This window comes from Schistocerca serialis, chromosome 6 (assembly GCF_023864345.2).
Source record: "Schistocerca serialis cubense isolate TAMUIC-IGC-003099 chromosome 6, iqSchSeri2.2, whole genome shotgun sequence".
In the NCBI taxonomy this organism is placed as follows: Eukaryota; Metazoa; Arthropoda; class Insecta; order Orthoptera; family Acrididae; genus Schistocerca; species Schistocerca serialis.
Window position 1 is genome coordinate 347,851,777 of NC_064643.1, and position 144,179 is coordinate 347,995,955.

The 144,179-nt window shown below is 40.9% G+C and overlaps 1 protein-coding gene across 1 annotated transcript; it reads right to left on the bottom strand.

Annotated features, from left to right (window-relative positions):
• Positions 1-25,479: 25,479 nt before the first annotated feature.
• Positions 25,480-94,776, bottom strand: LOC126483944 (fumarylacetoacetase). Its single transcript, XM_050107232.1, has 9 exons — positions 94,548-94,776; positions 56,776-56,886; positions 53,536-53,657; positions 39,158-39,298; positions 30,553-30,806; positions 30,228-30,434; positions 29,994-30,139; positions 25,786-25,903; positions 25,480-25,625 (listed from the first exon to the last, which is right to left on the bottom strand). The coding sequence occupies exons 1-9, from the start codon at positions 94,629-94,631 to the stop codon at positions 25,546-25,548; spliced, it is 1,263 nt and encodes a 420-aa protein (XP_049963189.1). The 5' UTR covers positions 94,632-94,776; the 3' UTR covers positions 25,480-25,545.
• Positions 94,777-144,179: the final 49,403 nt, after the last annotated feature.

Consider the following 144,179-nt stretch of genomic DNA (forward strand, 5'->3'; position numbering starts at 1 on the left):
ATACATCTTTGTTTCCACAAAGGAGGATATTTCTAAAAAACAAAAACTCCGCCGAACATTAAAAAAGGAACAAAAAAAAGTCGAACATGTTCGGAAAAAGCCGGACGGTTGGTAACGCTGTAAACGCGTAATGATTTAGTGGCAAGGTGTTACAACTTTACTGAGTTCATAACAATCGACATTTATCCTAGGGTTGGATCAAATAAATTATACATGATTTTAAAAGTGCTGCAAATAATTGGAAACTACTGTAAACATACTATAATTCGTTGAAAAAGAAAATGATTGCGTAAGAACTGAAAGAATATAAGTTACATGTTCTTTATTTTTCTTCGTTTGTTGGCTCTCCCGAAAAGGGCAGAAAACAGGAATGTGTATATACTTTCATCTCTTGAGTTACTTGCGTCGTCGTAAACAGAAGTGATTGTCGTCTTCTTTGTATATGTGCATGTTAAAGTGTTAGTGTTTGTCACTAAAATGGATCGTGATAAGCGAAAAAAAAAGTGTTATCTGGAAATATTTTCTAGAAATTAACCCTGGTCGTGCTAAATGCGAAATATGTTCTAGTATTTATTCCTTCAAAGCTGGAACGACTTCCAATTTAGCAAGACACTTGAGAACACAGCATCCTACTGCTGTTCTCACACCCGAAGGTCCTCAGTTGGTTATTGAAGACGAAGTGGAGAGTGTTACTGAAATCGGAGAAAAAAAACGGTACGGGACTACAAGTCCCACCGCCACACCTTCACCTGCCCAGGACTACAAGTCCCACCGCCACACCTTCACCTGCCCACGTTAGGCAAAATTTTTCTGCCTGACTCATGTAGTACTATCACCGTCAGAGGATGGTACGGGACTACAAGTCCCACCGCCACACCTCCAAAGTGAATTGCAGTGATGCAGTCACTGCCCTGTGGAAACTTACTGCCTCACCAACACAGTTAGACCGCAATAGACCGGTGATGCTGTATTGTAACATATTACCACGGACTACAAGTCCTCTTAAAAAAAAAAAAAAAAAAAAAGTTACTGAAATAAGAACATCATTATTTTCAACGTCTGCCATAGTGCCCTCAACATCGTATTCTATACCCTCGACGTCGACGTCGACCAAAGAACCGATTCAGCCACCAACCAAAAAACAGAGAACAGGACAGAGCACAATCAGTGATTTCGTCACGAGACCCCTACCAGTGTCGAAGGTCAAAATTTTGGACGGAATTGTTCTGAAATTAATTGTGAAGCAGTTTCACCCATTCAGAATAGTTGAACAGCCAGAATTTAGAGAACTGATACACAATCTAAATCCAAATTATGTATTACCTTCGAGAAAGACTCTCTCGAACGCACTGTTGGATTCAATGTACAATAGCATGAAAGAGAAAGTAAAAGCAAACATGTCTCAAGCTGTTGCGTGTTGTGTTACTACAGACAGTTGGACTTCGGCTGCTGGCGAAAATTATGTCGCAATAACTGTGCACTATTTAGATGAAACCCCTAAATTATGCAGCGCGTTACTTGATTGTTTTGCGTTCAATGAAAAACACACTGCCGAAAATATCTCCCACGAAATAAGGAGGGTTTGTCACGAGTGGGAAATTGACAATAAAATTGTCGCAATTGTGACTGACAATGCCACTAATATGATTTCAGCTGCGAGATATTTGCAGTGGCAAAGTATTCCATGTTTCGCTCACACCCTAAATCTGGTTGTGCAAAATGCAATAGCTGAAATAAAAGAGCTGCAAATAAAAGTGAAAACAGCAGTGGAATATTTTAAACGCAGTCCCCATGCACTTTCAAAATTAAAGGAAGTACAAAAACAAATGGGTCTTCCAGAGCAGACTGTAAAACAAGACGTTCCAACAAGGTGGAATTCAACCCTGGCAATGTTTGAAAGTGTAGTGAAGAGCAGGGATGCTATTGTTGCAACTTTAGCAATAATGAATCCTGCAATAGTAATTGCTAAGGAAGACTTTGAAATGCTCGAAGAAATGTGCAAAATTTTAAAGCCTTTTTTACATATCACTGAGGATGTGAGTTCTGAGAAACAAGTAACAATATCTAAACTAATTCTATTTTCTCGGTGCTTGAGAAAACATTTTGAGAAATACGATACTGCCAACAAACCTAGACAGGTATTATCTGTTATTAGAAAAATCAAGGACGAACTTGACAGACGTTTCAAAGATATTGAAGATAGAGCTATGTTGGCCGAAGCTACCTTGCTTGATCCCAGATTTAAAAAGCAAGCGTTTCTGTCAACAAATTCGTACAACAAAGCAAAACAGTCTGTTATACAAAAAGCTGCAGTATTAAGAATATCCAGCGATGATGAGGCAAAACAGCCTGAGGAACAGGAACAATCAGCAGACACAGAGGAAGATTTATTTTGGGAAGATTTTGACTCCAGTGTTCAACGCTCTTCGAGTCAAACTATTACACCCATGACGTCTACAATAATACAATTTGACAAGTATATCGAAATTCAGCCTTTAGGAAGAAAGGCAGATCCTTTTAGATGGTGGAGTGAACATAAGATATACTACCCGAGACTCTACCAGCTCATGTTAAGACGCTTGTGTGTGGTGGGAAGCTCTGTTCCGTGTGAGCGTGTTTTTTCAAGGGCTGGAAATACTCTCACTGACTTACGACGACGTCTAACTTCGAGGAAATTAAGAAAGATATTGTTTTTGAACTATAATTTATAAACTGCGTGTGTGTAGAACTTTTACGCGAACTGAGCCTGAACTGTATATGTTTGTGACAATACTTGCTTTGAACTGTGTTTAGACAAGAAACATAGATACAGTTATGCAAGTAATCAGTAATCCAATGCTGTAATGTCCATATAACTCTTGTTATTACCATAATGTGTGGAAGACCGAGCTTAGCTCTGTTTCTTTTTGTGTAAAATCGAGTTTTTTCGGGAAACACACCAATATAGATAAACTTAAAAATCAAAATCCATATCAAAATATAAAATTTTATCCAAACTGTTAAAGCCGTTCCCAAGAATCACGAAATCCGCGTTTTTAGTTAAAAAAAATCTTTTGTGTAATATCGCGTGCTGTAAGGAAAGACACCTATATATAGATAAACATAAAAACCAAAACCTTAGCTACATTCAATACGTACTAACAAAGTTTTACGAATGGAACTATGTGGGATATATATGTTGTAAAATTGACTTTTTACGAAAGAATGGAACTATGCAGGTGAACTCAAAAAGCAAAAACCAGTCCAAATACAAAATTTCATTCAAATCGTTAGGGCCGTTTTCGAGATACGCGAAATGTAATACATAATCCAAGTGCTATTGCTCGTGTGTAAAGAAGGTGTGTGTGTTTTGCATTGCATCTGCAACAAATAAGAGGTACGTATTTATTCATCATACTTGGATATTTTTATTTTAATCGTTTGTATTGGGAGCTGTGTACTCGCTGTATATCGTTTCTGTCACCTCTAGCTCGTGTATTACTCGCGCAAACTAAGCTGACGTCGGCGCGGTGGCTGATGGTAGCGATAGTAAATGGGAAATGCCTTTACGCTCGTTCCCGTCAGCCACCGCCAAGTGTCAGCTTGGTTTTCACGAGTAATATTACGGCCCACGAACTTCGTTTGTTCGTTCCGAGGTTCCTTTGTTGGACGCATCGTCCACTTGACTGCCATCTGGCGGTCGTAATCATTCGGCACGACTCGGCATGATTCGGAAGTTGCCTTCGAATCATACCGTGCTAAGAATCGATGAATCGTTGGAACTTGGAATCGTCACGACTCGGAAACACGCAATCGTTCTTACGATTCTTTTGAACGACGATTCGTCCGTATCACGATTCGATTCTTACGATTCTTTATTTAGAGTCGTTCAAATGAACGACTCATTCACGAATCGCCACAACTCTAGTTGACAGTAGGATGTGAACAGCCCGTAGCGTTGGGCAGTTGGAGGTGAGCCGCCAGCAGTGGTGGATCTGCGGAGAGAGATGCCAGAGTTCTGAGATGTTAAGATGAAATTTGATAAACTGGATATTATATATGACCTTTGAACATTATTAAGGTAAATACATTGTTTGTTATCTACCAAAATCTTTCATTTGCAAACTATATGGCTATCAGTCCTACCCCCATGAACCATGGACCTTGCCGTTGGTGGGGAGGCTTGCGTGCCTCAGCGATACAGATAGCCGTACCGTAGGTGCAACCACAACGGAGGGGTACCTGTTGAGAGGCCAGACAAACGTGTGGTTCCTGAAGAGGGGCAGCAGCCTTTTCAGTAGTTGTAGTGGCAACAGTCTGGATGATTGACTGATCTGGCCTTGTAACACTAACCAAAACGGCCTTGCTGTGCTGGTACTGCGAACGCTTAAAGCAAGGGGAAACTACGGCCGTAATTTTTCCCGAGGGCATGCAGCTTTACTGTATGGTTAAATGATGATGGCGTCCTCTTGGGTAAAACATTCCGGAGGTAAAATAGTCCCCCATTCGGATCTCCGGGCGGGGACTACTCGAGAGGATGTCGTTATCAGGAGAAAGAAAACTGGCGTTCTACGGATCGGAGCGTGGAATGTCAGATCCCTTAATCGGGCAGGTAGGTTAGAAAATTTGAAAAGGGAAATGGATAGGTTAAAGTTAGATATAGTGGGAATTAGTGAAGTTCGGTGGCAGGAGGAACAAGACTTCTGGTCAGGTGACTACAGGGTTATAAACACAAAATCAAATAGGGATAATGCAGGAGTAGGTTTAATAATGAATAGGAATGCGGGTAAGCTACTACAAACAGTATAGTGAACGCATTATTGTGGCCAAGATAGATACGAAGCCCACGCCTACCACAGTAGTACAAGTTGATATGCCAACTAGCTCTGCAGATGACGAAGAAATTGAAGAAATGTATGATGAAATAAAAGAAATTATTCAGATAGTGAAGGGAGATGAAAATTTAATAGTCATGGGTGACTGGAATTCGTCAGTAGGAAATGGGAGAGAAGGAAACGTAGTAGGTGAATATGGATTCGGGGTAAGAAACGAAAGAAGAAGCCGCCTGGTAGAATTTTGCACAGAGCACAACCTAATCATAGCTAACACTTGGTTCAAGAATCATAAAAGAAGATTGTATACATGGAAGAAGCCTGGCGATACTGACAGGTTTCAGAGAGTTTATATAATGGTAATACAGAGATTTAGGAACCTGGTTTTAAATTGTAAGACATTTCCAGGGGCAGATGTGGACTCTGACCACAATCTATTGGTTATGAACTGTAGATTAAAACTGAAGAAACTGCAAAAAGGTGGGAATTTAAGGAGATGGGACCTGGATAAACTGACTAAACCAGAGGTTGTACAGAATTTCAGGGAGAGCATAAGGGAACAATTGACAAGAATGGGGGAAAGATATACAGTAGAAGAATAATGGGTAGCTTTGAGGGATGAAGTGGTGAAGGTAGCAGAGGATCAAGTAGGTAAAAAGACGAGGGCTAGTAGAAATCCTTGGGTAACAGAAGAAATATTGAAATTAATCGATGAAAGGAGAAAATATAAAAATGCAGTAAATGAAGCAGGCAAAAAGGAATACAAATGTCTCAAAAAAGAGATCGACAAGAAGTGCAAAATGGCTAAGCAGGGATGGCTAGAGGACAAATGTAAGGATGTAGAGGCTTATCTCACTAGGGGTAAGATAGACACTGCCTACAGGAAAATTAAAGAGACCTTTGGAGAAAAGAGAGCTACTTGTATGAATATCAAGAGCTCAGATGGAAACCCAGTTCTAAGCAAAGAAGGGAAAGCAGAAAGGTGGAAGGAGTATATAGAGGGTCTATACAAGGGCGATGTTCTTGAGGACAATATTATGGAAATGGAAGAGGATGTAGATGAAGATGAAATGAGAGATATGATACTGCGTGAAGAGTTTGACAGAGCACTGAAAGACCTGAGTCGCAACAAAGCTCCAGGAGTAGACAACATTCCATTAGAACTACTGACAGCCCTGGGAGAGCCAGTCCTGACAAAACTCTACCATCTGGTGAGCAAGATGTATGAGACAGGCGAAATACCCTCAGACTTCAAGAAGAATATAATAATTCCAATCCCAAAGAAAGCAGGTGTTGACAGATGTGAAAATTACCGAACTATCAGTTTAATAAGTCACAGCTGCAAAATACTAACGCGAATTCTTTACAGAGGCATGGAAAAACTGGTAGAAGCCGACCTCGGGAAAGATCAGTTTGGATTCCGTAGAAATGTTGGAACACGTGAGGCAATACTGACCCTACGACTTATCTTAGAAACTAGATTAAGGAAAGGCTAACCTACGTTGCTAGCATTTGTAGACTTAGAGAAAGCTTTTGACAATGTTGATTGGAATACCCTCTTTCAAATTTTGAAGGTGGCAGGGGTAAAATACAGGGAGCGAAAAGGTATTTACAATTTGTACAGAAACCAGATGGCAGTTATAAGAGTTGAGAGGCATGAAAGGGGGACAGTGGTTGGGAATGGAGTGACACAGGGTTGTAGCCTCTCCCCGATGTTATTCAATCTGTATATTAAGCAAGCAGTAAAGGAAACAAAAGAAAAATTCGGAGTAGGTATTAAAATCCATGGAGAAGAAATAAAAACTTTAAGGTTCCCCGATGACATTGTAATCCTGTCAGAGACAGCAAAGGACTTGGAAGCGCAGTTGAACGGAATGGACAGTGTCTTGAAAGGAGGATATAAGATGAATATCAACAAAAGCAAAACAGGGATAATGGAATGTAGTCGAATTAAGTCGAGTGATGCTGAGGGAATTAGATAAGGAAATGAGACGCTTAAAGTAGTAAAGGAGTTCTGCTATTTGGGGAGCAAAATAACTGATAATGGTCGAAGTAGAGAGGATATAAAATGTAGACTGTCAATGGCAAGGAAAGAATTTCTGAAGAAGAGAAATTTGTTAACATCGAGTATAGGTTTAAGTGTCAGGAAGTCGTTTCTGTAAGTATTTGTATGGAGTGTAGCCATGTACGGAAGTGAAACATGGACGATAAATAGTTTGAACAAGAAGAGAATAGAATCTTTTGAAATGTGGTGCTATAGAAGAATGCTGAAGATTAGATGGGTAGATCACATAACTAATGAGGGAGTATTGAATAGGATTGGGGAGAAGAGAAGTTTGTGGCACAACTTGAGTAGAAGAAGTAATCGGTTGGTAGGACATGTTCTGAGGCATCAAGGGATCACCAGTTTAGTACTGGAGGGCAGCGTGGAGGGTAAAAATCGTAGAGGGAGACCAAGAGATGAATACACTAAGCAGATTCAGAAGGATGTAGGCTGCTGTAGGTACTGGGAGATGAAGAAGCTTGCACAGGATAGAGTAGCTTGGAGAGCTGCATCAAACCAGTCTCAGGACTGAAGACCACAACAACAACAACATGTTGTAGTACAATCATCATTGCTGGTTTTCTTCTTTTTGAAACGCAGCCATGTTGTTTAATGAGTTCTCGATTATACAAATATAGCAATATAACTAACCCCACATATTATCGACGTTGTATTTAAGCCCGGTAAAAACCTTTTCGTCAGGAGTTACTGTCGAAGCACAGTGTCTCATCGTGCGTTGAATACATTTGCACACCTTCTCAAGTTACGTTTAGAGAACTGGTTGGAACATTACAAAATATACCGACGGAAAAAAAATCGCAATACCAAGGAGGAGTTGTGCGACATAAACGAAAGTTGGTAGGCGTGTTTCTACATCTGAAAGATGACGTCTGTTCATATTCTGAGGCAGTCGCATAAGAGTGGTGCTGGTGTCGTCAAGTGAGAGTTCAATATTGAGAAGGGTGGATGTCTGTCGTGTCTTCTGATGAAAGGTGGTTCTGCCTCGGTGCCAGCGATGGCCGTGTCTTGGTTAGGAGGAGGCCAGGTAAACGCATACAAACAACCTGTATGTGTGCTAGACACACTGGACCTACACCTGGAGTTATGAGCTGGGATGCGATTTCATATGACAGCAGGAGCAGTCTCATGGTTATCCGACGCACCCTGACTGCAAATTTATACGTCAATCTGGTGATTCGACCGGTTGTGCTGCCATCACGAACAGCACTCCAGGGGATGTTGTCAAGCAGGACAATGCTCTCCCACATGCCGCTGTTGTAACCCACTATACCCAAGGGTGTCGACATGTTACCTTGGCCTGCCCGATCTCCTATCGAGCACATATGGATATCATCGGACGACAAATCCCTGCATCATCCACAAACAGCATTAACCGTCTCTGTATTCACCGACCAAGTGCAACAGACATGGAATTCCAGCCCACAAACTGACTTCTGACATACGTACAACACAATGCTCGCACTTTTGCACGCTTGCATTCAACATTCTGACGGTTACACCAGTTACTAGTGTACCGGCTTCTCACATTTGCAATGGTTTAACACCCGCTTGCGCTCTGATCCTGGAATTTTAATAACTTAAATATGTTACCTAGACAAAAAATTACTCTACGTTAATTATTTTTTGGTGCCGTGTTTTCTCCGTTAGCGTAGTATTACTCAGAAAGTTGAGAATGACATTAACTATTTCTGATGATAGATATCGTGAACAATCTTCGCTGTCAAACCTTATCTAGCGGATAGATAATATTCTTGGATTAACGAGATCACATGTCTCTGTCGATGATTCCTTACTTCTGCAAAAGTAAAACCACGTCAGTGTGCCACATTTTTTTCGCCATCTTCTGCATAAACATTTACATTGTAGAACCATTTATACCTGACAACAAGGTAAGTCTGTGCATAGATCATTCTCAGAGCAGTAAGTAAGATCTCAGGTTGCGGTTATCATCATTCTTATGTATTTTATTCGTAGAAGATCTTGATGGTACATATGGTGTCGCAATTCAAATACCCCAATACGTATATGATACCTACATTCGCCAATTTAAAACTGAACCGTTTAAGGATGACTAATGCAGCTGATGTATAGTGTGAAAGAACTCAGGAATATAGTCTCAGTCTGTCGTCTTCCAAAGTTGTTTTTATCTTTACATGAAAACCCCGTACATACCCTACAAATAGCAGAAGATTGGGACCGTTTAGATATATGTTTCAAACGCTAGCAAATGTTTTGGGGCTTTGTACGGGCAGCAGACTGTTCTGGGCGAGAAACGTTAATCATATTTGCCACGAAAACGGCGGAAGCTTCTTACATTAGATGCTGGTATTATCTGTAATGGAGACGATGTTTGGGAAGATGATGTCAATGCAAACAGAGGTTTCCAAACTATGCTACCCATGTTTGTGGGAGGAAAGTGAAAATGTTTATCCTACCCGTTTTAACTCACGACATTGGGGCATAGACTTTCAATGCAAAAATCATTCAAAAATTGAGGGTTGCTTGGCATCCAATACAGAAAAGTAAGTTGAGAACAGCTAGAAGAGACGAAACGAAGGCGTCAGTACACTCTTACATGTTAAGAAGTAAGCTTTGAAAATGACTTGCTTACATCAAGATCTTCTTTTTTTTACTTCTTCAGTGCTTATGTCCACGGATATCCTAACGTCACGTTGCAAACTATCCTGTACATGAAGAACGAGTCTGATAATTATTTTATACATGTTGTAGTCAATCATCATTGCTGGTTTTCTTCTTTTCCAAACGCAGCCATGTTGTTTGATGAGTTCTCGATTATACAAATACAGCAATATAACTCACCACTGAGGTTTTGTACTGGAGGAAGCGTGGGAAGAGTGGTGGAAGTCTAAGGTGTCCACTCTAATGATCACAAAGACACACATTATAACAACGTCATTGTTATAACCACCCAAGACGTTTTGTAAGCCCAGGATCCAACACGTCACACCGGCACTCGTGCTACACTACACAGGTAGCCCTGAATGTGACGTCGGAGCAGCAGAGCAGTAGTGGAGCACATTGTGTAACAGTACTCCAAGAGAAGATACTGTGGGAAATGGAGTGATGTGCTGGAAGATGAAGAAGAAACGGTACAGCGGATATCAAATATTGATACAGATATGTGAATGTGGAATACTATACCCAAGCTATTTCTTCATTGGATTTGTATTTCTTTTCTTAATTTATAATTTTTCTTTGTACAATTTGTTACATATTTTTTTCCCTTTCGCAAAATTTTTAAGGTGAAACTTTCAGATCTTATTTTACTGTACGACAAATAAAGAAATAGCTGAGAATTGAAGATTCTGCCGGGTGATTAAGTGCACAGTTGCATACGACAAAACGACATTCGATAATAAGAAGAGACTGTTAATGTTCTGGCGTAACCACAAGCGCTGGAATGAAGATGACGAACGCAAGAGAAGAGAAGGAGCGCCCTCTGCAAGAAGAGAATATAAGCGTCGCTCCTGCCAGTATCGGCCGGACATTTGAGGACAGTATTTGCTCAGTTGTAGACCGGCCCTCGCAGAACAGTTATTAGTGATCCACAAACTGTATGTCAAACTTGCATGAATATTGTACAAAACAGGCCATTAAAATTGCTACACCATTAAAATGACATGCTACAGACGCAACATTTAACCGATAGGAAGAAGATGCTGTGATATGCAAATGATTAGCTTTTCAGAGAATTCACACAAGGTTGGCGCCGGTGGCAACACCTACAACGTGCTGACATGAGGAAAGTTTCCAACCGATTTCTCATACACAAACAGCAGTTGACCGGCTTGCTTGGTGAAACGCTGTTGTGATGCCTCATGTAAGGAGGAGAAATGCATACCATCACGTTTCCGACTTTGATAAAGGTCGGATTGTAGCCTATCGCGATTGCGGTTTATCGTATCGCGACATTGCTGCTCGCGTTGGTCGAGATCCAATGACTGTGAGCAGAATATGGAATCGGAGGGTTCAGGAGGGTAATATGGATCGCCGTGCTGGATCCCAACGGCCTAGTATCACTAGCAGTCGAGATGACAGGCATCTTATCCGCATAGCTGTAACGGATCGTGCAGCCACGTCTCGATCCCTGAGTCAACAAATGGGGACGTTTGCAAGACAAGAACGATCTGCACGAACAGTTCGACGACGTTTGCAGCAGCATGGACTATCAGCTCGGAGACCATGGCTGCGGTTACCCTTGACGCTGCATCACAGATAGGAGCGCCTGCAATAGTGTACTCAACGACGAACCTGGGTGCACGAATGGCAAAACGTCATTTTTTCGGATGAATCAAGGTTCTGTTTACAGCATCGTGATGGTCGCATCCGTGTTTGGCGACATCGCGGCGAACGCACAATGGAAGTGTGTATTCATTATCGCCGTACTGTTGTATCACCCGGCGTGATGGTATGGGGTGCCATTGGTTACACGTCTCGGTCACCTGTTGTTCGCATTGACGGCACTTTGAACAGTGGAGGTTACATTTCAGATGTGTTACGACCCGTGATTCTACCCTTCATTCGATCCCTGCGAAACCCTACATTTCAGCAGGATAATGCACGACCGCATGTTGCAGGTCCTGTACGGGCCTTTCTGGATACAGAAAATGTTCGACTGCTGCCCTGGCCAGCACATTCTCCAGATATATCACCAATTGAAAACGTCTGGTCAATGGTGGCCGAGCAACTGGTTCGTCACAATACGCCAGTCACTACTCTTGATGAACTGTGGTACCGTGTTGAAGCTGCATGGGTTAGCTGTACCTTACACGCCATCCAAGCTCTGTTTGACTCAATGCCCAGGTGTATCAAGGCCGTTATTACGGCCAGAGGTGGTTGTTCTGGGTACTGATTTCTCAGGATCTATGCACCCAAATTGCATGAAAATGTAATCACATGTCAGTTCTTGTATAATATATTTGTCCAATGAATACCCGTTTATCATATGCATTTCTTCTTGGTGTAGCAATTTTAATGGCCAGTAGTGTATATAGCAAAGGACTCGCATTTATGTTGCATGTCGCCCATCGCTTGCGTCACCATTGTACAGTGCAAGTTAAGTATTGTCAATCTTATTGGTATTAAAAACTATTCATGTTATTTTCTTCAATTGTTGTATAGCATTCCGATAACGTAGCATCCCTTAGGCACACTATACGCAAAGAATGGGCAGGACTCCACCGTTAACATGGCACAATATTATTTTAAACACCGGTATCTTAGAATCACTTTTTCATTTAGTTATTCTTTTTGTTGGCTTTTGAGGTTCAGATATTTGCACTTCACAGGAGCCGGAACTGACTAGGCTACAGGCCTTTGAGGCAATGTGTAAATGAAGAGTCCTAAATATCACATGACCAGTAGAATGACCACTATAGAATTTAATAACACAGGAGAGAAAATATCTGTGGAAATGACTTTAAAGGACTGGACATCTTTCATCTACCATTTGTAAGTCTACAAATTTACACGATCTGATGGGATGCAACGTCAGTTTGCTTCCACTAGGTGCATCCTTGGTAATGCTAAAGACCTGACGACACTGGCTGTCAGACAATCTCCGAATTTCCTGGCTAAAGCACGTGAAAGCACATGATACAGCGAATTTAACTGGCCCTCCTCAGGACCTCTTGAGAAGAAATCTTGGACGATGTATCATGTTTTGCCAACTTAGCTTAAAAGGGATAACGTGGGTCAAATGCTAGGTCCTACATAAAATTCTGCTAGATAATGATATTGACTTTTTGGCCATTCAGGAAACTTATACTGACAGTTAACCAAATGAGGGAACATATCAGGATATGACTTGTTAGAAGCCACATATGACCATACATATGGAGTCACTACATACGTTCGCTCCTCTGTGAAATGTAACCACATCTTTAAGACACCCATCACCAACAACACTCACGAAGTCGTCGTCAGATTGGGAGAAGTAAGTGTCAGTAATATATATAAACACACACCACCCTGTCTCTCTCTATTGCTCCACCGAGCAGTCTTTGTGGGGGCCTCTAACAGTCGTTACATGAAGGGGAAAGGTAGGACTAACTATAGCGATGGCGAAACACTAACGAACTGCGCCGATGATAAAAATCTACTTCCTATTTTATGCAAAAGAAATGGGATCTTTTAAATCAGCTGCTTGGAACCAAGGATACAAACCTGATTCGAGCTCCGTAACCAAAGACAGCGTGAAAATACCGTTGCAAGAAATCCACACAGCCGACAGTGGCCCAGCTCTAATTGAAATAGGGTAAGCTTCCCTTGGACAGGTCCTACCCATGACCAAGGTGGAATTTTAATAAAGTAGACTGAAAAAAAATTCTCTAACCACATTGACAAATGTCTAGGCTGGACTTCACCTACTATCGAAAGCTGCAAAACACTACAAATGCAATGACTGAAGCAACAACGAAGACTATCCCCAGAGGATTCCACACACAAGGAGTACGTACCAAGATAGAGAGTTTAGTGTGAAGAAGTATACAGCAGTTGCTCCAAGGGAGAAACAGAGATATACCTGACCATCTGCCACGCACCCTGGACATGGCTCGACGGGAGAAATTAACGGAAACAGTCGCGAACCTGGACTTAAGAAGATCTAGCTGGGAAACCTGGTTATTTTTAAAGAAACTAGGTGAAAGACCTAAGGACGCGAGAGATAAAGTGGCCCTGCAACCTGCAGGATTACAAATCATTTTGGCTACTTCAAGAACCCCACGGGGAAAAGCAGAACAACATATATCATACATGAACTCACGGCTTTGAAGACATCTAGCCCCGATCAGACCGTATTTACCCGCCCAGTTAGTGGAAAGGAAAGAACAATGGCACTCGAAGATGTTAAAATGGGAAAGAGACGGGGACCTAATGGAATTCATCTCGAATTCCTCCTGAACAGTCGTAAATATTCCAAAACATGGCTAGTGGAACTTTTTACCGATATCATGATGAGAGAAAGAATACCGAAAGGAATTAAAAAGTCCAACGTCATCGCTACACTTAAACCAGAAAAATCAAGCAACGAGCCAAAAAGCTATCGTCAATAGCCCTTCTTAGCTCAATATGTAAACTTCTTGAAAGACTGATCTACAAAAGAATCTCGGCTATAACTCTTGAGAAAATTCCGACTGAACAAGTCGTTTTCGTCCAGAAAGAAGCTGTAAAGACCAGATAATGTCATTACAAACCTACCTGAAAACAGGGTTCAGTAGAATTTAAGAACACCAATTGAATTTATAAATCTCTCAGCACACTACGACACAATCTGGAGACACGGCCTTCTCTACAAACTCATACAAGTAATCACATACAGAAACTCGGACCATCTTATTAATAGCATGCATGCCGGCAGGCCAGTTCTGGTCATACTGGGCAACAATGCTTAACGATGGACTGCCTCAGGGACCTGTCCTTGCCTCACTGCTGTTTAATCTGCACATCTCCGGTATACATCTCGTAAGTTTGGATAAGCCTGTCAGTGGGTGCTGCCACTGGGACAACGAAATTTTGAAGAAACGGAAGCCATCTAAATAGCTGATCTGGTGGTAATTTGACACACTCTGGAAATGGAGACTGAAACCAAGACACAGACGGCTTGCAGAGAGCGGTGAATAGACAACTCCATGTCCATTTTGATGACAGACTACTTCACTGCAACGAGCACCTAAAATACGCGGTGTATCGCAAACCTAAGGTCCAGTGATTAATATTTAACTGATGTTAGGTATGAATGAAGTTTCATATATCCAGTGCTGTCTACCGACTCTTTAAGAAACTACGGGATTGTTGGTTTGATTCAGTAGTCGTTTGATAGTCGTCGAGAGCAGGTCGCAATGACCAAGACAGTCGTAGATCCCGCTAGTTGTGAAGCGCGGAGTGTGATTAGATTTTTGATGGCAAAAAGATATTCAGGTGCTGAAACCCATCGTAAGTTATGCCTAATGTGTGGACCTGAAATAATGAAAATAAGTTTGAAAATGGTGTTGAGAATGTCAGAACGAGCGCACAAATGTTCATGATGGACAGCGAAGAAGCAGGACCAGTATTCGGACCCACAACATCGTTGATCAAGTGAACCAAAAACTTTTAAGTGATTGGCAATTGACTATTAGTGGTCTCGCTAATGAATTCCAAGCTGTTGCTCGAACCTCAATTTACAAGATTGTCACTGAAAAGCTTGGGCATCACAAACTGTGTGCGAGGTGGGTTCAAAAAATGCTCACTGATCAGTACAAAAAGGAAAAAATGCACAGTGCACAATGGTTTTTGTAGCGCTATAGACAAGAGGTTTCTTTTTCCACATTTTTACAGACGACGAGATGCAAATATCATACACCAACCTAGAGTCGAAACAACAGTTAGTACTGTAACGCCATTCAAGTTGGAGTTTATGCTGGGAATTTGTAAGTTACAGGCTTTAGTAAAGTCACAGCACTTGAAGACAACAGTGGGCTTGTGTGTGTGCATTATGGATATATGAATGTGTGTCAGATGAAAGACTTTGTCCAATAGCTAAAATTTAACAATTTGCTATTAAATATGCCTATCTGCTCTTCACCATATAAGTGATGTGGTGAGTAGCAATCTATCCTAATATTCAAAATGTTATTTCATCCCAGATTTTCCAGGATCTTGTTTTTTCTCCAAGCTAATATTACCTAGAAACACTTAGAAAATCTGATGATAGTAATAAGCGTTTGTTTTAAAATTGACATACATCTCGCGAAAGCTTTGTTTTCTACTGTGTGAAGAACATTTCATCATCTTTCAAAATTTCATAGTTCCAGAAACATTACTGTTCAAAGTTGTAGTTATCATGTAAAAGACTTTTGTAAAACTGTCCTACATAAGTCTTTAATTGAACACAGTGGGCAGTGCCACAGTCAGGCGTCATTGAATACTTATTGATTACTGTCACTTGTATAATTTAGGTTAGACTCAGTGGAGTCTATGTAAAGTGACAAGGCAGGTAATATTAAAAGTAACCTGAGACTTTTTGCAGATAATGCGAATGATAGTGAAACAACAGCTGTTCACTAAACAATGGTGACACTACACTGCAGCTATATTGAGTGTTGTTCTGACGGTCCAGACACAAATACTCTAAAAATTTTATTTTTTTTATTAGTTGAGGTGGCATAGGAAGATCTCTGGCAGCTCACAGCACTGGTACATTCAACTTCGCGGCAATGATTGTGTGACAACACTGAACCATTGCCATAAAGATGTTTACAAAATCACCTTACATTATTGGTTGAGGTTGGTCTGCGAAGCTGCCATGCTCCGCCCACTGCAACTGTCAAGGATCAACTTATAGTGACTCAATACAACTGGTATTTTATGATCTTTAGTGTTCAGAATTTTCAGCCAAATTTGGGGCTGCCATACCATCGGCAATGACGAAATTTCCACAAACAGGCACTTATCTGAATGTGCGCTTCTTCTTGTCTCTACTCCAAAAGTTCATGAGGCTCAGTCAGTCAATTCTATTCTACACCCTGCCACATTTGGACTGTGCTCAGCTGCTGGATATATCCACTTCTCACGGAACTGCATAGCTTTTCACCTCTCAGAGTTACCCTCCAAGCAACAACTGTTTGATTATACTGACAGTACTTCACTGCAACTCCACGGCTTTCTGGTCCAGTCTGACCTAATCTTTGTGGAAAGATGTTTCATATATTAACACAGGAGCAGTTTTAAAAATGCCTTACTCAGTACACGTAGCTGACATGTTTATTCAATAACATTAAATTAGTCATCTTTGGTTTGTGATGGCTCTAGAATTAACAAATTGTGTGGTATCTTTCTGGAGTTTCTCTGAAAACTGAGCTTTTAAATTTCCTTGCTGCAGTTATGCCCTAAAATAGCAAGGTGTGCTCCCATTGAAATATCGGCAGTGGTCAACGACATCACACGGCTGCATTCCCATAAGTTATTTGAACATCGAATACTGCAGGAGAAACTCAGGTCTAACATTAAATAAGTTTTACACATACGAAAATAAACAGTACCTTTTCACCTGTAGGTGATTAATTAATCATTTTTACGTTGGATGGAGTCACAGTCATGGTAAATTTTTTGAATAATGCTGCCACCATTTTATTGTAACAATTTTTATTCCACCAATACACAATCCAGATGTGGGCCTTAGGCCATTTTCAGGTACAAAACTTGCTTATATGTCAAAAGACATCAGACTGGTAGGAAATACAAGTCATTGTCAGAAAAGCATATCTGGTTATATAGGCCAGATCTGTCATTAATGTGAGAAATGTCTGAAATGCCTAAATACATTGCAGACTTTCGTTTCTGGACCCTCTAACACAGCTATTATATGAAACTCACACTATTGTGTCTAAAACAATAGTGTTTATTGGTTAGCATTTTCACGTAACAACTGTGCTATAGGACCCGTAAATGAAATGCTGCAACATATTTAGGTGTTTTTGAGATTTATCAAGTTTACCAATGAGAAACCTGGCCTATGTGATCAGATACAATTTTCTGACAATGACTAGTTTTTCATACCAGTCTGGTGTCTTTTGACATATAAATAAGTTTTGTACTTGAAAATGGCCTAAGACCAACATCTGGATTGAGTAACAATGGAATAAATGTTGTTACAGTCAAATGGCAGCAGCATCATTCAATAAAAAAAGGAGGGGTGAGTAACTGATGATGCATACTCACATTTAACGGATCAGAATCATACTAGCACTCCCATGGCTCTGGAAATTTGGGTGGCCTTATGATCTCTAAAATTGATGTGAAAGAGCAGCTGCCATCCTCCCTTTGAAAATGTATTGATTAAATATCAAAATTAATTGGCTAACTAAATATTGTCAGAGCAGCAAGTCATCCCAGTAAACTCTCCTCCATTGCTACTATTGTTAAATGTACTGCAACATGATAGCATATTTATTTGAGTAAGGAGGTATCTTGCCAATGTTGGCTGTTGGTTGGGAGAATTCTCTACAGTACTGACACCCTGACGTTAAGGGCAATGAACACAATGTACCTCTGCTACCTCAGCATTGTGTAACATTTACAGCAAATCAGTATCAATCCAAATGTAATTTTATACAATAGGTAGCAAGCCTTACTGTTGGGGGAACCTTTTGTGAGGTGGAAGTATAGTAGTAGTAAGTTAATGAGTCAAAATGTGCCAAGAGACAGCATAGTCACTTCCTATTGACCGAAAAGACCAGGCACTTATTTGGTAGCACCGTATTACCTGGCCCGAATAGTCAAAATTTTGAGGCAGAAACCCCTGTGTCACTGCTGGGGAGAGTCAATTGGTGGCAGCCACAGTATGTGTCATGATTCTAAGGTCATTGTAGAAAAGTTTGCTCAAGGTGTTAATTATTTCATTCAGAGTGTTAATTGAATCATGAGGGAGCATTATTGAAGTTGGGTGGCCACAGCCAAAGTGAAAAGTCATGTACGAGATGATTGTACACAATTGTTAAGAAATGTTATATTATTAAGTCAAGTTCAGTCGTATTAAAAATACAGTAAATTATTACAAGTATTCTGAAGCATCATTGCATCTGTATGGCAACAACTTACAATCACTGTAATCATTTTGTGTGGAAACAGTGCTTTGGCAAGGCTTAAAGCTCATGATTTAAAAAAGGTAGCCCTTGAATAACGTTGAAGTTCTCTTTATTGTAAAGTAGCTCCTCATTCTCCATCAGCCTTAACGTAGCAGCACCACATTATAAAGAATCAGTGGCAGGGTTCTATCTTCTGCATTGAAGAGGACATTAATATCTTTCATCTTTGGAAGGTGCCAGGTGAGAACAGAATAATTGCTAGGTGTACCTGATGATGTACACCTGCAACTGCAGCCCTCATGTGTACAGTCAGTCTGTTGCAAGCAGCTTCTAGGTTCATGTCCTAATGTAGGAGTTGTAACTACATACTCAGCCATATTTTGCCAACTGTAGAGATCCTCACCATTGGCTTAGACAAGGGAAGAGTTGCAGGCAATTCTTTCAGCTCACCCTCACTCATGTTGTCACTGGAGCCAGGTGGTGGAGGCCTGACCAAGTGGAAATTTGAAAGGTGAGCCTATAAAGTATTCTTTCATGTGAGATCGGACCACCTGTTACACACAAAAAATGTAACAATACTGTACATGGTTCTGGTAGTACAACTATGTACTCTTTGCTGAACTTTGTAATAAATTTCTGGTACTTGTTTTTAATGACATTTATCAGATTATTGCACTCAGTAATGATGGCAGCAAGGAGTTGCCTTACACCTTGCAAAATACTGTCATTATCAAAATAATTACAGGACACAAATCTCTCCTGCAAGTAGGAAAAGAAATTCACATTATTTGTGCAAGGAATGAATTATTTAATCATATAAGTTGATTGTGAATTAATTTCACTTGTACGCCTTCTCCAGTTACTAGTCAGCAAATCGAACTGATGATTCATGTTGAGACGTTACAATTGAGATAAACACAAAGTTTATTGTGAAATGACAGAATTCTTTGCAGATTTTTGTGATGTGTTAGGGTTCTTCATGTACTATGATGACTATATTGATGTCTGTGATGGTGTATTGAGGCAGACTGAGAGTTAGTATGACTAGTATTGAAGAATTGTGAGAATATGATGTAGAAGCGTTACCAGCCATGATAATGATACTCATTGAGTCATGTGAAAAGTAATTACAGAGAAGTACAAGTAACTTACAAAAATGACTGCAAGTTTGGTCACTGGCAACATGAAATATGATGTGGCATATCTACACACATCAAAAAAAGTTTTGCAGCACCCTGGTTCCCAGAACTCCTGAAGATAGACATTGACTGTGGATATTGTATCACAGACACAGTCCCTCTGACTGTTCAGAGATATCACTAAACCTGCTCAAAGATGTAAACAGCCATGCATGAGCAGCTCCTATCAGACGGAGGGGATCTGACAGCCGATCAGTTCCAGTCATTCCATGCAGGAAGGAGGTACACGGCTCGTGTTGTCTGTAGTTCAACCATGCATAGACAGTCAATATAACAGTTCAATCATGTCTGCATTGTTACTTTGTGCCAGGAAGGGCTCTCAACAATGGAACTGTCAAGGCATCTCGGAGTGAACAAAAGCGATGTTGTTCAGACATCAAGGAGAGATAGAGAGACAGGAACTGTCGATGACATGCCTCACTCAGGCCACCCAAGGGCTACTACTGCAGTTGATGACTGCTACCTATGGACTATAGCTCAGAGGAGCCCTGACAGCAATACCACCAAGTTGAATAATGCTTTTCCTGCAGCCACAGGACTTTGTGTAACAACTCAAACTGTGCGCAACAGGCTGCATGATGCACAACTACACTCCCGACGTCCATGGCAAGGTCCATCTTTGCAACCACAACACCATGCAGCATGGTACAAATGGGCCCAACAACATGCTGAATGGACCGCTCAGGACTGGCATCATGTTCTCTTCACCAATGAGTGTCGCATATGCCTTCAACCAGACAATCGTCAGAGATGTGTTTGGAGGCAACCTGGATGGGCTGAATGCCTTAGACACCCTGTCCTGCAAGTGCAGCAAAGTGGAGGTTCCCTGCTGTTTTGAGGTGGCATTATGTGGGGCTGCCGTATGTTGCTGGTGGTCATGGAAGGTGCCGTAACGGCTGTATGACATGTGAATGCCATCCTCCGACCAATAGTGCAACCATACCAGTAGCATATTGGCGAGGCATTTGTCTTCATGGACAAAAATTCGCAACCCCATCGTGCACATCTCATGAATGACTTCCGTCAGGTTAATGACATCGGTCAACTAGAATGGCCAACATGTTCTCCAGACATGTTCCCTGTCGAACATGCCTGGGATAGATTGAAAAGGGCTGTTTATGGATGACGTGACCCACCAACCATCTGAGGGATCTACGTCAAATCACCATTGAGGAGTGGGACAATATGGACCAACAGTGCATTGATGAACTTGTGGATTATATGCCATGATGAATACAGCCATGCATCAATGCAAGAGGACGTGTTACTGGATATTAGAGATACCGATGTGTACAGCAATCTGGACCACCAACTCTGAAGGTATCGCTGTATTGTGGTAGAACATGTATAACATCCAATGTGTGGTTTTCATGAGCAATAAAAAAATCCGGAAATGATATTTATGTTGATATCTATTCCAATTTTCTGTACAAGTTCCGGAACTCTTGGAACTGAGGTGATGCAAAACTTTTTGATGCATGTAGATTTGTTGGTTTCGTGAATGAGAAACATTTGTAATACATGCTTTAGACTGCTAATTTAATAATAATTGCAAGTGTATGCTGCTATAAATTAATGATGATTAATTAAATGAATAATTAATGAAGAAATGTTGTTGCTTTCTATATTGATTACTATCTGAAAGTAATGTAGAAACAGGTGCTGCCAGACTAATAAGTTAACTGTAATGGGAAATTAAGTAAAGGGATTGATGGGTCAGTACCACTGGAGCAATGTGGAAAACTTTTATTTTCACAGAATTTCTGTGTAATGTGTCCAGTTTTGTTAATTAGCATTCTTGTAAAGCATGTTTTTGATAAGACATTTAATTCTGTGTTTACGTACCATTTCTAGAGTCTTTTTTTCTAACATAAAAATGATTCACTTGTATGGGGTCCCCATTGATATTGTCGGTGGCCCTCTTCCTCCAAGCCATCCATGACACCACCAATTCTGAGCGCCAAAGCATGCAAATAGCCTTGTGCAGCAAATGAAAGCTGTGCATCACAAACCTGCTTGCCATTGCCCTTGTTATGGTGCACACACCATCCGAACCCGCATAGGAACTGCTCCTTTTTTATACACTACTTAGCAAATATCCACTATCACAATCATCTTTAGATGGTACAAATATTCATTGTGTATCAAGGTACTTGATCAAATGCCCTGTTACGCTACAACAATTGTATTTTGTCAGTCACCTCTGTAATTAAGGAAAATGATTTTTTAACACACTATCTTGCAGCGCTGATGTTGATACAAAACTATATTATTCCAGGAATGTACAAAACATATGAACGGAAGAAAGAATGTAAATTATGAAGTGATGATGTTTTAGATGAACATGGATTCCCGAACATTAAAAGCAAGAAACTTGTAGCATTTCAATATGTAAAACATTATCATACAACAAGAAAAGTTATTGTTTTATATTTATGAAAAATTGTTAGCTGAGTTTGTTCAGTATCTAGATGGTGGAAGAATCTCACCCACAACACGTTATGTGTGGAATTCTGGAGCTGTATTGTAATATGTTTAAGGTGTGGAGGTTCAGTCCCTTCATTTTATGTCATGGTGCAGTACGAACAAGTTAAATTTAACATTCTCACACTGAAAATTAAGACAAATCATTAGAGATTTATTTTTGGATAATATGTATAATGATTATGTGTGAGATCCTGTCACATCCAAAAACCAGCTTTAGTGTTTTTTTTTTTTTACCTTTTCTAATTAGAGTATAGAATAAAAACATTTCAGAAGAGTTAATTTCATTCCAGAAAATCAATTTTTATAATTTCAAATTATTGTAAGAAATATGTATGAAAACTTTAAAAACAAAAGTTACAGTGATGTACAAAACCTAAGGATGAAAGTAACTTTCGTATGATGTGTCACTGCCAAGTAACCATATATAGAAAAAAATTGCTGCACTTTAGTACAGAAGACGACTGAAAGGAATACACAATGAGATGAACAGAAATGACATTGTTAGTCAAAGATAATAATTACATTGATGTCACCTCAATTTATTGTGGTCTGTTGACCATTACAAAAGGTGAGACATGGTTCTTAACAGATGTACAGACTGGCCACAAACAGTAATGCATGCTCTGCAATGTGGTCCCATGCTCCTACAAGATGGTAAGAAGTTCTTGAGGTACGGCTTGCAGTGTGGTTGACAACTGCTGGAAGGACATTGGTGCATGTGGGAATGCTACAATACATCTCCCCAATGCATGTTACACATGCTTGATGGGCATTAAGCTGGGTAAATTCGAAAGACTCTTCCAGCTGTGCTGTTCAGGGTGACCATGAACTGCCATCCACAAAAATTAAGTCAGGGCTGAATGCACCCATGAAAAGATGCACATGGGCAAGGTGTTAAATTGTCACAGTAACATTGAGGGGAAACATGTGAAACAATGCTGAGTGCAGTAAGAAACTCCTGGACTACACTTGTCACACTTCATCCTCCTTCCAATTTCCAGATTATTCTTCCCCATGTGAAGTCATCCATATGATGTCTCCATAACAGGTATGAAGAACAGCACCACAGTGCACCGTAACATATCACTATTGACACACACTACCTTTTCTCATTCCTTCAACGGCCTCAGGTTGCAGGGCCAGCTCAATTTGGCACTATACTCATGTTGGCCACACACCATGTGACATCCAGCTTTCTGTGCACATCTGGAAACCTCTGACAACATGCTGCCACACTTTCATTCATTCCCCCTGAGTTGTTAATATGTTAAGTTATTTTATCTATCTCATTCATATGTTGTATAGAGTATTATACAAGGTGATTTTTTCCCACCATGTACTAACTCTACAAATTGATCAATCAGAGGATACAGAGCAAAACAGGTCTAATGAACTTATGTCTGGAAATGCATGGTTTCCATGCTAGATACCATTTACTCAATCATACTTTGGCACGGAGACTGCAGTGTAATACAAACTGCAACATGCAGCCACAGATACAGTATGCATGGATTCCTCCGAGAGGATGGTACTATTCCTTATATGTGAAATCCTAGCACCCTCTCCTGCCATAGTAAATGGTAATGTTGTATCTGTTTCATTTCTCTTGCCAAGTCTCCTTGTAGTGGATGTGATACAGCATTGTACACAACAATTCTGTATTTGAATCGAGAGCTTGCCAACATGATGTTTACTTATGGAAAGGCAAATGGCAATGGGTGGCAGGCTGGAAGGTTGTATCAGGAGGACTTTCCCTGCCGACAACAACCACAGCATTCAATGTTTGCAACAGTGTTTTGCCACTTGTCTGAGACAAGATCATTTCAGGAAGCAGGAAATCGTGAATGATTTACCCGAAATGTTCGGACATCAGACTTGGAGAAAATGTGGAACATTCTCCACATCAGGAGTAGTTTTTTCACTGGTTTCTTCACCAGGCAACCACAATTCTGGGATTTGTGTCATCAATCCTATTCACAGACGAGGTCATCCTTATGTGGAGTGGTATCTTCAACTTTCATAACAGTCATTTAGGGGATAGCATGCAGAACACCCACGATATGGTGACAGCAAATCATCAGCATCGGTGCAGCCAGAATGCGCAGCCCAGCATAATTTGTGACTATATTTTGGGACCAGTCTTCCTTGCACATCACCTAACAGGCCGAAACAATCAGTGTTTCTTGCAGGTGACTTTGCCTCTCTTGCTGGGGTAGCAAGTGGCAACGAGCGGCCATTGATGATTCAAAGGGTTATGTGGCTGCTACATGATGGAGCTCCAGCCCACTTTGCCATAAATGTCCACACACTTCTCAATCATGTCTTCCCTTATCAATGGATCAGACAAGGGGGTCCAGTTGCATGGCCTGCTCATTCACCGGATCTCAACCCATGCAATTTCTAGTTATGAAGCCATCTCAAAAGTATTGTGTATGCAGAGCCCATTCCAAATGTGGAGACACTGGAGCAGCATATTCATGCTACCTTTGACACTGTTTGGATGCAGCCTGGCCAATGTGAACGTGTGAGACAGAACATACTATGGTGCACACATGCATGCATTATGGTTCATGGAAACCATTTTCAACACATACTGTAACTGTGGCTGCACAGTACAGAGCGTATTATACTGCAGTCTCTGTGACAATGCATGATTGAATAAATGGTCTCTAGCAAGGAAACCATGCATTTGTGGACATAGGTTCATTAGACCTTTTTTGTTCTGTATCCTATCATCAATCAATGCCTAGAGTTTATACAAAGTGGGAAAAAAATCACCCTATATTACAGTAGCTCAAATAAATCTCTGTATTTCATTTTCTATGTACGTAAGAATGTGACTTTGACTTTCTTTATATTGAAGGTTTTGGTGTAAGATATTGCTGAATCCAGTTGTGTGATGAGAGGCAGTGAGTACAATTTTCATGTGGCTAGCAATGCACGAATTTTTGGCTCAGCAAACAGAGTTGAAAGGTGTATTTATAGTGTTGTGTGAACAAGAAAATCTGAATAAATTGAGGAATTTGGCTGTTGAAATTTGTTCAAAAATCACCAGCATTACATCTTGCACCCAACGTAATAAAAAATCTAAGCAAGTGAAGGACACTCAACAATCATCAAGAGCATCAATCCGAAAAGTAAGTATAAAGTATGTTGTTTTTTTTCAGCTCTTGAACAATTTTAAATACATTGCAACAAATCTTATTGTGGAGTAAACTGTAAAATACACATAAATTCTGTATAAATTCAGTAACTGACAATAACAAGAGAAGGATCATTAGACATGATAGGTATTTGAAAAGATAAAGTGCAAGATGAAAAGAAACTGGATCTTATCAAAAGTTTTTTAAAAAAACTGTATTTACAGTTTCAGTTATAAAGGTTTTTGTACATCTTAGTTATTGTAAATCCAAGGCTGGCAGGAGCTTTCCAGTGCACGAGCCAAATCCAACTCTGTATCCTTTACCTTCACAGTGTCCTGCAAAACACAGAGCAAGGGGCAAAAAATCAAAAGAAAATCTTAGTTTTTATATGTAAGAAATGCTTTAAGTCATGGAAACACAAGTGTAATGGATATGGCACATCGCAAAACAGTATAAAATCAATAAGGAAACCTGGTGGAAACTCGTGAAAGTTACCTTTCAATGTAACTTCATCCCCGTCCACCAGAAACTTTCGATAGGTTCCACCAGGCAACTCCACAGGATTGGTACCCTTCCAACCAAGTTCAAGCAATGATCCATAAGAATTGGCAACCTGAGAACAAATTTATTCTATTAATAAAACAATAGGAACACTTACACTATCACCAATACATGTTTTTGTGTAGGTCTTTCTATAATTCACAGCACTGCCAAAATAAATAAGAGGACACTTGAGGCAGAAACTTTTCATAAAGAGAAAGGGAAAAGAAAAGAGCTGTGAATGAAGAGAGACATTACTTGTTTGCAATATAAAATTTAATGCCCACTCCATAATGCATTTTTGATAAGTATTTAATGTGGGTAAGTCATAATCTTAATTGTCCTTTTGGCTTACCAAATACTGTTTCTGCAGCTGCTTCCTAGTCTAAGGGGAATGAAACAAAAGAAATGCATTGGCAATCTTAACACTGAAGGTAGTGTAAGGGAAGATAAGGGCCTGAAGCAATGCATCTGAGAAGGCATAAAAACTGCGTTCCCATTATATAAGTTTATAGGCTTCCACAGTCAGTATCATTCTGAATAAAACAATTTTTGAATATTAGGCCATGCCATTATAAAATACTAAATCAACTAATTGCCAATGTTTCTACTGACTTTGCAGTGGTCCTACTCAGTGTGGTTAAGAGGTGGATACTGGTGAATGTCTTCCCCTATATACTTCTATTTCGATTATCCAGTGGCTACCGACATCACATATCTGGGATGTAACTGGACTATTTGAAGAGTGGCTGTATGGAAGCAGATGGCTGTATGTTAGACTATTTCCTGTGCCACTTTGGAAGGTGATTGGAAGGCCACTCTAGTAAGTGATTAGCATGCAATAGTCTACCATACAGCCAACCACCTCCGTAGCAGCCTCTCTTCAAATTGTCCAATACATCCCAGACACATGACTTTGGTAGCCATCTGATAACCAAAATAAACAGTATATAAGGGATGACTTTCACCAGTATCCAACAGTTTACTGCCCTAAGAGAACCACTGCAAAGTCAGTCAAAATCTCAACTATTAGTTGCTTTAGCGCTTTGTAATGATACAGCCTAATACCCAACATTATTTTATTCAAAAGATGCTCCAATTGCTTTCCTTTGTTCTTAAAACAATATAACAAAATAAGAAAGGGGTTAAGAGCAGGCAATCACAAGAGACACACTTTGCAAACAACCTTGTGGTGTGTAGTGGAGTGTAGCTCTGGTACCACTAGCATTTCCACTCTTTCCTGTTACACTTGCGAACAGTGCACAGGAGGACTATAGTTAAACATAATGTGATAATCTATTTCACTTTAGTTATTGGCATCAGTGAAGTTACAATCTGATTCCACTCTTTAAATAAAAACAGTGTCAAAGACAACTGTGCTATGAGGGGTCAGCTGTGGTTGATGTGCAAACCAAGTTAAATGCACCAACTAAAAGACACATGGAATCGCAAATAACATGAATGTGAAGTTTGAGAGAGCAGTAAATGTGACTAATGAGAAACTGAACAAGGAAAACTCAGAAATGAGTTACATAATTTGTAATGTGATATTAACTATGGCTTCAGAACAAGTGACATGAACATCTGTGTCACTCTCCGTGATGTAAATATCGGAGCTGTCAATATAGCTGCATGTTATATGACCATCAATATTCCTTGAGGTCCAGCTGCAAAACATGCCATGTGAGCTGTTCTCTTAACCCTCACAGATGAAGGCTTTGGTGTCCTGCCTTCCATGCCAAGAAATAGTGATTGTTCATTCATAACAATGACATATTTTACATATTTTGAATAGCATGATGTGATAGTGATCTAACTTCAGACTGTCTTTTAATATAGACTGATTTTTTATATACAAGGTGTTATCAAAAAGTAGAGGGAACTTGTTTTTCCTTTAAGGATCTCTATTTATTCATCAACTTCAACTATGTCCCCTTTGAAATAATCCCCCTCAGATATAACACACTTGTGCTAGCACTTTTTCCAATCTTGGAAGCACTTCTGGAAATCACTCTTTGTTATGGTGTTCTGCTTCTTGAGCAATTCTGTTTTTATCTCATCAGTGGTGGCAAAACAATGTCCTTTCATGGTTTTCTTCAGCCTTGGGAATAGAAAGAAGTCACAGGGGGCCATGTCATGCTTATTTTGAAGCAACATAACAGTTTTGTTTTTTTGCCAAAAAATCATGAACAAGCATTGAGGTGTGAATGGGAGCATTAGTGTGAGTGGTTCTGTCACAGTTCTGGTCATTGTCTTTTGACTGCTTCATACAAACAGCAAATAACTTCCAGGTAGTATTCCTTATGACTGTACAATCATAAAGCAGGAGGTCATGATGCACTCTCTCATTGTAATTGAAGAAAACAGTAAGAACAACCTTCACTTTTGATAGAGCTTCTCATGTTTTTGGGTCTTGGTGCTTCAGGCAGTTTTCATTGGGATGACTGGGCCTCAGTTTCAATGTCATGGCTGTATATCTATACTCTGTCATCTGTTATAACCTTTTTTACAAGATCTGGACCGCTCTAAATTTCATTCAGCAATTCCTGAGTGATATCTACTCAAAGTCATTTCTGATCAAAATTCAGCAATTTCAGAAAACTTTGCTGCTACACATTTAATACCTAAAACAGCAACCTCTCTGATAGTGATTCACTGATTATCCAGAACCATTTTCTTTACTTCTTCCACACTCTCATCAGTAATTGATGTCCAGGGCGGTTGTCATCTTCAACATCCTCTTGATCCTATTTGAAATGGTTAAACCACAAGTAAACTCTTGCCTTACTCATAATAAATTTGTCAAAAGCCACAGTTAACATTTCAAGTGGGTTTCTGCACTTTATTCCATTTTTCCAGCCAAAATTTAATGCAAATTCTTTGATCCATATTTTTCAAAAGTAAAAAATTTGACAAGTACTTGAAAACAGGTATAATTTTTCCAACCTTCAACAGCAAACTAAATATTGAAAACAGCTGAAAATGCAAACCTACGTCAGGAATGTGTGTTCCACAAAGATAAAAAAATTGAAAATCAGATATACACAGCCCACAAAATTAAAAGATTCCCATTAATTTTTGATCATACCTTGTGTGTGTGTGTGTGTGTGTGTGTGTGTGTGTGTGTGTGTGTGTCCACTACTTCACTCTCCCATTTTAGGAACTGTTAAACCTCTCTTATACATGGACTGGTGCTGTGTATAAAAAAAATGTGAAGAACTTAACAACTTTGAAATAAGTTGCACTGAATACAACCATGACAAGGCAAAGTCCATTTATGGATGGCTGGTTCTCTCATTCACAAAGCCCACTTTCCATGCACTGGAGACAAAAACAACCCACAGAGAACAGTAAGGAAAATAAGGACTGGAGGAGACCTTGCATTAGAATAACAATTCCTTTTATTATGAAGGCTGTTGGTCTTATGGAAATTTTAGTATTACTGTATTATTATTGTTATTATTATTATTATTATTATTATTATTAGTAGTAGTAGTAGTAGTAGTAGTAATATTTTTAATCATCCTTGTTGCCCCCCCCCCCCCTCACACACACACACACACACACACACACACACACATAAATGATTAATAATAATGATGATGATGATAATGATAATAATAATAGCAATACAGTAATACTACAATTTCCTAAAGACCAACACCCTTCATTATAAAAGGAAGTCTTTCCTGTTCTATAACACTATTGCTACTCCTATTGCAAGGTCTCCTCCAGTCCTTAATTTTCCTTACTGTTCTCTGTGGGCTGTTTTGGTCTCCACCTTAAGGAAATTGGGCTATGGGACCCAGGGGACAATCAGCCGTCTCTAAATATGTCAATGTACTTCATCTTATCTTATATGTGTTCATAAGTCTTCTTTCAAAGTTCTAAATTCTTCCCATTGCTTTATAAAGCTATGATTTAACTACACAAAAAGAAAAAAAACATTCATGGACTGCTATTTTATATGAAAACAACAGAAAGAACATAAACAACTCTTAAAAGAAAAAGAGAGAGAGAGAGAGAGAGACTGGTTAAGTAATTTGATAAATTAATAAGAAAGAAAATACTGAAAAAGAAGGGAAAAACAAAATAAAATTCACACACATAATGTATATTCTATTTTTGGAGTAGATTTTACTATTGAGATTCTAGATTCTTACTGTCCCACTAATTGTGCCAGATGCCATAAGATCGCCTGGGTTAACATTACAGCCAGTAATTGTGTGATGTGCCAGTTGTTGTTTTGCAGTCCAGTACATTTCCTTGTAGTTTGTCTGACTTATTTTGTGAGGAGTACCACCTTCAGCTGAAGCAAAAAGATTTTGCGTTACTTCAGATGTAAACCTAATAATAAGACTGCAATATACATTAATCAAGTAAAATGTATAACTTACGAGTAATGAATATTTCCAGTTTAATATCAAAATTAAACTTATCATTGTGCTGAAGATATGGGAAAGGTTTGGGATCCTGGGGTAAATTATCAACTTTAAATGGCTCCAGTGCCAGTAGAGTTACAACCCATGGACTGATAGTTGTTCCTAAATTCTTTGCTAGGAATGGCCCAAGGGGCTGATATTCCCACTTCTGAATGTCTCGAGCTGTCAATATGTAAGAAAAATCATAAGATTATGGAAAGTTTCAATGTCCACTGCATAACATGATTTTCAAATATTGTGCAGATTATGAATTCACACAATGAACAACTGTTCAACATACCACTCCAATCATTCATGAGTACCATTCCGAAGATGTGATCCTGTGCTTCATTAACTGGAATTGGCTCCCCAAGTTTGGTGGGAGGCCCTCCTACAAAGAAAGCCATCTCTAGCTCGAAATCCATGAGCCGGCAGGGCCCAAACACTGGAGCTGCTCCTTCAACAGGACATGTTTGTCCATTTGGGCGACGAATTGGTGTCCCTGATACTACAATTGACGAGGCACGTCCATGATAGCCAACTGGCAAATGTTTCCTACAACAAAACACGCATAAATAGAACAAGCTTCATTTTTATTATCATTATTATTTAATGTCTTGTTTTTTTGAAAGACCCATTGTCTTTATTTTTGATCAAAAACAGTAATCACTATCATGAATAAAACACCACATTTATCTCACAAATCTGCATACAAGATTGTCATTACAAGGGATATTCGGAAAGTAAGGTCCAATTGATTATGAAATGGAAAACACAGTGAAAATCCAATGAATACTTGCACAGATGCATGGGACAGTGTCTCTAGTATGCTCATTGATTGTGTCACGTCACACATTTCAGTTCTAAGTGCACAGTGAGCACATCATGATGCCTATAAAATAGTGTCTCCCACCAAATATGAGTGCCTGTGAGAAATTTTACCTATTTTCATACAGCTCATATAACATAACTATCACGCATTTCCTTTCTCATGACAATTCTTGGCCACATACTGCCAAGCACAATGATGATGCTCCTGCAGTATTTTCAATAGGAAATGTTAGGTCACCCACCATACAGTCCAGACTTGGCTCCCTTCGATTTTCATCTCTCCGCACGTGAACCACTGGCTATGAAGACAACATCCTGGTACAGACAAAGATCAGTGTACAAAATTGGCAGAAAGCACAGGCAACTAACTTCTATGACAAGGGTACTGGAAATTTGTACAACGCTATGAGAAATGTCTCAGCCAGAGCAGCAACTATGTAGAAACATAGCTGGATGATGTAGCTAACTGTTGCAAATAATTTTTTTTTTTTAATTTTCTCTGTGGTTTCCATTTTGCAGCTGACTGAACCTTACTTTCTGAATAGCACTCTTACATTCATACTACCATGAGCCTGTACCCCATCATCCTGTAAAAATGAGTACATGATGAAGCACTTTTAACTTCTTAACAGCTTCTGCTAACAGGCACTGATTCCCCTACAGAAAGTTATTGCATTTCCACTTCCCACATGAAGTTTGACATATTCATTGTGCTCAGTACATATAGTTTCCATAGTTTAAAATGTTTTGAAGTTTTACATAAACTATTGGCACATCACTTCGTATTCTCTTCTTGCTTTTCTGTCTAGGAGCACTTGTCACAAGTTATCTTAAGAGCATAGGTCACTCCTTGTACTGATGTAAATCATGTTTAGACTCTTGCCCACTAAATTTTATTCATATCAATAAGTTTTTAAAGACAGATTCATATTTGGTTGTAGGCTGGAGACACTGAGGGGTCATCAGCCTCAAGTGGATACGGTTTTTTCCTTAACACACAATGGCCCTTTCCAGTACAGTCTACGAGAGTTGTGTCTTAAGTGTATCTGTTGAGTGTAGGTGGATGTAATAGATGTGTAAATATAATGTTTTGTCAGGTTTGTGTAAAATGATGATGAGAGGGGGGAAAGGGTAAAACCAGTATTAGAATACAGCATACGGCTCTCAAATAGCACCAGGGGACTGCCAGGCTTGACATCCCCATGCTGCCGGTGGATCAGTGGTATGTATAGATCGATTAGACACACTATTGATACACCACATTATACCTAAATAAGGCGGGTTCACTGCAAGCAGTGAGCAGCATAGTATTTATGACTGACAGGCCACTTGAAACTGTCAACTTGCCAATTTAAGGCCAATTGGCTGCAGGTCCATTCTGGCTTCTGTGATACCTAATGTGGTTCTGTCCTCAGCTGACTGAACTACTGACTATAACTCTGTGGATATCCTTTGGATTGATCATGTTATTTGTTCATTACAATTGGGCTTGCTTGGGATCTGCATACAGTGATTTCAGCCTACCACTATTATCCTCTACTTTGGTGAATTGTGATACTGTGTTGGCCAAGTGATTTATTTTAGCCATAACTATGAGTGGTTCCTACAAAAATAATTAAAGCTGTGTTAATCACAGTTGTTTTCATTTGTAGCCCTGGAAAATTCACAGATTTGTAACTTTTATGAACCTTGAATCATTTAGTTTGTGTTTCAATGTATTCAATAAAGTATATTAGTAAATTACTTTTGTCATCTAAACTGGGAACTGCAAACTAGCAATGAAACGGGTTCCAGTTCAGTTACATAACATAGCTACCATGATAGCAAATTTTTCTGACTTGTGGCTACACCAGTTCAATCAATATCAGGAGTTGGTGAAACATTCGACCAGCTCGGCTCTAGCAGCAGCGGAAATCCCTGCCAGCCATTCTGGCTTTCCAGCCATTTAACAGTGCACAAGAGGAGAGATATTTGTTTGGATGCTTTTGGTATCTACCACCCACCAATTACACACATTACATTGTGCAGAAATTGACCCCACTGTCAGGACACTCAGTGTCACCTCTTTTGGTCACTTATGCTTTATTGACACAACATTTTTCTACAAAAACGCATATGGCTGTGGCCCGATTAAATTTTTGCAACGCCATACATCAGACTCAGAAAGCAATGCTTGATGGAACACAGATATCCAAGGATTGAGAAGAAAGTGTAAATTTGTGTGCATTTGGGGCTTATCATATACAAAAAATTTAATTAGGGATGTCATGAGTTGTCTTGCCACTGATAAAAGATATCTGCGAACACTCCTTATGTTAGTTAGAGCTTCATGGTGGATGGAAGTATTGATGATGACTCTGCACAACATTGCTTATATTTGGATTTTCTTTGGACCAATTGTTTATTTGTTCATGGCTAACAGGACCACTTGCCACGACAGTAAAGTGACATCCGATTACCACTGATAAAGCCTACTGTGGTGAACTGTAATACCTTTTGGGCCAAATGGCTGATTTCAGCCTCATCTATAAGTTGTTCAAACTACTATAAATCAAGCTGTGTAGTTTCCATTTATAGTCCTGGAAAATGCACAGGATCAGTTACACTTGCACAATTTGTTCTGCATTTCAGTTTATTCAATACAGTTTTATTAAATGGTTTTGTGATCTTTATTGAGACTACAAAAATCACCATCAACAGTATCATTTGTCCTTACTTCTTGAAATTTATGCCACCACTTCATCTTCTCTTGTTGGCCTGATACTGGTGGTCCAAACTTCTTACACAGACAGTATCCAAACCAGCTGTCTCCAAGACAATCATCACCCACACAGACATTCATTAGTGACCTCAGCTATGGAGGCAGGTACAACAGTCAAATGACTTTTCAGAATGGCGTTTCACCCACAAGTTCCAATGTCATATGGTGGCTAAATGCGTAATTCACAATTACAGGATGCTTCTGTAAGAGAAACTTAATAGGTTTCTGACAGTGACCAGAGAAATAGTGTAACAAATATAACTTTCTACACAGTACACAGAAACCAACAAATGGCTCTAGTGTACCTAGACATTACGGAAATTACACAAATGCAACAGCAGATTTCACAAGGGCAGTCGTTCCCAAGCTTTTGGAAACAATAACCCCTATGTGCAATCAGGTATTTCCTAGTCTCCTCCTCCCGCCTCTCCTCCACCATCAACACTTGTACCTAACTAAATTTTATATGAAAAAGAATTTTCTTCTAAGAATTATTTTTAAAATGACAAAAGATAAATAATATTTAGTTTTTGTACATGTTTTATTAGACAATGAACTAATGGTCAGTGAGATAACTGGTACTACTTATTTCTAATAACCTTTTTTATGGAACAATGAAGAAATTCTAAATGCATCACAAGTGCCACATACAACTCTTTCTCAGAAAAGAAAGTTAACTATCCACACTGAGGGCAGATGTTTGTTACAAATCATGCTTTCTCTGCACCACCCACACTTTGCAGCCTCATTTAAAATCCACCAAGTTAAAATGTGTACACTGTATTTACTGCTCATAGATTAGTTGATTGCTGAATTGCTATAATAATAATAATAATAATAATAACAATAATAATAATATAGTGTAGATCCCACAGCAGTGTAGTAGCCATTACATAGTTACTGATGTGTTGTGCTGCAAAACAGTTCGTTTATCTGTTGCAAAGTGAATAATGAAGTGATTTCTGGTCCATTGTGGGAACTACATACATCCTGGAGAAGGTATTTTGGTGACATATTTAAGTATATGTAATATATATATGCCTCAACTTTACTGTAATAGACATCTGGTACAGAGTATGTTTGTAGTGGATGGACTATGCAGGGGAGAAGACGTTCATACATCACTTTCACAAACAGTACCACTCACCACATTATGTTGCACATTAATGTTGGTACCAGAAAAACTGTAATTATTGGTAACTTATGTAATCAATCTTACAAAAAAATGACAACAGTGATAATCTCACAAAAATAATTTAGTTTAGTGACCCAAAAAGAATGGAGTCCTTTTGTTGTTTTTACTCCTCTGGGGGTAATTACACTCAGGTTGGAAACCACTGCACTAGGGGAAAGGTAGATATCACCAACAGCAAAATTAAAGAGGACTTTGGGTAACAGAGAAGCAGCTGTATGAATATCAAGAGCTCAGATGGAAAACAAGTCCTAAGCAAACAAGGGAAAGCTGAAAGGTGGAAGAAGTATATAGAGGGTCCATACAAGGAAGATGAAACGGAAGGCAATATTATAGAAAGGGAATTGGATGTACATGAAGACGACTTGGGAAATACGATATTGTGACAAGAATCTGACAGAGCTCTGAAAGATCTAAGTTGAAACAAGGCCCCAGGAGTAGACGATATTCCGTCAGTAATACTGATAACCTTGGGAGAGCCAGCCACAACAAAACTCTTCCATCTGGTGTAAAAGATGTAGGAGTCAGGCAAAATACCCTCAGAATTCAAGAAGAATGTAATAATCCCAATTCTGAAGAAAATAGTTGCTGACTGGTGTGAAAATTATTGAATTGTCAGTTTAATAAGTCATGGTTGCAAAGTACCAACATGAGCTCTTTTCAGAAGAATGGAAAAAATGGGAGAAGCCAATCAGTTTAGACTCAAGAGAAATGTAGGAACATGCAAGTCAATACCGACGCTGTGACTTATCTTAGAAGATAGGATAAGGAAATGCAAACCTACACTTATAGCTTTTGTAGACTTAGAGAAAGTTTTTGACAATGTTGGCTGGAATACTCTATTTGAAATTTTGATGGTAGCAGGGGTAAAATACATGGAGTGAATGGCTATTTACAACCTGCACAGAAACCAGGTGGCAGTTATAAGAGTCAAGGGACATGAAAGAGAAGCAGTGGTTAAGAAAGGAGTGAAAAAGTGGTGTAGCTGATCCCTGATGTTATTCAATCTGTACATTGAACAAGCACATTATGCAGAAGGAATAAACACTTTGGTGTTTGTAGATGACTGTAATTCTGTAAAAGACAGCAAAGGACTTGGAAGAGCAGTTGGACAGTGTCTTGAAAGGAGGATTTCAGGTAAACATCAACAAACACAAAACAAGAATAATAGAATGTAGCCAAATTATATCAGGTGATTCTTAGAGAATTAGATTAGGAAATAAGACATTAAAGTAGTAGAAGAATTTTGCTATTTGGGTAGCAAAATAACTGGTTGTGGCTGAAGCAGAGAGGATACAACACTTAGGCTGGCAATAGCAATAAAAGCATTTCTGAAGAAAAGAAATTTGTTAAAATAGAATACAGATTTAAGTGTTAGGAAGTCTTTTCTAAAGGTATTTGTCTGGAGTGCAGCCATTATTGAAGTGAAACATGGACAATAAACAATATAGACAAAGAGATAATAGCAGGTTTCAAACTGTGGTGCTACGGAAGAATGTTGAAGATTAGATACCATGTGAAGATTAAATGAGTAGATAACGTAACTAATGAGAAGGTACTGAATAAAATTGGGGAGACAAAAAAATTTGCACCACAACTTGTCCAAAAGAAGGGATTAGTTGATAGGACACATTCTGAGACATCATGGGATCATCTATTTAGTATCGGAGGGAAGTGTGAGGGATAAAAATCTTCGGAGACCAAGAGATGAATACAGAAAGCAGGTTCAGAAGGGTGTAGGTTGCAGTAGTTATTTGGAGATGAAGAGGTTTGCATAGGATACAGTACCATGGATAGCTGCATCAAACCATTCTTTGGACTGAAGACCATGACAACAACAACATCAACAGTGAAGAAGGAATTTTAATGATGAAGCAACATGTTTTGTCAATGTGAGAGTGAACAGGCACATCTAAGGTACGGGGAATTGTATCCTTTGCAGGATTTGTCCATTTCAATTGAAGTATTGTGTACTATGCGGCCTCATAGTAGAAGGTATACAGACTTCTACAGTACACATCTATAAATGCTGTATAATTGATATTGAATAAACTACCGCAACACATACAAGTCATGTAAGTAAAATACAACATATGTAACAAACAGTATTTCTGACTGCTGTGATTGTGAAACTAGACAAGAAAATATTACTTAAACAATGTCAGCTTTACCAAGAAAGCCTACCATACACCAAGATCACAGTTATATGATTAGGAACAGAACTTAACAAAACAAAACATATAGGAAAAAAAATCTCAATTTTTGGAAAATTACAGTTTTCTTTCCAGAAATTCAGTAACACAAGAGAAAAATTTGTTTCATTTTGTACCTTATTTTGAGTGGACATTTAGCTGATTTGATGTCTGTGGGGCCATGATTGTATGTTTTTATTGCTATCAAAATGAAAATTGCCCAAGAAAACCATATAATTGTGACACAATTTCTGGTCAGTGCTTACCTTCCATATCTATCAGCAATATCAACATTTCTCCTAAAAGTGTTTTTATTCCTACACATTTAATACCACTTGTGTGCAGTTTTGTGTTGTATTTTATAATTTGTAATTGCATTTTGTTTCTAATGTCATGGGGGTCGAAATCTCTTTTTTTGTTTATAGATTCAAAGTGTTGTAGTGTAAAATATGTTACATCTATAACCTCAATACAATGGCAATGGCATTGGGTTTACAGTGTTCATCTTTTCTCTTAGATAACATTATCCTCAGTTCTAATTTATGTAATGAAAATGTTGTGGGGCTCATAAGTATTTTGCCAGAAGATCAAGCCATGAGTAATGAGGGACTCCAATAGTTCATAGTAGAAAAGCTTTGAATCTGTACGTTAACAGTAACTCTAATGACCTCTGTAAGAATCAGGTTTAGATGAACTGCTTTGCTAATACCTCTGAACATGTTACATCAAGGTAGAACTGCAGATTCAATATCTGAAGAATCAGAAAGGAGGGACACCCTGAGTACTTGTACCAAAGCTTTTTGATTTTCTCTGTCTGATTGAAAATATTTATAATATTATGTCAATACACACTGCTACAGATTGTGTGTACACCAGTTACAAATGATGAGAGATGCTTTGCTCCTCTATATTTATGGTGGCACTCATATTTGTTTGTAAATTACGCACACATCTGGATAAGATCACCTGGTTTTAATACACAGATAACGCATACTAAAATACATGTTCAACCAGATAATGACCTTATGGCTGAAACTAGCAAGTTGTGAAAAATAAAGCAATAGTTTATTTCAAGAGCAAAGACTGAAGTTGAGCACCTGGCCTTATTCTCTGTAAAATTCATAATGGCTACAGAACCTAACAAGAAGAAACTGAAGGAAGAATGCATTTTTTTTTATTTCTCACACAATTGGTGAACATTTGACAATAATTTATAATAACCCTTTAATTAGATTAGAGTATAATTCACTACTCATATACACATTAGGGGCACTGGTAATGAGGAAAAGTCAGGTGAGCAGTATACAGGGTTTCAATATGAAGTTCCAAAGGAGCAGGATAGTACTAAATAATATGGACACAGTAAGGAATGAGAGATTGAGAAGAATAGTGAAAGAGAAGCCCATACAAGAGACGAAACATGGTATGGACATGTAAGAGAATGGCTGTTTGCAGTGTACCCCAACAGGTTCATGAAATTACAGTAGGAAGTAAGAGACCTAGAGAAAGTACAAGAGACAAATAGACTGTTGGAGTGATGGAATGTGTAATGACAAGAGGAGGAGGCTAGGGAAGAATGGAGGGGGGAACATGTTTGGAGGACAGCAAAAAATGGAGAGGCTGGTGTTCCAAGCAGTTCCAACTCAAATTATGATGATGATACAAATCACAGTATCAGTAATCATGGTATAGCATCATATAAACAATGCACTAAAAACATTTAGGCTTCTAAGCATCCCACCATTTGAACAAAATGTTTCACTGTGTTTTGTTATCAACAAATAGTACATCCATATCAAATAAACTGTAATTGTACACTTCGTAGATTCTCTCAGGTTCATAACCCTGCAAAAGTTCACAAATGTAATGAAATTCCATATGTGGGTACAGTCATGAATGTCTAAAGCAGAAAAAAAGTGTTTATTCTCACCAGTTTGGTAATAATGCATTCTCTCGCCCACGGAACATTATGCCCACATTTGTGGCATGATTTATCGATGAATAAAAATCAGTATAATCTCCAATAATTGCTGGAAGATGCATTTCAGCATCTGACTGTGGCACCAATGCTCTGTGAAAAGATTTAACAGTTTGTTAAGAGTAAATAAATATGTTATTAAAGCACATACATTAATCAATGCTGAGGGACTTTTTTTGGAATTGGGTGTGAATTTTTGCATGCAAACATGTGCATATGTAAAAATCTGAGATATTCATAAATCCATTTGATCATATGATCATTATATTATTTGCAAACCAATCTCTATTGTTACATGTATAGGTAACTATTACTTTTTGATAAATATCAGTGTGGGTACTTAAATAGTGTGCCAGCAATAGAAGGTAAATAACTCTCTCTCTCTCTCTCTCTCTCTCTCTCTCTCTCTCTCTCTCTCTCTCTCTCTCTCTCTCTCTCTCTCCCCCCCCCCTCCCCCCCCCCCTCAACCATCCGAAGTACCACCAGCTAACCTGGTAATTCTTTTTGTTAAAATTTTGGTTATGTAATCTCACTGTAGTAATAGTTTATTGTTAATGCAGGCTTATAGCAATTGCTTCTGTTTTGTTTATGTATATCTTTACTGACTGATTCACTCATTCATTCACAGAATGTTCTGCAAATTTCATCATAGAGCAGAGTGTTGAATGAGTCAAGTTATACATTAACAGGCAGAAGCAATGACTGCTGTTCACTTCTGAAAAGTATACTAGCATACATTTATCACTAGTGCTAATCTACTGAAACTGATAGTAATGGCAATTACTTCTAGATCACTTGGCCTGTGTATGTTAGAAGAAAAACAACTATTTTGAAAAAAGCCACTACACCTCAGCTACTGTTTTTATCTGATATTTCAAACAAAGGTATTTTTGTAGTTTTACGCAGACTATTATCAGTTGTCTCTACATTGCCAAAGTCAGGATCTATCTAATACAAATATTAGTGTTACGCAGAATTTACATTCTTGATTGAGTTATTCTGATAAATTGTAGAATGAATGGTTAATGACATAGGCCTGCTCTTTTGCTTTATTTTTAAGTGTTTGGGATCTTCAAGTTCCTGCGTGATATTTAATGGTAAACTGTTATAGACACTTTCATTAGAACATGAACACCATTCCAAACACGAGACAGGAACACATAGTCTATATCGATATTATTTCTACTTCTATTACAGTAAATCTGAACTGCTGTGTTTACCCTAAATTTTCTTCCGTTTTTAACCACAAATACCACTACAGAGTAAATGTATTGGCATGTAAGGTTTAGTATTTATCTACCGTTTATTCATTTTTTAGTTCCATGAACCCTTGATGCAAGTGTAGTGCTAGGATGTAGAATGTCTCTGATTATTACAGTAATAACCATATGTAAATTGTCATGAGGCTTACAATCTAGATCATATGTAAACACATACATGATAAACAAGGTCCAAGTTTTCAGACAATAAACCAGATAATAGCAGTAATAATCATCACACAAACTAATTTTAAGGCTTGCATGCAAATTCACATAAAATGCTTTCTGTCAATTAGTGATACAAATTGCTAGATAGTAACTGCACATGTTGTTGTTGTGGTCTTCAGTCCTGAGACTGGTTTGATGCAGCTCTCCGTGCTACTCTATCCTGTGCAAGCTTCTTCATCTCCCAGTACCTACAGCAGCCTACATCCTTCTGAATCTGCTTAGTGCATTCATCTCTTGGTCTCCCTCTACGATTTTTACCTCCAGTACTAAATTGGTGATCCCTTGATGCCACAGAATATGTCCTACCAACCAATCCCTTCTTCTAGTCAAGTTGTGCCACAAACTCCTCCCCAATTCTATTCAATACCTCCTCATTAGTTATGTGACCTACCCATCTAATCTTCAACATTCTTCTGTAGCACCACATTTTGAAAGCTGCTATTCTCTTCTTGTCTAAACTATTTATCGTCCATGTTTCACTTCCATACATGGCTACACTCCACACAAATATTTTCAGAAACGACTTCCTGACACTTAAATCAATACTCGATGTTAACAAATTTCTCTTCTTCAGAAACGCTTTCCTTGCCATTGCCAGTCTCTACTTTGACCATCATCAGTTATTTTGCTCCCCAAATAGCAAAACTCCCCTACTACTTTAAGTGTCTCATTTCCTAATCTAATTCCCTCAGCATCACTTGACTTAATTCGACTACATTCCATTATACTCATTTTGCTTTTGTTGACGTTCATCTTATACCTTCCTTTCAAGACACTGTCCATTCCGTTCAACTGCTCTTCCAAGTCCTTTGCTGTCTCTGACAGAATAACAATGTCATTGGCGAACCTCAAAGTTTTTATTTCTTCTCCACGGATTTCAATACCTACTCTGAACTTTTCTTTTGTTTCCTTTACTGCTTTCTCAATACACAAATTGAATAGTATCGGGGAGAGGACCTTTCATGTCCCTCGACTCTTATAACTGCCATCTGCTTTCTGTACAAATTGTAAATAGCCTTTTGCTCCATGTATTTTACCCCTGCCACCTTCAGAATTTGAAAGAGAGTATTCCAGTCAACATTCCTTAATCTTTCTTCTAAGATAAGTCGTAGGGTCAGTATTGCTTCACGTGTTCCAACATTTCTATGGAATCCAAACTGATCTTCCCCGAGGTCGGCTTCTACCAGTTTTTCCATTCGTCTAAAGAATTCGCATTAGTATTTTGCAGCTGTGACTTATTAAACTGATAGTTCGGTAATTTTCACATCTGTCAACACCTGCTTTCTTTGGGATTGAAATTATTATATTCTTCTTGAAGTCTGAAGGAATTTCGCCTGCCTTATACATCTTGCTCATCAGATGGTAGAGTTTTGTCAGGACTGGCTCTCCCTAGGCTGTCAGTAGTTCAAATGGAATGTTTTCCACTCCCGGGGCCTTATTTCGACTTTGGTCTTTCAGTGCTCTGTCAAACTCTTGGTACAGTATCATATCTCCCATTTCATCTTCATCTACATCCTCTTCCATTTCCATAATATTGTCCTCAAGAACATCACCCCTGTATAGACCCACTATATACTCAGTAACGCTTAAAATAAAATACAGTTCACAAAGTATTGCATAAAGAGCTACCCAAAAGATAAAATTTAGCTGTTCTTTCTAAATTTTGTCATATGCCCAACGACTAATTAGACTTTAACTGGAAGTTTATTGTATACTTTTATGCTTGAGTAATGTATTCCTTTCTCTGCATGCTGAATTTTTTTATATCTTTTTGAAGATCATCTTTACTTCTCATACCAGGATTATGATATGCCTTGCTTATTTTGTAAATTGTATGATTCTTGTTGACAAAGCACATAAGTGAAGCAATGTATCAGTATGGCATGGTGAGGATCCCCAGCTGTTTTGAATAAAATTCTATAAAGGCATTTAGGGTGAACTCTACTGATAACCATCTTCTGTGAAATAAAGCCATTATTTGCTTGTGACTGTTTTCACCAGAATATTGTGCCATATGTCATGAATGAAAAAGTCTACGTATGCCTATTTGATTGTCTCCAAATCAAAAACAGATGCTATTAAACGAATAGGAAATGCTGCCAAATTCAGTCTTGTACACAGGTCTAGGATCTGAACTGACCAGTTCAGATTGTTGTTAATATGTTATCCCAAGAAGCTGGAACACTCAATTCATAAGAATCCCTAGGTCCCTGAAGATAATTCTTTAAGTTTTTCTGTTATTGTACCGTGTCTTCTAATATGAGGTACAGAACATGATGGATGGATGGGTGGGTGAGTGGAATGAAAGGCATAGTTCAAATTTCCATCGAATCTGATGTAGAATCAGAAAGGCAAGAGCAAGTGTTCCAGTGGAAAACGCATCGGCACAAGCTGCAGTTTATGGATATCTGTACTCCCATAAGTCAGAACAATATGGTCAGGAGCAATTAGATCCATAGAGTAACTCTGACACAACAATTGTTAATTATCAGGTTATATCTACTTATACTTTTTGAAGAGTAATGTAAACTGCATGTAATTTTAAATATATTATGTATGTGTATATGAGACTTTTTTAGAACCTTCATTCGACAGTAAACCTGGGAAATACAAACAAATAACATGTTCCTTGTGGTGGCTCTTTTGCAACAGCAATGTACATTTTATTTTCATTTATAACAGAAGGTCTTTTCTTGTGCTGTGTTAGAGAGATTTCTCACACCACACTGTCTCTTAATTTCTCCAATCAGAAATGCCTGGCATTGGTTGTAGTGAGCTTAACTATACTGCAGCTCACATAAAGGCAGATTGTTTATTATAGCTGGAGGGAAATTCAAAATGCCATACTTAGCAGACAGTCACTAATTTTTAACATATATTCCCTAGAAATGAACACGTAACATACTACATATCAAAAGGACAATAGTCCGAGGAGCCAAATATGAAAATTTCAATGCAAGCCACACCTTCAGTAAGTATTCAAAGAATAAGATCATGCTTGTGTCTTTTTAAATTGTGGATTGAAACACATATTAAAAACAATGGTCCAATCATTCTTGGTGTTCTCTTGAAATAATGACAAGATGTGTGATCCTATTTTCATAAAATTGAATATGTCATACTGTTCAAGAAAGTTTTAGCTTTCATGTTTTTTATACAGCTATGTAATAGGAATCTAAGAGCAAAATAAAATTTAATTGCCTTCCAAATACAGGATATTCTTTTAATTTTTAAAATGTTTTCACATTATTTTTGAGCATTTCTGTTAAAGAAAATTATGGAACAATCTATATTTCATGTGCAATTTTTAATATATACATCAAAAAAAGTTATGCATCACCTCAGTTCCGAGAGTTCCAGAACCTGTACAGAAAATTGGAATAGAGATCAACATAACATCATTTCTGCCCTTTTTATTGCTCATGAAGACCACACTTTGTACGTTGTACCGCCATATAGTGAGACCTTCAGAGTTGGTGGTCCAGATTGCTGTACACACGGGTACCTCTAATACCCAGTAGCACGTTCTCTTGCATTGATGTAAGCCTGTATTCATTGCAGCATACTATCCACAATCATCAAGGCACTGTTGGTCCAGATTGTCGCACTCCTCAACGGCAATTCGGTGTAGGTCCCTCAGAGTGGTTGGTGGGTCATATCATCCATAAACAGCACTTTTAAATCTATCCCAGGCATGTTCAATAGGTTTCATGTCTGGAGAACATGCTGGCCACTCTAGTCGACCGATGTTATTCTGGAGAAAGTCATTCACAAGACGTGCACGATGGTATCACGAATTGTTGTCCATGAAGACGAATGCCTTGCCGATCAGGTGCTGATTTGGTTGCACTATCGGTCAGAGGATGGCATTTATATACCGTACAGCTGTTACGGCACCTTCCACAACCACCAGCAGCATATGTTGGCCCCACATAATGCCACCCCAAAACAGCAGGGAACCTCCTCCTTGCTGCACTCATTGGACAGTGTCTCCAAGGCGTTCAGCTTGATCGGGTTGCCTCCAAACACATCTCTGACAATTGCCTGGTTGAAGGCATTTGCGACACTCATTGGTGAAGAGAACTTGATGCCAATCCTGAGCGGCCCATTTGGCTTTTTTTTTTTTTTGGTGGGGTTTAAGGGCGCTCAACTGCTGAGGTCATTAGCGCCCAGTCACTGTTGTTAGAGCACATGGAATCTAGTAAAACTCAAAGGGATGGGGGGGACACTAGAAGGACCTGACAAAGATGCAGATAAAATAAGTAAAAAGGTTAGATGTCTTTGGACAAGCCAGTTAAAGTTATAAAACGCAGAATACGAGCAGCTGCTCGAGTGTCATCAGCTAAAACATCTGGTAAAGTAGATGGCAGGGACAGGACAACACGAAATTGACTAAAACGGGGACACGACAATAAAACATGGCACACTGTTAATGCCTGACCACAAGGGCACTGCGGGGCTGGGTCACCGGAGAGCAGGTAGCGGTGGCTAAACCGGCAATGCCCAATCCGCAACCTGGTCAGAAGGACCTCCTCTCACCGAGATGGTCGGGAGGAGGTTGTCCAAGCAGTTGGGAGCGGTTTTACTGCCCAGAGCTTGTTTCCTTGGAGGGATGACCCCATTTGGCATGTTGTTGGGCCCATCTATACCACGCTGCATGGTGTTGTGGTTGCAAAGATGGAACTTGCCATGGACGTCGGAAGTGAAGATGCACATCACACAGCCTATTGCGTACAGTTTGAGCCTGAACATGATGTCGTGTGGCTGCACGAAAAGCATTACTCAACATGGTGGCATTGCTGTCAGGGTTCCTCCGAGCCAAAATCCATAGGTAGCAGCCATAAACTGCAGTAGTAGCCCTTGAGCATCCTGAGTGAGGCATGTCATCGAAATTTCCTGTCTCTCTGTATCTCCTCCACGTCCGAACAACATCGCTTTGGTTCACTCCGAGACGCCTGGACACTTCCATTGTTGAGAGTCCTCCCTGGCACAAAGTAACAATGCAGGCATGATTGAACCACGGTAATGACCATCTAGGCATGGTTGAACTACAGATAACACGAGCCGTGTACCTCCTTCCTGGTGGAATAATTGGAACCGATTGGCTGGCGGACCCCCTCCGTCAAATAGGCACTGCTCATGCATGGTTGTTTACATCTTTGGGCGGGTTTAGTGACATCTCTGAACAGTCAAAGGGACTGTGTCTGTGATACAACATCCACAGTCAACGTCTATCTTCAGAAGTTCTGGGAACCGGGGTGATGCAATTTTTTTTTTTTATGTGTGTATTTCCAAAACTTTTTAGTTCTAGATTTTAATAAAAACAGTCAAGAGACTTTAAATTTTTATTTCATTTTAAATATTGTTTGAAGTTCTAAAAATACAGTCAAAGACAAAAGGAAACACACCACAAAGAAATAATTTGAATGGGACAGAAATTGGTAGATGTGATGTACACGTACAGACAAACAAATTATTACCATATCAGAAAAAAATAGATGATTATTCAAAAGAAACTGCTTTACAAACTGCACAAATCAATAATATGTTGGTCCACCTCTGGCCTTTATGCAAGCAGTTATTCAGCTTGGCATCAGTACAGTTGTTGGATGTCCTCCTGGGGGATATCATGCCGAAGAAAGGCAATAAACAAGATGTTAACAACTACAGAGGAAATTCTTTGCAACCATTGCATACAACATATTTTCCAAAATTATACTATGCCAGAGAGTAAATCAGGTGAATATCAAAGTGGTTTTAGGAAGCGCAGATGATGTTCTGGATAAATATTTAATTTTGAGTCAATCATTTGACACAGATTACTGAATTCAAAAGATGTTTGTTGATTTCCGAAAGGCCATTGATTCTGCCGACAGAAGCTATTGACAAACTAGAACTATGTGAGTGGGAGCAGCTTGATACGCCTTTCAAGTACCTGGAATATTACGCCTGAGTGAGCCGTAGCAAAAGATATAATGCTCTCTAAAGATTTAAAAAGAGAGTAAGAGGGATTTTTTGGTAGCGGATCACATAACACAATAACCCATTGGTTATATACATTGGCTGGCAGTTTGTCAACTCAGGTTCAAATCTCACTGCTGCCATTTTTTTTTTTTTCAATTTTATTTTATTCCTCACAAGTTAAACAATTAATTATAAAATTCTAATATAGTAAAACAGTTCAATTTTTATGTAAAATTAATATATTCAATTTAGTTACAATTACTACACTTGCAAGTTGAAAGGCTATTAACCAGCACTTTGTAAAACATAGTTAAAATTTTGCTCCAGCTACCAGTGGTATGACAGCAAAGGAATTTAGTGTTATCTTATATAATGAAAAAACCATAGCAGTGAATATGTAAAATAACTTTAAATAAAAATACTTAGAAGTATGGCCTATTTTTGTGAAGCAAAAAGGAAAAAAGATACCATATAAAACTACACACAATAAATACTCATTACTGGTCTTTTGTTGATTCTAAATCTAAATACTTATATTAAGTCATTGTAAATGTGCTATGCGTGTAAATAATGAAGTTTATTTTTTGAAATGACTGACATAGTTCTTTAAAACAAAGTTGAAAGCACTTTGGGTCCAAAAGTTCATCCTACTCACATGTTAAATAAATAATATAGGTTGAACATGATTATGAAACCATTACTTGAAAGCGCAACTCTTCAACCATACAACCCATCCTCCTAGTTTCTCTCTCTCTCTCTCTCTCTCTCTCTCTCTCTCTCTCTCTCTCTCTCACACACACACACACACACACACACACACACACACACACACACACACACACACACACACACACACACACACATCCTGCCCATCACATCACATTAGCCATACACAGATATTTTTCCAGGGGGTGGGATGGGGGGAGGGGGGTTGTGACTTTAAAATTGCCTCTACAATTATATTCCAGAGAACTGATGATTATCCACTCAATATTTGTTGTAGGTAGATAATCTTGATATTTCAAGAGCAACCATGATTTCATGATTACCTTCAAAATAAACCTTTTTGTATTATTAAAATGATTATGGATGTGACACTTTTTTAAGTTTACAATATAAAATCATATCTTTTTATGATGAAATGTGACATATTACATCCAGCAAGATGATCAATAAGATAGGAAGTAAAGCAGTAAAATATTTAAAAAAGATATTTTTATTCATAAACCAGTAATGATAAACTGATATTGAATATGAAATTTCTTGAGGAGGAAAAAATCAGAAATGAGAATACTGTTGGTTACATACAAAAATAACTAGTCATAAAGAGCCTTTGATTATTCTTCTTCGAAAGTCAAAATCAAGAGAACAAACTTTAAAAATGCTTGTACACTGTTGTATATAACAAAAAATACATCTCTTCATTTTCAAGAAAAATGCAGTTTCAGTCACACCAAATGAAGTTTAAAAGTTACGCAGGGGTGTAGCTACCACTGCATCAATTATATGGGGCTCCTGACATGTATCGGCAAGAATTCATAAAATGTTTACCACAATCTCACTCAAGATGAATGCTTAAGTCTTTAGCCATACCCTAAACACTTAATTAAAAGGGTGCCCAAATGTTGGCGACAATGGACATCTCAGATTTGCCACAGCGCTCGTCAGCAGACAACAATGATTATGGTATTTCTCCTTTTCAATTGATTGAGAACAATCTATATACTTTTACATCAATCTGTGCACGAGCTTCATGACATTCAAATGTTGTAAATCTAGTGGTTATTTGTTCATTAATAAGTTTAACTGTAAAAGAAATAAGTGAAAGAGAGATTACCACAGTGGAGCTATGAAAAGAAGAAATAAATGGAAGATGGAGGGAGTTCTAAGGAAACTGCGCAAAATTTCCTCATTTTTTTCAGCAGTCAGATTCCGTGAGTGATTTACTTTGCAATGGTGAGTAGTAAAATCTTCAGTATCTCCACGGTAAAAATATACTTCTTGTTTATAATTTAGGTCATGTTACGTAGCGTTCTATGCTGGGTAACACTGTATCATTACACTCATTAATAATGAAAACTTTTTACCATATAAATTTAATTTCCACTAACACAGACAAGTGTGATGAATGTAAAAGTATAATTAACATTTTAGATAACTACAATTTTATAGTGCTTGTCGCCTTTTTCAATTCATTATTTGAAATCCTTAATCCAGTTTATAAGGCTCTACAGCATGAAAATAATGATTTAAAGAAAGCTAGTATTTTACTAAGTAATGTTTTGAATAGACTGAGTGAAACAAGAAATAAACATTCATTCCATGGTTTGCAAAATGAGTCCAGATACCTAGCAAAAGAGTAGGGGGTAACAACTGTTTTCAAAAATAAAAGACAGAAGATGACAAAGTGATATTTTGATGAGTTATCAGAAGATGAGAGAATTTCAGACCTGGAATCATACTTGAAAGTCATTGTGTACTATTGCTGCTTATATATATTAATTTCTCAAACTAAACAAAGATTTCAACACCTATGTGAGCTAAGTGCTACAACCATTATCATTTCCAAATGAAGTAACAAAAACGAGAGCAGGGAAACTGACTGCTAAATACAGTAAAGACATGTCTTTTGATGTATATGAACAATTAATTTCTTTGAAAATGTGCTTAAAAACTGAAATTCAGACAGTCCATTCCATTAATAAACTCATAGATTTATTACTGATTAAATTCAATAGCCTTACATCCAGTTTTCTGGAGGTAATAACAGCATGTTTCCTATTTTTGACCCATCCTGTAACGACTGCAACAGCTGAAAGAAGTTTTTCGAAATTAAAACTATCTTAGGACTTCTATGAGCAAAGAATGGCTTTCAGACTTGTCAGTGGCATCTATACTGGCAGAACATCTGGAAAAACTAAAATCATCTTCAGCTATGAATGTTCTGATAAGTAAGTTTGCTGAAAAATGGCGACAAAAGTATATATCTGAATTATTTGGCTAACTAAGCTCCTAGGAGCACTAATTGTAAATAATTACTTACCTATGTAACATACACTTAACCAATACATTTTTATCTCATTCCAAATGACAGTTTTTGTTTCTTTTGAGAAAAATCTTTACCCTCCAATTGATCTTCGCCACAGTCGGGTGAAAGGGCCCTACAATAAATTTTGATACTAGGCCCGTCTAAGGCAAGCTAAGCCCCTGAAGTTACAGTTCAAAATAATAACATTATTAATTGTTTTCCTCGGATGATGCTGAGGGAATTAAATTAGCAAATGAGAGACTTAAAGAAGTAAAGGAGTTTTGCTATTTGGGGAGCAAAATAACGGATGATGGTCGAAGTAGAGAAGATATAAAATGTAGACTGGCAACGGCATGGAAAGCGTTTATGAAGAAGAAAAATTTGTTAACATCAAGTATAGATTTAAATGTCAGGAAGTCATTTCTGAAAGTATTTGTATGGAGTGTAGCCATGTATGGAAGTGAAACATGGACGATAAATAGTTTAGACAAGAAGAGAATAGAAGCTTTCGAAATGTGGTGCTACAGAAGAATGCTGAAGATTAGATGGGTAGATCACATAACTAATGAGGAGGTATTGAATAGAACTGGGGAGAAGAGGAGCTTGTGGCACAACTTGACTAGAAGAAGGGATCGGTTGGTAGGACATGTTCTGAGACATCGAGGGATCACCAATTTAGTATTGGAGGGCAGCATGGAGGGTAAAAATTGTAGAGGGGGACCAAGAGATGAAGACACTAAGCAGATTCAGAAGGATGTAGGCTGCAGTAGGTACTGGGAGATGAAGAAGCTTGCACAGGATAGAGTAGCATGGAGAGCTGCATCAAACCAGTCTCAGGACTGAAGACCACAACAACAACAACAACAACAACAGTTTTCCTAATGAAAGCAGATAAGGGAAAGAGTAACTGTGAAGAACCACTTGCAATATGAAACTACATAAAATTTAATATTCCAGCTGATCCTGTTTGAAGGTGAGGCTATTGCGAAAATTTGTCATTGGGTAAAGTTAGTAAACTCATATTTGACACACACTTCTTTCTGTGAACACTTGTCATGCACAACTCACTTAACCTGTTTTCACTCTTTGTAGAACAAAGCAACAGTTTTACTGTACATAGAGTACTAAAGGATTGTTTGGTTGTCCATCCTCTTGCCCCCCCCCCCCCCACCCTCACCCCCCTCTTATGAACACCTATGTCACCCATTATCAAATTCATTGGTGACAGTGCAGCAGCAAATTATATTTATATTGCAATTTAATACATGTGTAATATTTTAAATTTCCGTTGGTGATTCATTTCAGTGAGTTAAAAAAAAATTCCCTGGAGACGCCGGAATGGAGCTCTGTCACGAGCTGTGAGTACATTAATCTAGGCATATTACTGACTGGTCCTCAGGTTCTGCTTCATTTAATTCATTTGTTAGTCACTTCTTCCATAGATCACTTTCAAGATGAACATTATGATGTGAAAATTGGGTGAGTTAGACCTTTGTAGAAAAAGACAGACTGCTACTTGCCATAAAGAAGACACATTAAGTTTCAGATAGGCACAATTAAAACACACTTACATTGTGCCTCTCTGCAACTTAACATGTCTTCCTTACGGTAAGTAACAATCTCTCTTTTCCTACATTGTTGATATCCCTGACCTGGAATTTCCATTCTTTAAGTTAGATCTTTCTTTACTGAATGATGAAAGCTATTAAAAATAGTTTTATTTATAATCTATAACAATAATGGAAATTCCTAGAAAGTAAATTACATAAAATAAGGGGAATGCAGCCACTTACCTGTAGGGGATTGGTGTGTGGCACATAGAATCACAAATAATAGGAAATAGTTAACACTAGTTTTCATGCTCTTGCTTTTTTTCTAGTAGAAGTACACATGCCCTCACCCAAGAGCACATGCGCATGCATGAGGCAAGGATTGGGTAGCAGGGTAATGCAAGGCATATCTTTTGCCAGATGGTTCAGCAGTTGAACAAGAGGGAAGGAGTTCAGACGATAGAGTAATAAGGTATGGAGAGAGGGAAAGGTGGAGGAGGAATGGACAGGACAGTGATGGTGAAGAGGGAGACAGGTAGGGGAGAAAGTGAGGGAGAGGGGTGGGAAAAAGGGGGGAGAGGAGAGAGAGAGAGAGAGAGAGAGAGAGAGAGAGAGAGAGAGAGAGAGAGAGAGAGGGGGGGGCACATTGGGGGGGAAGGGGGAAGAGGGGTGGAACAAGGCAGTAGATGATCTGGCTGGGGAGGAGTGATGTGGACAGAAGAAAGAATGGAAAAGATAATGTGAGGCAGTGGGAAACGAGTTAGCAGAGGCTTAGGACAGGGGGATTGTAAGATCACTGGATATGCCTGGTACACAATTACCTTCTGCTGGAACTAGCCTCTGTGGTGAAGCTGCAGTTGAAGACATTAGTGTTGTGGCATGCACCATGTACGGTAACTGGGTGGTCAAATTTGCCACATTTTGGCAGTGGCTGTACGTGCAAGTGGACAGTTGGTTACTTGTCATGCCCACATAGAATGCTGTATACTAAATGCAGTGTAGCAACTATATAACACAGCTGCTTTCACACATGACCCTGTCTTTTACTGGGTAGGAGATGCCTGTGACTGGATTGGAATATGATGTGGTGGGTGGGTGTATGGGACAGGTCTTGCACCTGGGTCAGCCACAAGGAGATGACCCATAGGGTGCAGAACTGGGAAAGGATTGGAGTAGGAATGGACAAGAATATTCTGTAGGTTAGGTGGGTGACTACATTCAGTGATGTGTGTTGGATTTTGGGTAGGATATCCCTCATCCCAGGGTAGGTAGCCAAAAGCCTTGGTGAAGAATTTGGTTGAGCTTTTCAAAGTCATGGTGATAATGAGTGATTAGAGGAGTGCTGATCAGTGCCTATTTAAGAGAGTTACTGGTGTTGGAGGAGATGGCACAGAAGATCTGTTTATGAATGATAAAGGCTCGGTAAGTTTATCGGAATATTTCAACAATTCCTGCCTTCCACTGCAAATGTGGTGTCTTCAGGTTGCGAGGCTGCATGAAAGAGACTTTTTGACACAGAACGGGTGACAGCTGTCAAAGTGGAGCTACTGTTGGTGGTTACTACACTTCATATGAATGGATGTATTTATGGAGCCATTTGAGAGGGGAGATGAACGTCTAAAAAGGTGACTCATCGAGTTTAGTAGGACCAGGTGAAGCGTATTTAGGAATTGGTGTTAAGGTTATGGAGGAAGGAGCATCAGTCCAGATCCTGAAAATGTGATCAATAAATCTGAACCAGACAAGGGGTTTTAGGTGTTTACTGGAAAGGAAGGATTCCCCCAAATGGCCCACAAATAAGATGGCACAGGAAGGTGCCACACAAATACTTATGGCAGTAACATGGATTTGTTTATAGATTTGGGCTTTGAAAGTGAAATAACTGTGGGTCAGGTTGCAGTTGGCTAGGAGGATTAGAAAAGATGTGGTGGGTTTGCTATCAGGTGGATATCTTGCTGCTACCATGAGTGTGGACATTTAGTTGTCTGTGAGATTGTGGTCTCTCTCTCTCTCTCTCTCTCTCTCTCTCTCTCTCTCTCTCTCTCTCTTTTCAGTAGAAAATGTAACCAAGTAATCAGTAACCAGTGTCTGGGAAAGAACCACAAGAAGCTGTCAAGAAGACAAACTGGACTGGAAACCAACCTCTTCAGATCTTGCATAGGTAAAAAGATGTTATGTATGAAATGAATCTCCAATCATGGGAAACATGCAAAAAATGATTTTATATGTAAGAAATAAAAGTTATTGAAATTTAGTTACGAACACAAGAAGGCATGAAGTACATTAAAACCAGCTAGTTACCTATTCCTCAATTCAGCATCATCTTGTAGAACTCTATCTTCAGAGGATAAAAGTGTTTGTATTGTCTCACGTGCTTCTTTCCATGCTGCTGGTGACAGTCCCATAAAGCTGTTGAGAACAGGCTGAAACAAAAAAAATTAATTAGTTACCCAAATACAGAAATATTTAATATGATTAAATCTACAGTTGCTACATTTAATCAAATTCTCAGAGGAATTATTATTTCTTCCTCAAGTGGCAAACAGATCACATTATTATGAGTAGCTGAATTCATCAATTCATTTTTTTTTTTTTTTAGTTAATGGAGCCACTTCTCCATCAGCTGGAATCTGAATTTGCAAATTTAGTTAGTTTCATAGAATATACTGTAAGTAGACTGAAGCAGCAGTAAGAATTTGGATTGACGATGGAGGCATGCCAGGGTAATGTGTGCAGTTGTGCAAACTACTGTGCCAAGGTGGCTTAGTAGCTAATGCACCTGCCTGGTAGACAGGAGACCCATTCGATTCCCAGCCTTGGTACAAATTTTTCTCTCACCACTTCAGTTTGTATACATAGAGACACATACACTCTCAGAAAAAAAATCACAACACCAAGAACGAGTTCAGTGACATAAACAAAAGTTGGTAGGCAAGTTTCTATAGCTGAAAGATGATGTCTCAAAATTTGATGCCAGGTGAATTGAAGCTAATAATGCCAATATGAGGATGCAAATCAGGTTTGCTTTAAATACAAGCTATAATGGTCATGAGTTACCTTTGAAATTGGACATGCTGAGTTGCTGTTAGTCAAGAATGCCTTTAAGGTTACAAAGACACTTATCAACACCTCACTGAGTCTGAATGAGGTCATGTAATAGGGCTGTGAGAGTCTTGATGTTCCTTCTGCGATACTACAGAAAGATTTGGCAGGAATGTAGCCACTGTACATGACTGCTGGCAGTGGTGGTCATGAGAGTGTACGGTTGCAAGAAGACTAGGCTCCAAATGGCCACATGGCACTCCCGAGAGGGAAGACCATCATGTTCAGTGTATAGATCTAGCACATCGTACTGCATCACAATTTGAGCAGCAGTTGGCACCACAGTGACACAAGGAACTGTTACAAAATAGTTACTTCACAGACTGCTCTGAGTCAGACACACAGTAGAGTGTGTTCCACTGACCCCTAAACCACCATCATCTCTTTCTTCAGTCATGTCAAGTGAGGGTTCATTGGAGGGTGAAAGCTGGCTCTGCCTTGGTGCTAGTGATGGCCTTGTGTTTGTTAGGAGGAGGCCAGTTGAGGCCCTGCAACCTACCTGTCTGCATGCTACACACACTGGAACCACACCTGGAGTTATGGTCTAAGATTCAATTTCATATGACAGCAGAAGCACTATCGTGGTTACCCCATGCACCCTGACTGCAAATTTGTATGTCAGTCTGGTGTTTCGACCTGTTGTGCTGCCATTCATGAACATAGTTACAGGGGATGTTTTCCAACAGGATAACAGTTGCCCAGATACTGCTGCTGCGACCCAAAATCCTCCACATAGCGTCAAAATGTTGCCTTGGCCTCCTTGATCACCAGATCTGTCTCCAATTGAGCACATATGGGAAATCATTGGGTAATAACTCCAGTATCATCCACATCCAGCATTAGCCATCCCTGCACTGACTGACCAAGTGCACCAGGCATGGAACTCCATCCCACAAACACATATGGCATCTGTACAACATAATGCATGTATGTTTGTATGCTTGCATTCAACACTCCGGCAGTTACATCAGTTGTTATTGTACCAGCATTTCACATTTGCAATGGTTTATCTAACACTTAGCCTGTGATCTTGCAATGTTAACCACTTAAATATGTTACCTAGACAAATGAATTCTCAAAATTTCATACTCTTATGTTATCATTTTTTGGTGTTGCAATTTTTTTCTCTATCAATGTATTTTAGCAAATTAATGAAATTTTCCTCATATCAATGTAGGAATACAAAAAGACAAGCAAGACGTCAACAAATATGTTACATTCATTTGAACATCAGATGAAAATCATTGGAATGAAACCATTACATGTAAATGAATAAAAGCTAATATTTTACTGTTGTAGATGCAGTGAATTTCAAATTTAGACTGTGTAAGCAAGTGCAGTTGACAACTGGTAAATGATAGTTCATAATCAATGCAACTTCCTGGCAGATTAAAACTATGTGGTGGACTAAGACTCACACCTGGAACATTTGTCTTTAACAGGCACTATCCAAGCACAACTCATGACCCACCCTCTTATCTGTACTCCTACCTTCCAAAACTTCAGAGTAGTTCTCCTACATAACTTGCAGGACTAAAATTCTTGGAAAAAAGGAAATTGTAGAGAAATGGCATAGCCACAGCCTGTGAGCTTGTTTCGAGAATGAATTTTCATTCTGCAGGAGAGTGTATGCAGATATGAAACTTCCTGGCAGATTAAAACTCTGTGCTGAGCTGCACTACAAACCTGGGACCTTTACCTGTTGTTCGCAAGTACTCTGTCCACTGAGCTATCCAGAGTGCAGAGTGAAAATGCTTCATTTGGCTCGACAACAATAATTGAACTATCAGCAAAGAGAACTAACTCTGGGTCTTGGGTCAGATGAAATTAGAAAAGAACATGAAAAGCTAATGGATTGATGATCAAACCCTGCAAAATGCCTATTGCAATTCCTCCCCATGTAAATAATGTTGCATCCCGTGAAAAATTACTTGAACAGTCTGATGTAATTGCATGCTGTTTCTTTAACAGCAAGCTGAACACATCCTGTTTCTTAAATAGTGGCTAAACCTGGCATCCTCCAACATGTGATACTGTAGTATTATGGATATTGTTAGATGTAACAAGTAACTTGGGAACAATGTTACAGTGCTTGGGTAGCTGGTGAAAGTTTTTTCTTGGAGTTGTGGAAAATATTCCCATTATCAGCAAGAGCACAGCTGCTGATTGTAGTCTTGGCACATATTATTTTGTGGGTTGTTTCTTTTTTTACTTTTTTGTGGAGGGTTGGGGGAGAGGAGTTTGAAGGGGGGGGGGGTTAATTTTTCCTGAAATCATTCACAATGTTCCATTACATTCACATCATCAGAAGCTTGTACAGGTAGCTTTTATGTCATGAACATCTTAAAATTGATGTATTAAGAACTGTATATTTATACAAAGGAAAACTAGCTTCAGTAAGAAACAATGGATTGTTTGATAAACTTATAATAGTCATACCTCCTCAAAGACATGTTGCTTGTCCTTCAGATGAGGTCCTGCGAAGAGATGGCGTATGGCCTTGAGATCCAGTATCTGATCTCCAATAGCCACTCCAATGCGATGACTTGGCTGAAATGACAGGATGTAGTCAGATGTGTAATCCATGGCAGGTTCACCTTGTTACATTTTATTAAGTGATTAAAACTGGTTTATATTTAGTATGTTTTATTTGTATTACAGTGATATTTATGAAATAACCTAAAACATTATATTTAAGATTTTATGTGAAGGTATTATTCAATGTAATAGAAGAAACTGCTTAATAGAAAGTTATTTACTTCAGTTTGTAGCTCCATCACATTACCTACATGACATTTACTATGCTCCGACATCTGACAGGTCACTGAATACATGTGTACCCATGTATCCGACTCATTTCTGTATAAATGTTAACCCTGTGAATTTTTTGTAGAGATTATTTTTGGTACTAATGTTATGAACTTAGCAGGATGTTGTAGCATTAACATAAAATATAATTTTAATAACATATTTCTGTTGTGTGAAAATACAGTATCTGCAAGATGGTTTCCCCAAAAAGTGATTCTACAATCCATTAATGAATTAAATGGAAATATGCAAAATAAACTAGTTTCTTCATTTTTTACATCACCTATAGCAGCAATCATGCATAGTGCAAACATATAAAAACGAAAATAATCAATTTTTGACAATATAATTTAACTGGATATATAAAAAACTGTCTACTCACCAAGCAGTGCCAGGAGAACACACTTAAAAAAGAGACGTTTATACTTATGCAAGCTTTTTGAGCCAGTGGCTCCTTTTTCCGGTAGAAGGTCTGAAGGAAAAGGAAGAGTTGTGAAGGAAAATGACTGGAGAGGTTTAAAAAAAGAGATAGATTTTGGACAAGTTACCTAAAACCATGGGTCAGGGGTGACTTACTGGACAGGATGAAAGGGAAAGAAGGTCTTTCCTTCTCATATTGTCTAGTAAGTCTCACCTGACCTGTGATTCTGTGTGACTTTTATGAAATCTACCCCTTTTCCTAAAATTCTCCAGTCCTTTTCCTTCGCCCCTCTTCCTTCCCCTTCAGCCCTTCTGCCGGGAGGAAGAACCACTGGCTCTGAAAACTTGCATAAGTATAACATACTTTTTATCTGTGTGTTCTCCTGCTGTTGCTTGGTCAGTAGACTTTTTTCATCTATCCAGTTACATTATAGTGCAAACATAGTTGAGCTAAGGTGTTTCATTACTTCTAGGCACCAGGCTTTCCAGTTAATGTTGTACTGTATCTGCAGGTGCAAAAATTTAACACTTTCTACATTTCTTGTATTTCATTCTTTGGGAACATTGTTTTTAGAGCTTCTGGAGTTCTATGAGAATTACTCGTACTGAACTGTGTCTACTGAGTTTTGTCAAAATTCAATAACAATCCATTTGCTTTGAACCATTCACTGATTTTTTTGGATACTGTATCAGTTGGTATGTTAAGTTTGGTTTGGTTATGTTTTTCTTTAGGGCGCAAAAAACAACTGGGTTCATATACACCCAAGTCAAAACTATAGAACAGAAAGACAAAGAGGAGTTAAAAAACGACTATATGTCAGTCCCAACTGACATAAGAGAAGACTGCTAGAAACAGGCACACAGAGAAAGGGCTAAAAAATGACACCATACAGAAACGGAAGTCCAAAACTAAAAATTAAATGGCCTTAGCCACATTGCTTTGGCGGATAAAAGTAAAACACGTCGACAGCCCACGCGTCATTTGCTAAAGCGGCCGATAACTCAGACGGCAAACCCAAGTGGGAACGTAAACGGTTAAAAAATGGCATTCGTCAGGAAGTGGTGGACAGTTAAAGCTTGGGCACAATGTGTACAAAGTGGTGAGGTAGCGCCACTTATCAAATTACGATGGCTAAAAAGGCAGTGTCCACTATGCAGCCTGGTTAAAATGACCTCCTCCCGGTGGGAGTGCTGAGACTTGGTCAGCCAAGCCACTGGAAGAGGCTTAAAAAGCCGGAGCTTGTTCCCTTGAAGGGAGGTGTGGTGTCACCGCCAGACACCACACTTGCTAGGTGGTAGCTTTTAAATCGGCCGCGGTCCATTAGTATACGTCGGACCCGCGTGTCACCACTGTCAGTGATTGCAGACCGAGCGCCGCCACACGGCAGGTTTAGAGAGACTTCCTAGCACTCGCCCCAGTTGTACAGCCGACTTTGCTAGCGATGCTACACTGACAAATTACGCTCTCATTTGCCGAGACGATAGTTAGCATAGCCTTCAGCTACGTCATTTGCTACGACCTAGCAAGGCGCCATAGCATTTGATATTTATCTTGTGAAGTATGTACAGTCAAGAGCGATGTACACCAATTATGGATTAAAGTTAAGTATTACAGCAACTGCGTCCGTTTTTCTAAGTTCTCATTTCCTTGTAATGTTCCAGACCTCACGCCAGCCTGCGTGAGCTTAACGCGTGCCTTTCGGCTACCAGTCATAGTGGATTGGCTGTCTGGCCAGTCCACTACAGGAGGACCACTGGCGATGCCAAAGTGACGCCATCTCCTGACAGACAGCAACACAGAGATCATTAGAGGAATATAGGAACTAGCGGGCTGAGGTACGAGGACTGCAGCCTTGGCAGCAGCGTCAGCAGCCACATACTACCGGATGTGCTCTGTGGCCTGACAGGGCGAAGAGCTCAGCTGTAAAAACTGAGCAGTGTGCTGGAAGCCGATATCGAAAGACAAGGGTGCCAATGTCGAAGGCACACCCAACCCCACAGTCAGTCTGAGAGACATCAATGTATACAAAGGTACTATCGCGAAGTTCCATGTGAAGGTCGTGAAATTGAAGGTGATAGAGTAATGCTGGAGTAGTGTCTTTAGGAAGTGAATGAAGGCCAAGGCTAATAAGGGGCACTTCACGAAGCCAAGGTGGTGAAGGGTTCTCACTCACTGGGAAAGTTGCAGGTAGAGTGAAGTTAGGCCGCTGTAGCATGTGCCGAAAGTGGACTCCAGGAGGTAACAGAGAAAAGGGACATGCCCCATACTGGCGATCAAAGGAATCATTGAAGAAGGAGGCATAGAATTGGTGGCCACACATGGCAGACAAAGGGCATGCATACGTGCTGAGGAGAAAGTCACAGCGATAGGGCAGTGGTAGTTCAGCAGCTTCAGCATATGGACTCTCAACCGAGCTAGTATTAAAGGCACCAGTGGCCAAACGGATGCCACAATGGTGGATAGTGTTGGGATGGCGGAAGAGAGATGGACGTGCAGACACATAAACAAAGCACCCACAGTCGAGTTTCGAATGGACAAGGGACGGTACAAACGGAGGAAGGTGGTTCGTTCGGCACCCCAGGAAGGACACAAACGAGATTGAGGAACCGTGTACAGCAGACTGCCAAGGAAGACACATGGGAGGACCGAGAGTGTTTCCTATTGAGCATGAACCCCCAGGAATTTCGAAGTTTCAATGAACGGAAGAGCAACAGGCCCAATATGTAAAGATGGTGGGAGAAACCAATTGTATCGCTAGAAATTCATACAGACGGTTTTGTCAGTGGAAAAGCGAAAGCCATTGTCGATGCTCCAGGAATAAAGACGATCAAGACATCGCTGAAGCCGCCGCACAGTGAGACAGGTCCGTGGAGAACTGCAATAAATGGCAAAATCGTCAACAAAAAGGGAGCCGGAGATAGCCGGCGGGAGACAGGCCATTATAGGGTTAATGGCGGTAGCAAAGAGGACAACGCTCAGGACGGAACCCTGAGGCACACCATTTTCCTGAATAAAGGTGTCCGATAAAGGTGTCCGACAAGGCAGAACCCACACGCACCTTGAAAACTCGGTCTTTTACAAATTTCTGAAAGAGCAGGCGGCCACGGAAGCGTCACATGTAAATAGTAAAGAGGATACCAGTTCTCCAGCAGGTGTTGTAGGCTTTCTCCAAATCGGAAAACACGGCCACAGTCTGGGATTTCCGCAGAAAACCATTCATGAAGTGGATGGACAAAGTATAAAAAAAAAGAAATTGCAGAATGCCGCGCTCGAAATCCACGCTGCGCATTCGTCAGCAAATTGCGAGACTCGAGCCACCATGTAGCTAGAAGGAAGGTTTTTGTCATTGCTGGGCTTAGGTGTGGCTATGACGGTAGATTCACACCAACGTCCAGGAAAAGTGGCCTCCGCCCAGATGCGATTGTAAGTGTTAAGCAGAAAGTGCTTGCCCGCAAGAGAAAGGTGCTGCAACATCTGAATGTGGACGGCGTATGGCCCTGGGGCGGAGGATCGGGACGAACTGAGAGCATGATCTAGCTCCCTCACAGTAAAGGCGGCATTGTAGCACTCACAATTCGGAGAAGAGAAGGGCATGGCCCGAGCGTCCTCCGCTCGTTTCCGATGGAGGAAGGCAGGGTGATAGTGGGAAGAGCTCGAAATGTCTGCAAAATGGCGGCCCAAGGTGTTGGAGATAGCAATGGGGTCCACGATGACATCATCTGCTACTGTCAGGCCAGAAATGGGGGAATGGATATTGGTCCCAGAGAGACGTCGGAGGTTGGCCCACACGACACAGGAAGTGGTGGAACTGTTAAAAGAACTACTGACTGAAATCCAACTAGCTCTTTTGCTATCCCGAAGAACGCGACGACACTTTGCAAGCATCTGTTTATAATGAGTGCAGTTTTCCATTGTAAGCTGACACTTAAAAACGCGGAGGGCATGTCTCTGTGCATGAATTGCGTCGCAGCATGCCTCAGTCCACCAAGGGACTGGGACACGGCGTGGTAAAGACGAACTGCCAGGAATGGAACGTTTTGCAGCAGTAAGGATAACGTTTGTGAGATGTTTCATCTGGTCATCACAACTGGGGAAATCTTGTTCTTCGAAGGTCGCCAGGGAGCAGTAAAGCTGCCAGTCAGCCTTAGTAAGCTGCCATTTGGGTGTGCATGCAGATGAGGTAGGAGTGAGCAAACTGATATCACATGGGAAATGGTCGCTCGAGTAGGTGACAGAAAGAAGGGACCACTCAAGGTGATGAGCAAGCTGGGCAGTGCAGGAGGATAGGTCCAAGTGGAAATAGGTGCTAGAGGAGTCGGAGAGTGGGTGCTCTAGTGTTAAGGCAGAAGAGGTTAAGTTGGGTAAGAAGGTCAGAAAAGAGGTCACCTCTCTGACAGGTCCTGAAAGAACCCCAGAGGGAGTAATGCGCATTAAAGTCAACAAGCAGCAAAAATGGGGGAGGTAGCTGCCCAGTAAGCTGAAGGAATTCTGCCCTAGTGACATCGAATGATGGAGGGACATAAATGATACAGAGGGAAAAAGTCAGGTGGGGAAGGAAAAGTCGAACTGCAACAGCTTGAAGATGGGTAGTCAGCGAGATGGGCTGACTATGAATGTCATCCCGTATGAGCAGCATGACGCCCCCATGAGATGGGATTCCGACCTCAAAGGGAAGGTCAAAACGAACCGGGAAGAAACGCAAAAGCTCAAAGTGGTTGTGAGGGCGCAATTACGATTCCTGAAGGCAGAGTACAAGGGGACACTGCAATGCTAAAAGTAGCCATAAATCCTCTTTGTGGGACCTAAGACCGCGGACGTTCGATTGGAGGAGAGTCATGATCAGGAAGAAATGAAGGGGTGTCACCTCGGCGGCTGCCGAGCTACAGCCTGTGAAGAGTCGCTACTACAGGGCACAGAAGCAGGAGGGTCCTGCTCCATGGCGTCCACAGAAGCATGGGCTTGCTTGTGCGGTTGGTCTGTGGAGTCCAGCGCTGAAAAACGGTTGGTGGTGCGCACCAGAGACACGGAGGCCGGCCGGGCTAAGGTATTACATGGCGACATCATCGAAGAGGACCTTCGAGTCAGCAAAGGAGAAGACCGTTTGCCTTGGGTGGACTTCTTCAAGCCTTTCCAGTTAGAGGCAGACTCGGGTATTGGTTGGCAGCCTACCGGTAGATGGTGGCTTCACCCCTTGAAGCGAGAATTTGATGGCTTGTTGCATAACTTGACGGGGGGATGGCGATGCTACCTTGACGATGGGCGATTTCACAACCTCAGAGCTGAATTGGAGGTCGCGGCCATGTCCTTCATGGAGCGAGGGGGTAACAAGAACAGAACTATAGGTGCCAGATGGGAGAACGCAGGGTCTGTGACTAGCCAATAACTTGTGAGCGACTGGATAAGGCACTTTTTCCTTTACCCAGATCTCTTGGACAGCCCGGGAGTAGGAGGTGGACAATCGGCCTCGTGCACATATCTGCCACAGGTTACACATTTGGCTGGGTGTCGACAAGATGTTCTAGTGAGGTTGAAACGATGAAAACGGTAGCAGTGCAATGTACGGCCAGACGGTGATAATTTCATAGCCTGTTTTGGACGGAAGCATCTCTCTATCAAAGGTGAGGAAAAGAGTGCGTGTGGGCACTAAGGAGGAATCTACCTTTTTCGTTACATGGATGGCAATAACACCCTGATCAGAGAGGTAAGATCGGATTTCAGCCTCAGTCAGACCGTCGAGCAACCTAGTGTAAATTACACTATGGAAGGAATTCAAAATTCTATGGGCCACGACACAAACAGGGTAGCTATGGAGAAGTGAGGCGGCAAGCAGTAGTTTTGCTTCAGAATCAGACGTAGTCTCCAAAAGCAAAGTGCCTTTCCGTAAACGAGAGCAGGATTTCACAGGACCGGCAATCGCATCAATGCCTTTCTGATTAACAAAAGGATTTACCGTGGCGAAGGACTGCCCGTCTTCAGTTTGAGAGACCACAAGGAACCATGGTCCAGCAGGAAGGGTCTTTTAATCATTAGCGTATTTATGCTTACGTTCGCAGACGCTGATTGTGAAGATGATTGTATCATTGCGACAAAATCCCCCATGATTGCTAGCGTCTCCAATTGTGCGCTGCTTCCAGCTGGGGGCCCCCCTTCACAAGGGGGCAAACCCATCTTAGGTGATTGTTCACACCTCAGGTCACACCTCCCGAACACATGACAGAGGGACCAATCGGCAATTTGGGAAGACTGCAGCTCAGGCAATCACCCCTCCCTAGGCCTGGCCTGTACCTGGGGGTACGTGCGAACCCTACCTGTCGACCTGGGGATGGGAATTACGCGTTACCCAGTCACCCAGTACCCATCAGACGCATGGACCAGCCTTCAGGAGCGTACAGAAAGAAAGAAAAAGGGAAACAAAGAAAGGAAATAAAGAAAGGAAAAGGGAGCAAAAAACAATGGTGAGACTGTTCTTACGTCAGCGACAGATAATGCAGAACATTCCTAGTAGCACCCCAGACTTGTTCTCCACGGGAGGGGAAGAAGAATAGCAAGAGGATAGACATGCAGCACGGAAGGGAAAAAATGCTGTAAAGGCTGGGCCCCCATTGTAGCCAAGCACGAACCCGCCAAAGAGTGGTGAGCCCCTGAGGGGATTTCTGGGGAATTTGGTGGCCAGCGGAAGTGTTTAAACTCAGAAGAGTGTTCCGGGAGCCACTCTGTAGCAATTCTGGATGTGTGGGATGTCGCATTGTCATGCTGGAATTGTCCAAGTCCATCGAAATGCAAAATGGACATGGTTGGGTGCAGGTGATCAGACAGGATGCTTACGTATATGTGTCACCTGTCAGAGCCGTATATAGATGTATCATGGTCCCATATCACTCCAACTTCAATACGACCCACATCATTACAGATATTCCACCAGCTTTAACAGTCCCCTGCTGACATGAATGGTCTATGGATTCTTGAGGTTGTCTCCATACCCGTACACTTTCATCCACTCAGTATAACGTGAAATGACACTCGTCCGGCCAGGCAACATGTTTCCAGTCATCAACAGTCCAGTGACAGTGCTGACGTGCTCAGGTGGGGCACAAGGTTTTGTGTTCGGCAGTTATCAGGGGATGATGTTTCGTTGAATGGTTCGCACGCTGAAACTTGTTGATGGCCCAGCATTGAAATCTGCAGCAATTTGCGGAAGGAGTGCACTTCTGTCACGTTGAACGATTCTCTTCAGTCGTCGTTGGTCCCATTCTTGCAGGATCTTTTTCCGGCTGAAACGATGTCAGAGATTTGATGTTTTATCGGATTCCTGATATACACGGTAAACTCGTGAAAAGGTTGTACGGGAAAATCCCCACTTCATCACTACCTCAGAGATGCCGTGTCCCATCGCTCACGCACCGACTATAACGCCACGTTCAAGCTCACTTAAATCTCTAAAACCTAAAATTGTAGCAGCAGTAACCGATCTAACAACTGCGCCAGGCACTTGTCTTATATAGGCGTTGCCGACCGCAGCGCCGTATTCTGCCTGTTTATATATTTCTATATTTGAATACGCATGCTTATACCAGTTTCTTTGGCGCTTCTGTGTATGTACTTAAGTGGTGAGATGGAAGGAATAAATTAACTATCCAATATTTTATTTATTTATTGGTATGGCTAGGGCCCCCCTCGGGCAGACCGTTCGCCGGGTGCCGCTCTTTCAATTTGACGCCACTTCGGCGACCTGCAGTCGATGAGGATGATAGGATGCTGATGAGGACAGCACAACACCCAGTCCCTGGGCGGAGAAAATTCCCTCACCCAGCCGGGAATCGAACCCGGTCCCAGAGGCTTGACAATCCGTCACGCTGACCTTTTTTTTTTTCTTTTTTTATCTCATTTTGTTCGCTTTCGTTCGTTGTATCTGCTCGGGGTGGACGTCGTAAGACATCCGTTTAAGTTCGTTGTTGATCGATTAACTCAGTTTTTTTTTATTACAGAGGGCAGATAACCCTCTGCCGAACACGCTGAGCTACCGTGCCGGCCCATTCAGCTACCGGGGGCGGACAACTATCCAATATGAAATGTTACACACATTGTAGACAAAACAGATACAAGATTTATGCATTTAGTATGCGCCATACTCATGTTTGTAAAAATCGTGGTCTGTGTTACGACATTTGCTATCTGGGGACGAGAGTTATCATGAAGCGGCAGCACTCCTTGTCACATGATTCCACATCGGTGGTTCTCGACGGACATGCCGCACCGTACACTATCTCCGATGGATGTCTATTAGTGCAGTTCCTGCGGCAACCAAGAACAGAATTTGATAATAAAGTCGCCATAAGAAACATCCTGGCAGATTAAAACTGTGTGCCGGACAGAGACTCGAACTCGGGACCTTTGCCTTTCGCGGGCAAGTGCTCTACCAACTGAGCTACCCAAGCACGACTCACGCCCCGTCCTCAGAGCTTCACTTCTGCCAGTACCTCGTCTCCTACCTTCCAAACTTTACAGAAGCTCTTCTGAAAATCTCATTCTGGAAACATCCGCCAGGCTGTGGCTAAGGCCGGTATTACACTATCAAATTTCTTTGTCAAAGATTTGATCAAAGATGTGGTCAAATATTCCGTCAAATATATTTGACAAAGATCTTTGACATAGCGCTAGAAGGGGTATTACACTGTCATCAAATTTTTCGTCAAAGTTCAAGATGGCTGACAACAACTTATTAACCGCAGCAGTTGCACGTACCGCAATAGCATTGGGTGCACATGCGGAAAAGAAGTGGGGGAAAAAAGGAACCATACATACGAGGTTGACAGTCTTAAATTCCTGGGATTACAACCTGATAATAAATTCAGTTGGGAGGAGTACACCACAGAACTGCAGAAACGCCTTAACAAATCTGTATTTGCAATTCGAGTGTTAGCAGGCACAGGCAACATAAAATAAAATGAAAAAGCTTGCATACTTTGCCTACTTTCATTCCATAATGTCATAAGGGATAATATTTTGGGGTAAGTCTTGAGGTCAAACAAAAGTTTTCAGAGTCCAAAAGCGTGTAATACGTATTATTTGTGGAGTAAATTCACGGACGTCCTGCAGAAACCTCTTCAAAGAGTGGTATACTAACTACTGCCTCTCAGTATATTTACTCCTTAATGAAATTTGTCCTAAATAATATATCTCTTTTTCCAGCAAACAGTTCATATATACAATACCAGGAACAAAAAGGATCTGCACAAGGACTTAAAAGCACTTACTTTACGAGTAGTTCAAAAAGGGGTCCACTACTCAGGAACACTCATCTTCAATAATTTGCCAGCAAACATAAAAAATTTAGTTAGAAATAAAGATCAGTTTAAAAGGAGCCTGAAAGACTTACTAGTGGCCAACTCCTACTCCATTGGCGAAATTTTTAATAGAAACGAATGATGTATTGTATTTATTCATACTATTAGTATTGTTATTTCAGCTTTAAAAAAATCGACATGTTCCACATCCACGAGGATCTCCTCAGCACGGATCTATGGAACGAAAAACTAATCTAATCTGGGTGAAGCCGTGGGTTTTACGACGACACGATAAAAGCATTCAACAAAACTTGTTACGTGAGCTTACAGTGGAAGACGTAAAGTCGTACATCAGTTACTTAAGAATGGATGAGCATACATCTCTGTATGTGCTCAATGAAGTGTATCCTCATATCACAAAGCACAATATTCACTTAAGAACTACTACATCTTCAGAAGACAGGCTCACTGTCACACTCCGATTCCTTGCTACAGGAGAGGGTTATGTTAGTTTAGGTCAGGTCAGGTCAGGTCAGGTCTCCAATCTTCTTAATCTATTTTTGTAAGCGCCTCATCAGCTTCAGACATCTCTATTAATTTTGTAGTTGTCGGCACACGCCAATTGTATTTACCGGCAATGGTTATAAAAACACTACAGACGACAGAACGCTGCAGCGATGCTAGCGCTCCATGTGGTAACATGTCACATTGCAGTGAACAGAACACAAGCGATTTCTTTGATCAAATATACAGCGAGGCCCTAGATTTGATCAAATATTGGACGACATTTGACAAAGTCCCTATTACACTATCAAATATCTTTGACAAAGATATTGGACAAAGAAATTTGATAGTGCAATACCGGCCTAAGCCATGTCTCCGCAATATCCTTCCTTTCAGGAGTGCTAGTTCTGCAAGGTTCGGAGGAGAGCTTCTGTAAAGCTTGGAAGGTAGGAGACGAGGTACTGGCAGAAGTGAAGCTGTGAGGACGGAGCGTGAGTCGTACTTGGGTAGCTCAGTTGGTAGAGCACTTGCCCGCGAAAGGCAAAGGTCCCGAGTTCGAGTCTCGGTCCGGCACACAGTTTTAATCTGCCAGGAAGTTTCATATCAGCGCACACTTCGCTGCAGAGTGAAAATCTCATTCTGTGAAAGTCGCCATAGTTCATGTTTACACATTTACCGCATGCAACTTCGGAAAGACACGAATGCAACATCAATCCCTCGTCCACATGTCGGTGCTTATATACTCGCATCGGAGTCGCGCTATGTTGCACATACGCTGCAGTAATGCCCTTAAACTGTAACTTCTTGATTGCCCCTTATAATAAGCGTTCTTCGTGCTTCAGATAAATACACGTTGAAGAAGAAGGGTATTCTGGGGCCCTTGATGTTTCGAAGCCGTCCTGGTTGCTTTACGAGCCGCTTTGATTCGCACACATTTGTGTCGACGAGAGCAAATTAAAAATCAAATGTCTCTGAGCACTATGGGACTTAACATCTACGGTCATCAGTCCCCTAGAACTTAGAACTACTTAAACCTAACTAACCTAAGGACAGCACACAACACCCAGCCATCACGAGGCAGAGAAAATCCCTGACCCCGCCGGGAATCGAACCCGGGAACCCGGGCGTGGGAAGCGAGAACGCTACCGCACGACCACGAGATGCGGGCAGCAAATTAAAGAATGGAATTGTGATTACAACTGAAATAGCTGCTCCCACTGTTAACGCCGATGATACTTGACTGACGTGTATATACACGGATATGTGCTTCCTTTCCATATACTGCTACATTGTTGCACGTTCAGAAATAAAACACGTTTTCACATGTTGTTGGACTGTTTACTGTAGACGTTAAGAATGAAATAAGCGTTTCATTTTCCAGAGAAAGAGACATTAAGTGGTCATCAGTCTAGCTTATTGTAGTTTTCCAAAAATTTCAGAAGAGCCTGCAAACTTCCGTGATGCCAGAACTAACATTTTAACTACTTTATAGCATCTCTGTATTTCGCATTTTTCGTCGGTATCTGTGTCCCAACAGAACGAAGTATTACTCAAAAATAACGAGTGCAGTTATTGCCATCTAGTCTCTTCCACCCCGCTCATACTTGCATTACCCAAAAAGTATTAATTAACCCAGTACTTGGCCTTCGATTTCGGCTTTATCTCAAAATATTCCGCCTGCAGCGACAGTTCGTGCTAGTAAAGCAGGCATCTCGAATACTGGAACAGCATGCGTGCTTCAGTCTAGGAGCTTGTGGAATCACGCATCTCCACATATCGAGAAAGAGGCGTGCACTTACATGAGTACATTTTCCTGCGTATGAAGAAAATACAGCCGGACGGCGATGTGAAGCAAATATAGCCGCTTGGCGACTAGGCGCGAGGGGCATAGGTGTAATCGCATCTGAACGTGGCTTGTGGAGTATAAGTGTAGATACATGGCGAACCGAACTCCAAGCCGGCACTGACACGTCTCTTCCGCCACCGTCCAGCGGCAACAAAGCCGTTTGGCATCCGTGCAAAGGAGAGTCTCGAGTCGGTACACCTGGAGGGCATTAAGGTCCTCCACCAGGAATGGAGTAGGGGATCTCCCTGGCGACTACAAAGGCCAAGATTACTTCTTGATCTGGCTGCTTACAGGAAGTATTGTACCCCGGACCACCTTTTTAAAATTAAACTTACTGAGATTTTAGAACGCCATTCCGATTTTACTACTGTTTACACGGATGGTTCTAAACAGGGGGATTTTATGGGCTGCTCTGCTGTGTTTCCCGATACTGTCCATCGGATAGGGCTCCCAGAGCAGTTCTCAGTTTACTATGCAGAACTGTTTGCCATTCTGCAAGCATTAGAGCATATGCGCCGACATCGTGGCACGAAATTCATCATCTGCTCCGATTCCCAAAGTGCTCTACACGCTCTTGAACAGATGTACCCAGCAGATCGGATGGTGCAAGAGGTGCAGGACGCACTCCTGCTCTTGCAACAGCAGGGTAAGGATGTGATTTTCTGCTGGGTTCCAGGGCACATAGGGATTCCTGGAAATGAACTTGCAGATGCGGCTGCCAAGGAAGCTTGCTCCATCACACCTCCTGCTCGCTGTTCCGTCCCCCTGCAGGCCATTACGTCTTTCGTGACTCGGAAGGTCATGCGTTGGTGGGAGGCTCAGTGGCTGGACGTGAGGGATAATAAGTTGCGAGCGGTGAAGGATTCTGTCCGACCGTGGCTCACCTCCTTCCGACAACGCCGCGCTGAGGAAGTAGCCCTTACACGGCTTAGAATAGGACATTGTCCTTTGACACATGGTTTTCTGTTACGTCGTGAGGAGCCACCAACGTGTCAGACATGTGGGACACAGTTCTCGATACGGCATATTTTAACTGAGTGTGTTTTATATGCGGGTTTGAGGGAAGATTTCCGTTTCCCACCAGACCTACCCTCTCTTTTAACTAATAATGAGGCGAGTGTCGCTAGAGTTTTACGTTTTTGTGTGATGTCTGGCCTTCTTCCCAAAATATTGGGATTGAAGTCTTAATGTGCTGTCCAGTGGTTTGGTCACCCATTATTTTTAAGTGGTCACTCAGCCACCGTTACTTCCTTTTCCCTGTTTGTACTGCTCTTTTATTTTTAGTTTTATCTCCCTGTTTTGATGTGCTGTGTCCAATCTTGCAATTTGAACAATACCACTTCTCTCACGATTCGGCTCTGAATTGAACTTTTGGGAACGGGCGCTGATAACCTCGCTGTTGTGCGCCCTAAAACACTAATCATCATCATCATCATCATCATCATCATCATCATCCGAACTCCACCGTCAAACTGCTTTCATTGGTGGTAGTACGGATCAAAACAAGAAAAAAAATTCTAGTAAACATAGGATCTTTAACGCATACCTTACATAGAGGAAAACTATTGACAGTCAACATGGATTCAGAAAGCAGCAGTCTTGAGAAACGCAGGTATGTCTTTATTTACAAGAAGTAATGAGTGCCATCGACAAGGTATCTCAAATTCATTCCATATTTCTAAATTTCTAGGAAGCTTTTGACACCGTTCCTCGCTAGCTACTTCTAATACAACTGCGTGCCGGGACCCTAAGGAGCTATCGTTTCAGTTGTGCGACTGGATACGTGATTTCCTGTCATAAAGGTCACAGTGCGTAGTAATTAAAGGAAAGTCATCGAGTAAAACAGAAGTGATATCGTGATATCTGGCGTCCCCCAGGAAGTGTTACAGGCCCTCCGCTGTTCCTAATCCACAGTATATTAACAATTTAGGAGACAATCTGAGCAGCCCTCTCAGATTGTTTGAAGATCATTCTGTTATTTACCGTCTAGTTAAGTCATCAGAAGATCAAGCAATTGCAAAATGATTTACTCAAAATATGTTTATGGTGCTAAATGTGGCAGTTGACTCTAAATAAAGAAAACAAATCACACAAATCTAAAAGCTGCCAAATCAACTAAATAATTAGAGATTACAATTACGAACAACTTAAACTGGAACGATGACATAGATAACGTTGTGGGATAACCTAGCCAAGGACTACGTTTTATTGATAGAACACCTAGAAGATGCAACAGGCCTACTAAAGAGACCGCCTATACTAAGCTTGTCCATCCTCTTCTGGAGTACTGCTGCGCGATATGGGATCCGAACCAGATAGAATTGACGGACGACATCGAAAAAGTTCGAAGCAGGGCAGCTCGTTTTGAATTATCGCGAAAGAGGTGAGAGAATGTCAGTATCATAATATGTGAGTTGGAGTATCAGTCACTAAATCAAAGGTGTTTCTCGTTGCGGCTATATCTTCTCACGAAATTTCAATTACCTACTTTCTCCTCCGAATGCGAAAATATTTTGTTGTCGCCCACCTACATAGGGGTTAATCTTAATCAACCAGTGCTCGCACGAAAAGATTTGTGTGTTGACTTTTTCTGCGTGCTGTTAGACAGTGGGACGATCGATAAATAGTCCGAATGTCCTATGAAACCTCTGCCAGGCACTTAAGTGTGAACTGCAGATTAGTATATGCAGATGTAGAGCTATGAGAACTTGTTAATCTTCGATACTGTGAAACATCTCTTTCACTGCAAGCTCTTTGCTTTCCATACTTCGAGATAATGTACGATGGATTAAAATGCATACATTGAGACCTTTAGGCTATAGCCCTTAAGGTTAGCATTTCAGAGGCCGTGTTTACCGGATAAAGTTCGTCGGTGGAGTTCTGGTCCAGTCTGCAGATGTGTTTTGTAAACTAGCCATAGTTATCGCAAGTACATTATTTGTTGCCTGCACCATCACTGTCACCGACAGAGAGAGTTTGGTGCAAACATATTTGAAGAGTCTGCGACGACGACAGGACACGTAGCAACAGCCAACAGCTCCCAGAGACTTGTTTACAACTTGCCGGCCGGCGCGACACCGGTCGTCCTTGCGGACTGGCCCAGCTCTGGACGAGCGCCCAGCGCCCTATCGGACCTCCGAGAGCTCACAAGCTCTCTTGTGTCTCTGTTAGCAGAGCTGCAGGGCCGCCGTTTCTACATCTACATCCATACTCCGCAAGCCACCTGACGGTGTGTGGCGGAGGTTACTTTGAGTACCTCTATCGGTTCTTCCTTCTCTTCCAGTCTCGCATTGTTCGTGGAAAGAAAGATTGTCGGTACGCCTCTGTGTGGGCTCTAATCTCTCTGATTTTATCCTCATGGTCTCTTCGCGAGATATACGTAGGAGGGAGCAATTTACTGCTTGACTCCTCGGTGAAGGTATGTTCTCGAAACTTCAACAAAAGCCCGTACCGAGCTACTGAGCGTCTCTCCTACAGAGCCTTCCACTGGAGTTTGTCTATCATCTCCGTAACGCTTTCGCGATTACTAAATGATCCTGTAACGAAGCGCGCTGCTCTCCGTTGGATCTTCTCTATCTCTTCAATCAACCCTATCTGGTACGGATCCCACAGTGGTGAGCAATATTCAAGCAGTGGGCGAACAAGTGCACTGTAACCTACTTCCTTCGTTTTCGTATTGCATTTCCTTAGGATTCTTCCAATGCCGGCCGGAGTGGCTGAGCGGTTCTAGGCGCTACAGTCTGGAACCGCGCGACCGCTACGGTCACAGGTTCGAATCCTGCCTCGGGAATGGACGTGTGTGATGTCCTTAGGTTAGTTAGGTTTAAGTAGTTCTTAGTTCTAGGGGACTGATGACCTCCGATGTTAAGTCCCATAGTGCTCAGAGCCATCTGAACCATCTGATTCTTCCAGTGAATCTCACTCTGGCATCTGCTTTACCGACGATCAACTTTATATGATCATTCCCTTTTATATCACTCATAATGCCTACTCCCAGATAATTTATGGAATTAACCGCTTCCAGTTACTGATCAGCTATATTGTAGCTACATTATAAAGGATCTTTCTTTCTATGTATTCGCAGCACATTACACTTGTCTACATTGAGATTCAATTGCAATTCCCTGCACCATGCGTCAATTCGTTGCAGATCCTCGTGCATTTCAGTACAATTTTCCATTGTTACAACCTCTCGATATACTACAGCATCACCCGCAAAAAGCCTCAGTGAACTTCCGATGTTATCCACAATGTCATTTATGTATATTGTGAATAGCAACGGTCCTACGACACTCCCCTGCGGCACACCTGAAATCACTCTTACTTCGGAAGACTTCTCTCCATTGAGAATGACATGCTGCGTTCTGTTATCTAGGAACTCTTCAATCCAATCACACAATTGGTCTGATAGTCCACATGCTCTTACTTTGTTCATTAAACGACTGTGGGGAACTGTATCGAACGCCTTGCAAAAGTCAAGAAACACGGCATCTACCTGGGAACCCGTGCCTATGGCCCCCTGAGTCTCGTGGACGAATAGCGCAAGCTGGGTTTCACACGATCGTCTTTTTCGAAACCCATGCTGATTCCTACAGAGTAGATTTCGTCTCCAGAAAAGTCATTATACTCGAACATAATACGTGTTCCAAAATTCTACAACTGATCGACGTTAGAAATATAGGTCTATAGTTCTGCACATATGGCCAGCCGTTGTGACCGAGCGGTTCTAGGCGCTTCAATCTGGAACCGCGCGACCGCTACGGTCGCAGGTTCGAATCCTGCCTCGGGCATGGATGTGTGTGATGACCTTAGGTTAGTTAGGTTTAAGTAGTTCTAAGTTCTAGGGGACTGATGACCTCAGATGTTAAGTCCCATAGTGCTCAGAGCCATTTGAACCATTTCTGCACAACTGTTCGACGTCCCTTCTGAAAACGGGGATGACCTGTGCCCTTTTCTAATCCTTTGTTCAAAAGAATTCTCCTGTCGCTACTGTATAAGGACGAACGATGATAGAGAGCCTACATTTTATTTCTTCTTGTAAGTACATTTTCGAGGGTTACACAGTATTATCACAGGTCACGTAACTATTACTGAATGCTACACCACACTTTAGAGAGACACAGACACATGACATTATTTTTCAACATAGCACCAAGTCTCTGTGAACAACCGTCGGATTCTCCTACCAGGCGACAAGTATCCTCCCCTTGGTCGCAGTGTCATTTGAGAACTAAATGATTCAAATGGCTCTGAGCACTATGGGACTTAACTTCTGAGGTCATCAGTCCCCTAGAACTTACAACGACTTAAACCTAACTAACCTAAGGACATCACACACACCCATGCCCGAGGCAGGATTCGAACCTGCGACCGTAGCAGTCGCGCGGTTCCAGACTGTAGCGCCTAGGACCGCTCGGTCACTCGGGCCGGCTCATTTAAGAACTGCTGTGTGTATGTCCTCGTCGTTGGGAAACCTGCGACTGCTGTGTATAACTGCTCAATTGCCTGGACATTGTCGTCTGTGACCGATGTCGACAGCCTTCCTTCCTCATTAGCATCACCCATGTCGGTGCTGCTTTGGTCAAAGTGTTGGCACCATTTCACTACGACTAGATGTGACAGTGCGTTTGGTCCACATACCGCCAGAATTTTACGGTGAATACGCATCCAGTTTAGAGGTTTTGTCCACAAGAATCCATACTGTCCACAAGTATCCATACTGTCCCGCGTACTTCAGCTTTCGAGCATACTTCAGTTGCCGCACCGTTTCACTCCCACACTGCAGTACAAATGTTACCCGCGCCGCAGCAGTCCTGACTCTGCAGGAAAACTAGAATATGTACTCTCTCCTGACAATGCGACACTCTCGGTGTTCAGCAGTCTTAGCTTGCGACGACACGTGTAACTTGCTTTGTAGAGTCCACTCGTACATGGGAACTTATCAGGGATACAATATGGGGAACGAAAGGCAATCTGCAGCTTGTACCACGTATAACTAGCTCTAGTTGCAAGTGCCGCAGGACACTAAAGGAAAGAAGTAGTTGAAAAGAGAGGGCGACATCACCGATGTTATTCTGTCTGTGTGCTGAGCAAGCATAAAAGAAAATCAAGAAGAAATTATGAAAAGGAATTTAAAGTTCCTGGTAAAAAAATAACAACTTTGAGGTTAGCCGATACATTGGAGTGCTGTCATAGGCGGCAAATGACGTGGAAGGTCCGCTGAACGGAGTGTATTTTGTTCCGAAAAGAGGTTATAAGATTAATCCAGACAAAATAAGGTAATGGAATCGGATGAAATCAGACGATGCTGAGAGAAATGGTTAGGAAATAAGCTAAAACCGAGCAAGGTGGCGCAGTGCCTAGCACACTGGACTCGCATTCGGGAGGATGACGGTTCAAACCCGCATCCGGCCATAATGATTTAGGTTTTCCGTGATTTCCCTACATAAAACTAAACTCCGTCCGAGCAGGCCTCGGTAGGCCCAACGGTACCGACCGGCTGCTGTGTCATCCTGAGCCTACAGGCGTCACTGGATGCGGATATGGAGGAGCACGTGGTCAACACACCGCTCTACCGGCCGTATCTCAGTTTACGAGACCGTAGCCGCCGGCCTTTGTGACCGTGCGGTTCTAGGCGCTTCAGTCTGGAACCGCGTGACCGCTACGGTCGCAGGTTCGAATCCTGCCTCGGGCATGGATGTGTGTGATGTCCTTAGGTTAGTTAGGTTTAAGTACTTCTAAGTTCTAGGGGACTGATGACCTCAGCCGTTAAGTCCCATAGTGCTCAGAGCCGTTTGAACCATTTGAGATCGTAGCCGCTACTTCTCAATCAAGTAGTTTCTCAAATGGTTCAAATGGCTGTGAGCACTATGGGACTTAACTTCTGAGGTCATCAGTCCCCTAGAACTAAGAACTACTTAAACCAAACTAACCTAAGGACATCACACACATCCATGCCCGAGGCAAGATTCGAACCTGCGACCGTAGCAGTCGCGGGGTTCCGGACTGAAGCGCCTAGAACCGCATGGCCATCGCGGCAGTGCTACCATTAATGAGCATCATTTCAGGACAACACTCGCCCACTTACCGCTGTTGTTACCCAACATGCTCTAGAGAGCGTCCGCGTGTTGCCTTGGCCTGCTCGATCACGAGATCTGTCTTCAATAGAGCGCATATTAGACATCACCGGACGACAACTCCAGACAGCCCTTGTATTGACCGGCCAAGTGCAACATGCATAGGACTTCATAGACTAACTGACATCCGGCACCTGTACAACACAATGCGTGCACATTTGCGTACTTGCAATCAACATTCTGGCGGTTACACTGATTAATAATGTACCTGCGTTGCACACTTACAAAGGCTTACATTAACCTGTGATCTTGCAACGTTAACCACTCAAATATGTTACCTAGACAAATGTATTCCCGAAATTTCTTTATTACTTATTGGTATTGCGATTTTTTTTCCGTCTGTGTATTTAAGTTTTTGGAACTATTTTTTTGAAAGTATTTGTCTGGATTGCAGCGTTGTTCAGAAGTGATATACAGTTCAGACAGATAAAGAAAAGAAGCTTTTGAAATGTGGTTCTACAGGAGAATGCTACAGATTAGATGGATAGATCGGATAACTAAAGAAGAGAGACTGAATAAAGTAGGAAAGAACTTGACTAAAAGAAGGGCTCGGTTGATAGGAGCTGTTCTGTGCTATCAAGGAATTGCCAATTTGGCAATGGAGGGGAACATGGGGGATAAAAATTGCAGCGGGAAAATCAAGGTCTGACTACTGTAGGCTCGTTACAACGGATGTAGTTACACAGAGATAATGAGGCTAGCACAAGACAGACTAGCGTAGGGAGCTTCAGCAAAGCAGCATTCGGACTGGAGACCACAACAACAACAACAACAACAACATTAGGAGTGTCGGAAAGAACGTTTTTTACATCGATTTCAAAGTCAGATACGAGTATGAGGTAAGCAATAAAATACAAAAAACAAAACTGCTAGTGGCTTTAAGTTATTTAGTCACAGGTGAATCGAAAGTCAAAAATCAAATGGCTCTGAGCACTATGGGACTTAACGTCTCAAGTCATCAGTCCCCTAGAACTTAGAACTACTTAAACCTAACTAACCCAAGGACACCACACACATCCATGCCCGAGGCAGGATTCGAACCCGCGACCGTAGCGTTCGCGCGGTTCCAGACTGAAGCGTCTAGAACCGCTCAGTCATACCGGCCGGCCAATCGGAAGTCGGCGTTTGTCTGTAACGTGAGGGCAACCCCAGGCACTTCGTTCACATGGGTCGTGTTCCACGAAAGCACCCTTCACACTAGTGACTCACGCCCTGTGAGAAAGCCACTTAGAGCCCGGTGTTAACGCTCAAATAATTTGTCAGCCTTCACTAGTACGTCAATTAATTGCACAGTGAGGCTTTGTTTGACGTGTTTATCATAAAGAGACTATCTGACGTGTTTAAGAGAAATTTTCACTGACGGCCGATTTGACAAACCGAGGATGTTTAGCGAGATACAGTTTTTATTACGATTTACTTTGCTGTATCGTGAGTTTTCACAATTGTAGAAACTACGAACAAGGATAAAAACAAAAGAGCAGTGGCCATAAATAAAATGATAGAGGTGTTAAGTCTCTCCCAGACGTATTTTAAGCAGGAGGAGATTAAGAAGAAAAATTAGTGTTGTTCGCATAACATACAAGCGGGAAAACAATAAAATAAAAGAATCGAAACTCTCCAGTTCTTACACAGACGCTGTATATCTTAGTACTTTGTGGTGTTTTAATGAACTTTCATCAGAGGACCACGTAGAAGCAAATAGATTTTCGCATAACTATATCTTCATTTTCAACGTGAGTGTGAAGTAATTCTAACAAGTTTTTAATTGTTAGGCTGTCCATTCAGAGAAGACTGATGTACTCGTAGTAACCAGGTTCTGAGTGTAATATTTATTTCCTCCGAAAGATTTTCATGGGTTTATTTAGCTCTCAGTTTCAGCCTTTCTTTGAACCAGTGTCCTCCTCCTCCTCTTTCTTCTTCTTGTTCTTCTTTTTTACACCGTGCTAAAGTGAATGTAAGAAATTCTTTGCCTGCTTTGGTAGGCATCTCAACGAGTATCAGGTGCTTCAAAAGTGAGATTAAATTTTACAAACTTCGTTGCCACGTCTGTGTGTTTGCTTGACAGACCCTGTGGATAGGAAGCAGAGAATTTAACAAGCAAGTTTGACCGTCGTCGGGGGAAGAAGATCAATGGTACGGCACCTAACTGCGGATCGTGAAAATTTTGTCCTGCGTGTTTTAACGCTTTAAATGTTTCACTTTGTGCAAAGGTGTATTCTGGAAACAGCCCCCTAGGTTGTGGTTACGCCATTTCTCTGCAGTATCCTTTCCTTCAGGAATGCTAGTCTCGCAAGATTTACAGTAGAACTTGTAGGAAGTTTGGAAGGTAGGAAAGAAGTACTGGTAGTCGGTAAGAGCATCGCCCGCGAAAGGCAGGATTCCGAGTTCGAATCTCGAGCCGACACCGTCTGCCACGTACTTTCATAACATCGCACGCTACCTGGAGTGGAAGAGTGAAAGATTGATTCCAAGTAAATATTTTGTGTCTCGTGTTTGTAGGATGTAGATGAAGAAGCAACTCAGTGTGAGAGAAATCGCAACAAATTCACTCTCAGGCTGGATGGGGTGGAGATTTATTCGCAGTCTGGCTCACCTCCAAGTCTCGTAAACTAGCGTTCTGCCTTATACAACAATATCACCCGCCAGACCTTTCCTGCAAGAGGTAAGAGACAGCCCTTCCAACCCGCGTCACAACTTCTGAGGAGACTGTAAACAGGAGTGCGGGGACTCGTTTGACCTTCGCTTGCATCACCGGCCCGCTTATCACATGTTTACATTCATACCTACATTTGCATCAGTACCTGCAAATCATGGTGCGCAGCACAGCAAAAGGTACGTTCTTCTTCTACTGATCGCATCAAAAACTACTGTATCACATACACGCTGGTCTTAAAACTAACATTCTATTGTCTTTTAAGACACATTTGTGTCCAAACTTTGAAGGTAATCGCTAAAAGAAGAAAATGGAACAACTGTTAGTGATCTGTATTAATGATGTACTAGATAACATAGACAGCTCCGTGAGGTTGCTCGGGAAAGTTGCTGTTTTAAATAGGAAAATCACAAGACCGGAAAATTGTAGGAAAATTCAGAAAGACCTGTACAGGATGGAAGCTTGGCGCAGGGAGTAACGGTTGAGGATCAAACGCAAACTAATGTAATGTACTGCGCATAAAAAGATGGAAGGACGAAGTATTGTTCGATTACAATCTTATCACATCTGGTGACATATTACTCATCGGTGCCAGATTACCCACTTGGGCTCTTTGGTGTCCGCACTCCCTCTCCCATATGGAACCGCCGGGAGCTGATCTAGGTCACCCAGGGGAATCACCCAGGCAATTGTGTCATGTGAAATAAAAATGGCGATAACCCCCTTACCCTCCAGTCCCCTCAGGGCCAATGAGGATGAAGCACCCCCTCCACACCATCTTTTATAACTGGGATACTTGAGTGGGAGGGATTTTTTCTGCAGCTAAGCAGCATAGGCAGAGAATCAGGCTGTGTCTATTTGTTAATGACAAATTACGTTAAGTCACATCACTAGAGTTCGATATGTTAATATCAACTTAATATCAAATCATCGAGATACCAGCAGAGACCATGCCCAGGCAGACATGTAAGTATTCTCATTTTTATATTTTTGCATATTTTTCGTATTTTTCCCAATTTTATGTATTTTGACCCATTTTCTTATCCCACAATTTTACTCATTTTCCCCAATCAATCAATTAGACAAGATTCACCTCCCCCCCCCCCCCCGACATCATGATGCTCGGAGACAATTACAATACAGTACTTTCCCAAATAAGGCACTGTTATGAAGCACATCTTCCCAACTTCATCTTTTATAACTGAGTGTACACCATAGGGATGGGTTGTAGGCTTAGTCTATTTGCTAGTACCAAATTACATCACTTGAGCTCTATTTTTTATAACAAATTAAAATTTGGTCATTAGAGGCGTCAGCATACACCACATCCAGACAGATATATGATTAATCTCATTTTTCCATATATTCCACAATTTTACCCAGTTACGTGAGTTGTGTATCAACGTCAAAATCGCATCGAGACGTCGTTTCGCAACGTCACCTGGTATCGACATCGTGATACTCTCAACCAAATGCAAAGCAGCGTGATCCCCATTTTTGTAGAGTTCCGAAGCTGTCACTCCATTACTAGCGTGAGTGATGTCACAGTGTTAAAAACGAACGCATTGGTAGAAATTACGTCGTCATAGCAAATTCTATGAACACTACCGATTTCTAACCAAAGATATTGTGTGCATAAGAAATACCACACCACGACGGATAAACCCCTACCAAACCACCGTTACATTACTAGATTGTGTGATATTATAGTAAAATTCTGCTGCCTCCGATGAAAGATACTTATGGTATGTGTTGTACAGTACTACAAAATACACCTCTAGAGAGGTGGGCAGTATCTACAACCACCTCAGCGAAAAGCATGTCGCCTGCAGTATAGGCCACCCCTCTGACTCCGACAGGTGGGTGTAGGGCCTATATGTACACTGGAAGTGGAAGATTGGGGAATGTAAACCTTCCCTAGCGGATGTACACCATTACTAAAACGATCAGGGATAGCGTACCAGAAACTGAAAACAACATATCCACTAGTGAAGGCGAACCATCACTGTATTCGGCTAAGGAAAGTGTACAGTAGCATATTATACGCTGGTGAAGGTGTACCATCGCTGCTCCCAGGTTATTAACGGTGCAACCAACAATGCTACCACGCATCAGCATGATTCTAATTGTCGTCAGCTCTTTATTGTTACGTTATACAGCAGTGCAGTTATGGTTGACAGTAATGCAGTTACGGTTCACAATAGTGCAGTTATGGTTGAATCAGTGAAGTTTTACGAACATCAAAGTGGAACGGGGAAATCTCAGTTATAATTCTGTCTTCATGGACAGAGGGAGATACGAATCACTTATCAGCAAAGCTAAATCACTAAAATTTCGACGAAAGAGGGACGGCAACGACTACAAGTTTTTGAAGAGATATGAAGTGCTGGAAGTGAATGGAGCAACGAAATTAATACAACCTGTAACTGAAACAGGTAAGATTAAATAGTATGTTTATGATGAAGAATTGTATGATATTCTGCATGATGCTCACGTAATGACTGGCCACGGTGGACGCGACCGAATGATGAAATGCTTTAAGTCAAACTTCTGCAATATAACATACAGAGATGTCCAAATTTATCTTAGTTTGTGTGAGCCTTGTTTACAAAAGCAAAAAGGCTCAAATGGCTCTGAGCACTATTGGACTTAACTTCTCAGGTCATCAGTCCCCTAGAACTTAGAACTACACTCCTGGAAATTGAAATAAGAACACCGTGAATTCATTGTCCCAGGAAGGGGAAACTTTATTGACACATTCCTGGGGTCAGATACATCACATGATCACACTGACAGAACCACAGGCACATAGACACAGGCAACAGAGCATGCACAATGTCGGCACTAGTACAGTGTATATCCACCTTTCGCAGCAATGCAGGCTGCTATTCTCCCATGGAGACGATCGTAGAGATGTTGGATGTAGTCCTGTGGAACGGCTTGCCATGCCATTTCCACCTGGCGCCTCAGTTGGACCAGCGTTCGTGCTGGACGTGCAGACCGCGTGAGACGACGCTTCATCCAGTCCCAAACATGCTCAATGGGGGACAGATCCGGAGATCTTGCTGGCCAGGGTAGTTGACTTACACCTTCTAGAGCACGTTGGGTGGCACGGGATACATGCGGACGTGCATTGTCCTGTTGGAACAGCAAGTTCCCTTGCCGGTCTAGGAATGGTAGAACGATGGGTTCGATGACGGTTTGGATGTACCGTGCACTATTCTGTGTCCCCTCGACGATCACCAGTGGTGTACGGCCAGTGTAGGAGATCGCTCCCCACACCATGATGCCGGGTGTTGGCCCTGTGTGCCTCGGTCGTATGCAGTCCTGATTGTGGCGCTCACCTGCACGGCGCCAAACACGCATACGACCATCATTGGCACCAAGGCAGAAGCGACTCCATCGCTGAAGACGACACGTCTCCATTCGTCCCTCCATTCACGCCTGTCGCGACACCACTGGAGGCGGGCTGCACGATGTTGGGGCGTGAGCGGAAGACGGCCTAACGGTGTGCGGGACCGTAGCCCAGCTTCATGGAGACGGTTGCGAATGGTCCTCGCCGATACCCCAGGAGCAACAGTGTCCCTAATTTGCTGGGAAGTGGCGGTGCGGTTCCCTACGGCACTGCGTAGGATCCTACGGTCTTGGCGTGCATCCGTGCGTCGCTGCGGTCCGGTCCCAGGTCGACGGGCACGTGCACCTTCCGCCGACCACTGGCGACAACATCGATGTACTGTGGAGACCCCACGCCCCACGTGTTGAGCAATTCGGCGGTACGTCCACCCGGCCTCCCGCATGCCCACTATACGCCCTCGCTCAAAGTCCGTCAACTGCACATACGGTTCACGTCCACGCTGTCGCGGAATGCTACCAGTGTTAAAGACTGCGATGGAGCTCCGTATGCCACGGCAAACTGGCTGACACTGACGGCGGCGGTGCACAAATGCTGCGCAGCTAGCGCCATTCGACGGCCAACACCGCGGTTCCTGGTGTGTCCGCTGTGCCGTGCGTGTGATCATTGCTTGTACAGCCCTCTCGCAGTGTCCGGAGCAAGTATGGTGGGTCTGACACACCGGTGTCAATGTGTTCTTTTTTCCATTTCCAGGAGTGTACTTAAACCTAACTAACCTAAGGACGACACACACATACATGCCCGAGGCAGGATTCGAACCTGCAACCATAGCTGTCGCGTGGTTCTAACTGTAGCGCCTAGAACCGCTCGGCCACCACGGCCGGCAAAAGAAAAAAGGAATAGTAGTGAAGCAAATGCTGTTCAAGGAGATAAATTTCAGATGTCAAGTTGATCTCATACGATAGGCCACTGCAGTTACAACTACAACATTTTGTTTCAGGTCCCAGTTCAGTCCTCGCCCTCTAAGAATAATCTCAGAGGAGGAAGTTCCAGCAGAGAAAACTGTTGCCCTGAGGACAGTTGCGACATCTCAGTCGATGGGAAGCGGCCAGGGATTCTTCAAATCCAAATTCCGGCAAAAATGTCAGACTCTGAGTTGCTTTTGGAAAAACAAAAATGTGTTGTGAAACAAAGTGATATGCTGCACGTCCTTGCTGCAATAAATGAATTTTACCTAATATGACTGTTTTCAAACTACAAGTGATAAATGCAACTTTCGAAGTACGACTGTTTTGTTATTACAAAATGGTTCAAATGGCTCTGAGCACTGTGGGACTTAACTCCTGAGGTCATCAGACCCCTAGAACTTAGAACTACTTAAACCTAACTAACCTAAGGACGACACATACATCCATGCCCGAGGCAGGATTCGAACCTGCAACCATAGCTGTCGCGTGGTTCCAACTGTAGCGCCTAGAAACGCTCGGCCACCCTAGCCGGCTTGTTTTTACAGCGATGGTTTACATTCCTTACCTCTTGGGAGTGAAGGTATACATTCACTAGTGATAATGCACTATCCCTAGTCAGTGTGTATTGTTTGAACTGGAATCAGTAATCCACTTTCACTAAATGGGCCAGTGAAGGTGCACTATCACCAGTGATGGTATACTTTCCCTGAAACTTCCACTTCCTCTATAACATATACACGTGAATGCTGGTGCGTGAGGTATGATCGCGGACACACTACCCAGCGATGGCTGAAAAACTGCATTGAAATAGGTATAATCACCTCCAGCCTGGTAGCTGATACTATTGCTATATCAGTTCTGGCCGAGGGATCTCCAGCCAACGGTAATAACGAAAGCAGAGGCCAACCCGTTGGTGGAAATACCAAAAGCTGAACCAAATACACGTCTAGATTACGTCGAACTCTTCCTACCATTCGTAGGTCGAATGAGTCAAGTGAGACGCTGGTAAAGTGTAGAAAACGTCGAGCGGCTGCGAATGTCTCCGAATCCATGGCCGCGAACGAGAGATTTCCATACGGTCACCCAACACTGGCCAGTCCACCTCCCTAGACGTGGTAGATAAATTTGCACAATATATGCGTAAATCATCCACGACCTAGCAGCTGGCACAAACAGCGCTCAGTCATTCAGGGAGAGGACATCCTCCTGCAGCAAACCTGTCGTAATACACCGACGCCTTTGCAAAAAAAATGGCTCGGAGCACTATGGGACTTAACTTCTGAGGTCATCAGTCCCCTAGGACTTAGAACTAGTTAAACCTAACCAACCTAAGGACATCACACACATCCATGCCCGAGGCACAAGTCGAACCTGCGACCGTAGCGGTCGCGCGGTTCCACACTAGCGCCTAGAACAGCTCGGTCACCTCGGCCGGCGACGCCTTTGCAGATAAACGTTGCAAACAGTCTTAGCACCAGGCACTCACCTCCCCTCCACCTTTCTCTCTACACCAATCACAAACAAGCTCACTCTTATCCCTCCCCAACCACCATCATTTTAAAACCTGCGTGAGTGACTCCATTTTCAGCTAGGTAGCACTCCCAGGTTGGATAAAGATGCGTAATTACGATGTAGAAACAAAATAAACCCTGCAATATTATTGGTACATGCGACATTGCTGTTTTGTATATTAACCACAGAAAAATCCGAGTATAGTCATTGCTGTTAACGTGATTTCGACTGGTCCACAAAATTCCAAGGGCGCACGCTACACAGCCAGCACACTGCAGTATTTAGAAAATTACCCCTACAAAAATGTATCTGTGTATTAATAAGCAGGGATGATGTAACTAACATCTCCCCCGCCCCCCCTCCACTACACGTGAACCATACGCGTTATATCGGGGAAAATCTAGCGACAAAATACAATCCTGGAATCACGTCAACAATAGGCTAGATCTGCCCGAGTTCACAGACAGAATATAAAGGCATGTAACTCAGGCAATCGTACTGTGTGATGTCACTACACGACGCGTAAATAGATGCTGAAATAAGCCGAAGTATATACGTCCGCGCCACACACAAACGAGACTGAGCGAAGACCACAATACAGCAAAAGTACACTCATCCCACACACAAAGTCACAGACTCACTGAGGTCGCGATACCTGTCCCGCTATGCTATACAATAAAAAATGCGACCTTACCAATAGAACACCGTCTGAAACTTCCTGACACATTAAAACTGTGTGCCGGACCGAGACCCGAACTCGGGACCTTTGCCTTTCGCGAGCAAGTGCTCTACCAATGTGTGTGGTTTTTTTAAGGGAGGGCAGATTGATCAGAGGTCGTAACCCGAGGCCTGGCCACAGGGTCCCCGTCGCCCGCAAGGTATCAGGGATGGTAAGGTGAAATCTTTTGTGGGAATTTGTTTTTATTTATTTATATATTTTTATTTACTAATTTTAATATATTCGTAATTTGGATTTACTTTACACCACAACAAAAATAAATGTACCTAGCACCACATCGTGCTCTGAGTAAACAAAACAATATCTCGGCGCGTTCCTACACCGAGGTACCATACATGGAGAGAGAAAAAAAAAAAAGTGTTGCGTACATGATGCAGAAGGGTGTGTCGCTACTCTACTTACTCTTCATCATCCAGGTAGGTTTTCACATATGTCGTATATTCCACCCAGAATCGGGCGTAGTCTTGTCAGCTCAGTCAATGGGTGTCTTCTCCTACCTGTTGATGATCCAGCTGCGTGGAGGGTCGCGTAGGTCATTTCCCTAAGTAATTAGTGAAATACTGTCCGTATTTTGGGTTCCATACGATCTTGCAATGACGTTCTTGTAGGTAGTTCCAAAAGTCGAATACATCTTTAGGTTCATCGTGAAATAAGTAGTGTACCGCATGCCCACGGATCCAAGTCACTTCGTTGGTTTTGGTGCGCGGGAAATACTGTTGATCTGGAAATAGTAGAAACCGAGGTGTAATGTGTACGCTACGCTGTCACTCGTAGAAAATACGACAAAATCTGTCGTACCAAGCGCCACACGTCTTCTGAAGCGCCACATGTGAGACGGTGTTTATCCGTGTCTGGCATTCCACAATCTACACATAAAGGCGATTCCGCCATATTTATCTTGTGAAGGCGTGATCGGGTGATCGGTTTACCGTTGACTGTGATGTACCATGTGGATCGGACGTCTGTATCCAGTGTAATCGCGTGTATCGTCCGTAACCAACTGAGCTACCCAAGCACGACTCACGCCCCGTCCTCACAGCTTTAATTCCGCCAGTACCTCGTCTCCTACCTTCCTAAGTTCGCAGAAGCTCTCCTGCATACCTTGCATGCATGTCTCCGCAATATCCTTTCTTACAGGAGTGCTAGCTCTGAAAGGTATGCAGGAGAGCTGCTGCGAAGTTTGGAAGGTAGGAGACGAGGTACTGCGGAATTATAGCTGTGAGGACAGGGCGTGAGTCGTGCTTGGGTAGCTCAGTTGGTAGAGCATTTGCGCGCAAAAGGCGAAGGTCCCGAGTTCGAGTCTTGGTCTGGCACACAGTTTTAATTTGCCAGGAAGTTTCATATCAGCGCACACTCCGCTGCAGAGTGGAAATCTCATTCTGAGAACACCGTCTGTCAATAAGCTTATTTTCCAAAGATCAATTAACCTACAACCAGCGTGATTCAAATTGCGAACAACACAGGAACAATGACTGTTGGGGAAAAAGGATACACGTACCTAATAACTGCACACAATCATCGCCATATTTTTGGAGAGATACTGTGCGTCTCAGTCGCTGCTACCATCACAGGACCACGGGCTGTGACTCTTGCGGAAGTCAGGTCTGGAATACAAACTGACAGCAACGTCCATCACTCTCCCGCTAGTCCCAAAGGAAGAGCCATCTCATCTCACTGGCTCCAAGAAACCGCGGGAAAGTCATTCAAAGCAAACTGACAAGTGGGGCGGAATCACCGATCTGTGGGTCGCCCAAGTTCAGGGTCTGTCGCTTCTGAGAGACGAGAAGGCTGTAGACAGGATATTACTAGATCTTTTTATCGTCCTGTTCTAAGACAGAAAATGTGACAAATCATTTGGAAAATGCCTGTAATCCCTGCATGTGATGTTTTCCTCTTATAGTACTTTTCTGCGTAATTTGTTTAGGGGCCACACGTTTAAGATAGAATGTGCGATAAGCACATCCCACATACATTAATCCAACCTGATATGGGTCTGAGGCTGACGGACAAATCCCGCAATGTGGTTTTATAAGACTGGTGGCCACACTTTGTAGCAGTGAATCTTTTGTCGTGTAACACACCCCTTACGAAGTAGAAGACTTCTCTCAAAGCCAATAACGTATTGCTAGACTTGTAACCAAGAGAGACACTTCAAAACACTATTGCCTTTTCTATTGAGAGTCCTACAACTTTTTTTAGCTGCTGTAGTCTAAGCGACTGGCTTCTGATCATTCGTCCGAGATGGGTCCAGGTTCAGATACCTGTGAGGGATGGATTTTATGGTTGTCTAAAGGAAGTAGCTCTTTCTCTTGTTTCCGTTTCGTAGTCAGTAGTGGCTATTGTAGTTTTGAGGTGGGCAGATGCATTGTATTTATTTTCGTCAAACTAAGTAAAGACTTATTAAGTAACTCATCAGATGAATTCGCAATTGCTAATAATGACTACCATCAGCTTTAGAATGGAATGACAACAATCAAAATTTGTGCCGGACCCGGACTAACCCGGATTTGCCGCTTATCGCGAGCGGTCGCCTTACCGTTTGGCTATCCGTGCACGACTCACGGCCGTCCCAAACTTCTAATGTCGTCAACCATGCGTCTACGATAAGCAGGAAATCCTGCCCCGAGTCGCGGTCCAGCACACTTTCATTGTGGTCATTCCGTTCTACAGCTGATGGTAGTCATTCTTAGCAATTGCGAATTCATCTGATGTGTTTCGCAACGGCTGTGGTCTCCGCAGCGCATCGTCATCAGAATAACACACCCACTGCAATATCGTACGAGGGTAACCCCAAAAGTAAGCTCTCCTATTTTTTTATAAGTACATAGACCTCTGTATTTCTACATCAGTTTACAGCTTGAACGTTTAGCTGTTTTTCGACATAATCACCATTTCTGTCGATCCATTTTGGTAGACGCTGTTACAGTTTTTGTATGCCCATCTCATACCAGCTAGCCGCCATGCTGTTCAGAAAGTTATGAACGTCTTCTTTCACCTCGTCGTCGGAGCTGAATCGCTTTCCGGCCAAATGTTCTTTTAAGCTCGGGAACAGGTGATAGTCACTGGGCGCCACGTCAGGACTATAGGGTGGGTGGGTGGGTGATTATGTTCCACTGAAACTGTTGCAGGAGAGCACCGGTTTGCCGTGCGATGTGCGGGCGAGCGTTATCATGGAGAATGTGTACGCCCTTGCTCAACATTCCTCTTCTCCGGTTCTGAATTGGCCGTTTGAGTTTTTTAAGAGTCTCACAGCACCTGTCATCGTTAATTGTGGTCCCAGCGGTTCAGCTCCGACGACGAGGTGAAAGAAGTAGTTCATAACTTTCTGAACAGCATGGCGGCGAGCTGGTATGACACGGACATACAAAAACAGCCACAGTGTCTACAAAAATGCATCGACAGAAATGGTGACTATGTCGAAAAATAGCTAAATGTTCAAGCTGTAAACTGATGTAAACCATTGTAGAAAATGGTTCAAATGGCTCTGAGCACTATGGGACTTAACTTCTGAGGTTATCAGTCCCCTAGAACTTAGAACTACTTAAACCTAACTAACCTAAGGACATCACACACATCCATGCCCGAGGCAGGATTCGAACCTGCGACCGTAGCGGTCGCGTGGTTCCAGACTGTAGCGTCTAGAACCACTAGGCCACTCCGGCCGGCGAACCGGTTGAGACATGCTTCACTTACTCCACTAAACGTATGAGACGTCTTCCGCCTGTTTTTATCAGGTGTTACAGCACAAGTTATTTTTCGTTACAGAAAGAAGTTCCTTCAAATTTCACAATCGGTGGGAAAAAAATTGTAAGTGCTGTGGTGATACACGCAAAGTTTCATTCTCAGATTTGTTTATAAAATAGGAATTTCTTAGTTTCGGCATTTTTCATAATTTTGTAGCAATAGGGAATTAAAAAGCCACGTCTTCTTACCTCCTTTAATTATTATCTGAGTTAAAACGGTGAAATCGAAAAACAAAAAATGGTTCAAATGGCTCTGAGCACTATGGGACTCAACTGCTGAGGTCATTAGTCCCCTAGAACTTAGAACTAGTTAAACCTAACTAAACTAAGGACATCACAAACATCCATGCCCGAGGCAGGATTCGAACCTGCGACCGTAGCGGTCTTGCGGTTCCAGACTGCAGCGCCTTTAACCGCACGGCCACTTCGGCCGGCTTCGAAAAACATCTCAGAGAAAGTCACACAGATGAATTTTTAAAAAAGTTGGCAGGGTCAGATTTGGTGATACAGAAAAGTCCTTCATACCGCAATTCCACTTTGCCTCGGTTTCTTAAACTAGGGGTAGCCGCGCGGTCTAGGGCGTCTTGTCACGGTCCGCGCCGTTCCATCTATCGGAGGTTCGAGTCCTCCCTCGGGCATGGGTGTGTGTGTTGTCCTTAGCGTAAGTTAGTTTAAGTTATATTAAGCAGTGCGTAAGCTTATGGACCGATGGCCTTAGCAGTTTGGTCCCATAAGATCTTACCCCAAATTTCCAATTTTTCTTAAACGATGTTTTAATGCCAAGCCCTGTGCATAGTTCCTTGTCAGTGGAAGCACAACCAATGAGAAAAATGGAATTATCTGAATAAGTTTCGCTTTTCAATCTGTCTGTGTCACAAGACGGAGACTATTCTGAAAGGTCGTTATTAGCTCCAGTCGATGAGCCATCGCCATTGCCAAGTACCGTATCGTTCCGAAAAAAGAAAAAAAAAAACCTTGAAAAAGAATTTTAGGACCGCTAGGACAAATCAGCTTTGATGGAAGCACACAAAGACGACACCAAAGATGACGACACTTGTTCTTGCTGAGAAGTCTCAGGTGTGCAATAAACGCCCTTCTTCTATATAGGCAAATTTGTAAACCACATGCTACTCTATAATTAATGTGAACAAGGTGAATTCTGTACAGAGCTTTCTTTCAGAACAATGGTTGTGCACTAATTGATCTTACCTTATCGTCATTTACAATTTTTCCTCTGCTCTTACACCCCTAGAAAAATCTGTACTATCTAAAAATTTTCTTGAATGTTCTGCAGCAGATACCGAGGTGTACTACTGTCATTATATACGACGAATAATCTTTCTCAAAAAAGTTTTTAGTTATTCATGTAAATAAAAAATGTTCCCAAATGTTGGTCAGTACTCAAGAGGTGAGTCCATAACCTCCTATTTCTTCTGTGCTTCGAACCTCGATGAATCACTGTACTGTCAAAACAGTTCCAGTAAAACAATGACGACGTTTCTCTGTAAGATGGCTCAGACTGGCTGGCGGAGAACAACTGCTGGCTGAGCCTGTGTATCTACAACCTGGTATGTTAGCTGTCAAGTGTGAGAATTCTTTTGCCAGTCAATGAGGGGCAAAAAACACAGATCGAAAACAAAGACAAGCACTTCCCACAGTTTAAACTGGTCTGAACAGCACGAGGATACAACAGAACACATCGTAATGCGTTTACCCGGCCTGCACTGTTTGGTGCTAAGCTCACCCCACCCCGCCCATTAGCCTTTCTGTTAAAATAGGAAAATCGAAATATAAACACCTTACATACAGAGAGCAGAATATAAACAAATTAGCTAGGTGAGATCAAGTGATCCAAGGGAAAGCCCTTTAAAACGGTGTTACACTTAACCTTGGTTTCGTCATATGATTTTCCTAAAGGAAATATTGTTGCTAAGAACTGTGCACAGTTCTTTAAAGCCGGTCGTTGTGGCCGAGCGGTTCTAGGCGCTTCAGTCTGGAACCGCGCGAACGCTACGGTCACAGGTTCGAATCCTGCCTCGGGCATGGATGTGTGTGATGTCCTTAGGTTAGTTAGGTTTAAGTAGTTCTAAGCTCTAGGGGACTGATGAGCTCAGATGTTAAGTCTCATAGTGCTTAGAGCCATTTTGAAGTTCTTTTTAAAGTGGAGATTAGGTAATTATTTACAGTTTGTGGTATTGCAGTCTCCCAAAAATACGAAAACTAAAACGACAAACAGGAACATCTTGTTTATTAATTACCTCAAACAATTTTTTTTCATCTGCCCTTTTTAATCTCCATTTAGAAATCAATTAAATAGGATGTCACAAGCTTTTATTTTAGTCAACCCACAGTAAAATTTTGTCTTACATTAATTTAGTCTCGTGTTCTAGCTTCATATACCAATTGTATATTCAGCTTTAGTGTAAAATATGAACAATAATTATTCGAGTGCCTTTTGTGATGCAGCATGGGGACTACTGTAAGACCTTAACAGATTACTGTCCAGTGTAAGCAGTCGTCGCCAATGGAAAAATTCGTATGAATTTGGAGTTTTCTGAACATAGACGATTAAAACCACACGACGGTCCGATACTGTTCGCTGGTAATTCGTTTTTCAATTCTGCAGTGTTCACGACAATGCGCAAGCTCACGGGAACTGCGTCAGCTTGCGTTCGCGGCATTGACGCCATTCAGTAACTCGCATTTACTTGAGACAGAACTTTCTTGTGCTTTTAGCTACATTTCACTTGCAGTAATGTATGGTCTAAAGCATAGCGAACGGTAAGCTACACGCTATCACAATTTTTCAATACAAGATTCATTTCATAATATTACGGATTATGGAAACGAAAATGGTTTATTAAGACGCAAAGATCCCACACTACCACATGCGAAAAAGTCATACTTTTAAACAAGTTATTTTCTTAAAAAACTGATTGAGAAACATTACGCAACTAAAAATATAATGCGAAATAAAAAGCAGCCGCTTTCTTTTCTCACAAGGAAAGTAAAGCTTTTGATGAAAAAATAAGTTCAAAAAACGATCTGGCATAGTCTTGTATACATTCAGGTATTTTTGCAGTGAGAAAATCGGAAAAGCGATTTCTCCGCCCTCAAGCAGCCGCGCACGTCTCGGACCGGCGCCCAACGCAAATGGGATCACTCGTGCGCACGTGTTGACAAAGAGGCGTGCAACTACACGCGTGCCTCTACTTGCATATAGGGGCAAGCACAGGCGCAAGACGCACAGGTGTAAGGTACCTTAACCAACCTGACAAGCGAATTTGATAAATCATGAAGAAACTAAATAGCAAGACCTGCGCGGATCAGAAGCGTCGTCGTCGTGAAAGCGAGTCCACTAACAAGTGCGGCACATCACTCTGTTTCCCGAAACATGCTGTTCCTATATTCAACTGACTGCAGAAAAGATGTAGGAGATTTACAGTGGAAAACGTTTCGTCCTCAATTTGGAGAGCGTCATTTTATATTTAAATTACGCGCCACGCAACGAACAACGGTTGTCATTTAACTACAAAGATTATTTATTACTATAAAATGTAAACGCGTGGCCGCTACGGTCGCAGGTTCGAATCCTGCCTCGGGCATGGATGTGTGTGATGTCCTTAGGTTAGTTAGGTTTAATTAGTTCTAAGTTCTAGGCGACTGATGACCTCAGCAGTTGAGTCGCATAGTGCTCAGAGCCATTTGAACCATTTTATAAAATGTAAGCGTCTCATCCACAGGCGTCCGCAAGGACGAAAGGGGTGGGGAGACTGTCCGCCCCCGTCCCTTTCTGGTATCTGGTGTACAGAGTTCATTCTCACACATCATCATCCATTCTCTTGGATATAGTGAGTTTGTGTCATCTACGAAATCCAGTTCTCGTGGCATGAGACGTCTTGAAACTTATTATCTTACTCACATAAAAAATATAAATTTTAGAGCCTTGCCCCCATTTCCCTTTCATCCTTGATAAATTTCTGCCCATGCCCATATTTCCCCCAGAGACTGTAGAGTGTAGACAGTCTTTGCTACAAAACTGGCATTTATCACCAAAACAGCACACGAAAATTCGAATCTCAGAAATCAGTACGCTAATCAGAAATTACCATATTTAATTTTGAGATTCAAATTTTCGATGGAATAGTCCATTGTACGACTCATCTACTCCGAAAACCCCTTTCAGTCTACTGTTCTTTCGTTTAGCAAATATCTTACAGCAATAAATGTACAAAAATAAGCCCAAAACCACATTTTTAGTGAGCATAAAACGTGAGTCGCTAAAGTGAGGACATACAGCTTGAGTCTGGCTCAAATCGGTCGATTTGGTTGTGGCGACAGATTGATCAGTAGCGTAGCCCGAGGGCTAGCCTAGCCTGAAATGTGATGATTTGGTTGTGAATTGGCGAAGCCAACGAATGTGAATATCAAATAAAAGTTTGGTGGCATATTAATCTGTATTTTTTAAGGATGCGGTGGATGCAAATGACCGGAACGCCGTTTTCTTATTATAGTCACTCGTCCATAAAACTGAGACAATGATACCGTCTTTGATGTATGAAACATGAGCCAACATTGTAGAAATTTCACCGGCCTTTCATGACGTATCGATTTTCCATCCTCGGGATGTAACATTTTATTATTTTAGTTACGCCAATAAAATATAGCAGGTCGCTATTTAACTATTCATTTGGTATAGTGTACAGGGAATTATTAAAGCACGAAGGCTATACCATTTACAAATTACACTAAAAAAATTCTGATGGATGCAGCCCGTTGCTGAGCTCTAAACAGAGATGAAGACTATTTTACGTTGCGCAAACGGTCTCCCGTAGTGTTTAAAAATGTGTGTGAATTCCTAAGGGACCAAACTGCTGAGGTCATCGGTCCTTAGAATTACATACTACTTAACTAGCTTCTACCAAGAACAACACACCCACCCTTGCCCGAGGGAGAATTCGAACCTCCGGCGGGAGGGGCCGCGCAGTCCGTGACATTGCACCTCAAACCACGCGGTCCGTATTATTTAAGGTTCTTCTAAGAAGGAAAATGCATATATCATCAAGAAATTGGGATTTTTCCTTGAATAAAATTGAGCAGCATTAAAACTTGGCTCACACAGCCTGAAGGCAGTCTCGAAGTACGCGTTTAATCCGTAAGGGAATAAGCTTGTGTATACAGGCTCAAAGGTCGCTTTACATAACATTCCTCGAATGCAAAACATAGTAATGTATCATCTACTTACATCTTTCTTGGTGGAGAACACGCCATATGGGAGATTTTCGATAGGAAAATCGCTGTCTTCTGGGTACGGTACGAAGGACTTCATTTCGAAAATTTTATGAGCGCGTTTACTTTGAACAGGTGGTTATATACAGAAACTTCTACATGGTTGCCAACATTACAGCGTACAAACATTGTTCGCTTTTTTAATATGCCGCGCAGATCTATACGGCACGACACAGACAGGTGGCAGTAAACAGCTTAACAGTAACTCAGTATAGTCTTGCTGTTGGCTTGTTGATAAACTATTACTTCATCCACGAACAATTCCTTGTCTTACGTTCCACCAACATCGAACCCCAAGTGTGTCAAACGTGGTTCCCGCAAGCACATCTAGTACGCATTAGTTCGAGCAGGTGCCGCCCATGTCAACGTGGTCTGACGAGTGCCAGTAATAATTCTCTATTTCGGCCTAAAGAGTGCAGCACCTGTAAGGATAGCGTCGTCCACTACATATCGACAGATCGATTTCACTAAGAAAAAAGAGATCGATCCGCATACACACTCGATAATATAATTTAACATTCGAACACTGGCAATAAAAAGAAACAAATTCATTTATCGATTTCAGCAAATAAGTTTGCCAGCATATATTCACCAACTAAAAAATACAACCATTTCGATAAAATACTAAAAATTTTGAGCAAGGTTCTATAACTGACAACTTGACTACGAAATTGAGTGAAGTATTTTAATGGCAACGTTGTAAATTTTTATTGACCATTTACAACAAAATCGTAAAAATATTCGACGATCCATTTACTCCCAAACGTACCGGTACCGCGGTTAGTGAAATACGATTTTTATCTAGCGTTTTCTGTGGGGAAATGAAAAGCTGATAAATTTACTACGACGATACCCGCATTGGGAGAACATTGCGCAGTCTGTAATGAAAAAGATCAACTGTTGCTTGCAGGAACCGTATCCAACGTCCACTATCGGAATTGCACACAGACACATCAATCATATCCGACACTTCCTAAATAGAAGAAAACTTATAAGTGGGGTACCGATATCCAAATATGTCAGAATTGATGAAATCCGATGTAAACACGCTCCTGCCTCGCTAAGTCAAAAAATCGTATCTGTAAGCTGCATCGTCACATTTTCCAAAACACGCACCAACACTGGAAACGAAAAATTATATACATGGATGATTTGGGAAACGCATGCCCAATCACTGTCTGGTTTCAGAAGTGAGGACATATATTAGTCTTATCAGCCCATTGCAAGCGGAGCACCATGATTCTTGGACAAATATGAGAAAGGGAAGCGACCATGACATTTTGTTTTTGAAGGAACCATTTGGCAGTCACCTGACATGATTTAGGAAAACTTAAAGCAGGATGGCACAACAGCAACTTGAATTCTGCAGCTTTAAGAGTCTTTACAGTTTCGACGTTAGTATAGAACCTAGTAAAATGGTTAGAACACAAAACTCAAATTCAGGAGGAGAAAAGAAAAGTCCCAGCCTTAGTCATTAAGATTATCACATTGTGAAATGAAATTCACATTTGCAAAACCCATGGCACTTTCTCCAATAAAATGAGATGGCCCAGTTGTCAAGATATTATATGCAGATGGAAGGACGATGTTTCAAATCTCTGTGGGACCATCCAGATTAAGGTTTTCCAAGGTTTGTCTAAATTACTTAAGGCAAATCTCAGAATGGTTCCTTTGAAAAGGCCATTATAGTTTACTTCTCCATTCTTCTTCAGTCTGCTGCATCTGTATTGCCAAGAAGTATTACAGCACACAGCACTGATGCATATTTCCCTGATGTATTGCCTGTAGGCTTCCATGTCAGTATCTTTATCTGACATTTGTTTCACAATTTTTCTGACTTCTGCAAACATGAGTGGCTGTCATCATCAAAGATTCGCCATCCCATGCTGGTGGCTTTGATCCAGCAATACATTCATATACACATCCATACTCTGCAAACCACTATGAAGTGCTTGGAAGAGAAAACCTACCATTTGTAACATGTTGTGTACATAGTTCCACGTAGTCAGCGTATACACAACTTTCCCACTAGAGCGTGCCCCACTAAGCACAACAGCGCAGGCGCAGCGCTCGTCCGTCTCCGCACTACGAGATGGCGCTGCCTTAGAGACGGACCAAATTCTGCTTCCGCCGATCCGTGTATTAATTTGTAACGCAGCCAATGAGATTGCTGCTAACGTAGAACCTTTTCTCCTTGCGGATCACACTCGCGCAGTGATACCTGAATGCGCGAGGTATTATAATTATAATGAGTGTACAGACCTCTGATTAGTCAGTCTGCATTTGTCTGCACCAGTCTGTACCAGTCTGCATTAGTCCGTACCAGTCTATAGTCAAGTTTCAGTCTGCACCTAAGAAGATTATCATACTCCTGTACATTGCCATGAAGATAAATGTATAGACACTTTGTCAAGTATCAGAGATATGGGAGAATAAGATTAACGTACCAAGACCAAAGGAACTTCAGATTGTCAATTTTGGTCACCGTCAATCTGCTACTCTAAGCATGCAAGTGGCATTTCTATCGTCTGACCAAACGGCAGAAGATAAACACGCCATGATAAGACCACGAGACATATTGCTGACACTCACCTACTTCGTTAGAGCGACAAGTCAAATAATCTAAGGTGTGTGTACCGAAGGTCTTACAGTACGCACATCACATAACAGTTATTAGGACTTCTCCCCATTCCATTCACATATGGAGATTTTGGAGAATGACTGTTTAAATGTCTCTGTGTGTGCTATAATAAGTCATTGTCCTCACGATCCCTACAGAAGTATTATGGAGGGAGTTGCAGTATAATACTAGATCATCATTTAAAGTAGGTCCTTAAAGCTTTTTTAACTTGGCATTCTCAGGACACTTTTCATTTATCTTCAAGTGTTTGCCAGTTCAGTTTCTTCATCACCTCTGAGACACTCTCCCATGGGTCAAACAAATCTTTTACCATTCTCAGTATACATTCAATACACCTTGCTATTCCTGATTGGTACTGGTCCCACACACTTGAGTAATATCCTAGGATGGGCCACAGAAATGTTTTGCAAGCATTTCTGATTTGTTGACATTGTAGTCAAGTATATTATGTTATCTTGACTTTGTGGAGTGCACAGTTTTACATTACTCAACATTTAAAGCAACTTACCAATATTTTTGCATGACTCTGAATTCATATCAAGATCCAAATGAACATTTGTGCAGCTTTTTTTAGACAGTACTTCACTCTGGATAACTGTATCTGTGCAAAGTCTGAGGCTGCTATTAATATCATCTGCAAGGTCATTAGTATACAACACCAAACATTAAGCTTCTCTCAACTCACTTGTATTTATTTATGAGTTCCCATCCAAGGCAACATGCTGCATTCTCCCTATCATGAAATCCATAATCCAGTCAATATATCACACCTCAACAATTTTATACCTCTCCCTGTTTTCCTAATTGTCAGTGATCTAACTTTCCAAATACCTCACCTATGTTAGTAACAGCTGACACAAATTAGTCTACATCAGTACTTGAATCCTCAAAGCACCTGGCTACTTACATGATCGGGTTCCTGTCCCGACTGTGCAACTATGAACTACTGCTCACTTTGAGATTGCTCAAATGTTTTCTTATCTATCCAAAAATCATTACATATAGTTGGAACCCATAATAATGAAATACATGAAACTAAATAACTACAGTAAATGACAGAAAATTCCTTGGAGTGAGAATGATAGTAGAGTGCAGTGGGGATACCACAGGAAAACTGTTAAAAAAACCAAGCTACCTCTGTGTGTCCTGAACCGTCAGCCAATCATGTGGCATTAATTCTCTGAAAGCCACCAGTCATGGACTCACATTTTCAGAATTGCATATAATATCCCATTCTGCTGGTTAAAATTAAGCAAAATTTTCCAAACCTCAAAACAATGTTGCTAAAAAATTATGAAGAGAGGTTTCACTATAAGTAGTCACTTGATCTATATCCAAAAAATTAAAAACAGTGTCAGTGCTCTGCATTTATGTTTTTTTATTAATTAATAATAATCTACACCTACTCCAGTAATGTCATGAGTAATGTGATGTTGTTGTAGAATATTTTCTTCACAAATCAACTTACACTTACTATCAAGCCGTTCTGTTTTGAATCCATTTAATGTCCCAATGACAATGAACCGACTGTATTTAAACCTGCAGAATACTGTACTCAGGAAACAAATGTATGTGGCACCAGTGATACATAATATTGCACATTCTGTACTTTATACTAGTTTTTTTTTTATAACTGCCTAGCATTTTTCTTATAATATGTATAATTTACACCAAGTGATGCATGGGGCAGTAATAAAACATAAATAAATGATGATGAAACATCTATAAACTCTAACCATCGTTAGAGCTTATTCCATTCCATGATGGGCTGATTGGTGCAGCACTGCATTTCATAATTACATAAAGAGACAGTCTTGGTCGCAAAGTTATTTTTATTACAAATTACACATTCGGGAACATTGAGGCTTCCTCAATTTTTTCTAAAAGAAAAAGAAAAGCAGGACTGTAATTATACAAAATTACAAATTAAGGAACATGGTTCTAAGCTGCACTAAATTTTTAAAAATATTTGAAAATGATTTACCCTCATAAAAGGCTGTCAAAGCAGTGCACCAGTGGCTGGTTGGGCAGTTAGTCAGAAACTAAAGCAAGAATTGCTGAAAAAGATACACAGGAGCACAACAAAATGGAAAAACTTGAAAGAATAAGAGCTGGGGAAAAATCTGTGAGGGCAAAAATAAAGTGGGCCAGAGGGCCATAGACAAATAAAGTAATGGACATTATCTTGAAATAGTGATAGCCACTAAATGAAGCACTGCATACAGCCACACTTACATCAACTGAATCTGAAGAGCAAGTGAGCAAATGGTCTAGTAGATGATCACACTGAAACTAGAGTGCAGAGGAAAACCATGTTTCCTGCACTATTAGGGAAGTATATCAACAGAAGGTGCTAGTGTTGGTAAAAATTAACTAATCTAGACATAAGACTGTAAAAAGTAGCTACAGCCAATAAGTAAAAGTGATTAGGCAGTACCATTCTGCACAAAGTACTGTTACAGTTTTATACTCTTGACTGCCTACATGCACCTAGTTGCTTTGGCTATATTTTATGTACACCATTTGAAACCTTTTGAGCTCCTTTATTGTTTTTATTGGATCATTTCATTTTATAGAATTTCTTGTTCTTTATGTTCTTTTAATTTTTAAGTGTTTTGATTTTTTTTTTTTTTTTTGCTTTATGCTATCATACATTGTTAGCTTATTAGAATATTATAAAAAGGGAAGTGGATGTAGGTGAAGATGAGATAGGAGATATGATACTGCAAGAAGAATTTGAGAGAGCTCTGGAAGATCTAAGTCGAAACGAGGCCCCGGGTGTGCAAAATGTATGAGACATGCGAAATATCTTCAGACTTCAAAAATGATGTGGTAATTCCAACTCCAAAGAAAGCAGTTGCTGATAGGTGTGAAAATTATGGAACTACCAGTTTACTAAAGCATAGTTGCAAAATATTAGCACAAACTATTTACAGAAGAATGGAAAAACTGGTGGAAACCAACATCGGGGAAGATCAGTTTGGATTCCGGAGAAAGGTAGGAACACACAAGGCAATACTAACCCTACCACTTACCTTAAAAGATTCTTTAAGGGAAGACAAATCTATATTTTTAGCATTTGTAGACTTAGAGAAAGCTTTTGACAAAGTTGACTGGAATACTCTCATTGATATTCTGAAGGTAGCAGTGGTAAAATGCAGTGAGCGGAAGGCTATTTACAACTTGTATAGAAACTAAATGACAGTTATAAGAGTTGAAGGGCATCAAAAGGAAATAATGGTTGAGAAGGGAGTGAGACAGGGTTGTAGCCTATTTCCAATGTTTTTCAGTCTGTATATTGAGCAAGCAGTAAAGGAAACCAAATAAAAATTTGGAGTAGGAATTAATCTTCAGAGAAAATAAATAAAAACTGATGACATTGCGATTCTGTCAGAGACAGCAGAGTACTTGGAAGAGCAGTTGAACAGAATGGACAGTGACTAAAAAGGAAGATAGAAGATGAACACCAACAAAAGCAAAACAAGGATACTTGAATGTAATTGAATTAAATCAGGGAGTGCTAATGAAATTATATTAGGAAATGAGACACTTAAATAGCAGATGAGTTTTGCTATTTGTGCAGGAAAATAACTGATGATGGTCGAAGTAGAGAGAATAAAAAATGTAGACTGGCATTGGCAGGAAATGCATTTCTGAAGAAGAAAAATTTGTTAACATCGAAAATAGATTTAAGAGTGAGGAAGTCTCTTCTGAAGGTATTTGTATGGAGTGTTGTCATGTGTGGAAGTGAAACATGGGTGATAAACAGTTTAGACAAAAAGAGAAAAGAAGCTTTCAAAATGTGTTGCTACAGAAGAATGTTGAAGATTGGATAGGTCGATCATGTAAGTAATGATGAGGAGGTACTGAACAGAAGTGGAGAGACAAGAAATTTGTTGCACAACTTGACCAAAAGAAGGGATGAATTGATAGGACACATTCTGAGACACCAAGGAAACACCAATTTAGTATTGGAGGGAAGTATTGAAGTAACGAAGACCACAATCACGACGACATTGTCGGTTAAGGTGCTGCCTAATCACTGTTACTTATTCCCTGCAGCTACTTTTTGTAGTCTTATGTCTATATTAGTTAACTTTTAGCAACATTAGCACCTTCTGTTGACATACAGCGCTACTAGCATGGGAAACACGTTTTTCCTCTGCACTCTAGTTACTATTTGGCCATCAATTGGATCATTTACTCACCAGCTCTCCAGGTTCAGTCAACATAAGTGTGACCCCACGCTGTGCTTCACCTGAAGGCTATGACTATTTCAAGGTAACTGCCATTACTTTATATGTCTGTGCCCCCTCCCCCCTTTCTTTTTGCATTCATAAATTTTCCCCGTTTATCATATTTTTAAGTTTATACTCTTGGCAGTCGTAGTGTGGAATGTCAGATCCCTTAATCGGGCAGGTTGGTTAGAAAATTTGAAGTCCACACCTACCACAGTAGTACAAGTTTATATGCCAACTAGCTCCACAGATGATGAAGATATTGGAGAAATGTATGATGAGACAAAAGGAATTATTCAGATAGTGAAAGGAGATGAAAATTTAATAGTCATTGGAGATACGAATTTGATTGTAGGAAAAGGAAGAGAAGGAGAAGTACTTGGTGAATTTGGAATGGGGTTAAGGAATGAAAGATGAAGCCATCTGGTAGAGTTTTGCACAGAACATAACTTAATCATAGCTAACATTTGTTTTAAGAATCATGAAAGATGGTTGTATATGTGGATGACGCCTGGAGACACTGTAAGGTTTCAGATAGATTATATAATGGTAGGACAGAGATTTAGTAACCAGGTTTTAAATTGTAAGACATTTCCAGGGGCAGATATGGACAATGACCACAATCTATTGGTTATGAACTGTACATTAAAACTGAAGAATTTGTAAAAAGGTGGGAATTTAAGGCAATGGGACCTGGATAAACTGAAAGATCCAGAGGTTGTACAGAGTTTCAGAGAGAGCATTAGGGGACAATTGACAAGAATGAGGGAAAGAAATACAATAGAAGAAGAATGGGTAGCTTTGAGAGATGAAATTGTGAAGGCAGCAGAGGATCAAGTAGGTAAAAAGACGAGGGCTAATAGAACTCCTTGGGTAACAGAAGAGATATTGAATTTAACTGATGAAAGGAGAAAATACAAAAATGCAGTAAATGAAGAAGGCAAAAAGCAATACAAATGTCTCAAAAATGAGATCGACGGGATGTGCAAAATGGCTAAACAGGGATGTCTGGAGGACAAATGTAAGGACGTAGAGGCATATATCACTAAGGGTAAGATAGATACTGTCTACAGGAAAATTAAAGAGACCTTTGGAGAAAAGAGAACTGCTTGTATGAATCTCAAAGTCTCAGCTGGAAAACCAGTTCTAAGCAAAGAAGGGATGGCAGAAAGGTGGAAGGAATATATACAGGGCCTATACAAAGGTGCTGTAATTGAGGCCAATATTATTGAGATGAAAGAAGAAATAGATGAAGATGAAATGGGAGATATAGTTCTGCATGTAGAGTCTGACAGAGCACTGAAGTCGAAACAATGCCCCAGGAGTAGACAACATTCCATTAGAACTACTCGTAGCCTTAGGAGAGCCAGCCATGACAAAACTCTACCATGTGGTGACCAAGATGTATGAGACAAGTGAAATAACTTCAGACTTCAAGAACAATATAATAATTCCACTCCCAAAAAAGCAGATGTTGACAGGTGTCAAAATTACCAAACTACAAAATCAAATAGGGGTAATGCAGGAGTAGGTCTAATAATGAATAAAACAACAGGAATGCGGGTAAGCTACTACAAACAGCACAGCGAACACATTGCTGTGGCCAAGACAGACACGAAGCCCACGCCTACGACAGTAGTACAAGTCTATATGCCAACTAGCTCTGCAGATGAAGAAATTGAAGAAATGTATGATGAAATAAGAGAAATTATTCAGATAGTGAAGGGAGATGAAAATTTAATAGTCATGGGTGACTGGAATTCAGTAGTAGGAAAAGGGAGAGAAGGAAACGTAGTAGGTGAATATGGATTGGGGATGAGAAATGGAAGAGGAAGCCGCCTGGTGGAATTTTGCACAGAGCACAACTTAATCATAGCTAACACTTGGTTCAAGAATCATAAAAGAAGGTTGTATACATGGAAGAAGCCTGGAGATACTGACAGTATCTCCAGGCTTCAGCTAGATTATATAATGGTAAGACAGAGATTTAGGAACCAGGTTTTAAATTGTAAGACATTTCCAGGGGCAGATGTGGACTCTGACCACAATCTATTGGTTATGAACTGTACATTAAAACTGAAGAAACTGCAAAAAGGTGGGACTTTAAGGAGATGGGACCTGGATAAACTGACTAAACCAGAGGTTGTACAGAGTTTCAGGGAGAGCATAAGAGAACAATTGACAAGAATGGGGGAAAGACATACAGTAGAAGAAGAATGGGTAGCTTTGAGGGATGAAGTAGTGAAGGCAGCAGAGGATCAAATAGGTAAAGAAACTGCAAAAAGGTGGGACTTTAAGGAGATGGGACCTGGATAAACTGACTAAACCAGAGGTTGTACAGAGTTTCAGGGAGAGCATAAGGGAACAATTGACAAGAATGGGGGAAAGACATACAGTAGAAGAAGAATGGGTAGCTTCGAGGGATGAAGTAGTGAAGGCAGCAGAGGATCAAATAGGTAAAAAGACGAGGGCTAGTAGAAATCCTTGGGTGACAGAAGAAATAGTGAACTTAACTGACGAAAGGAGAAAATATAAAAATGCAATAAATGAAGCAGGCAAGAAGGAGTACAAACGTCTCAAAAATGAGATCGACAGGAAGTGCAAAATGGCTAAGCAGACATGGCTAGAGGACAAATGTAAGGATGTAGAGGCTTATCTCACTAGGGGTAAGATAGTTACTGCCTACAGGAAAATTAAAGAGACCTTTGGAGAAAAGAGAACCACTTGCATGAATATCAAGAGCTCAGATGGAACCCCAGTTCTATGCAAAGAAGGGAGAGCAGAAAGATGGAAGGAGTATATAGAGGGTCTATACAAGGGAGATGTACTTGAGGGCAATGTTATAGAAATGGAAGAGGATGTAGATGAAGATGAGATGGGAGATATGATACTGCATGAAGAGTTTGATAGAGAACTGAAAGACCTAAGTTGAAACATGGCCCGGGAGTAGACAACATTCCATTAGAACTACTGACAGCCTTGGGAGAGCCAGTCCTGACAAAACTCTACCATCTGGCGAGCAAAATGTATGAGACAGGCGAAATACCCTCAGACTTCAAGAAGAATATAATAATTCCAATCCCAAAGAAAGCTGGCGTTGACAGATGTAAAAATTACCGAACTATCAGTTTAATAAGTCACAGCTGCAAAATACTAACCCGAATTCTTTACAAACGAATGGAAAAACTGGTAGAAGCTGACCTTGGGGAAGATCAGTTTGGATTCTGTAGAAATATGGGCAATATTGACCCTACGACTTATTTTAGAAGCTAGATTAAGAAAAGGCAAACCTACGTTTCTAGCATTTGTAGACTTAGAGAAAGCTTTTGACAATGTTGACTGGAATACTCTCTTTCAAATTCTGAAGGCGGCAGGGGTAAAATATATGGAGCGAAGGGCTATTTACAATTTGTACTGAAACCAGATGGCAGTTATAAGAGTCAAGGGACATGAAAGGGAAGCAGTGGTTGGGAAGGGAGTGAGACAGGGTTGTAGCCTCTCCCCGATGTTGTTCAATCTGTATATTGAGCAAGCAGTAAAGGAAACAAGAGAAAAATTTGGAGTAGGAATTAGAATCCATGGAGAAGAAATAAAAACTTTAAGGTTCGCCGATGACATTGTAATTCTGTCAGAGACAGCAAAGGACCTGGAAAAGCAGCTGAATGGAATGGACTGTGTCTTGAAAGAAGATATAAGATGAACATCAACAAAAACAAAACAAGGATAATGGAATGTAGTCGAATCAAATCAGGTGATGCTGAGGGAATTAGATTAGGAAATGAAACACTTAAAGTGGTAAAGGAGTTTTGCTATTTGGGGAGCAAAATAACTGATGATGGTCAAAGTAGAGAGGATATAATATGTAGACTGGCAGCGGCAAGGAAAGCATTTCTGAAGAAGAGAAATTTGTTAACATCGAGTATGGATTTAAGTGTCAAGAAGTCTTTTGTGAAAGTATTTGTATGGAATGTAGCCACGAATGGAAGTGAAATATGGACAATAAATAGTTTAGACAAGAAGAGAATAAAAGCTTTCAAAATGTGGTGCTACAGAAGAATGCTGAAGATTAGGTGGGTATATAATGTAACTAATGAGGAGGTACTGAACAGAATTGGGGAGAAGACAGATTTGTGGCACAACTTGACTAGAAGAGGGGATCGGTTGGTAGGACATGTTCTGAGGCATCAAGGGATCACCGATTTAGTATTGGAGAGCAGTGTGGAGGGTAAAAATAGAGGGAAACCAATAGATGAATATACTAAGCAGATTCAGAAGGATGAAGGTTGCAGTAGCCACTTGGAGATGAAGAAGCTTGCACAGGATAGAGTAGCATGAAGAGCTGCATCAAACCAGTCTCTGGACTGAAGACCACAACAACAACAGCAACTCTTGGTTTTATTCCAGTGTATGTTGATTCACAGTTTGTAGCGCTTCAAGAATTGCCAAGTAAATTCCAGAACACACAATATTTTAAAAATAAGTGTGAGAGAATGTACATACTGTGCGACACGAGCAGAAGGTAGACACAATGGTCAAACAGCATTGACAAGTGTTTTCTGCTTGCACCAAAGAAGCCTTATTGGAAGAGCACGAAGTAATCATATAGTATTCCTTGTTGTTTTAGTGTCTGTAATTATTGTTAAAGAAACATGAACAACTGATTATAGACATTTAATTGCACTTCATGTCTTGGACTCGGAGAAGTCAAGATGCATGTTTAAACCAACTCTTATGTCTCAATGTACTTAATTATTTCTAAAGCTCGAGATACAAGTGAGACAATAAAGATATTTATATATCTAAGAAGAGAATTTTTTCTGCATAGCAGTTCTAGTACATCGTTAATCAACGAGTAAGTTGACACCGAAGTTCATATATGTGATCAATAGATTACAGAAATAAGAAGATATTATTTTCTGTTGCTGAAAAATGTTAGAATCTGGTGACCAGTGAAAATGACTTGAAAAAATGGGTGTTTTGAGAGGAAATTGAAGCAGAAGATATGATGTGTTGCCATAGCAACCAGGTATAACAAGACAAGAGAGCTGTTTCATGGACTTGGGATTGGCCTACAAGTTCAAATGGTGAAAAGTAATAAATGCAATAAAAGAGAAGACATAAGAAAGATATTCTGGTAAAAGAAAAGAGAGAAGATTGTGATGTATTAGACTAAGAAGAAATACAATGAGAATAATTCTCCGATGAAGATCCAGTGTGGGGAGTAAGCGGCTCTCACCCACATCACGGGGACGCAGATGTGGAAACCAGTCTACGTCCAACGATGCCGGTACCAGTTGCTGATCACCAGTGCTGATTCCACATACGCTCACCAACACTGAAACCAACATTCGACATTGCTGGCACCAGTGCTGTTCACCAGCACTGATTACGCATCTGCTCACCAATGCAGCTAGAATGCTATGCTGGGTGAGTGTGAAATAAAAACTTTATTATTCTAGTAAGAAGTGTTACAAAATCCTGTGGGGTGAACTTTTACTGTGCAATTGATATAATTACAATTAGCATTAACTGCTTACAAGAGCTTAAGTCTATAAAAGCATGGACAGAGTGTACAACAAGTTGGAGAGAAGTCAGCACCAGCCATGGCTATGAGAATTACTAAGGAAGGGCCTGACTGGTCTGAACTAGTAAATCTGACCGAAACTTTAAATGCTAAATTAGATGCTCACTTCAAAGCCCAGAGTGAAGCTTTAAGTGCTCATTAAAAAAACAACCTAGACTTAATAAACTCAATAAATTCTAAATTAAAGGCTTGAGGTGAGATTCTAAATAAAGGACTAACTTTAATAAATCTCAATAAAGGCTCAGAATGAAACTCTTCATACTCAAATGACGAATATAGGTTTGTTAAATGTCAAAGCAGATGCTCCAAGCAAAGAATCTGGTAATCTATGCAAAGTCATAGGTGCTTTAAAAACTGAATTCGACGCCAAATGTAATAATGTAGAATCTGAACCTATTAAAAACTTTGGTCTTTGGAAGACATGTACAATAGTGAATACAATAATGTAAGACAGGGAATGAGTACTTTGAAACAGAATGTACATCAGCCTAAGGAATTAATACCGATTATTCAATTGCAAATTACAGGTGTCAGTACTCGAGTGGATCATGTTGTTAAATACTTCAAACAGAATATATCTAACTTTGATATTATAAATGTATGTAATTTGGAGGAACCATTTGAACAAATTATAGATCAAAAAGTTACCGAGAGCATAACCTCCGGAAACATTTCGACTATTGCTTCTTCCAAATTTAATGATAGTACCGAGGTTATAGATGACATGTGGAAAGAATTCAAGCTTATCCAAAACAAAGTAGAAAAACATGTATCGTCACCTAATGTTGTGTTACCTAGGAGAGTGGTGATTGTTTTGCAGTGCGGAGACGTTCAAACAAAATTTAATGATAAATACTGGTCTGCACTTGCTCATGTGAAGTTAATATCAGATCCATGGGACCCAGGTAGAGTCATATGTCTCCCAGGGACGTTAATATTCTGTGTTAACGGGTGGAGTTGTTTACGGTGTTTCTTCTGTACCATTTTTTCTGCACCGAATTCCCTTCAATTCTTAAACTATTCTGTAACCTATTCTTGAATTCTTAAACTATCCTACAATGTTAGTAATTAGGAAACTGGATATGACTACAAGATTAGGACCAATTTAAGAGAATCACAGGTGAACAGTGATCTCTAGACATGAAATGAAATGAATAAAATATTATTTGAGTGAAAGGTATAAAATAATGGTACTATTTGAACCGAGTGATGTCTAGAAGACATAAACTGAACAGAGTATTTTATGTGAGTATGAAATATAGTGTAAAGTGATTAATTAAATAACTATTTGATTGTAGTGTATAATTTTCTATTTTTATAGAACATTTTGTACCTTTTATGATATGTGATGTAAAGCAGAGGGTTTCTATTGGTTTTGGAAGGGGTGGGTATGATAGATTAAAGCATGATTTACACTAACTGATAAATCATGGCTAACACAATAGTAATAATAATAAAGATTTTATTGTCTTTAGGCCATTACAGCAATTGACAACGTCAAATGAAGATACAATTTATAATACAGTGTGATAAGGTATTGACTACTGAAATATTTTAGCTTATATTACAATAAATGTACAGTGGGTCATCTGTTGGATTACTCCATTTTACAGTTGAAGAATTCATTGATATCATAGAACAGGTGGGCAATAAACCATTCATGCAGTCTTTCTTTGAATGTATGTTCAGGAAGATCCTCTATACCATGTGGCAGCTTATTAAATAGTTTGTGCCATGTGACTTCATAGCTATTTATTGATTTTGATAAGCTGTGGTAAGGCGTGTATATGTGTTTGATGCTTCTTGTGTTGTAACAATGTACATTTTCTCTACGTTCCACATCTTGTAGGTTCTTCTTCGTAAAGATTAAGACATTGTATATATAGAGGTTTATTACTGTCATAAATTTTTGTTTAGTAAATAAGGGTTTGCAATGAGCCTTATGTGAAGAATTTGTAATTATCCTATTGGCTTTCTTCTGCAATAATAGGATGTCATGTATATGACTACAGTTACCCCACAAGATAATGCCATAGGATATTATACTTTGGAAAAATGCAAAATAAGATGATCTGATGTATGTTTCAGGTACACAATTTCTGATTTGTCTTAATAAATAAATTACTCTAGACAGCTTACTACTAATATAGTTTACATGTTGGCCCCAGGATAACTTTTCGTCTAAATAAACTCCCAGGAATTTAACAGAACTAGGGTCCTCAGATAGTGGTTTGTCTCTTAGAGTGAAGATTATCTGCTGAGTTTTATTTTCATTTAGCAGGAAACCATTTGCTCTGAACCAATATGTTGTGTGAGTGAGTGTATTTTCAGCACAGGTTTTAAGATCATAAAGATTGTTACTCTATGAATAAAAGTCGTGTCATCTGGATACAATACAGTGGTGGATCTAATAAATGAGGGGAGGTCATTGATCATTATCAGAAACAGGAAGGGGCCCAGTACAGATCCCTGAGGCACACCTACTTTAACATTTTCTATGTTTGACATTTCCTTACCAACAGAAACTACCTGTTGATGGTTGTTGAGATAAGCTTTTAATAGTCTGAGACTGTTTCCTTTGATGCCGTAGAATTCTAGTTTCTCTAGTAGTGGTGTGTGCTCAACACAGTTGAAGGCCTTGCTTAGGTCACAGAATGAGACCTGAGCAAATCCTTTGTTCTCAAAAACTTTGAGGATGTAACTGACTACCGTGTTGATTGCATCAATGGTTGACAGATTCTTTCTAAACCCGTATTGTGTAGCATTAATTATTCCTAGATTCTCAAAGTGAGATGATAATTGTTGGTGCATGATGCATTCTATTACATTGGAGATTGCGAGTACTATTGAAATAGCCCTGTAACTAGAAGGAGAGTCTTTATCTCCCTTTTTGTATACTGGGAAGATCCTAGACAGTTTTAACTCATCAGGAAAATATCCCTCAAGTAAGCACTTGTTTATGCAATGGGTTAAAGGGTACAGAATGCAATCACACACTTTTTTTAGCAAGTTGCATGATATGCCACGTATATCTAAGCTATCAGATGATTTCAGTTGTTTTATGACCCCTTGTACAAATCTAGGTGATACTTCAGAGAAGGTTAGCATGCTTGTATTTAGTGACTCTACCCCAATTTTGGGAGAGTAACTCTGACGGACTAATGTCTGGTTTGATAATCGCATCTCCTACTTCTTTCATTGAATTAATAAAAAACTCATTGAGTGTTTGAGGTGGGATATTAATTTTGTCTTTTTTAGTATCTGTGGCAGCACTGTCAATTACTTTCCAAGCGGTTTTGCATTTATTGGTGGAATTATGTATGCTGTTGGCACTGTAGGTTTTTTTGGCTTGCAGGATGGCTTTTTTGTATTCATTCCTGCATTCCACATAGGCTTATGTGGTATAGTCAGACTTCATACTATTGTATATGTTGTACAGTAAAAAAACTTGTTTCTTTAGATCTGTCAGCTGTTTAGTGTACCATATATTTTGTCTGTTTTTATAGATCTGGATTTGTGGCTGCTGTCCATTATTTTGATTTTCTTTATGGGAATACTATGGTTAAATAGGGTCAAGAATGCATTAAAAAATCTATCAAATATTATTTTGGCTGGCAGGTCATTACTTGATGTGTAATGTCCATCGACACTACAATGGCCAAACCAGTCTCTGTCAGCAAGGGAATTATGAAATGTGTTAATTTTATCCTCAGTTACGGGTCTGGTAATCGCAACTGTTGGGACAGGTCTGTTTGCATTGCTCCTATTGAGGGGAGTTTTACTTGCATAGTTTAGAGATACGGAGTCATGGTCAGAGAATGGGAACACTACAACTTCGCATGTGTTTTCAGTGGTCTTGAAGTTTACAAAGATGTTATCTAAACATGCTTTGTGTCTTGCGGGCCTGTTACTGACATGATGTAAATTGTATTGTCTTAGTAAGTTTTCCAGATCTGCAACACTACCCTTACATTTAGTAACATCAAAATCAGCATTCAAATCACCTCCTATTGCAATATCATAGTGTAGCCATTTAATATTACTTAATTCACTCAGTAGCATGTCCATTTTTTCTAAAAATCTGTTAATGCTTCCCTTTGGTGATCTGTACATGGATACTACTATTAGCTTATGACTATTAATGATTATACCCATAGCTTCAAAGTGCTGTTCATCACACAAGGAATTTAGGTCTAGTTTGGTTATTGTACAATTGAGTGACTGGTTGGAATGAATTGCCACACCACCTCTAATGTGCTCTTTCCTACAGTAGCTATTTACTATACTAGCCGGCCGAAGTGGCCGTGCGGTTAAAGGCGCTGCTGTCTGGAACCGCGAGACCACTACGGTCGCAGGTTCGAATCCTGCCTCGGGCATGGGTGTTTGTGATGTCCTTAGGTTAGTTAGGTTTAACCAGTTCTAAGTTCTAGGGGACTAATGACCTCAGCAGTTGAGTCCCATAGTGCTCAGAGCCATTTTTACTATACTAAAATTGTCAAATTTGGTAACTGCAAGTTCATTCTCATTATCCCAGTGTTCACTCAGACAAAAAAATATCAAACTGGTTATCAAGACCAAATTCATTTATGATAAGTTCTTTATCTTTCAGTCCTTGAATGTTAAGGTAATATATTTTAAGATCCACACTCTTATTGCTTACACACTGAACACTATGGTGATTGGTTTTCAAACCTTTTACAAGGCTTATCTTTTGGATTTCTGCCTCTTCTTACCTTTTACTAAAAAATTGTTCACTTGGAGTGGTAGAACATCTACCGTTGTATGCTTACTCTTCCCTCCTTGTGATGATATTGTAGATGAGGCTGCTACTACAGGAATTGATGGAACTGCTGTTATGGTGTGTGGAGGCACTTTTGTGGCATCTGGTGACTGAGGAGATAAGGTTGTTGCTTCTTCTTCTGCTGCTGCTGTTGAATTTTGCTGATGAAGTGTGACAGGTTCTGCTGCTGCTGCTGTAGGCATTGTTGTGGCAACTGGTGTCAGTGGAGATTAGGATGTTGCTTCATCTTCTGGTGCTGTTGAATCCTGTAGATGAAGTGTGGTAGGTACTGCTTCTGCAGCATTTGTTATGGTGTAGGTACAATTGCTGCCTCCACCTCTACTGCTGCTATAGAAGTAACCATTTCTTCAGGCTCTGCTTGCATCAAGCAAGGAACTGGAAGAGCAGCAATTACTTCTTGGTTGTCAGACGCTTTCAGTATCATGCTGATGTTTTGGCACAGAATCTTCTTGCCTCTGTTATTGAGGTGCATGCCATGTCTCGTGTAACAGTCTCTTTGCAAGGAGTCCATACTTATAAAATATGCATTTTGGTAGGTCCTGCAAATCTTTGAGTATTGCCTGTTTGCTTTTATGATTTCCATGTTCACACATGACCATTCTGAAAGGTCATGACTATGTGGAATTCTGACTACAAAAACTGATTTCTCTTCTGTTGAATTTAGTATTGCCTTAAGGTTTCGTGTTGGACTGTGGAGGTCATTTTTATATACATTATTGGCTCCAGCTATGGCGACAATATGACGATCATTTTCAGTTTCTATGTTTCTAATGAGTTCTTGGATTGGTGCACCTGGTTTGACAATATTAGTTGCTTGCATACAACAACTATAACATAGTATTTTTGCAATTTCACCTCCATGGCTATCAGAGAATATTTTCACTTTGAGTTTGTCTTCGCGTTTATTGCGGAAGTTTCTGCTCGTGTGCTTGTCTCTATATAGATTCGGCATGTTGTTGTCGTCACAGTTTTCCGTGGATTCCACATTTATATCTTAATCTAGCGCATGAAAACGGTTTTTTGTTACCACAGGAGTTCTACAGTCACTGGGTTTCACACGACCACCCCTTTTTGGCCTATTAAACATTTGTAGCCTTGTTGTTTCTGCCTTTAGGCCTATATCCACTTCAGAACACTTGTTTATTGTAGGTAGGACACTGAAACTCCTTTTATTGCCACAATTCAATCCATTCGTTGTATTTATCACCTTTTTGCTTCTTTCTTCCGTGATCATGCTAGTACTGTGTTCCTAGTTCCGTGTTTTACTTGCTTTGACGATCGGGATATTACGCGCCTTTTTCAGTTCGGCATTTTCTTTTTCTAAATGCACAATGTCCCACCTTAGTACATCTACAATTAACTGCAGGCTCGATACACGTTCATTTAGCTTCACTATTTCACTGTTATAATTTACGTACGTTCCGTTTTTCACCACACAACTATAAAACACACCACACCTTCCAGACAACCCTCGCAGACAAGTGTGACTGATTCTACACCATTTGCCATTCCATAGGAGCTTCTAAGATTCTCTACAGGGACCTCAAAGGCAAAGGTGAAAATGTCCATTCTGTAGGAGACGTTTAACGTCATAGTTTAATTCCTAACTTATTTGCGTGTTTTTGGGTACTTGCATTGTTTAATTCATAAATTTTGGGCGTATTATAGTATTTGAGAGTTGTAGCATCACACTTTAGTACCTGAATAGTGTAAAATCACGTAGTCTCCTTCTGCCGCCAAGCAGTGTGTCAGCAGTGCGCAAGTAACAGCATTACTACATTTACTAGGCAATCATGTATTCTAATAACCATTTAAATTTTGAGTCAAATTGTTTGTGCTCTCTGTAGATTAGTTCAGACGTTCTTCGCACAACAGTTTTTAGCATGGATAGGGACTGGAACTGCTGTGTTCGGATGCGGGCTGAGTTGGCACCCGTTCGCACCCAGCTTTAGGCAGTATTGGCTTCAGTCACACAGCTTGAGTCTGTAACCAATGGGCATCACTGTGGGGTTCCGGATGGGGGTTTGTCGGGGACAGCCAGCTCATCCCACACATCTCCCAATTGGACTACGGCTGTGGCTGCCCGGGATACTGCCCGCATTGAGACTGACCCCTCACCTGTGGTAGAGTTGGAGGTCGTCTTGAGGTGTGGCAGGGGGTGAAAGATATTCCGGAGGGCTGCATGGAAGGCCTCTCCAGTTTGCCTGACGAACCGGTTTCAGGCTGTCTCTGGCTGATACTGATCTTCTGCCGAACATGGCTGCTTGTCCTGTTCCAGAGGTTGCCCCTCAGTCTGCAAGATCAGGGCAGTCACAGAGGGTGGGCTTACTGGTAGTTGGGAGCTCCAACGTCAGGCACATAATGGGGCCCCTTAGGGATATGGCAGCAAGAGAAGGGAAGAAAACCAATGTGCACTCCGTTTGCATACCGCGGGGAGTCACTACAGATGAGGAAACGGTCCTTCCGGATGCCATGAAGGGTACAGGGTGTACCCATCTGCAGGTGGTCACTCATGTCAGCACCAATGATGTGTGTCGCTATGGATCGGAGGAAATCCTCTCTGGCTTCCGGCGGCTATCTGGTTTGGCGAAGACTGCCAGTCTCGCTAGCGGGATGAAAGCAGAGCTCACCATCTGCAGCATCGTTGACAGGACTGACTGCGGACCTTTGGTGCAGAGCCAAGTGGAGGGTCTGAATCAGAGGCTGAGACGGTTCTGCGACTGTGTGGGCTGCAGATTCCTCGACTTGCGCCATAGGGTGGTGGGGTTTCGGGTTCCGCTGGATAGGTCAGGAGTCCACTACACACAGCAGGTGGCTACACGGGTAGCAGGGGTTGTGTGGCATGGACTGGGCAGTTTTTTAGGTTAGATGGCCTCGGGCAAGTACAGAAAGGGCAACAGCCTCAAAGGGTGCGGGGCAAAGTCAGGACATGCGGGGACCAAGCAGCAATTGGTATTGCAATTGTAAACTGTCAAAGCTGCATTGGTAAAGTACCAGAATTTCAAGCGCTGATAGAAAGCACCAAAGCTGAAATCATTATAGGTACGGAAAGCTGGCTGAAGCCAGAGATAAATTCTGCCAAAATTTTTGCAAAGGCACAGACGGTGTTTAGAAAGGATAGATTGCATGCAACTGGTGGTGGCGTGTTTGTCACTGTTAGTAGTAGTTTATCCTGTAGTGAAGTAGAAGTGGATAGTTCCTGTGACTTATTATGGGTGGAGGTTACACTCAACAACTGAGCTAGGTTAATAATTGGCTCCTTTTACCGACCTACCGACTTAGCAACATTAGTGGCAGAACAACTGAGAGAAAATCTGGAATACATTTCACATAAATTTCCTCAGCATGTTATAGTCTTAAGTGTAGATTTCAATTTACCAGATATAGACTGGGACACTCAGATGTTTAGGACAGGTGGTAGGGACAGAGCATCAAGTGACATTATACTGAGTGCACAATCCGAAAATTACCTCGAGCAATTAAACAGATAACCGACTCGTGGAGATAACATCTTGGACCTACTGATAACAAACAGACCCGAACTTTTCAACTCTGTAAGTGCAGAACAGGGAATCAGTGATCATAAGGCCATTGCAGCATCCCTAAATATGGAAGTAAATAGGAATATAAAAAAAGGGAGGAAGGTTTATCTGTTTAGCAAGAGTAATAGAAGGCAGATTTCAGACTACCTAACAGATCAAAACGAAAATTTCTGTTCCGACACTGACAAAGTTGAGTGTTTATAGAAAAAGTTCAAGGCAATCGTAAAATGCGTTTTAGACAGGTACGAGCCGAGAAAAACTGAGGGACGGGAAAAACCCACCTTGGTTCAACAACAAAGTTAGGAAACTACTGCAAAAGCAAAGAGAGCTTCACTGCAAGTTTAAATGCAGCCAAAACCTCTCAGACAAACAGAAGCTAAACAATGTCAAAGTTAGCATAAGGAGGGCTATGCATGAAGTGTTCAGTGAATTCGAAAGTAAAATTCTATGTACCGACTTGACAGAAAATCCTAGGAAGTTCTGGTCTTACATTAAATCAGTAAGTGGCTCGAAACAGCATATCCAGACACTCCGGGATGATGATGGCATTGAAACAGAGTATGACACGCACAAAGCTGAAATACTAAACACCTTTTTCCAAAGCTGTTTCACAGAGCAAGAGCGCACTGCAGTTCCTTCTCTAAATCCTTGCGCAAACGAAAAAATGGCTGACATTGAAATAAGTGTCCAAGGAATAGAAAAGCAACTGAAATCACTCAACAGAGGAAAGTCCACTGGACCTGATGGGATACCAATTCGATTCTACACAGAGTATGCAAAAGAACTTGCCCCCCTTCTAACAGCCGTGTACCGCAAGTCTCTAGAGGAACGGAAGGTTCCAAATGATTGGAAAAGAGCACAGATAGTTCCAGGTTTAAAGATGGGTCATCAAGCAGATGCGCAAGACTATAGGCCTATATCTCTTATATCGATCTGTTGTAGAATTTTAGAACATGTTTTTTGCTCACGTATCATGTCATTTCTGGAAACCCAGAATCTACTCTGTAGGAATTAACATGGATTCCGGAAACAGCGATCGTGTGAGACCCAACTTGCTTTATTTGTTCGTGAGACCCAGAAAATATTAGATACAGTCTCCCAGGTAGATGCCATTTTCCTTGACTTCCGGAAGGCATTCGATACAGTTCCGCACTGTCACCTGATAAACAAAGTAAGAGCATACGGAATATCATACCAGCTGTGTGGCTGGATTGAAGAGTTTTTAGCAAACAGAACACAGCATGTTGTTCTCAATGGAGAGACATCTACAGACGTTAAAGTAACCTCTGGCGTGCCGCAGGGGAGTGTTATGGGACCATTGCTTTTCACAATATATATAAATGACCTAGTAGATAGTGCAGAAGTTCCATGCGGCTTTTCGCGGATGATGCTGTAGTATACAGAGAAGTTGCAGCATTAGAAAATTGCAGTGAAATGCAGGAAGATCTGCAACGGATAGGCACTTGGTGCAGGGAGTGACAACTGACCCTTAACATATACAAATGTAATGTATTGCGAATACATAGAAAGAAGGATCCTTTATTGTATGATTATATGATAGCGGAACAAACACTGGTAGCAGTTACTTCTGTAAAATATGTGGGAGTATGCGTGCAGAACGATTTGAAGTGGAATGATCATATAAAATTAATTGTTGGTAAGGTGGATACCAGGTTGAGATTCATTGGGAGAGTCCTTAGAAAATGTAGTCCATCAACATAGGGGGTGGCTTACAAAACACTCGTTCGACCTGTACTTGAGTATTTCTCATCAGTGTGGGATCCATACCAGGTCGGGCTGATGGAGGAGATAGAGAAGATCCAAAGAAGAGCGGCGTGTTTCGTCACAGGGTTACTTGGTAAGCATGATAGCGTTACGGAGATGTTTAGCAAACCCAAGTGGCAGACTCTGCAAGAGAGGCACTCTGCATCGCGGTGTAGCTTGCTGTCCAGGTTTCGAGAGGGTGCGTTTCTGGATGAGGTATCGAATATGTTGCTTCCCCCTACTTATACCTCCCGAGGAGACCATGAATGTAAAATTAGAGAGATTCAAGCGCGCACAGAGGCTTTCCGGCAGTGGTTCTTCCCGCGAACCATACGCGACTGGAACAGGAAAGGGAGGTAATGACAGTGGCACGTAAAGTGCCCTCCGCCACACACCATTGGGTGGCTTGCAGAGTATAAATGTAGATGTAGATACCTCCTCCAGCTTTTCACTCAAGTACCGGCGAAGTAGGGATCCTGGGGAAGGGGGGTGGGAAGGATTTCCTGTCTTTGAGGCTGTCTCCTTTCTCTTCTACGATCTTAGCAACCATTTCTGTTTTTCCTTTCTTACTTCTCTTTTGAGTACCTGCTTATTTTTCCCTCTTTCCATAGTCATCTACTTCTATCACAGAAGTCCTTCATATTCTCCATGGTTCCCAATAGCCTACAACTTAGCTCCAGATAAGAACACCGAAGAATCAGGCTGCACAAACACACATCATCATACACATGAAGATACATGAGTACGCAAACAATGATACTACTAACTAGAAACCTGTCGAGAGGTATGAACCGTCAAGTGTTGTAGGGAAAAGGTATGTGTACATCGTAAAATATGCAAACATTGTTGTTTATAGTGACGGTTCTACCTTGCACACATATGAGAACTATGCTGATTTCATATCACATATATACATAAGTACAGGAATACTATGATGATTTTATGAGTATACATAAGAAGGAGGCATCAGTAATGAAGGAAAACGCAAGCCAGATTGGAGTTAATTATGATGCTTAATTAAGTAAAGTCAGTTTAGTAGATACTCTGATGGAGTGATGAGTCATAGAGTAGTGGGACTTGATCATTAGGTGTAGACATAGTATCTACTGAGTTGAATAATATGGGTACACATAGTATCTACTAAAGATTACAGAAGTTGAAAAGTAGAGGAGGACTCTAGGGTATTAAATGAAGTATTAAGAAGTGAGCGTGAAGTGTGAAATAGATTTTTATTTTTTCCAGGAAGTATTTAAATATAGTATACATACAGATGTATACTATGAACCATGAGGCCTGCTCAGGAAGGATAAGGGGGGCATACCCTGCATTTATTGATTATAATAGGCAGATAGGCAGACCTAAGAAAGGCTGGCCTATACTGTGCAGTCAGGGGCACCAAGCAAGGGATTGAATTGTACCATAGGAGAATAAGAATTAAGAGAGGCATACTTACCAAAACAGAAGGAGTAAGTGCACTCATAGCGTAAACCCACCTGTAAGATATAGGGGAAAAGGACAGTATCGTGACAGAAGTCACACATTTAATAGGAATTATTCTGGAAAGTTTGAATTCTATATTCCATTAGCATTATTATGTTTTGTGTGAGTTTACAAGTGTTGAGAAGAACACTTTCATTTGCCCAGTGTTCATCCAGACTACAAATAGTCTATAATTAATGAGGCTATTACATACTAAAGAAACAGTACAAAGAATTAGAATAAAGAGTAAAATACTCAGGTGTCATGAACACCTGAAGCTTTCGATTGGAAACCCTAAGGTTTAGGCCCCACAACTCCTAGATATAAAAGAATTGATTTCAACACTGAGTGAAATACTCCATTTTGTAACCAAAGTGAAGTGAAAAAAGAAAAGCTAAATAGTAAATAACAGGGTTAAGCACGGTTGATAAAAAGTGCGGAATTATGAATTGTTATTCTATGTAATACTAATGTACATAATGAGTATGTATAAAATATCGCTTGTTCGAGCTGAGGGGAGGGATATGTAGTGCTTTGAGAATTTCCGCGTAAATTCCAGAACCACTCGTCCTTCTGCCATCTTGAGCACATGATAGTTTAAAAATAAGTGTGAGAGAACATACTTACTGTGCGACACACGTTTGTGTGTGCAGGCTGGAAAGGAGTCACGAGCACAACCGTCACGCAACGGTCGAACAGCATCGACAAGTGTTTGCCGCTCACGCCATGGAAGCCGTACTGGAAGAGCAAGAAGTAATCATGTAGTATTCCTTGCTGTTTTAGTGTCTGTGATTATTGTTACAGAAAAATGAACAATTGATTATAGACATTTAATTGTACTTTCTGTGTTGGATTTGCTAGAAGTAAGACCTGTCCATAATTATGTGGTTGCAAAAACTATGCTAAGAAATGTACTTAATTGAATCTAATGCTAGACGAGATCAGATGACTTGCAAACATTCGAATATTTATGTGAGAAGTGGTGAATTTGGTCTCTGTGGAAGTAGGAATATACCATATCTAAACTAAAAGTATTCTGTGAGTATCTACTTATTTCAAGAGGAGAGAGAGAGAGAGAGAGAGAGAGAGAGAGAGAGAGAGAGAGAGAGAGACTGATAAATTCCCGTAACCAGCATTATTCTTTGGAGAAGGAGGTTCTGGAGATCGATGTAGCCGGCCATCCAGAGAAGAAGATCGGCTGTGCGTATCAAGTAAGTCAACTGATGTGAGAGGTGTGGATTTTGCTTGCAATCCAAAGTCACACCACTTCTTATCATCGCACAGCATTAGAAGTTCTTCCTTAAGATGCTTGTTATCCTCATTCTAACAAACTGCTCTAGCAGCCAGTGATACGCATTGCTTTGGTAGCCTTTCAAATGTTAGTTTATTTTATAGAACTTTTAAAAATATGTTTCAAAATTTAGTGCAGCTTAGAAGCATACTCCTTAATTTGTAATTTTGTATAATTACAACCTTGCTTTTTGTATTCTTTTAGAAAAACCTGAGAAAATCTTAACCAGGTGAAACACATTATTTTTAGTAAAATTAACTTTGAAACTGAGACTGTTTTTTTATCTAAACATCCTTCTTTCCTTCTTGAAGAAAGGATATTATGTGAGCAACAAACTATCTCCTCCCTTATTGGAATTAAAGTAATTACAACTGGACAATATATAAAGCTGAATTCACAGTGTGAGTATTATCAAAATGGTTATCAAAATGGCATGAAAAGAAAATTAAATCCATGTATTTGTATAAACAATATTTAACTGAGATCTGTTTGAAAATTTCTCGTGGCTGTTTCAGAGACATAAAGTTCTGTGAAAAAGGCTAACTTATGCTCATGACCTAGTGTGTTATGGAATATTTTCCAGTGTAATTAAGATGACACTCCTGTATAGTCAGCGGAATTCATTTCTCCACTCATCAAGGTCTGTAGATCCTATTGTGGACAAAAATGTTAAGTGATGTGAGAGGAGTTGAGGTTCCAGTATAGATCCTACATTAAAAAAGTACTATAGCTCACACCTGTACATGTCTGTTTCATTTGAATGAGTTCCAAGTGTTGTACTGGTAAGCATGACACAATTGCTCCTATTCTACTTGTTCTTTCTTTCCCCTATCCTTATATTAGCAAAGCCAACTTGACTTTTTATATTTGTTCTGTCAGATACATAGTTTTACCCAAACTGCTATGTTTCACTTCACTAGCAGATCTTTCAACAGTAGCTCTGTCATTCAGAATGATTTACCCAGAAAAAAGGTGAACAGTGGAACAGGAAAGATATTGATGTGCTCAGGCGGTGCATCCAGCAGTTATCTTTACAAGGAGTATTCAAATCTACATCATATTGTTGACATATGTTATATCACCAAGAGGGAGCAAAGCTGTCTGCAGCTGTAGCAGAATGCTACACATGCTCCCTGGGTAATGCTAAATGTACAGCAGCAACGAACTGCTAGACAGTCTAAGGATCTCCTAGACATTGCAACGCTAAAACAAAAGCAAAATGGTTATTACCTTTAAAACAATGGTTCTCCTCAGAGCCAGTTGACAGATGATGCAAATATCTGAATATACTAAATAAATAAAGAAGACATAAGCTGTAGTTAAAGTGAATATCTTGGCAAACTTCCAGTAGATCACAAAACTGAAATCCAAGAGACCTGCATAGCAGATGACCAGCAAATCTAATCCAGAGGCAAAATACCAGGCTAAAAACATTTTTTGCATGAATCAATGACCCACAATATGGAATCACTACATATACTAGAGAAGCAGTTGTAAATGTCTCCATCACTTACCCATTCTCAACCCAAGTAATTTTTCTTTTGGCTGTGAAAGAGGACAAATTGACCATTATTGATAAGAGTATGTAGAAGCCTCTGAATACAAGACAGCCTAAAGATATGCTCGCCACTTTCCCACACCCTTGTATCTGTACTGGAGGCCATATCTCCCATCATCTGCTTTGGGACTACAAAAACTGATGAAGATGGAGAAAGGTTAATAGATTGTCAGAAGGCAAAACTTTAAGCCTCCTCTACCACACAAAATAAAATTCCACCTCCCACTCTGCAAAATGGAATAGTAGTAGTAGTAGTTTATTCATCCAGAGACAATTTACATTGCATGGATTTCGTCAAAAAAATACATAGTATATATATACACACATATAGGGTGAACAATACTATACAAAATACAGATGTGCATAGTAGACCACGTAACATCAGACCACATTGAAATAGCATGTACAACTTTGATTATTTACATTGATGTATGAGAAAGACTTTTTACATGGAATACACAGTTGATATTTAGATATAACACATACAATTCTAGCACTTTTGTACATATTATTTATTTAGATCATAGCAACAGTCAGATAAAAATTACTATTAGCACAGAGTACATAAATATAATTGTTTAGTATGGAGCTATTCTAGGTATTCTTTTACACTATAATAGCAGTTGGTCATTAAAAATTTGAATACTGCTTCTTTAAATGAAGACAATTTTTTTATTTCTTTTATCTTTACCGGTAGTTTGTTATACAATCTACTTCCTTGTATGTTTGTTTGTTTCTGCGCCAAAGCCTTGTTAACTGTTTTTATATGAACGTCATTGCACTTTCTTGTGTTGTAAGTATGCAGATCCGAGTTGGATTGGAAATGGTTAATATTTCGTTTTACATTAATTACGCTTTTCTGTATATAGAGGCACGGTAGGGGTAGAATATTCAGCTGTTCAAATAATTGCTTTTAAGGAGTTAGCCTTGAACTGTTGGTAATTATTCTAACAGCTCGTTTTTGTAGAGTGAAGATGGTTTTGAGATTTTTCTTACTGTGACCCCAGAAGATGAGGCCATAGGTAATAGCAGAATGTATATAAGCAAAGTAAACAGCTCTGCTACATTCCCTACTACATACAAAGCTAATAACGCATAAAGCAAAGCAAGCAGAGCTTAACTTATGTGAGAGATACAGGATATGGGATTTCCAGTCTAAATTTTCATCTATATGTACACCTAAGAATTTTGTGGTAGCAACTCTCACAATTTCTTTATTTTGTATTCTGAGATCTAGATCAGAGTGTGACTTTGCTTTCCTATAATGGATATAATTAGTTTTAGAGATATTTATGGTTAATTTGTTCACTTCAAACGAATTTTGCAAATATTCTATAACTCTGGTTGCAGATGTTGGCAATACCCGGTTTATGTCAGTTGCTACAATGTTTGTGTCATCCGCAAACAGGGTTATATGAGTACCATATACTGGAATCTTGATATCATTTATGTAAAGAAGAAATAGGAGAGGTCCTAGAACACTCCCCTGCGGTACCCCTATTGGCACAGTCTGAATATCCGATCTGTAAACAATACTTTGGTTTTTACTGTTTGTTGTTGCAATTTCTACCACCTGTTTCCTATTATGGAGATATGACTGAAACCACTTTTTAGCTACTCCTCGTATACCGACATATTCTAATTTGTCTAGCAGGATATCATGTTGGACAGTATCGAATGCCTTTGAGAGGTCCAAATTTATTCCTGTTGTACTGTTGTTCTTATCTAGGCCCGTTACAATATTTTCAATGAATCGGGTGATGGCTGACTCTGTACTCATTCCTTTGTGGAAGCCATGTTGGTTTACAGACAATAGATTGAATTTCTCGAGGTAATTTGTAATTCTGTTTTTCATGACTGTCTCTATTACTTTTGAAAATACCTATAATAAAGCTATTGGTCTATAGTTTCCCACTTCATGTATATTGCCCTTTTTATACAATGGTTTTACTTTTGCAATTTTTAATCGTTGTGGAAAGACACCTTCTGAAAATGATATGTTTATGATGTGTGAGAGTGGGTCTGATATGACACTAGCACATCTCATCATTCCTGAGTAAGGTATCTCGTCAATCCCTGAGGACATTTTATTCTTCATTGTTTTTATTATTAGATTAACTTCCAATTTGTTTGTGGGAGGTAGCAATAATGAATTCACACTTTGTTCTTCTGGGATTGATGTTCTACTAATCTTAGGGCAATTTGTATGCAGATTGATTGGACTATTTATGAAGTATTCATTAACGTAATTTGCTAAAGTACGATTTCTGACTAGCACACCTTGATCATCTTTTAAAACAAAGTCATCTGGATTTCTAACATTTTTGCTTGGGCCTATTTCTTTTTTTACTGCATTCCATATAGCTTTTGATTTGTTTGCTGACCCAGCAATTACACTGTCATTGTGCATTGTCTTGGCTTTTTTGATCACCTTCCTGTAAATTTTCTTGTATGTCTTAACATAATCTGTGAAGTGTTCATCTTTGTTATCTTTTTTGAGTTGACTGATATGTTTTAGTGTTTGACTATGTGATATTATTGGATTTCAGACATTTTGCATATGAGAAAAGGATAGCCACCGAGCTGTAGTTGGTAATGATACTAAGCATGACAACACGAGAGTAAAGAAATGAAAGCTGTTTATAACGTGCGCCTATACCAAGACGCGCGGCCAGCGTTTAAAAGCTACTTTTAAACACTATGACTCGCTGGGCGCAGATATTTAAAATCATTGCCGCAGCGCTTGATAGCAAGAAGCTGCGAAACAGAAGAAAGAACAATTTATCATTTGTTAGGAAAATTCTACAGTCTTTATAGTTAGTTGTACTTCTGGTCGCCGATATGTTAACATGTACTTCATTACCTTTGATGTTTGGTCGCCGACTTGTTAAGACGTGTTGTGTAGCACCGCTACAAGTTATATTTCATTTAGTGTGAAAAACCACGTTATCATCAAGAAAGAAAACGCTTTTGTAAACCTTGTGACGATAAAAAATGCTTACGCGCACGCCAGGACATTTAATTTTTACAAAATATCACACATACAAAAGCAGCAATTGTTGGACTGCTCCATGTATGAGAAAAACATAAAAATGTAAGTTTTGTATACATTGTAAATTTGTTAATGTTTATAGTTTAACGCCTTTGTTCTTTAAGAATATATTGATGCTTCACTGTACAGAAAATCTATGCTTATTCTTTTCTTTAAATTAACCACAAATAATGTTTATGTTCAAATGAACTTTGTTACAGGTTTGCCCTTTATCGCGGTGTCTCGATTGTATTTGGGGGACCATTAATGTGTTCAGTTTCCGATCTGACAACTTTTCTTTTACAAAATTTCACTGTTTTGCATTTTTTTTATTATTCAAATAGGTCCCTTAGGTAATTTCATTGAAGAGTCTGATTGCGTGAAAGCAATCCGGGTTAAGAGGTCATTTGAGAAACTATTTTCACGCAGTCAATCTGTACGTCTCCTGAACACAATCGAGAACCGACGCATCGTCGATCATTCATTAATTTTTCTCTCTTTCCAAGTCGTACAAAAAAAAAAAACGGCCAAGGAGAACTGCCGTGAGTACGCAATCTAGTGTTAAAAGGTTGCATTCTTTATCTTGTCGGCAAACATTGCCACATATTATCATCATCAATGTTATATTCGGTTAAATGTGAAAAGCAAAAAACCTTTTAACGCTAGATGACTAGATACTCTAATAGCAGGTGTTATCCACTGGCTTGTGTTCCTGGGCATGACATTGATCTTTGTGAGCTTTTTTGGGAAACACATCTCAAATAGGGACATGAATGTACTAGGAAAAGCATTGAAAGATTCCTCGGTTGTAGTTTGTGTAAAGACATCTTCCCAGGTTTCATTAGCTAACAACTGGATGAAAGTATTTACTTTTTCTGTATAGAAGTGCCTTTTGTATCCCCACTTATATTTTACTGCCATGGGTAATTTATGTATGTTAATAGTGTATTGTGATCCGAAAGACCTAAGTTTACGTTTAGTGGCTCAGTGATACCATTCTCCATATTTGAGAAAATATTGTCTAAAAGAGAAGATGACAGTTCTGTTATTCTGGTGGCATCTGTAAAGAGTGGTTTCATGTGTAAGCTGCTGAGTATACTCAAAAGCTGTCTTTTTTCATCACTTTCAATTAACAGGTTAATATTAAAATCTCCACATACAAATAATTTCACTGCATTACTATAAAAAGTGTTTAATGCTGCTTCTATTTTTTTGAAGAATATGTTTTTGTCACCCAGTGGAGATCTATATACTGTAATGACAACTAGTTTTTCACTCTTCTCCTCAGTTTTTAACTCTATGGCACATGATTCAAAATGTTTTTCTATATTTAGATGGTCCAATTCTGTTTTCACTTTGCACTGCAGTCCTACTCTAGAGTAAATGCATACCCCACCATTTTTAAAAACACTTCGGCAATAATGTGTTGCTAAATTAAACTTGCTTATATTTATGAGACTTAATTCACTAGCCTTGCACCAGTGTTCAGATAAACAAATACAAGAGACATCAGCAAGATTATTTAAAGCTACTTCTAGATCTAGTACTTTGTTTCTGAGGCATTGAATATTCTGACACATTATCCTGACTGTTTTGCAAGTATTTTTTCTTTTGTCATTACCTGGTAATGTGCTGCTTTTTCCATAGTAGTTGTGACTTATCTGCAAATTTTCTTGCTGATTTGTCACAATCTTTTCCATTTCTTTGTCTGAAGCCATAAAAAAATCCTTATTTAATGATGTAGATGTACCTTGTCTTTGACTCCTCCTTAGGCAGTGTTGTGTTGCTGCAACTGTTGTTGATGGTTTTGTTGCTGCTGCTACTGTTGTTGTTGGTTCAGTTGCTGCTGCTGCTGTTGTTGCTGCTGGTGCTTCTGTGGCTGGAGGTGGTGGTGGTGGTGGTAATGGTAGTGGACGTGGTGGTGGTGCTGACAGGATTCTTCGTGGTGTTGGTTCAGTAGTAGGTTCCTCTGTTGCTACTGTTTTTTGGATGGTCCATTTGCGTGCTGCTCCTGTTTTTGCTGGTGTTTCTGCTATTGGAGATTTATACCATCCCAGTTCAGTGGCTGTCACTTTGTAATTGCATTTAATTGCTTCCCTTATTAAGTTTCCTAACCTGGCCTTTCCATTTTTGTTAAGGTGAAGCCCATGTTTCGTAAAACATTCTCTGTCAAGTGTGCTTGAGTCAATTAATTTCACATTGCTGAATAGCCTACAACAACTTTTAGGTTTCGCATTAATTCTGTGAATTTCCTTATTCACACATGACCATTCAGGTAAATCATGCCTGTGGGTAAAGTGCACCAGTAAAATGTTTGTATTTGACAGTACTAGCAAAAGACTCAAGAGCTGTTTATACATTTTCATAGCATTGTTTTCGTAAATGTCTTTAGCTCCTGCGCAGATTACAACACTGTCCTGCTTGTCATAGTTATATTTTACGATGTTTTCCGTCACTTCTTTGAAACCAGCACCTGGTTTAACCATGCCTGTGACTGTTGTTGATTTACTACTTTCTTGCAGTTCTTGAGAAATTCCTTTGGCGTGACTGTCTCCAAAGACGTTGACTTTTGATTCTTTCTTCTTTGTCACACACGTCGGTTTTTGTTTATTTGTATTTTCACTTTGTTGCAAAACGTCGTATTTGTTTTTACCGCAAAATGTGACATATTTTACGGAGTTCGTTATTCTTTTAGTGGACAAGGGATTACCTTTTAGCAACACTTTTATCCACTCGGACGTTGTTTCACTGCCTTGCATCACTTCACTAGCGTTTTGCATATCCTTATTGCAGGCATCACTACTATTCGACAGAATCTGTACCTGTTTTTATCTGTAATTATAATTTCATAATATGGGATACAACTCAGATCTTATTTTCATATTTGCCACCTTTAGCATATAGAAAAGTTCTTCATGACTTTCATAAATCATAGCATACACCAGTGATTATCATGATAGCTACAACTGTTCCTATAGCCCACACACTTCCTCTCCCCAGATTACAAACCCAATTAGAAAATGATATCAGGCATTTAGAACTGAAAGCCACAGCTGTTCCAGATTTTCTGTATAATTTATCTGCACAGCAAAAAAATACATATCCCATGACATTAGAGAATCTTAATATACCATGATGAGCAAGGAATGTAAGGAGCTGTATGCCTAAAATGAAAGAGCAGCAGATCCAGATATTGGTGAGCAATTATTAGAGACACTATGCAACAACAGAACATCCAGATGGAAGGAAACACTGGTGAATTTGAATTTCACACACGATAGCTGAACAGCTTGGAGCTTACTGAGAGAACTAGCTTCAGGATGTACAAACAGGGCAAAGCAGGTTTGCACTACTAAACTGGAAGCCACAGTAAAATTAATAAAAGAGCTCTCAAAGCTGACAGTTGACAACCAGCAGAAAAGGCACAACTCTTACCAACTCAACAAAATATGATGAAGAAACCAACAAGCCCTGCCAATTATGTACCCTATCCAAGCTGAAGAACTTGATTATGTCTTACAACAAGTGAAGTGTCAGAAAGCAGCTGGTATAGACAACATATTCCCAGAGTTTAAAAAGAGCAAATTTATAGCTATTGTCAAATCAGGAAAGGATGCTGCACTCTCTGGAAGGTACAGACCAATCATTCTCTAGAGTGTATGCTAGAGGATGTTGGAAATAATAGTCTACATCAGACTCCTCAAATTGTTGAAAAGTGCATACCAATCGAACAAGACAGCTTTATGCTTTCGAGAAACTGCTGTGACCAAGTGCTATCCCTGACTGCTCACAATGAAAATGGTTGAAAAGAAACTCAGGATGGCAGCTGCTTTCTTTGACCTAACCTGTTCCCATGATGTGGTCTGGAAGGAGGGCCTATTTGTAAAACTCCACAATTTAGTTCCCTGCAAAGCTTTTCCCCGGGTATTACTAAAAACCTTAGTGCTGAATATTTCAAGTAATGTTAAACAAGAGGGAAAGCAAATTATGAAGCCCGCAATATGGTCACCTTCAGGGCTCTGTTCTGGTCCCACTTTTGTTCAACATCTACATACCATATCTCCCGACCACAACTTCTCAAAAGTTAATGAGTGCAGAAGAAACAGCCATTGCAAACTTATCCCAAACAGGAGATACATTCACTCAAGACCTCCAAATAATAAATGAAAATTTCAACAAAGCAGATCTTTCCAGCTTCCATCTAAATAACAGACAGACCTGTTTTCAACTAATAATATACTCCACAAGAATACTCTAGGAGAAACAATCAATCAAACTTTGTCCTACAAACAACATCTGGAAAATGTCTCAGCTAAAATACATAAAAACCATAACAAACATAGTAGATATACATCTTGGGGAGCTGACACCAACACCTTGAGAACCAGCAGCATGTCTTTGGTGTACTCTGCTGCTGATGGTTGTGCACATGTTTGGATCAATTACTACCACACAAATCTTGTTGACCATCAACTCAACCAAGCAATGAGATTAGTTATGGGGACAGTCAGTACATTTCTCTCTGTGGCTACCTATTATGAGCAACACAGCACCACCACAGACCAGACATCTTACTACTCTAAAATCTCAGCTTCAGAAAAGTTCTAATAAGCCAGCATTGCATATTCAAACTGATTCTGTCCAACTTACCAACAAATATATGGAATTAAGACTGAAATCGATAAATTCCCCAATGAGAATAGCAACACAACATCAGAACTTTACTGTTTTATATATACACTGCCGGTAAGATGCCTTTGCCCTGTGGGTTTGCCTACCTGTCAGTCAATGATATCTCTCCACTGGAGATTATTTGCTAATATGGCAAGGACATCAGATGTTATGGACACAATATTGTACACAAACAGTCTGTTAATTCACCAGTTGTTACAGACTCCACCAGGGGACACAAGACATGCTTCTGAGCAGTGCACACACCAGGATACCGCTGTGCTGCTATTGATGAAACAAGTACCAACCGTGCATTACATTGTCATGGACATACATCATTATGCTGAATACTTAAGACAAAGCATAGCATTCAGCAGGGGTCAGTTGCTCACTCAGCTCCAGGCCAGGCAACAGCTACAGTCATTGCTCATCAATCAGAACTTGCCAAGACCTGTCAGGACACTGGACACCACTGTACATACACTGGGGATGAGGCTTCCCATGCAGTTTGTAGCATGCCACTGAACTTTGTTTCATTATATTCAAGTGATCATGAATGATCTTTTGGTTGTTGTTAGAACTATTGTGTACTTGTGCCATGAATAAAGTGTTCTTTTTTTCTATTACGTATCTTAATTCCATATTAAATTGGACAGAATCAGCATCAATATGCAATGTTGGCTCTTTAGAACATTTCTGAAGCTGAGATCAAGATGTCTGGTATGAGGTGGTTCTATGTGTCTCAGAAAGAGTAGCCTCTGAGTGAGAGTTGTTCTGATCATTCCCATACCTAATCTCACTGCTTGGTTGAGACGGATGTCAACAAGATTCTTGTGTTGACTATTGAGACAAACAGGGGAAAAATACTCAAGTAGAATAAACCAGAGGTGTCCTGCTGGTTCTTAAGGTGCTGGCAGCTCCCCAAGACACATATGCTAATTTTTGGATTATATTAATTCTGTTTTTTACTTTACCTGAGACATTTTCCAGATGTTTCCAGGACAAAATTCAATTGAGCATCACAATTAGGTATTTAGGGCGTAATTGTGTCTTAATTTGGTTCTTTCAGAGTATCTTCTCAGTTGAATATGGGCCTGTCTGTTATTCAAATGGATGTCAGAAACTTCTGTTTTATTCATATTTGGCTTAAATCCCCATTTTCTAAAATATTTATTCATTATTTGGACATCGTGAGTAAGTGTGTCCTGTTTGGGCTAAGTTTGCACTTTGTGTGGCTATAGCTAAACCAACTGCATACATGAACTTTCAAGATGTTGTGACTGGGAGATCCATTGTGTAGATGTTCAACAAAGTGGGGCCAGAATGGAGCCCTCAGGAAGACCGTTCAGCAGGCATCGGAATTTGCTTTTCCTTATGTTTAACAATACTCGAAAGGTCCTGTTACTGAGTTTTTCAGTCATAAGCTGGAGAAAACCTTTGCAGGGAGCCAAGTTGTAGGGTTTTACCAACAGGTCTTTATCTGCCATCTTGAGCTTTTCTGAAAGCCACTTTTGATGTTAGTTGCCAGACATAGTACTTGGTCACAGCAACTTTTCCCTGGCATAAAGTCATCCTGTTCGATGGGTATGCACTTTTCAACACAAGGAAGAGCTCATGTAGGCTATACTTTCCAATCATCATTATCACGGTGTGCATCACTAAAAAATAGAATACTACATTTCCTGTAGGTGAACTTTGGTGATTACTGTGGAGACAAGAAGTCAGCTACTGTAACTACATAAAATACCTTACAATCAAAGTCACTAGTTTTGACCAGAGTATTAGGGTATGGTGCAACCTCAACAGAATCTGCAGTGAATGGAGAATACACGGTAAATTAAAAGACCCAACAATCAAAGTCACTGGTTTTTAACAGAATAGAAGAGTGTGGTGTAACTTCAACAGAATCTGCACTGGATGGAGAATATACAGTAAATTACTGTTTCAATGAAGAATGGCTAAAAATCCTTCATGTGGAAAGTGTGGAACTGAAGAACAAATAATTTCAGCATATCCATCCTCGTCAACTAGGAGGAGACGACCACAATCAATAGGAATATTACAATTTTTAACACTACTGTTAGCTGGAATTTCATTATCAGTTTATTGGCAATCAGTTTTAATGATACACTGATGGTGATGAAGTGCATCATTGAAACTGGTTGCAATAAATTGATAGTGAATTTACAGCTGATGGTAGTGTTGAAAATTTTAATAAAGAACAAACAATCTTCCATATAGCCACTGAATGTCCAAGCACTCACTTTGCAGGTTTGCTACAAGAAAGCCACGATCTTATGCCTATATTTGTGGCATATTTGCACTCATTTTTTTAAATTTTAAGTTTTTCTTTTTTTCCTTATTTTACCTTTCTTGTACAACCTTTTGTTCATCTTTGTTATCTGTCATTGGCTGGGAAACTGTACACTGTGTTTGTGATATACTTGTATTCATTTTTTAAATTTTGAATTTCTCTTTTTATCCATATTTTTCCATTTGTGTACAATTCCTGTCCATCTACTTGTTATGTATCTGCTACTCATAAAGCAATGTGTAATGTTAATATGAATATAATCATAATAGATAATAACACCAAGTGAGAAGCAGTGAATCAATCACACCCACATATGAACTTCTGTCTCTCTTGAGCAAGTCTACTAGCTCTGCATGAGCACATTCTATGGAATGCTTCACCCAAGGCTCACTATACCATTTATAGATTGATCCTACATTCACATTAATATGGTGAGCATTCACAACTATGTCTGAGTGCTGTTGTTGATGTTATTCTTACCTGAATAGTTTATGTCTGGTTCCAAATTGTTGTCTGCATCATTCATTTATTCACTCATTCATACCTCAGCTTCCATAAATCCCATCATGAAGGAGAGTCTTCAGAGATATGGAAGGAGGCAAGTCTGCAGTAACAGGCAGAAGCAACCACCACAGTGACTTCAGTATAGTATATTATCGGCAAATGTTGACTAATGTTAGTTTATTCACACAGATAATGAGCAAAATTACTTATTGCTGTTTTCATCTATTACTTCATACTAAGGATTTGGTGACTTACCTGCTTTCATATAGCACTATTCACTGCTTATATGCTGAAAGCTAAACAAATATTTATTATGAATGTTAGTGTTAAAATAAGCTTACACCCTTGAGTGCAAATATTCTGATACATTATAGAAGGAATCGCTAATAAAATGCTCCTTTACTTTATTTTTCACAATGACACATAGTCTATGTGAAATTTTTGTTAAATTCTAATTTTATGATTTTGAAATCAACAGATCATCCTAAATTCACTCTCATTATTACCCATTATTACCCACAAATGCCATTATCCAATAAATGTGATGGCACATAACCATAAGAATCCCACATTTCCATAATAGGTTTTTGCTACTGATGAAATCTTCTCGGGTTATCAGCTGAGTGGTGGCTTCATCTTGTCGCAATGTTTCAATGAGTTTCATACCCATCATCTTCGCCAGAAGAAACACATTGAAACGTTGCAACAAGGTGACGCCACCACTCAGCAGATACCCCATGAAGAATTCATCAGTGTAATACGCTGAGAAAGACTGCAATCACCTATAGGATTTTGCTAGAAGTTCAGTTATAACTTTTATACAATATTTTTCACTACACACTTCTGTAGAATAAATTTTGGCCTAATTTGCACTGAAACAGAGGACTAGGCCACAGGGCATTAATGGATAAAAGTATGCAAGTTGTATTAGCAGGACTGCCTGGAGGTAACACAGTTAGTGAGCAGCAGGCAGAACTGAGATATCTATGTTGACATCCATATGAATCAAACATGTATCCTTAGGGTACCACCTGTGTAACAGTGATCAACCACACAGCTGTGTACCACCAGTTGCCAAAGCTCTGGTCCATTATCGGTATTCCTTCGGAAACTGAACAAAAACAATCCAATAAGAATACGAACATGCTAGGTCGTTTTCTGTTGAGCCTTCAGCAGGCAGTGCAGCATCGTGAGTACCATGTGGCACCACCCTCGCCACCGGATGCATAACCATTACTGCAAACAGCACTTCCATCATGGCAGTAGCTCACGTCTGCAAATCACATACCCCTTGAGTGCCGAGCCAGGGTTCTTCCACCAGAAGGGTAGTGAGGTTGCCACCTGACCACTGCAGGCAGTTCACACTCCAGGGTAACAAAAACTGTGTTTAGTAACACATCAAATGGAGTTTACAATGCCAAGCCAATGAGGAGTATTTCACTGCAACATAAATGGACTCCAATCATCCTCGAGTTACTGCTTTGCTGGACATTGTGTCAATCTTGCTCAAGCTTAGGCAAAAATTATTCACTGCTCAAAAGTAACTGATTAGAATAATGTGTGGGGATCATAGTCGCACATCTTGTAGGCTTCTCTTTAAAAAATTAGGAATTCTTACAACAGCCTCACAGTACATTTACTCAGTAATGAAATTTGTTCCCAACAACATGGAACAGGATAAAACCAACAGTGACACTCATGATTATAATATCAGAAGAAAGAAGGACTTACACTATCCTCTACTTAATCTATCTTTGGCACAGGAAGGGGGTAAAATATGCTGCTGTAAAACTTTTCAATAAGTTACCAGATCGAATAAAATGTCTGACAGACAGCAGTAACATTTTTAAAAATAAACCGAAATAATATCTCCTTGACAACGTCTTCTATACCACAGATGAATTGTTGAATAGGAATAAATAAATCTCTAGGTATAATATATGCATTTTGTGCCATTTAAGGAAATGGGATAAGTAAAAAGAATTTAAGCTTTTTAAAATAAATAAATAAAAGAAAAGAAAAAACTTCATTCACATGTGCATTTCTTATGCAGGCACTTGACGTGTTCCACATCATAATGATCAATGGAACACGTAACTAACTAACTAAGGTACCATCATGCTGAACCTCAACTCAACTCTCTTTGAGCTAAGAGCCACTGCCTTGCTGGACGACATCTTCACCATCTTGCTGTACTCTTATCTTCAGTCTGTTCTCAAGGAGTCTACCACTGTCCACCAACCATGACCTAATGGATTTCATTTGTGTAAGATCATACTAGTACAACATACGTAATTGATTTTCAGAATAAATCCCTTGGTCACAAATACTACAATGTCACAGAAGATAATTGGCTTACAGAATATGTCATAGTAGTGACCAGCATCCAGACCATAAGATATTTCATGTTTTCATGCTAACTTAGTATAGCCTTCCATTCCTGAATTTCAGATTGTTGCAGATTTCTCACTGCACATGTGTGCCATTGGCACATCCACCTCTGGCACATTCACCAATGGCACACCCACCATCAGCACATCTGCCATTGGCACATCCACCACCAGTGTTTTAACCACCTGCACATTTTCCACTGGCACCAGCACCACTGGCACTGGCACCACCAGCACCACAGCCACCAGCACCAGCTCCTCAGCTCCACCAGCCTCTACAGCTCTGCCAATCTCCTCGGCTCCACCAGCCTCCTCATCTCTGCCAGCTTCCTCAGCTTCTGTCCTTCCTCCCAGAAAGGCCACTTGTCTCATGCTCTCTTAATTCTTTCCAACAGACAACATAAAGGATGCAACACACCTTTCAATGCCCTGTGCCACCTCCACTTGATCACCTCTCCGAGACTCTGTAAAACCGGTGATGCCACGTGGGGCCGTAGAGTCCTTTTGCATTGTGCAGGGCCACAGCTGTTCACTGCATGCACACATTCCTCAGGTCACTAACTGGACTGCCCCCAGCTTCTGGCTATGCACTCCTGGAAATTTTGATGCAAATCCTGGCCACACCAGGTAATGCCTCCATTGCCACCTTCAGTGGCCAGTTTGACCTTCGCAGACACTGTAGAACCCCTTCTTGAGGCCTGATACTACGAATTTTCGTCAAGTCAAACCCATTGGTATCACTCACATCTGAGCCACTTGCCTTCAACCAACGCTTCCTGGTTCCAGAAATCCATTCTTGTGAGCACCCATCCCAGTGGCCTTTCTACTCATCCCGGAACACCTCTCCCCATTGGCTGCAATGTCATTTCTGAGATGTCTCTACCATCTCTACCTTAGAAGGTGAGGAGTGCTGTATCACAGGCTAATGTCTACGACACAGTCACCAACCATACAGACATGTACCACAGTTGCAAAATCTCTGGCTCACTAATGACACTACCTCCGAAGATCGAAAAAAACAATCCAACTTCAACACAATCACACCAGGTTGTTTCCAACCATACCTCCGGCAACTGCTATAGTACCATGTCGTGTCAAGCTTGCTGCCAGAGGCATAAGTGTCATTGCAAACAGCAGAGTCATCGTGGCAGTACATTGCCCCCATGAGTTGTGCACCTGGATCACTAAACCAGTATTCTTTCAGCAGGCAGGTATCTAGGTTTCCAGCCAACCACTATGCAACCAGTTCACACTCTAGGCTTATTCTGGTTGTAACTGGCAGCTCATCAGTCAGAGTTCACATTGCTGAGCCAACAAGTACTTCACCACAGCACACTAGGATCTCAACTGTCCTGGAGCTACTGTCTTGCTGGAACTCATCTTAACCATCCTCAAGCTCACTGCCTCATTGGCCTCATTTTCGATCCATCCTCAACCAGCCTACCACTTTCCACCAACTGCGGCATAACAGATTCGTTTGTGCAAGGACATTACAGTGTAATGTAAGTGATTGACTTTCAGTGCAAACCAAGTAATGTAGACTGATGTCCCAAGGAAACTGTGTTGGTGTTTCCTGTTCCTTAGACTTAATAAACACATAATTTTTCTTTGCTACCTGGGTACCTAAGTTACAATGTGATCTTTCCCTCAGTCATAAATGCCACAAAACCAACGAGTAGTGCATGGCAGAGGGTACTTCCTGTTGTACATGTATTAGGATTTCTTTCCATTCCATTCATATATGGAGAACAGGAAGCTTAAATGCTTATGTTCATTCTGTAATTACCCTAATTTTGTCTTTGCAATCCCTACAAAAGTGACATTCTTAGCATCTTCCTAGATTCCTCACTTAATGCTGGTTCTTGAAATTTTGTAAGTAGGCTTTCACAGTTAGTTGATGTCTATCTTCAAGAATCCACTAGTTTAGATGTTTCACCATTTCTGTGAGACTGCCTTGTCAATTGAACAAATATGTGACAATTCGTGTTGTCCTTCTTTCTATACATTCAGTATCCCCTGTCAGTGATATACACGGTGTATCAGAAGGTAAGGTCAATACTTGCTGAGATGACAGAGGGCCTTATTTGCAACAAGAAACATTTATACAATTTTTATATATTCCTCACTATTTTGGAGTTACATATGTAACTCCAAAATGGGGAGTTTCTCTTTCCCATGAATACCAATCCCAGTTAACAAATTTTTTATTTTATTCATCTGATCCCTTTAATAATTGCATTAATACATATCATTGTCCTTGGTTTGTCTTAGTCACACTGGAGAAGATACTCAAAATGCATGACTACGAGCTTCAGCACAGTATCTCATCTCTCACTGCAAGTTACCATATCCCTGCTGATGCATCACCATTTATGCCATGTGAATTTGTAATGAGCTCTTCTTTGAGGAAATCCCGGAGAAAGAAGTCCAATGGTATCAGATCCGGGGATCATTCTAGCAAGGATAGCAAGGACCCTTTCAATGCATTTAGCTGTAAAATGATCATCCAACAATTATTGTACACATAGTCAGAAATGTGTTGTCTTGTCTGAAGGACATATCATCCAGCATTGTTATAAGCACACCTTCTAAGAAACACAGGTAATCAGCATCCTCCCCCCTCCTCCTGCCCATTCTGTCCTACTGCATGAATGAGCTGACAAGTGTACTGCCAAAGATACCTGCCAGTACGTTAACTCCGAATCTCATATGGAATGAGTTACACGAGGATTCTTGTTAGCACACAGTGGTTAGCACACCGGACTCGCATTCGGGAGGACGATGGTTCAATCCCGCATCCAGCCATCCTGATTTAGGTTTTCTGTGATTTCCCTAAATCGCTCGAGGCAAATGATGGGATGGTTCCTTTGAAAGGGCACAGCCGACTTCCTTCCCTAATCCAATGAGAACGATCACCTCGCCGTTTTGTCTCTTCCCCCAAACAACCCAACCCAATCTTGTCAGCATAGTTCGTGTCTGTTCATAACACCATCTCTTGTGAACCCTGATTCATCAGTCCATCAGCATTGGTTCACAAAATCTGGTTGGTCATTGATCATCTGTAACTACCACTGACAGTATGTGGGACAATGTCCATGGTCTTGTAGTTTTAATTCTTGTACTGAGTTCAGACAGTACAGATGAAGACCTTGTCAATAAAATACTCACCAAACAAGTGAGTGAAGGAGTCCAACACATTACCCAAGATGTCTTGCATTGATAGTTGGCCCAGCATTCCTCACTAGTAAACATTGGGATGTTCATACACAGATATCACCTTGGCAGCTGATCGCTTCAGCCATCATGTCCTGGAGCCCACAAGGCTAAACAAAAGAAACGCAATACCAGTAACACTGAATATTGTACTTACTTACAGAATCATACACAAATGGCAGCTAATGAAATTCACACAATGGCTGGCAACATGTGACATTCAATACAAGTATGGTGTGCAAACACTTCTCTTGTTGGACTACAGAGACAAATAAAGAAAGATTGTATTCACATTTTATCTTGCAAATGAAGTTGCCTATAATCTCCCCAAGGACTGACCTTATCTTTGGATACACCTTGGGTAGTATGGGTCCCACACATGTGAGCAATACTCTAGGATGGGTCATAGGAATGTTTTGTAACCAATCTCCTTTGAACATTGGCTGTATTTTTCAGCACCATACCAATAAACCAATAAAATTTGTTTTAACCTACAATTGAACCTATGTGATCATTCCGTTTCATATCTCCACAATTTGTTGGGACCAGGTATTTGTATAAATTGATCAATTCCAATTGTGATTCAATAATATATTGTATATTTTCATTTTTGAAGTGTACTTAGCATTTAAAGTAAGTTGCCAAAGCTGAACAGATTAATCTTTACGAATACTATCTAATACTGCGCTATTGTAAAACCAATAAGAAGAAAGGAGGAATGATGACATAAGCAAAAACTAGAGTTAAGTCCCAGGTGCTTCAGATTAACAAATATTGTGTTGAGTAACTCTTTGAATGATGTGAAACACACAAACTAGTCGCGCTGATGGTTTACAGCCCACAGAAGGAAGCATATTTAGCTTCTCAAAATAGTTAGAATCAGCATTAATAAGGTTATGCAGATGTAGCTGGAGAATAATTTACCTGTAAAATCAGTAGTCAACGGTTTATCTGACCATGATGATCAGATGTTCACAATATGGTTCACGGACCATTTTGGTACATGTTGTAGAGGAAAGTATTCCATCATAGAATCACAAACAATTATTAAACAGTGAGTCAATCCCAGTGCTTAGAGAGAGATTAGGTGAAGAATTGTAAGAAATTTACAAATCAAACAGCGTAAATTTAATTCATCCTTTAATAATTCTTACAGCACTTGGGTCTTGTTTTCCTCACAAATCTTTGTTTTTGTTTGACTTTATTACTGCTGCCTTTTTACTATCTCTTATAAGATGTGAAACAAATACTAACAAAGAGATAGAGGGGCTGGCCAGTACTTACCTCAGCTCAGTACAGCCGATAGATACACATAAAACAGAACTGAAGTTCCGAAAGCTAGGAATGTAAATTTTCAGTTCTGTTTTATGTGTATCTATCGGCTGTACTGAGCTGAGGTAAGTACTGGCCAGCCCCTCTATCTCTTTGTTAGTATTTGTTTTTACTATCTCTTTCTTTTAAAAGAGTGAAATACATGCACTACACTAAAAAAAATGGCTCCATGAATATAATAAAAATGTGGAACATTATTAAACAAGAAACAGCAAAGAAATATAGCACTTCAAACTAAATTTAGCCCATAGAAAATACCTCTGGCAGAAATGATGGCACTTTCAAATCCTTGGCCACAAAATTTAATGTTTACTTTCTCATTCTGATGGAAAATGTTGCACCAGCTAATAATCAACCAAATACAACGCATTTTATTCACTTGTGCAAATATGTCATGTACCACCAACAGACAGTCGTTTCACAAGTAAAAAACCTAAGAGCATTACAAAATTCTTTAAGTCATTACAAAGCACTAAATCTGTTGGTTACAATACTGTTTCTTGCAGGATATTGAAATCATGTATAAACAGGACAGGATTATCCGTTATGAAATGATGATTATGCAGTAGTGTTGTGATGCAGTATTTCCAATTGTATACATCTACACAGCAAAAACGCAAAAAAATCTAGTTACAAATGGTTAACTTTAGGAATTGTTGTGACAGTGCCACGACATTCAAAAGTGCCGCTACGTTAGTACGCGAACATGGCGATAGAGGCGATCCGCAGCTCGGCCGAGCGCGGGAGCGCCACCTGGCTATGAACGGCGCCGGCCGCATGTCACGGCACGGCAGTCGAATGACAGATACGGAGTTAGTAACATGTAAGCCGCTAGTGTTTCTACTTTTGTATATCCACGCAAATTATTAGTGATTAAAGGTTATAACACTTTTTGGCGACGAGGTCGGATATTTTTTTTCCTGCATTGTGGAATTGTGTGTTCGTGTCGGGGCAGACATGGAACAGCTTATGCAAGCGCTTATTGAACAACAAACACAGCTGACGGCTGCTATTCAGGCGTTGTCGACGTCGCTTACTCATCGTCTGTCTTCCTCTTCTCCGCCTCCGTTCCCTCCTTATGACGAGGCCGCTGAAGACTGGGAGGATTATGAGAAGCGTTTGCGGCAACACTTCTTGGCTTTCGGCGTTGTCGACGCTCCTATGTGTAAGTCGTTATTTCTATCTTGGATTTCCCCACGGATCTATCAGCTGCTATCTCAGTTAGCCCCTCTGCGGGAACCTGCCTCTCTGTCTTTCCAAGAAATGTGTGACTTATTGTCTAACTATTACCGCAAAAACACCCATGTTGTTGCCGCCCGTGTGGCGTTCTACCGGTGTCGTAAACAGCCCCATCAATCTTACCGGGCTTGGGCGGCAGAACTACACGGTCTGAGTCGGAAATGTCAGTTTGTCACGGACACTCATCATGAGTCTTACGCTGATTCAATGGTTAGGGACACTATTTTACGGCTTGCTCCTGATAAAGAAGTTCGGCAACGTGCCTTACAATTGCCAAACCTGTCGTTGTCGGAAGTTCTCAGCATCGCTCAATCGTTTGAAGTGTCTCACGCTGCTTGTGTGCAAATAGACCCGTGGTGTGATGTAGGCGCTGTACAAACCACTTTCGACGCGGACAATTTGCCTGTTTCACAGGGAAACGACGATGTGGCGGCGGTGCACTCGCGTCAACAACGTCGCGTTGGGCCGCCACGCTCACAGCGAAAACAGCAACCACAGAAGCAGGTTCATTCCGCCCTTCCTTCTTGTCCACGTTGTTTCGTACAGCATGACAGAGCCGCGTGTCCAAAACGTTGGGCCACGTGTAATTCATGTAGGAAAAAAGGCCACATTGCTTCTGTGTGTCAGTCCCCTAAAGTTCCTGTCGACGAGGACGAGGCATCGGACATGGATGTTAACTGTGTGCTTTCTCACACGAATAAGTTGTTTGTTACTGTTCGTGTTCTGGATAAAGACATTCGCATGCAAGTGGACACTGGCTCTGCAGTAACTCTCATTAATTCTCGCACGTATTTGGAGTTGGGCTCCCCTCCCTTGTCTCCAGTTACGCGACATCTACGAACTTATAATAAGCAGAAAATTCCTATCGTTGGCCAGTTTGATGCTTCCACTGCCTACAAGTCTGTTGTTAGGCCCCTCACGTTTTATGTGGTGGATCATGCGGGCACTGAAAACCTGTTTGGTTATGATGCTTTCCAGTTGTTCGGGTTCTCCATTGATGATGATGTGCACCTCATATCTGAGGACATTCCATATCAACAGCTGGATGACTTGTGTTCTGAGTTCTCGTCCGTGTTCTCTGCTGGTCTGGGTCGTGCCAAGGATTTTGAAGCCCACATTACTCTTAAACCTACGGCTCGCCCTAAGTTTTTCTGGGCACGCCCTATTCCGATGGCGTTGCGTGCACCTGTCAAAGCTGAGATAGACAGGTTAACAGCTTCGGGGATTCTCCTTCCTGTTACATCCAGCGAATGGGCATCGCCCATCGTGGTGGTTTCTAAACCAAACGGGAGTCTGCGATTGTGTGGTGATTTTAAAGCCACTGTCAACGCTCAAAGCCTCATTGACACTTATCCTCTTCCCCGTCCTGAGGAGTTATTTACCAAGCTCACTGGGGGCCAGTTCTTTTCCAAACTTGACTTATCGGAGGCGTGCCATCAGTTGCCGTTGGATGCATCTTCCAAGGAATTTCTCGTCATCAACACTACTTGTGGGTTGTATCAGTACCAGCAGTTACCATTTGGCATCGCTAGCACGCCGGCCATTTTTCAGCGGTTTTTGGAACAGCTCACGGCTTCCGTTCCCGGCTGCATCAACTACCTGGATGACATTGTTGTCACGGGGGCCTCCACTGAGGAGCACCTTCGCAATTTGTGTTCACTGTTTTGGGTTCTGCATTCAGCTGGGTTGAAGTGCAATCTGGACAAGTCACAGTTCTTCCAACCCTCCGTTGTGTATCTTGGTTTCCACTTGTCCCGTGAGGGTATACGTCCTCTACGGCAGCACGTTGCGGCCATTACCGCTCTACCCCGGCCGTCTACGGTCAAAGAACTTCAGGCGTTTCTAGGCAAGGTTGCTTATTATCACAAATTCATTCCCTCCACGGCGGCGGTGGCTCATCCTCTGCATCAGCTGTTACGCAAAAACGTTCCTTTCTGTTGGTCCGCTGAGTGTGAGCAGGCTTTTGTCCGCCTGAAGGCTCATTTGCAGTCGGCGCCTTGTCTTGCCACATTCCGTCCGGGTCAGCACTTGGTTCTGGCGACTGACGCGTCACAGTATGGCCTAGGGGTCGGAACGACCCATCGCCTACGCTTCCAAGACCCTCAACGATGCCCAACGGCGTTACTCTCAAATAGAAAAGGAGGCGCTCGCTATCATTTATGCTCTAAAAAAGTTCAGCGTTTTTTTGTATGGTTCTAAGTTTCACCTCATCACTGACCACAAGCCGCTGGTCTCTCTGTTCAGCCCCTCGGCGTTGCTTCCAGATAAGGCAGCTCACCGCCTGCAACGTTGGGCCTTATACTTGTCTCGTTTTCACTATGAGATTCACTATCGCCCCACGGCCCAGCACGCCAACGGTGACGCGTTATCGTGTTTGCCGATGGGCCCCGACACGGTTTTCGATCGAGATGAACTACTCTGTTTCCACATTGATGAGGAAGAACGTCGTGCGGTCGAGGGTTTTCCACTTACAGGTTCGCAGGTCGCGTCGGCTACTGTGCGGGATCTGGTCCTACGTCAGGTGATCGGTTTTGTTCAGCGGGGTTGGCCGGACAGGACCAAGGGCCGGGCATCGGATCCCCTTCACAACTACCATGCCTTGCGCCTTGGTCTGTCTGTTTGTGAGGGTGTTGTTCTTCTGGCCATGGATGGCGCATCTCCACAGGTTGTGGTGCCCGCCTCTCTTCGCAAAGATGTTCTCAAACTATTGCATGAGGGCCATTGGGGGATTTCTCAGACTAAGTCCCTGGCCCGCAGGCACGTTTATTGGCCCGGTATTGATTCGGACATCGCCCACATGGTCGCTACGTGTGATCAGTGTGTTCAACAACTGGCTGTGCCTCGTACTCTGCCCTCTCCGTGGCCTGATCCGGCGCAGCTGTGGGAACGGGTGCACGCTGACTTTGCCGGCCCCTTCCTCAGCACTTATTTGCTACTGTTGATTGACGCCTTCTCGAAGTTTCCATTTGTTGTTCGATGTCCGTCGCCCACCACTGCGGCGACGACGCTGGCTTTGTCCAAAATCTTTGCGCTAGAAGGTCTTCCATCCACGATTGTCATGGACAATGGCCCTCAGTTCTCTTCGCAGACCTTCCGTGATTTTTGTACTGGACAAGGGATTCATCATGTTACAGCACCGCCCTTCCATCCGCCATCGAATGGGGAGGTCGAGCGCCTTGTCCGCACTTTCAAAAGCCAAATGAAAAAATTCCTTAGTGATTTTTCCACAGATGACGCTCTGTTGCAATTTCTGAGTTCTTATCACTTCACGCCTCTGGGTGATCGCAGCCCTGCTGAAATCTTGCATGGCCGCCAACCGCACACTCTACTGCACCTGCTTCACCCTGTCAGGCCTTGTACTGTGTCCCCTAGTGCGGGAAAATACCCGGTGGGCGCCGACGTGTGGGCACGGGGGTATGGATCTCGCCCTAAATGGATTCCAGGAGTGGTCCAGGCTCTTCGCGGCCGCCGGCTTTGTGAAATACATACGGACGACAGCATGGTTGTTCGCCATTATGACCAGATGCGCCCACGAATGGTGGCCACGCCGGTACCACCGCCCCTTCTTTCGTCTCCACCAGCCCGAGAAGCCAGTCCTGTCGCTGCTGCCGATCTTCCGGGCGTGTTGCTGCCACCGCCGTCGCTACCGCTTCCGAGTACGCCGGAACCGGCCCCAGTTGCGACGCCGCCTTCTCCGGGACCCATCTCGCTGGAGCACACCCCCAGGTCCACAACACCTATGGATGCTGCTCCGGAGTTTTCACCCATCATCTCATCCAGGAGGCACGTTCCACGCGCAAGCTTCCGTCCTGGACATTTTCGACCATACTCTCGTGTTTCTCCGCGGGATCTTCTCGGGGCCTCCCAAGAGGCCATGGATGTCTCCGCACTGTCCGTGTCTCCAAGGAAGTGAGTGTTTTTTTTTCAAGGGGGGAAAAGTGTTGTGACAGTGGCACGACATTCAAAAGTGCCGCTACGTTAGTACGCGAACACGGC

Coding starts and splice junctions, on each gene's coding strand:
- LOC126483944 (XM_050107232.1), bottom strand. CDS start 94,631: ATGAAGTCCTTCGTACCGTACCCAGAAGACAGCGATTTTCCTATCGAA. Junction 53,658..56,775: donor AGCAACATGTCTTTGAGGAG/GTATGACTATTA, acceptor TTTTTGTTTCAG/CCTGTTCTCAACAGCTTTAT. Junction 30,807..39,157: donor AATGCATTATTACCAAACTG/GTGAGAATAAAC, acceptor GTTTTGTTGTAG/GAAACATTTGCCAGTTGGCT.